This window comes from Rana temporaria, chromosome 2, assembly GCF_905171775.1.
Source record: "Rana temporaria chromosome 2, aRanTem1.1, whole genome shotgun sequence".
Lineage (NCBI taxonomy): Eukaryota > Metazoa > Chordata > Amphibia > Anura > Ranidae > Rana > Rana temporaria.
In genome coordinates, this window is record NC_053490.1 from 269,450,373 (window position 1) to 269,594,551 (window position 144,179).

Genomic DNA, 144,179 nt, shown 5'->3' on the forward strand with positions numbered 1-144,179 from the left:
TACCCATGTTTCAGGTGGAGGGATCACCACTGTATTGGTAGTGGTGGTGCATTCTTGAGCTTGTGCAGCAGTTGCAGAACTGGTGGATGGTAGAGCTTGATCCGCCTGGGCAGGTGGTCCTGTCAAATGCTCCAGAGGTCCTTCCAGCTGGAGGTAGCCTTCCTGCAATCTCTGTACTGCTTGAGTGAGAGCAGTGACCTGTTGGCACAAAACCTCCAGAGGGGAAGCACCTCCATCGGCCTCTGACATGTTGGTTGGATTATGATGGCACATATCAGGTGTGAGGCTGTGATGCTGAGAGGGCTCCTCTTGCGGGTAAGTGCAGCGCTTCTCTTAAAGTGGTACAGGGAGAGCAGTGCCCAGAGAAGCACAGTTTACCAGGTACTAAGATGAGATGACCTGGTCACGGTGATGTAGCAGGAACATGCTGGATAAACTGTAAAGCTGGTGTGCTTGTGGAGTACCAGGTAAACTTGACAGAGTAGCAAACTGGAGACAGAAACGAGAGCCAGGCCGGGGGGTCATACATGGTAAGATCAGTTCAGATGATGAGATTGGATAGCCGGGGTCATACACAGGAAGATTAATCTGTAGCAGAGTCGATAAGCCAAGCCAAGGTCAGACACGGTGGAGCAAGCCAGAGAGAAGTCAGAGGTACAAGCCAAGGGTAAATCGGGAGATCAGGATCACAGGTCACTAATAGAAGTTCAATCAGGATACACAGGAACACAGGTTTAAGGGGAAGCTGAAGATAATCCAGAAATGAGCGGCTCCAGCAGCAGGCTTAAATAGAGCAGGAACTCCTGACCACATCAGTCACACTGTGCACCATGGCAGCCATGATTGTCTTGGGTGGAATTGCCAGTCCTTCTTCGGCCATTTCCCTGATTCCTGCTATAGTATTCCCGTTCTTCACTCCTTCCTAAACAGGTAAATAATAGGTTGTGTGGGGAGGCGAGAGAAGCAGGGCCAGCAGAGAGTAATTAGACATGCTAAGAAGAGTAAAGGGCAATAATATGCAAAGAGGAAGGGGGTCATGCTAAATAATTACTCTTCCAGGAATAATCAAATTTGTTAGCACGTTCAGAGGCTGTGTCCTATATTACGCCAGCTATAGGTTTGGTCATTTACATAATAAAAGCTATTGTTTTCAGCAGTAAACATTGTTTTCTTGTGTGAAAAATTCTCAAACAAATGCAATTGCAATTAGAACAATGTTTGCACATGCTGTCCTCTAATACAACGTAAAAATTGACACTATTGTTGTATATTGGGTAAATATAAATGATTCAATGGACAATGTACACATTTTTTAATACTCCCATTGTTTTAGAGGAGTTCTGACCAACCACTGCATCCAAACTACGTTAAGTAAACAGCAGCTTTACGTTTTGACACATTTGGTCTATGGTATATGATACTACAGTAGGATACACTCATGTAGGAATGGCTACTCAAACTTTTTAAATAAAAAGCCAGCAGCATAAGCTGAAAGGGGGGGCACCATAACATCAACAAGAACAAGGAAGGCGAGTCTGTGCCAGAGGTGACTTCACAAGACCAAAGAAGAAACTTCACATATGGATGATGCTAAATCTACACTACGAGACTGCCCAGTCTCCTGAAACAATCACTTGAGTAGAGCCTGGAATCCTATTTGTTATGGAAATCATGAACTATAACACAAACTAAGTTACTTTTTATCCCTATCGTATATAGACTATTGTCAATTATCATTTGCTGTGAAGGTTTAGTAGCGTGTGCATGTGTGGTGTATGCATATTTATGATATTCTGTATGTCTTGTTCTGTTTTCCTACAATTGTAAGTAGTTTGTATGTACAGCATTCTTATTTAGTGAGGCACATCAATATACTTCAGGGCTTTCTTCTTTCTTACTTTACTGCAGTACCCTAAAAGATACAAAGCAAAACAGAGGCACATTGCAAGTTAGCAAAAATTGGAAAGAAAAAGTATTTAAAATACTTGATTTTTCTGTGTTTTTACCCGCAAATTTTTAAGTTGATGACAGGGGGCCAGATCCACGTACCTCGGCGCATCTATAAGCCCGGCGTAGCGTATCTCAGATACACTATGCCGTCGTAACTTACAGCGTATTTTCCGTATCCACAAAGAATTTGCGCCGTAAGTTACGGCGGCGTAGTGTAAATGTGTCGGCGCAAGGGCGCGGAATTCAAATGACTAAGATGTGGGCGTGTTTTATGTTAATGCAACTTGACCCCACGTAAATGACGTTTTTTTTTAACGGCGCATGCCATCCATGGGGGTATCCCAGTGCGCATGCTCAAAATCACGTCGCAAATAGTCAATGCTTTCGACGTGAACGTAATTTACGCAAAGCCCTATTCGCAAACATTTTACGCAAACAACGTAAACGACGGAAAATTCGACGCTGGACCGACGTCCATACTTAACATTGCGTACGCCTCATAGAGCAGGGGTAACGTTACGCTGAAAAAAGCCTTACGTAAACGACGTAAAAAAATGCGCCGGGCGGACGTACGTTTGTGGATCGCCGTATCTAGCTCATTTGCATACTCTACGCGGAAATCAACAGAAGCGCCACCCAGCGGCCAGCGTAAATATGCACCTAAGATCCGACGGCGTACTAAGACGTACGCCAGTCGGATCGAGCCCACATTCAGTCATATCTTGTTTTGTGGATACAAAACAAAGATACGACGGGGCATCGTAGAAATTACGCGGCGTATCAATAGATACGCCGGCGTAATTTCTTTGTGGATCTGGGCCCTGGTCTCTAACTTGAGTAAAGTGAGGTCACCAACTCGGTTGTGCTGTCTGAAAGAGATGTGTGGATCTCAGGACAATCTAAACAAAATTACATATTCTTTGGCAGGTAAACGTCTATAAATATATTTCTAATGTCAGAAAAGTGAAATGGAATTGGACCAATTGTATTGATTTGTTTTATTTTTTAAGTCTACTCATTGTTAATCTAATGTTTTAAAAGGTTTTTCAATTATTTTTTGCTGACCAAAATAAATAAGGAAAATGGGTACAAACCACTGTTTACCTAAATAATGCAATACATTTGTCAAAATATAATAATATAAAAAAAATTGGTTATAAACTATGAAATAAAAAGTAAATAAAGCTTACTCAATTTTTTCCCCTTTAAATTTTTTTTCAGATCTCATAAGTTTATCCAGCCATATAAACTGTCGTAGAGCTTTGGGAAGTAGGTGTCCATTGAGTCTTTTACATATTGTTGTAATGGCACTTGAGTTTGATTTAATGATGTCACATAGTGCATTTCCCAGTGCTTCACTCCCTGCACAGCTTAAAGGTGGTGGGGTCTTTTGCTGTACTTCTGCAATTCCTTCAAAATAATAAATCAAATCACATTTACATTACAGATGTATGGTAATTTAATAAAATGACTAAAATGCCAACCTATTTTGCCTTAAATTTCCATTAATTTCAATTATTTAGCAGTAATTACATTCTACACATTTAGTATAAAAAATGAAGTTTAAAGAGCATACTATTTATGACAAAACTGGAACCTATTATACATCCCCAAAATTTCCAAAGAAATCGGATGGATGGTATGTTTGTGTTGTTTCCTATTTCAAGGAGATTTATGTCAGTTTTTTTGCTCCTTGGTTTGCTATTAAAAAGTAATTGATGTATTACTATACCTTTTACCTTGTGTGGCACAGCAAATAGTGCTATTACTATATCTAATATTTAAATATCAAAAATCCATATCAAAAGTAAAGTGCTATTAGAGCTAAACCAGTGATTAACTGGTATAAAAAATTAAATAAAATAATAAATGACAATTAAAACTTATATCACCCATCATTTAGAGCTACAGTATAAATTTAACTAATGTACAAACAATTATACTAAATATCACAAAAAATAGTGCACATTTAATATATGTATATCGTTAAGTGCTGTGTCACACATATTCATTATAATGTATCAAACATATTCTTTGATATTCACACAGAAACTGTCAAATTGATTTCAACATGTTCAGCGTTTTTGTTAAGCGCAAAGGCCCAGATTCTCGTACATGGGCGTAATACTGCGGCGGCGTAACGTATGTCATTTACGTTACGCCGCCGCAAGTTTTACAGGCAAGTGCTTTATTCACAAAGAACTTGCCTGTAAAGTTGCGGCGGCGTAGCGTAAATCCCCCGGCGCAAGCCCGCCTAATTCAAATGAGCCGGGTAGGGGGCGTGGAGCATTTAAATTAGGCGCGTTCCCACGCTGAACGTACTGCGCATGCGCCGCCCCTAAAATTTCCCGACGTGCATTGCGCTAAATGACGTCGCAAGGACGTCATTGGTTTCGACGTGAACGTAAATGGCGTCCAGCCCCATTCACGGACGACTTACGCAAACAACGTACATTTTTTAATTTCGACGCGGGAACGACGGCCATACTTAACATTGGTTGCCCCTCATATAGCAGGGGCAACTTTACGCGTCGCAAATCTAACGTAAACGTCGTAACTTCACTGCGTCGACCGCGCGTACGTTCGGGAATTCGCGTATTTTGCTAATTTGCATACTCGACGGGGAAACGACGGAGGCGACACCTAGCGGCGAAAAAAATAATTGCATTTAAGATCCGACAGCGTAAGAGCCTTACGCCTGTCGGATCTAATGGTTATCTATGCGTAACTGATTCTAAGAATCAGTCGCATAGATACCATGGCCCAGATTAGGACTTACTATGGTGTACATTGCGTTGCGCTATCGTAAGCCCTTTGAGAATCTGGGCCAAACTTTTTATATATATTTGGATACCTTTTAACTTGCAGAGATGATGTAGGCAGGCTCGGATTGGCCATAGGGCAAACCGTGCACTTGCCTGGTGGGCTGCGGCCGCCGAGGCAGCCAGGCCGCAAGTCCTTGCAGGGCCCAAAGCTGGGCTGCTCTTTAAACCCGCACCACTTATCCAGCCTCTCCGAGGCCGCCCGGCTGCCTGCTAAGCTCAGCCATCGGCGCCGGGTGGACGAAAACATGAAGGGGGAGGAGCTAGATGAGACACCTACGGCTGCCCGTATAGGTCAGCTGCCGGTGCCGGTAAGCGTGACTAATAAAGGGGAGGAGCCAGGCAGACACCTTGGAGTCAGCAACAAGACACCTGTTCACAAAAAACTTGAGTGCTGCCCCCTGTAACCTGGATAGGAGGAGCATTCTCTCCATCTTCCTCCTGCAGTCTCCAAATGCCTGTGAGAGGTATAGGAGAAGCAGGCATTCCGAGCCTGCAGGAGTAAGATGGAGAGAATGATTCTTCTATATGCAGTCACCCCCACTGCTCCTCCTATCCTGCTTTTTTCTGCTGCCTGGGATCTTCAACTTACCCATACTCTTTGCCCCTCATGCTCTCCAGCCCCCCCCTATGCTCTCTACCTCCTCCAATGCTCTCCACCTCCCCCCATGCTCTCCACCTCCCCCATGCTCTCCACCTCCCCCCATGCCCCCCATGCTCTCCACCTCCCCCAATGCTCTCCACCTCCCCCATGCTCTCCACCCCCCATGCTCTCCACCTCCCCCAATGCTCTCCAGCTCCCCATGCTCTCCACCTCCCCCAATGCTCTCCAGCTCCCCCCGTGCTCTTCGCTGCCCCCTCTGTGGTCTATACATCCCCCCATGCTCTCTGCCACCCCCTGACTCTCCACATCCCCCCATGGTCTTTGCCACCCCCCCATGCTGTCCACTTCCCCCCTGTGCTCTACACCTCCCCAAATAATCTCCACCTCACTCCATGCTCTCCACCTCCCCATGCTTTCTACCGCCCTCCTGTGATCTCCACATCCCCCCATGCTCTCCGCTGCCCCCTTACTCCTTCCCTAGCCCCACCATCATGCACGGAGGAGTTCCCTGAACTGTTCAACCACAGTGTTGGGTACATGCTGCAAGAGGATGCGCAGCGTTTTAAAGACTACGATAATGGTACCCAGGTTGAGGAAGGCAGTAACATGAGCCCAGAGAGAGGGTTGCCCAAGAAGGACAAGAAACTGGCAGTCATGTTCCCCCAGCTGCTGCATACTGCCAGGTTTGCTCCATTGACGAGGAGGGAGGGGATGATGAGGTCACTGGCTCTACATGGGTGCCTGATAGGAGAGAGGAGGAGGCACATCTCCAACGAGGCAGGATGCCCTCCAGGATCCAGCTTAAGGGCAGCCAACCGACTGCATCACACCGCAGAGCTCCACATGTGCCGGGTGTGTGCTCTGCGTTTTTCCAAAAGTTCTTTGGTGTGGGCCTTTGTGAGACGTGTGCAGCAGATCGCATCGTTGCTGTTTGCAAAATATGTCTGAAGCGTGGCCAAAACAGCAGCCGCTTGGACACCACATGCTTGACCAGACATATGTCAAGCTCCCATGCAGTCCGGTGGCAACAGTACTTAAAAACCCACACCAAAGAACAAGGCAGACCTCTCCTTTCTCCTCATCAGCTGGGACTATAACCCCACTATACCTTCAGTCCTATCAGAAACCTGCACTGAGGAATGAAGGTGTAGAATTAGGTGTCCCAAGCACTTGCAGGCAATCTGCTAGCGGTACACCTAAATCCGATTGTAGCAGGCAAATTTCCCTACCCCAGTTGCTAAACCGTCGAAAGAAATTTGGTCCCAGCCATCCACATGCCCAGCGGCTAAATGCTAGCTTGGCTAAATTGCTAGCACTCCAACTGCTGCCTTTTGAGCTGGTAGACTCTGCCCCCTTTCGAAAATTTGTGGAATGTGCGGTACCTCAGTGGCAGGTTCCTCAAAAGCCATTTTTTTCTTGGAAGGCCATTCCGGCTCTCTACCGGCATGTGGAAGGCAATGTCCTGGCCTTGTTGGACAGGGCTGTCAGCGATAAGGTGCATATTAGCACTGACTTATGGTCCAGCAGGCATGGACAGGGACGTTATCTTTCTTTCACAGCGCACTGGGTAACTCTGCTGGCAGCTAGGAAGGATGCAGGACAGGGTGCAGTATTTTTGGAGCTTGTTCCGCCACCACGCCTCCAAAATACCGGTAGTGGTAATTCTGCCACACCTCTCTCCTCCATCCCCTCCTCTTCTTCTTCTCTATGGCCTCTTCCTGTTCAGATTTGTCCTCTGAACCAGCGGTGCTCCATAGGCATTCTAGGGGCTATGCAAGCACTCAGGCAAAAAGATGCCATGCAGTGCTTGAGTTGGTCTGCTGAGGGGACAGGAGCCACACTGGGGCAGAGATTCTGCCAGCTCTGCAGGGGCAGGCTCAGAGGTGGTTGACGCCACGCCAGCTTCAGCCAGGAATGGTTGTTTGCGACAATGGCACCAACCTCCTCTCCGCCCCTCCGACAGGGACACTTGACCCATGTGCCCTGTTTGGCTCACGTCCTTAATTTGGTGGTGCAGCAGTTCTTGTACTTCTACAATCTAATCTAATTGGACCAATTTGTGTAAGGTCCCATCATGTCTATGGGCATGTTAAATGTGTAATGCTCATATCTTCAGGCACCTTGACTCAAGAAGCAATCTGCAGATGCTCATAGACATAAGAACCGCAATCTACAATCATCTCTGACATGTTTCACAATTAAGAACACTTTTTCAAAGATGTGTACTAAGAGAAGTTGCTAACCTCAACACAAAACATAAGCTGTTTGGCTGTCCTGCAAGTCTAATGGCTTCAATAAATTCTTTGCTACTTACAAGTATGCCATAAGTGGTAATATTGAGCTTGCTCTGGGTCAGTAACAGAAAATATTGAGGCAACTAGATCAGTGGCAGCCAGGCTACTGGCATTTAACAAGAAGAGATCAGCAATGGCAACTTCCATACATGGGCGTCTGCTGTAATTTTTTCAATGGGGGGGCCCTTTGGCAGCGGCGATACACAGTCGCATTTTACCCTTTCTTCGACCGCTAGCGGGGGTTAAAAGCGCCCCCCCCCCACGTTAAAATGTAAAAAGACCCCACTGTGCCCCCTGTATCTTTCAATATCTCTTTGTCACTACTGTGTACCCCCTCTCCACAACTGCACCTCTGGACCCCTTTACATTACACAGCACCCTGCCTCACTGGACCCCTTTACATTACACAGCACCCTGCATCACTAGACCCCTTTACATTACACAGCACCATGCATCACTGGACCCCTTTACATTACATAGCACCCTGCATCACTGGACCCCTTTACATTACACAGTACCCTTCATCACCGGACCCCTTTACATTACACAGCACCCTGCATCATTGGACCCCTTTACATTACACAGCACCCTGCACATGATGCCATATGGAATGCAGCATGGCGGCGGGGGGAGGGGGATAAATGTCCTGCACTGTTCATGGTAACTCATGTATTAATGTCCTGCACTGGTCATAGTAACTCATGTATTAATGTCCTGGCACTGTGCAGGACATTAATACATGAGTTACCATGACCAGTGCAGGACATTTACCCCCCTTTCCCTCAAACTGCATCATTCCATATGGCATGCCGCATGCCATCAGCTTAATTTAGTTTAGTGTTTACTTGCAGTGACACTGACACGACTGATGCTGCTGTGCTGTCTGATTGTAATGAAGATATTGTTGCTGGTTGGTTCCTCCTCGGCGGTGCTGGCTCCTCTAGCAGGCAGCTCTCTACGCTCCTCCCATCATTCCCAGCCATGAATGATAATCCCCTCCCGCCGTGAGTGATGTCACACTGTGATGTCGAGCGCCGGGCAGGGCCATAAGGCGCGATGATCATATTGGCTGGCGTCGGCAAACAGGGGTGGAGTAAATGCAACACAGACACTCACAGACACAAATGATGACAGTAACAATCGGCGGCGCCGGCAGCCCTGGCCCACCGATGTGCAGAAGGCGGCGTGCCATTGTCAACACTCTTTTACGATTCCGGGCGGGGGGGGGGGCAAACGCCCTCCCTTGTCCTATGGAGCAGACGCCCATGCTTACATATTGCATTCGGTACATGTTTGTTTAAAAAAAAGGTAGATTTAGTCCTATTATTGAGACCCCACTTCTATTCTACATAAATTACCCTTTCTGGCTGTTCAGACAACAATTAAAGGATTCAAATAAAACATCAAAGGGATCTTTTCATAATGTATCACGCCATAATATAAAATGCAATTAGACAATCTGTTAAATGTTTTTATTAGTATTTTTCTGGTAACTGAGTATAGCTAAAAAAAGAAATATATTATTCCACCGTTCTTCTATTTCTCAATGTGTTTTATCTTCTAGTGACATCAATTGTCTTACGTAAGCATGTCCACAATAACATCCAATGTCATCTGTAATATTGTGCTCAGCTCGAGAACCTTTTTTTAGATCAACTAAAAAGAACTTGGTGTCATGCTAATGCTTGCCTGCTAAGAGTAAGGATTTACAGATTAGATTTGAAAGCATATATACTAAAACTGGGTCAGATTTGTCACCAGGAGTTACTAATTTTATACATCTTCATACCTCTAATTTTCCCATATTACACAGGCTGCAGAAATTGGGAAGACTGACATTGAAAAAAGGTGTTTATGTAATGTGTTTTTTCAACATTTTGTCATAGCAACCTAGTGGTTGATTTATGTAATCTAAGGGAAAGAAGGAAGAGCCTGAATTTTTTATTTATCTTTTTGCAAAAAAATATGATGAAATGCTGCAGGTATTTGATACTAACTACATCTCTCTGGGACCTCTAAGCATGTGCATGTTATACAGGAGCCAACAGGGTTTTTTCAACTAATGACTTTTCTGCAGGTGTCTATATTTCTTGCTAGAAACTAGGGAAGAATTAAAAGTAACATGGTACCCAAAACACTACGCAAGTAAAGTGATGGCAAGATTTATGTGTTACTGGAGAATCAGGTTAATTGTAACCATCTACCCAGTAAACTGGTAAAGGGGTTACCCTGGATTCTGTACCCACTCCCCACAACACAGAAGTAGTACAAATACACACCCAAAATTAAGAAAAGGTTTATTAGAAATAAAGTTAAAACCCCCTGCCTGGTTCAACATTTGAACATGAGTGTTGTTTTGTGTTACATAACTGTGTTGCCTAGGAATTCCAGTAAATATGCAGGGGATGAGATGAATATCTCCAATTAGGACACGTGACTGACTGAGGTTTTGAACTAAACACCAAAATGTTACAATGTTAATAAAAACACTTAAAGTGTAACTAAACCCACATCAGTCTGTATATGCACTAAGCATGCTTGTTATACTCACTGTGGAACCTAAGGAGTTAATCCTCTGCATTGTGTAAAAAGGCCGCTTGATCCTGTCTTCTCTGTTCCTCCCCTTCTTCCACAGTCCCCAAACAATCTCCTGATAGAACCGAGCCTTGGGGACAAGCTGTACATGCTCAGTTTGGTGTGCATTGCTAGAGAGTTTTTTTTTTAAAGAGTGCATGTGATCATCACAGGGCCAATCAGCACTATCCAGACAGAGGGTCAGTGGTCCTGCAGCCTCATTGGACAGTCAAAGGAGAATGAAAAGCCTCCTACAAGCTCTAACCAGATACTGATAGAAGTCAAAAGACTGCTATAAACTGCTGATGAGAAAGGGCATTTAGCAGTTTATATTTACTAAAATAATTGCATTTCCATGTTCTGTGTACTGTGTGAGACAAGATATAGTGAATGCAGGGTCCTGGGTTCATGCTGCTCATAAAATAAATTGTGACTTTTGGAATACCTAGGTAGAATATCATGGAGTAAATATATATTTTTCTGTTGCAGATATTAATTGCTACATTTTCTGCCAAAAGTAAAAAATTGTGTTGTGGATTAATGTGAAGTGTTATTCAATCCTCCCCCAACATAGGTAGTTTGATTACAGGGATCAATGTTACAAGGGGGTAAATGATTTATGGTGGAAACTTTTAAAGTGTATTATTGCTAGTCTATTTAGATATAGATGACTGAAGCTCCTAATAGTCTCCTCAGAATAATAAATCAATTGGATAAATTATCATAATACCAAGCAATGTGAATTCATCACTCATATTTCCAGTTTTACAATAGCAACATAAAATGGATTACCTTTGTACTTGTTTAATTTGAATCTCTCTGCCTTGTCCATTGCAAAAGATAAATCTTTACTCTCCACTGATTTTGGCCGTCTCCTTGAGAATGATCTCCAAGCTAGTAGCTCATTATCCATTCCAGAATAGTCCTGAAAATGTAAAAGTAAATACTGTGTAGATCTGTTATTATCTGTACATATTTGTTTGCCAGGAACCCTAATTAACTGTTGCATATCAATTACAAAAGAGTAAATAAATTAAAGTAAAATATACTTTGCTTACCATCATTTTGGCAACATTACTTTGGCAATTGCTGAAGCTACTAGTTGCCAAGATCAAATCCATCTTATTTTCAACTAGATTAAAGGTGTGATTGACAAAATGTGTCATTTCTGCTGAGAGTTTAGCAGGGTCACCTACAAAAAATAGAGCAAAATTAGCATATCTATTATTCTGACTATATAGGGTGTATAGTAGTTATATCTGCTTGCAAGCAGTGAAAGGCACATGCCTATGCCTATAGTATATTTATTGACTGTTTGTTTTGATACAATTATTGCAAGGTTAGACAAAAGGTGTGCATTGCAGTATATTCCACCTGTCAATTAATTAGCTGTAAGAGCACCAACATCTATTATAGTCATTGGTGGAAAGCTGGAAAAAGTAGTAGGCCTGATATCAGAGGGAAAAATGTAATTACCTAATTTATTTTCCTATCTATTTAGACAAAAAGAAGATCCCTGTTCCATTGCATTGGTGAAGTGAGAAACGACACTTGAAATATACTAAGAATCTGATATATACAGTGCCTTGCGAAAATATTCGGCCCCCTTGAACTTTGCGACCTTTTGCCACATTTCAGGCTTCAAACATAAAAATATAAAACTAATTTTTTTTGAAGAATCAACAACAAGTGGGACACAATCATGAAGTGGAACGAAATTTATTGGATATTTCAAACTTTTTTAACAAATAAAAAACTGAAAAATTGGGCGTGCAAAATTATTCAGCCCCCTTAAGTTAATACTTTGTAGCGCCACCTTTTGCTGCGATTACAGCTGTAAGTCGCTTGGGGTAGGTCTCTATTAGTTTTGCACATCGAGAGACTGAAATTTTTGCCCATTCCTCCTTGCAAAACAGCTCGAGCTCGGTGAGGTTGGATGGAGAGCATTTGAGAACAGCAGTTTTCATTTCTTTCCACAGATTCTCGATTGAATTCAGGTCTGGACTTTGACTTGGCCATTCTAACACCTGGATATGTTTACTTGTGAACCATTCCATTGTAGATTTTGCTTTATGTTTTGGATCATGGTCTTGTTGGAAGACAAATCTCTGTCCCAGTCTCAGGTCTTTTGCAGACTCCATCAGGTTTTCTTCCAGAATGGTCCTGTATTTGGCTCCATCCATCTTCCCATCAATTTTAACCATCTTCCCTGTCCCTGCTGAAGAAAAGCAGGCCCAAACCATGATGCTGCCACCACCATGTTTGACAGTGGGGATGGTGTGTTCAGGGTGATGAGCTGTGTTGCTTTTACGCCAAACATAACGCTTTGCATTGTTGCCAAAAAGTTTGATTTTGGTTTCATCTGATCAGGGCACCTTCTTCCACATGTTTGGTGTGTCTCCCAGGTGGCTTGTGGCAAACTTTAAACGACACTTTTTATGGATATCTTTAAGAAATGGCTTTCTTCTTGCCACTCTTCCATAAAGGCCAGATTTGTGCAGTATACGACTAATTTCAGCTGTAGATCTCTGCAGTTCATCCAGAGTGATCATGGGCCTCTTGGCTGCATCTCTGATCAGTCTTCTCCTTGTATGAGCTGAAAGTTTAGAGGGTGGGCCAGGTCTTCGTAGATTTGCAGTGGTCTGATACTCCATTTCAATATTATCGCTTGCACAGTGCTCCTTGGGATTTTTAAAGCTTGGGAAATCTTTTTGTATCCAAATCCGGCTTTAAACTTCTCCACAACAGTATCTCGGACCTGCCTGGTGTGTTCCTTGTTCTTCATGCGCTTTAAACGGACCTCTGAGACTATCACAGTGCAGGTGCATTTATACGGAGACTTGATTACACACAGGTGGATTCTATTTATCATCATTAGTCATTTAGGTCAACATTGGATCATTCAGAGATCCTCACTGAACTTCTGGAGAGAGTTTGCTGCACTGAAAGTAAAGGGGCTGAATAATTTTGCACGCCCAATTTTTCAGTTTTTTATTTGTTAAAAAAGTTTGAAATATCCAATAAATTTCGTTCCACTTCATGATTGTGTCCCACTTGTTGTTGATTCTTCAAAAAAAAATACAGTTTTATATCTTTATGTTTGAAGCCTGAAATGTGGCAAAGGGTCGCAAAGTTCAAGGGGCTGAATACTTTCACAAGGCACTGTAGTTTATGCAAATGGGAGCTTTGGTCTCTGTTTGAAGCAAATGTAGCTCTCTTTCCCATAAGAGCTTATAGGGTTCATGGAACCATCCGATGGGCACAATAATGATGTACTTTAGCCAGGGCCGCTGATAGGGGGGACCACCAGCCCTCCTGTAGGGGGCACGGGCACACAGCTACTGAAAGTCAGTTTCTCTCCCTCCCTCTGGGTTTCAGCTGCTGCAGGGAGAGACACAGGGCATCATTCCTATAATTCCTTCCCCTGCATCGATCTCCTTCCTTGTTCTGCCCACTTCTGATCCCCCAGGTGCCCTATGTCACTGTGATGCACCACAGTTTTAATATATTGGTGGGGGCCCCGCCAGGTAGGCTGTACGGGGCCCCCCGTGATTTCTAGCAGCAACCCTGACTTCAGCACTCCCAAATAAAGGCTAATGCAAGAGAACAGGACACATCTCAAAGATTTGTGTCAGCCAGCATTCTCAAGTGCTTGTGTGTACAACAAATGCATTGTTCCATATGATTTATTAAACCCTCCAGGCTGCTATGCACTGCTTTACTCTGTTTGCATAAACCCTAAAGTCTGGGTTAATGGTTTAATGGATATAGAAAATAAAGTAATAAGTACAGCGCAATATAGATAAAACAATGTCCATCCGACAATAAAAGGAACTACAAATCCCAGAATGTAAGATGAAATCCCTTGTGAAAGATCCGATCCGCTGGTTATTCTAGGTGACAAGCCTTCCACCACAAAGCCAATGCTCTTACAAAGCCAATGCAGTGAAACGAGAACATCCAGAGCAAGTATAGAAAACAAGGGAACACGTTCTAAGTGCTCTCCATTGATTTATTTAAAAAAAAATAAAAAAAATAGCATATGGTTATGGCACCAATATCGTGCTACATATGAAACAAAAAATGGCAGTAAATAGCAAAACACATGAGATCCAAAGATCCAGAGATGACAGCAGGTGACGTCTGCAAGATAGCTCCTTCCCCCTCCATTTAATAGAGGTGGCCTAAGGATTTCAACTCTAATAAAAAGTAAGAGGGGAGCATGAAAAGCATAAAAAATAAGGGCGAGAGCATATATAAGACTGAGACCCGCTAGCACAATTACAGGCAGGATCTTCATGTGCACACATGATATAAAATATTATTTTGTCATAATGTCTAACAAGTAGATAACCATTTCAGATCTGTAAAATCTTAAATTGTGGTTTCAGGTTTGTGTTTAAGAAGAGGAAGAGAAAACATCAGAAACAAAGAATATATTTTTTCCCTGGAAATCCCCATAACATCTTTAGGACTTGTAAATTATTTAGTGCACATTAAGACTAAGGATATAATAAAGTAGCCCACAGTTAAGGGTGTATTCTCTATACCACCTATTGTGATTGTAGACCTGTTCTCTACACTATCTGACAGGATTTCTGGTCTTCTACCTAAACCATGCACCATGGCTTGAGTATATTCCGAATTAGAACTAAAAGATGGTGGGGGGATATCAACCTTAAAACAGAAAAGTCTGCTTTCTCCACAGATCACTAGGATTTTGAGACAAATTTTGATACTATAAATAAAAATAAAAAAGGGCAGGTAGACAGGATTTTTAAAGCAGAAGAGACAAGCTGAGCAGATGATGTGCGCGCACGTGTAGGTGGGAGGTGTAGGTGGGAGGTGCCGGAGCGCTCCATGGCGTGCGGTCACGGGAGCGGGAGTGGAGAGCCGACGGATCCAGCAGCGGGCCGGTGGATGTCAGAGTGAGAGGCTGACACCCCCGGCGACCGAGTCGGAGACTCACCCCCCGCCCTGCACGGCTCGACGAAAGAACCCCCCCGTACGGTCGGGACCCAGAGGGATACCTGGTGACCCGGAAGAAGCCACGTGATTGGCCAGCACCACGCCGGGAGCAGCTGTGGAGCGGAGGACGCGGTGCTACGAACGGGGATGACACAGGACAGAAAACGGAGCCCCAGCAGCACTGGCAGCGGCAGCAACAGGTCGCCAAGGAGGTCCTGAGGTTGGGTGAGACGCTCAGTAGAGCCGAGCAGGGTCGGGTGCCACCCCGTGCCCCCCCCCCCTCCTCCTTGGGGCCCCCCCCCCCTGATCCCCCTGGTATTGTGTTGTTGCGCTGGGACTCTTTTCAGGTGCCGCAGCCCAGGAGACAAATGGGAAAAAAAAAAAAAAAAAATACTTGATTAAGTACTTTACTATATATGCAATGAGCTAAAACTATATACACGGGGATAAGGACTGAGCCATGGTCTTGATACAATGAGATAGTGGGACTATTTGTCATTATTATTAAGGTATTGCTTTTCATGATCACCAAGCAAGAGACTGAACGTTTATGGGCGATTTTTAAATAAGTACCAAGCTGACAAGTGTCTCTAAAGATTAAGAGAAATAAGTTGCCTACCCTACAGGAAAGAGACTTGTGGTAGAAATCCTATTGGATGCTGAGCGGACTTTGACACGCGCTTCTTTTCGCCTTTTTATTCTTTCCTTTTCTCACCCACTCTTCATCAGTGTTCCTTCCCTGCCTGATCTCCTTCTGTGTATTATGGCGGTAGGGTGAGTATACCTTGCAGCCAGTATTTTGAGGGGCAGTTGGACCAGGGAAGGCATACTGGTGAGTCCTACTTTTCTCTGGTATACATATAAAAAAATCTGTATATAATACACTAACCTATGAAGGAGCAGGACTCCCCCTATATACAAAAGGACTGTATTGATCAAATAAGGATAACTAGTCCGGCAATGTAACCATAGGCTGAAGGGAATAGCGTGCCAAGGGATGCTGAATAGAGCTTAACCTCCAGGTGCCTATAGAAGATTATAACATCTCGCCAGACAACATTGAGAATTGTATACAGTGTTTAACCGGGTGAAGACAATCAAAATAGATAAAGAGTTAAAATCCTGGGGAATCTAACCTGTAGAAAGCCCCCTATGGGTTAGGAGGACAAGCCAGAGAAAACACCGCAGCTCAAAATTTAAAATCATATGGAAGACAGTTCAGACACAAGAAGATAAAAAAAAAAAAAAAAAAACAGTTTGGTTTGTCCATTGCAATAATTAAGCTAGGTAGCGGACGGGGAGTAGGCGGGACTCAATAGGGAGGCGGAGAGGAGGTGCCCCTATTCCGGGCCCTTTTCATTTGCCTTCTTACTTCTTACTTCCCCGTCTGGCCCTCCCTTCTCCCGGTGCGTTATACGGGGGATTCCTCCCCTGTATTTTCTTTCCTTGCTGACGCTCTTGGCCATATCCTTCTTCTTTGTCATCTGTAATCCCACTGCGCCTTATTTCTCCTCTTAAAGGGAGAGGAGAAAATAACAAGAGGAGAATAGTTACCCCCATATAGAGGAGCTAAGGCAAGGTTGGAAAAAAAAAAAAAGGGGGGGGAAAAAAATCATTAAGAGTAGATTGAAAAAATCCTCATTCAAACTGGGGAAGAGAATTAGACCCTCCAATAAAATGAATAGGTCAACGAGAGGTGTCACCATAAAACCCTCTAAGAACAACCCGGGGAATAGCTCTATACAGCAATATATGACACAAGAGGGGAGTCTTAAAAGTCCGGGACTCGCAAAAAAGACGGAAAGGAAGAAGAATGAATCAAAAAAGGGAGCGAATAGTGCGGAGAGCTCTAAAAGTGAAACTACAATAGAAAGTGAGCAAGACCACAATAACACTGAAGTTTTGGTCCCAGACACACAGCCCCCTACAAAGGCAGAAATGAACGCTATGCTATTAAGGATGGAAAATGTCATAAAGACAGAGATCAATAAGGTGAGAGTGGACCTCGGAGGACTCAGAGAAAGAGTAGTAGAGACAGAAAGGAGATTAGAAGAACAGGATCAAGAAATAAAAGTCCTGAAAGGGCAGGTTAAGGCCCTGACCGAGAGTCAGAGAGTAGCGGCTTACAGGATAGAGGACCAGGAGAATCGCAACAGGCGACAGAACCTTAGAGTTAGAGCGATAGTTGAGGAAAAGGAGGAAGACCTCATGGAGGTCATGAATACAATTTTTTGCCCCTTACTTGACAGACCAGCAGATGCGAAGCCCCTCAAAATCGAAAGAGTGCATCGAGTGGGAAATCCTCAGATGATAGATAGATACGGGCCAAGAGATGTTGTTGTTCGGTTCAAGAATTTCGCTGATAAAGCAGAAATTTGGGGAAGACTTAGGGGGAAACCCCCCCTGAGATATAGAGAGACTGACTTACAAATATTTTCTGATCTATCTAAAGAAACACTGGCAAGGAGAAGGCATCTGAAACCACTCTTAGAGCTGATGCGGGCACAAAATATAAAGTACCAATGGGGCTTCCCGGCATGCCTTATAGGCATTAAGGGAGGTAAAACGGCTCGACTAAGATTTCCGGAAGAACTGAATGACTTTTGCTCTAAAATGCAGATAGCACCCCCCGATTTATCGGCTTGGGTGGATTAGGGATGTTCTGAATTGCCTGGAATCCCGGGATTATGGACCGGGGGGGGGGGAGGGGGGGAGCCAGGGGAGTGCCTGAGCACCACCACAATTAGAGGAGTTGAGGGTGAAGATGAGAAATCGCCCTTCCAAGGCTCATAGGCCAAAAATAGGCCAGGGGGGAGGAGGGAGGGAGGGGGGATGGGATGGAGGAGGGAATGGGAAGAGTGGGGGGGTGGGGGGAGGCAGAGAGACCATCTGACTGACTTCACAAGAAAATATTCCAAACACTTAAAAAAAAAAAAAAAAGATATATGACAGATGTCAAGTTTCTCTCATATAATGTAAAGGGACTAAATTCCCATATTAAAAGACACAAAATTCTCTGTGAATTAACACAGTATAAAACAGATATTGCCTATCTTCAAGAGACCCATATTACCTTGGAATCCAATATAAAGCTCTACTCAACAGAATACCCGATATGGTATTATGGGGATACAATCTCATCGCGATCCCGGGGGGTTGCTATTGGATTCGCTCGTAGAATACGATTCACATTGGTGGATAGACAAACAGACCCGGAGGGGAGATTTCTGTTCCTGAAAATAAAACTGGGAGGAGAGATCTATACCCTAGCTAATGTATACGCCCCCAATGTAAACTCGGTTAAATATATTAGTAAAATCATGAGAAAACTAAAAGAATTTGAAGAGGGCCATGTAGTTTTGATGGGAGATTTCAATTTCTGTATGAGTCCAAGCCTCGATAGTACGTCCTGTGCACAGGGGACAAATCGTGAGCAACTAAAAATACTGATCAAACAAATGACACAAAATCAAATGGTGGATGTATGGCGGATCCTCAATCCGAGGGCCCGCGACTACACGTTTTTCTCACCTGTGCATGGGACGTACTCGAGGATCGACTATGCCCTCGTCGACCACAGACTTCTGGAGAGTGTGATAGAAGCAAGGTGTGAGATCATGACGTTATCAGACCACGCCCCTATAACTTTAAAAATAAAAACTTCTATACAAAAAGACACACCACCAGAATGGAGATTGGACGAGAGTCTGTTGGGGGACGAGGAGGTAGCGGAGAGGATACAGAAAGAGTTGGAATGTTATTTTCAGGAGAACGACAAGGAGGATATCTCAAGAGCATCCCTTTGGGAGGCCCATAAAGCGTATATAAGGGGAATTTTTATTGTAGAAGGGGCAAGGAAAAACAAAATAAGATCGAGTAAATTAAAAACACTAAGGGAGGAGATATATCGGCTAGAACAGGAACATAAGTCACAGGGGCAAAAGAGGGAAATATTTCATAAGTTGAGTATAAGAAGGGATGAATATAGAGCTCTGGCGGAACAAGAAACTAAGAAACATATAGACCGGACAGAGAGAGAAAGATACGTCTGGGGAAACAAACCTAGTAAAAATTTGGCCAGAATGGTAAGAAAAAAGAAAACTAGGAATTTTATAGAAAAAATCAGAGACAGGAATGGTGACTTAGTATATGCGACAAATAAAATAGCAGAAGTATTCCGGAGCTACTATGAAGAACTTTACGATATCCAACAAAAGATCAGGTGCCCACGCGAAAAAATGGACAAGAGTAGGGAAATACTACAGTTAGCCAATCTCCCAAAATTAGAAGAAGAGGAGGTAGAAGAGATGGAAGGTTTAATAACGGAACAGGAAATAAGGGAGGCCTTAAAAAACACTCCTAAGGGGAAAAGTCCCGGGCCAGATGGCTTTACATCTGCCTACCTACAAAAGTTCAGTACCATCTTAATCCCCAGACTCTGCCAATACTTTAATGGCCTTGGAACTGACTATGAAATGAGTAGAGAGGCTTTAACAGCAACGATTACAGTGATCAAAAAAGAGGGAAAGGATAATACGACTTGTTCGGGTTATCGACCGATCTCACTCCTAAACGCAGATACGAAACTGTATGCAAAAATTTTAGCGGAAAGAATGAAGGGAGCGATGACAGCCATCATCCACCCAGACCAGGTAGGTTTTATACCTGGGAGGGAGGGAAAGGATAATGGTGTGAGGGCGCTCCTTCTCCTGGAGCAGATCAAAGAAAGTGGGACCCCCGGTCTATTCCTGTCGGTTGATGCTGAGAAAGCTTTCGACAGGGTAGACTGGGGATTCCTGATACAAACTCTAGAATTCATAGGAATAGGTCCAGGGATGATAAGGAGAATAAAAACCCTATATTTCCACCCGTGTGCAAGGATCAAAATTAACGGATCCTTATCCGCCCCTTTTGAGATGAAAAATGGGACTAGGCAAGGATGTCCCCTATCCCCCCTCCTCTTTGTCCTAGCATTGGAACCCCTCCTGGCAATGGTCCGACAAAACCCAGAAATCTATGGGGTAGGAGTAGGCGAAGATGAGCATAAACTGTCAGCCTTTGCTGATGATTTATTATTCTACATAAGTAGCCCAAGAGTCACCCTCCCGAAGTTAATAGATACCTTAAAACAATATGGCGAGGTCTCAAACTTTAAAATGAATACAACAAAAACGGAGATTTTGAATATTAATATCCACAAAGACGAAGAACTATATTTGCGGAAGAAATTTAATTTCTCCTGGCAAAGAGAGATAAAGTATTTGGGTATAAAAATGGCAAATACTTTGAAAAAAATATATAGAATAAACTTTATCCCCCTTCTCGACGAAATTAAAAGAGAAATTAAAACTATATACAATAGACCAATATCGTGGTTTGGGAGGATAAATGTGGTAAAAATGGTACTTATCCCCAAAATTTTGTATAAATTCCAAATGGTCCCAATTTATTTGCCTCCGTCATATATTAAAATAATTAACTCTCTTCTAATGAAATACATATGGAACAATAAAAAACATAGAGTCTCTGCCCAAATTCTAAAACGAACCAAGAAAAAAGGCGGCCTGGCTGTACCTGACATTAGATTATACTACAACGCTTCGGTCCTCACACGGGTCATAGAATGGGCTAAAGAGTCACAGGATAAAAGGTGGATAAGTATTGAATGCACCTTAGCGAGGGCACAGTTAGGGAGATTAATCTGGAACCCCCCACACTATAGAACCCTACACACGTCAACACACGCAATTACACATAACGCTTTAAGGGTATGGGATCGATTACACAAACAATTAAAAACGAAATTCAACTCACCCCTTATAGATTTGAAAGAAAACTAATATTTTGCACCTGGGACTAAAGAGGTAGGTGGTAAGTGGATTAAAAATAGAACACAGTTAAAAGACATAACACTAGAGGGCAAAATTATGACCCTTCACGAAATTAGGATTGAAATGGAGGCACTCAGCGAGTGGAGATACCTTCAGTTGGTGTCATTCGTTAAGTGCCTCCCACACCCATTGAGGTCACGAGAGGAGTACACTACATTGGAACAGATGTGTAGTACCGAAAGCTCAAAAGGAAATATCTCCAAAGTATATAAATATTTACAGAAAATAGACGAGTCGGATACGCTAAACTACATACAGAAATGGGAGAGAGACCTAGGAGTTCCAAGGGGGAAGACGACCATAGGGAGAATCCTTAATTTGACACATACTTCGGCGGTTGATGTAAAAACCGCCGAGATGAACTTCAAGTGTCTGACAGGATGGTACACTACCCCAGATAAAATGGCCAAATTCGGAGTAGGGGAGTCAGAGGAATGTTGGAGAGGATGTGAGGCAAGAGGAACGATGGCCCACCTGTGGTGGGACTGTGTAAAAATCAAAACATTCTGGGGAAAAGTTTTGGCTTTGATAAAAGAGATAACTAAAAAAGAATTGGAAAATAATCCTTGGATAGTCCTTTTTCATGGGGGAGAAACGCCAGTGAACGATTATAGGGGATCACTAATTCCGCATTTGTTGAACTCTGCGAAACGATTGATACCCCTAAAATGGAGAAACCCGGTAAGCCCGCAAATATGGGAATGGATCGACTCTGTAGAGGGTACTTATAGGAGGGAGAAAGTAAAATACGGTGGCGAAAAGAACAAGGCAGGAAACAAGGATATCTGGGAAACATGGATTGATTTTAAAAAGTCTTGGAAATACGCAGAAAACATGAGAGAGGAATAAGACTGCAGTAATATAGGAAATAAAAATACTAGGTGGAGTCGGGAGATGGTCTGGGAGGGGTGGGAAGGGTAGTGGGGGGGAGGGAGGGGAGGGAGGGGACTGGGATGGGGTGATGTGTCACGTCATTACGTAATGATAGCATGTTGGATCTCGTATATATGAGGAACGCTCTAGCCCGTTTAAATTGTTAAAGGGCTGAAAGAAGATATGCTTAAAAAAAAAAAAAAAAAAAAAAAAAAAAATTTTAAACAATATGCAAATAGCAGAATAACAAATATAGAATTAAGAAAAAAAAAATATATATAAATAAACTACCACAAATGATGCTATACCTGAAATAGAGACGGAATTATGAATAAAATCATGAGTAGGTCTCTTGCTGTGGTTATGTCTGACGTGAAAAAAAAAAGAAAAAAAAAGAAAAAAAAAAAAAGGAAAAAAAAAAAAGAAAAAAAAAAAGAAGAGACAAGCTTCATCTCTTCTGCATTAAAGCTGCTTACCTGCCTCTCCGCCTGTCAGGAAAGACGAAATGTGCCCAGGCGCATTGTTATACCCAGACAGAGAAATCCTGTTAGCTATACCTATTGCCAGGAAAGACTAAATGTGCTCAGGTGCATAGTTATGCGCAGACTGGAAATTATGACCCGTGCTCATGCATATGCATGCACATGCCAGTGTGCACAGTGGCGTGCATGTTTGCCGCAAGACTGGCACCCAGTGGGCTTTTTAAACACCACTGCTGCACTAGTACCTTGCCTTATGGTCTACAGTGTTCTGCTATCTGCTACCTGTTCCTGTGTTTGATCTCTTGTTGCCATTCTGATCCATCTGACCATGCGCGTAAACTGACCCCTGGCTTGCTCTTCGACCACGTCTCTGCCTGATCCTTCTGCCTGTCTATCTACAATTGCCAACTCCAGCCTGAGCATGACTACTCTTCTGTCTGCTGCTCTGTTCCTGACATGCCTGCTAGTGACCGACCCAGCTTGCGTAACCCTGCTCTGTGTCCAGCCTGTGCTGACCATCCCTGTTGCCTGTCAACTACCTGCTGTCTTTCACCCTGGCAAGTGCTTGCTACTTGTTACTCACCAGCCTACCAAGTGCCTGCTGACTGTCTACCAACCTGCTGCCATGCATCATGATTCAGCCTGCATTCAAGTGTGCACAGACATCTCATCTGCAGCCATCATCACCAGAGAACTGCCAGGCACTAGTCCCACTCCAGGCTCTTGTGCCTCCTGTTATTTTACCAGGGGTACTGAGCTTGAGGTGTAAGAGATCACCTTCCTCTCCATATCAGGCTCCATCACCAGGTATGTGACACCGCCCCTGTCCAGTAACCTGAGCAAGCACAGCTCACTGCACACATTTGGCAATGCTGAATCTGATGGAACTCCCACACATGCGCAGGAGTGTCATCATTTTTGCCTGGCCAATGGCAGCGGCTGGTGATTGAGACCTGGAAGCCGAGGAGTTGCAGAGACGATGCATCGCTGGACTCAAGGTGAGTATAGTTCAGCTTCAAAAAAGGTCATTAACTCTTGTACATATGTATTTTTTATATAAAAAATATATATATACACTTTCCCATCAGAGCAGTCACATTGATACTTCTATATAACCACACATAGAGACATCAACGTGACTTCTCTAATAGGAAAGTTTATATATATTTTTGTTATAAACAATAAGTATTTATATTTGTGATATGTGCAAATGGTTATGGTGCATTAATTCCCCAACATTTGTATCCATCTTTGAGAATTTATTTTATGGATACGTATGTTGGATGGAATGCTCCCCTTGATTGTGGGGAGACAGCATGGACTTTACATTTAAATAATAGCATACACTTCTTGTTTGTCTAGTGACTATTAATCTTAATACAACAATGGCTAGGTGTTTCAAACCTGAAGGATAACATCCCATTTGCTCTGCTGTTTTTGTCCAAAGTTCCGACAGACAGTTTTGTTTGTTTTTTTCCAGTTTCTCAAATTCAATCTTACTTATGCTTGGAGGATGCTTAAAATATGAGAAAAGGAGAAATAATTGCAGAGTAAAATAATATTACTATAATTTACTATATTCTCAAGATGTGTTAAGTACACACTGCTCTGGACACCTGCAGCATTACACATTTCCACAAGATGCATTTAAACAATCAGAGAGGGTTTCAAAATATAATAAAATGTATTCAAATCTTAATCGCTGTATTTTTCTTTTTGGGTCTATTATTCATTAAAGCCTAATTCAGGCAACAGATGTTTCTATTAGTTTTGTAACATTTTGTAAAAGGCATATAAACTCTAGGATGTGTTTTTTTGCAATCTGTGTCCCAAATAGGAAGCTATTCCATACTTCTTATCAGGACAAGAAGGAAAACATGGAAGTGATGTAAGATTGTGATCCTAGTTTCTATTTTAAACTGAAATGATTGTTTACAGTCACTTTAAGCTCTCTAATTGTATATAAAATGGCCACATAAGCCTGTAATAAATTACAACTCTTCCAGTCCAATATACTTTATATGATGACCCCAGGACCAATGTATATATCTGAAGTAAAAAAAAATGGGCCAGATTCACAGCCAGGCGGCGCAGCGTAACGTAACCGATTTAGGTTACACCGCCGCAAATTTTCTGGCTAAGTGCCCGATCCACAAAGCACTTACCTGGAAATTTGCGGCGGTGTATCCTAAATCCGTCCGGCGCAAGGCGGGCCAATTCAAATGGGGCGGGTACCATTTAAATTAGGCGCGCTCCCGCACCGGACGTACTGTGCATGCTCCCGACGCAAATTTCCCGACGTGCTTTGCGCGAAATTACGACGCACCAACGTTTTGTGAATCACGACGTGAAAAAAAGACTTGCGCCGGAAAAAAAAAAAAAAAAATTCAAAAGCGACGCCGGAAAGACGGGTATACTTTTACATGGTGTACTAATTTTACACTTTGTAAAAGGTGCCCTATCTTTGCGACGGCAAACTAACACTTGCGGCGACCTAACGACGGGAAAAAGTTTTGTGGATCGCCGTAACTGCTAATTTGCATACCCGATGCTGGTTTACGACGCAAAATCCCCCCAAGCGGCGGCCGCGGTACTGCATCCTAAGTTCCGACAGTGTAAGTCCATTACACCTGTCGGATCTTCTGCCTATCTGTACGTAACTGATTCTATGAATCAGTCGCATAGATAGAAACAGGGATACGACGGCGTATCAGCATATACACCGTCGTATCCCTTTTGTGAATTTTGCCCAATGTTCTTTTTGTTTTGGAGAGAGAGTAAAACACCTGCCAAGCTTTTCTTTAGAACACAAATAGTATGAAAAACCGACAGGGGCTATAACACCCTTCGTCTCTCCAGCTAAAAAAAAAGTTTTTCCTTTAGTTCTAACTTAGGAATGTATGTAATTTCATTTGATGAAACAAGACATTGAATTCCATTCCACTATTGTAGTCTAAATGCTAATGCTGTCATTCAGTACAAAGTGGTGGAGAGGGTGGGCACAGGCAACAACTGTTCATGCACTTTTTTTTTAGTATTGGTCTACTAAAAAGCCGATAGTCCTATTTAAAGTTTAGATAACATTTTTTTTGCACAGTTGGGTCAGTCTTTGGCCCCATTCTCTTTATCCTCTACCTCACCCCTCTTGGTCAAATTATCAACCGTCACAAAATTCATTCCACTGTTATGCCGATGACACACAGCTATATGTTAATGCAACAGCTGAAACCTTATCTTCACAGTCATCCCTATCAGTACTTACCCCCTATCTAGAGGAGATAAAGGTATGGATGGAGCACAACTTTCTTCAACTCAACAGCTCTAAAACCGAAGTCATCCTGATTGGCACTCCTTAGCAGACCAAATCATCATCTATAACCAGCATCACCTTTTCTGGTGTAAATATTCCCCTCTCATCAACAGTCACAAATCTTGGTGTAAAAATTGGACTCCCAACTCAGCTCTGAAGCTCATATAAATCACCTATGTAAGACCTCTTTCTACCACCCCTGTAACATCTCTAAACTTTGTACCATTCTCTCCCTTTCAGATGCCGAAAAGCTGGTTCATGCCTTTGTCTCCTCCAGACTGGATTATTGTAACACACTTCTCATTGGGATTCCTAGAAAAAGTCTGCAGAGGCTGTACATCCAAAACTCTGCAGCAAGGATCCTGATGAGAGTGCGGAAATATGAGCATATTACTCCCATTCTTCATTCACTCCACTAGCTTCCTATCTCCGCTAGGATTGAGTACAAAGTTTCCCTTTTCGCACATCAATGCATTCATGGACATGCCCCTCCCTACCATAAAAAACTTCTTAAATTACAAAATACAACACGTTCCCTCTGCTCGACTCAATTAAACCTTCTTAATATATCTATAACTAGATTCAGGGCATTTTGTGCAGCTGCCCCGTGCTTGTGGAATGTCCTACCTTTGAGGGCTCCTCAATCTGTTGATTGTTTTAAAAAAGGTCTTAAGACATTTTGTAAGGTAAACCGGATCTTCACCACTAAGGAGGCCAGTGCGGATACTTGCGCATGCTCGTGCACATTGCACTCAGTCATGCTAATATTCGTAAGCAAGGGACCAACATAATTTCTGCAATGCCAGTTCATTGTGCACGTGTGCATGTACACGTGCACGCGTTTGCATGTACACATGCGCGCGTGTGCATGCACACATGCGCGCACCAGTTAGCACTTGGCGCCCAGTGGCCAATTTAAACTGCTCTGTCTTTGTTAACGGTTGCTGGATGATCTTCAGCTTATTCCTGACTTCCCAAGGCCTGATCTGCTGTTCCTGTTTGTTCGTGCATGACACAGCTCGCCTTTGGACTTCGCCTCTGTTTATTCCCTAACTCTGTTTCCTGGCATCCTGAACTTGGCTTGTTTACTGGACTTGATCTGCCTGCTGACTTGGTACCACATTGCCCGGCTGTTCCCGACCCTGGCCTGCCTTCTGGACTTGCTTTGCCTGCTGATTCAGAACCCTGCTACCTAGTTGTTGCTGACTGCTGCTCTTCCCCTGGTTCCGCTCCTGTCCTATGCTCTGGTGCCAAGCTTCTTGTACTTCCTGCTCCGAGGACTGTGACCAGCTCTACCCACCTATAGAGTGGACATCACCAACCAGCTACTCGGCGGCACTCATGACACTCCTTGCCTTTACACTTCCTGTCTCCACCTTCAGGAGTGTAGGCGGGAGGAGCAAAGGAGGCCTCCATCACATTCCAGTCTCCACCAGGTACGTGATACATTTCTTTTTAGTAAAGCCTTTTGTCCCTTTTAGATGTTCATTTCATTGTATAATTTCTTATTTTTGTTTTTGTTTTGATTTGTAGCACTTTGAGATCTTTTGATGAAAAGTGCATTATAAATAAAATGTATTATTATTATATCTCATATCTCATATGTGGCTGATCCCCAAGTAAGCTGCAAATCACCATAGTAGTCGCTGCTACTTCATTGATAGCAGCAGTTTTCCAGATCCAGTGCCAAGTGGTTGCAATTCTACATAGTAACCACAAACGGCTGCTCGGTCGGCAGTGCCACCATTCAGAGAAAGTCATGTATGAGATATGCATGCTTTCATTGGTCTAAGCTGGACCAATGTAACTATGCCAAAAAAATCATACCTTCAGCGTTATATCTTTATTTTCCCCCCTGGCTTCCAAGTAGTGAATCCTGTCACGAGTCGCCGAAAGAAGCCGAACGTCTGTGCGCAGGCGCCGTATAGCGCCGTATAGAGCCGACTCGCAGTCCGGCTTCTTTCGGCAACTCGTGACGCGGCCGTATGCGCCGGGGGGAAGCTTATGTCATACGTCAATCAATTAGCCTGTGCATAGGAACGCCCACTCCCGCGGGATTCACTACCCGGAAGCCGGGGGGAAAATAAAGATATAACGGTATGTACGGCAAAAAAAAAAAAAAAAGATCAGCGTACAGTCAATGTCGGAATGGAGCTTAATGTAATGTTAGAATTTTTTCTTAGGGTGAACCCCCGCTTTACAGTGGGGATCGAAAGTTTGGGCACCCCAGGTAAAAATTTGTATTAATGTGCATAACGAAGCCAAGGGAACATGGGAAAATCTCCAAAAGGCATCAAATTACAGATTAGACATTCTTATAATATGTCAAAAAAAGTTAGATTTTATTTCCATCATTTACACTTCAAAATTACAGAAAACAAAAAAATGGTGTCTGCAAAAGTTTGGGCACCCTGCAGAATTTATAGCATGCACTGCCCCCTTTGCAAAGCTGAGACCTGCCAGTGTCATGGATTGTTCTCAATCATCGTCTGGGAAGACCAGCTGATGTCAATCTCAAAGGTTTTAAATGCCCAGACTCATCTGACCTTGCCCCAACAATCAGCACCATGGGTTCTTCTAAGCAGTTGTCTATAAAACTGAAACTGAAAATAGTTGACGCTCAAAAAGCTGGAGAAGGCTATAAGAAGATAGCAAAGCGTTTTCAGATGTCAATATCCTCTGTTCGGAATGTAATTAAGAAATGGCAGTCATTAGGAACAGTGGAAGTTAAAGCAAGATCTGGAAGACCAAGAAAAATATCAGACAGAACAGCTTGCAGGATTGTGAGAAAAGCAATTTAAAACCCACGTTTGACTGCACGATCCCTCCAGAAAGATCTGGCAGACCCTGGAGTTGTGGTACACTATTCCACTATAAAGAGATACTTGTACAAATATGGTCTTCATGGAAGAACCATCAGAAGAAAACCTCTTCTACGTCCTCACCACAAAAATCAGCGTTTGAACTTTGCAAATGAACATAGAGACAAGCCTGATGCATTTTGGAAACAAGTTCTGTGGACCGATGAGGTTAAAATAGAACTTTTTGTCCGGAATGAGCAAAGGTACGTTTGGAGAAGAAAGGGCACAGAATTTAATGAAAAGAACCTCTGTCCAACTGTTAAGCATGGGGGTGGATCAATCATGCTTTGGGGTTGTATTGCAGCCAGTGGCACAGGGAACATTTCACGAGTAGAAGGAAAAATGGATTCAATACAATTTCAGCAAATTTTGGATGGTAACTTGATGCCATCTGTGAAAAAGCTGAAGTTAAAGAGAGGATGGCTTCTACAAATGGATAATGATCCTAAACACACCTCAAAATCCACGGGGGATTACATCAAGAGGCGTAAACTGAAGGTTTTGCCATGGCCTTCACAATCTCCTGACCTCAACATAATTGAAAATCTATGGATAGACCTTAAAAGAGCAGTGCGTGCCCAGAAATCTCAAAGAACTGGAAGACTTTTGTAAGGAAGAATGGGCAAAGATACCTCAAACAAGAATTGAAAGACTCTTGGCTGGCTACAAAAAGCATTTACAAGCTGTGATACTTACCAAAGGGGGCAGTACAAGATATTAACTCTGCAGGGTGCCCAAACTTTTGCAGACGCCATTTTTCTGTAATTTTGAAAGTGTAAATGATGGAAATAATATCTAACTTTTTTTGACATATTATAAGAATGTCTAATCTGTAATTTGATGCCTTTTAGAGATTTTTCCATCTTTCCTTGGCTTCGTTATGCACATTAATACAAATTTTTACCTGGGGTGCCCAAACTTTCGATCCCCACTGTAAGTACAGCAATATAATGTGTTAAAGTATCAGTTAGTTTTTATCAACTTTAACAGGCTTAGTTTAAACCCAATATTCTATTTTTACATTAGACCATGATTGTGCTTTAATTTAAAGAAACATGACACTGTAGCTTAAAACTGGTTCACTGATGACCAGTAGCACTGTGCAAGGGGTAGCTGTATCCATGACTGTCTCACTCTAGAGATAAGACATAAAAATGCTCAAACAGCCCTGTAATATAGGGCTATGAAATTAAAATTATTTTAGATCGTAAGCTCTAAGGAGTAGGGCCCTCTGATTCCTCCTGTATTGAATTGTATTTTAACTATACTGTCTGCCGTCACGTTGTAAAGCGTTGTGCAGACTGCTAGTGCTATAAAAATCCTGTATAATAATATAATAATAATTCACGGACATCTGATCAGTAAACTTTTTTCCAGCAGAGGTCTGAATCACATGTTTGTGCAATGACAATCCCCCAAAATCCCTCTCCCTTTACATCACAGTCCCCCACTTCACATTATTGTTTCCTCTTCACAGCAGTATCCTCAAACCCCTTTACAGTAGTGTCCTCAACTCTCCTTCACAACATCCCCCCACAGCAGTGTCCTCCTCTGCCCCTTCACATACCCCCCTAAAGTAATGTCCTCTGCCCCTTCACATCGCCCCCCCCCCCCACACACACACACACACAATAGTGTTGTCTGTCCCCCTTCACATCATTCCCACATAGCACTGCCCCCCTTCAACTTACCCCTACCCCCATAGCACTGCCTCCCATCACATCACCCCCCACAGTAGTGTCCTCTGCCCCCCTTAAAATCACCCTGAAGTAGTGTCCTCCTGTGCCCCCTTCACATCACCCTCCAAAAGCAGTGTCCTCTGTCCCCCTTCACATCACCCCTAGCAGTAGTGCCCCTTTCTGCCCCCCCTACCACCACAGTCGCCACAGTAGTGTCCCTGCCTCCTTCGCATCACAACACTGCCCCCCTTCACCTCCTTCACATCACCTCCTCACAGCACTAGACACCTTAACATCACACCCCACAGTAGTGTCCTCTGCACCCTTCAAATTACCCCCACAGTAGTGTCCTCTGCCCTCTTCAAATCCCCTTCACATCCCCCCTACCCCACACCCACACAGAAGTGACCTCCTTCTTCATATCACCCCCCCCCCCCCCCACAGCACTGCCCCGTTTAAATCACATATTTCACACATCTTGTCATAAAAAAAAAAATTTATATCATAAAATGCACTTACATAAAATTTATTGCTACTTACTAACAGACTAGGATTATTTGGGTATTTACTAAAATGTTTTTCTACAAAGTCCTTTCCCAGGAGCTTAAATATCATTTGCCTCTCCTTAGGATCATTAAGTGATGGTTCCACTTTTTCAGCAAAGCTAGTTCCAACTCTGTCCAACACCTACAAAATAACAGACAAATTCATACATGTTGGCTTCTTTAGTAATGCACAACGTTCAGTAATACACAGGAACAAATTAGAATCCTTGATTCAATGGTCTGATGTAGTTAAGGTGACATCTGACTGACTAGAATCTTTAGGTTAATACACAATATATATTTTGTCTGCCCTATGTATGTCCTGTCAGTTTTTAACACTTAAAAATGCATATATTAGCACATATGGTAAAAGTTTTGCTTTTTTGATGTTTAAAGGGCCATTATGTTAAAGTGACACTAATCTCAACTTTTTTACATCAATTGTTCTAAAATATCAAGTATACCATGGCTCTGTTTTTTTCATCTCTTACCATTGTTTCCAGGCTTCTTTTTTGTACTATGCATGCTGCCTATTCTCCACTGATGCAAGTCACAGCTACCAATTTAGACCGAGCAGTGCCATTATTTTAGGTATCACAATTCCCATAGAAATGAATGTGTCTGCAGGTAGATCTGCAAACCATCTCGGCAGTAAGCTGGAGAGGATGGCTACATTCACATATACAAAGGGCATAGAAAGAATAGCAGAAAAAAAGATTGCTTTTGAGAGAAGAAACAAAGGGAGAGTCATACACATTCTACTTGTATTTAAAAAAAATGCATTATTTTATTTTATAAAAAATGTGAGTTTAGATTAACCCTAAGCGCTTAAGTGTAAAACACGAAAAACTGCTGAAGGTGTAGTGCAGTCAACTAGAGGTGAATATATACCTGCAGCAGCTTTAAAATCTTGCAGATACGACCGAATGTTGGACCATCTGGACGGTAAAGCTTCAGCCAAAGTTTGCTTACCCCTAACTGTGTCCTGCACATTCCTTATACCCAGTAAGCCAGCTCATTAAAGTGATGGGCCACTAATAATATGAAGTGGATGAACTTAGTAGCATTTGCCAATACTACCTGAAAGAGTAGAAGCCTTTGCTTTCATGATGGCCTGGAATAATTTTTGCAGCTCTTCTGAGGCCTCAGTGTGCACCTGCAGCAGATTTTTTCTTTATTGTTTTTAATTTGAAATTCAATAGGTAGTAAATAATATGTGAGAAAACCACTGGCCATTACAGCAGTAACATAACAAAAAAAATGAAATCTAACTAAAACACCCTTTATTCTTTAAAAGGGACACAGACAATAATACAAATAGAAGATCTAACCAATTCCCATTTAATCCAAACAAAAAAGTTCACCTCCTGTTTCAATGTTTTTACTAAAGTTTGTTACAAAGGGTAGAAAAATAACATCATAGATATTTGGGTAATGTATCATTTACAAAAAAGTTCACCTTCAACAGCCATCTGGCTTTTGCTTAGTGTCCATTATTCTTACCTAATACAAAGCACAATAACTTTTCAAATTAAAAAAACAGCAGCAGTCAGTATGTTATATTTACAAATGACAGATAAACTAACATTTACTGAATAAATTAAATGACAGACTGTCGTGGGTTATGAGGCAAATAATAATAATAATTTAATATTTATTGGCAGAAATATGAAAGTCCAGTAGGCCTCAAAATTGAAGTGAACTATTGCAAATAAAAACCTTTCAGAGCAAAACAGATGATTTCATAGGCTTTGCAAAGCCTTCAATACATTAGCCATCTTTTAACTTTTACAAGCCTTGTGTTGAATCAGAAACAATGATGCTTTTCGCAACCAAACAAGAAAATGTTTACTATCATTGTTGGTTAGAAATCCTGCCAAAGGAAGAGTTCTACAGATAACTAAACTGGGCTATTATCACATGGAAATAAACCGCCCCATAAAGTAAATACTAATGTTGACTCTAGCTGTCTTAAAAACAATGGATGGTGTTGACCAAGAAGGACCCATAAGAAGAACTTGTTTATACTACTGGGCTAGTATCCTGTCTTCATTAGAAGACAGTCTAAAGTACGATTTTCACAAACAAAGTCATGTATAAATTTGTCTCATATATCTGCATATATAGATATATGATCATAAGTGATGCATATGCCACTTCTCAGACATTTCAAGAAAACCTCTGTATGCAGGTTGCATTATAAATACACATGATATTAAAAGTAAGTGACATGGAATAAACAAAAAATAATGTTTAGATTATCAATGACATCTTAGGTCATAGGGGAAAGTATGATTATAGCATCTGTTGATCTAGAGACTTGGTTAGAAGAAAGAAATATATAAATATATGAATGTGATTTTAAATAGAAGTGTTTGATAGATCTAATCAACATTATGAAAGATGTCAAATTGTGATTATAAAAAAATATGAATGAACCCGTACTTAGAGTAACACATATTCATCGAACACATATCAAAATGACTCATGTATCCACATTAATAATTATTTTGTGTAGATTGATAGATATAATCTGTGCATGTTTAGAAAAAACTGTTATTAAAGATATACATGAATATAGAAGAATGTTATGTAGGAATCAAAAATATACTAATTGTAGGTTAAATAATGCAAAGTTACCAGATTGTGTGTATATATGTGTTGTCTACCCAGCATCATATAAAGTTACACATATTCTGAAAATGTAATATTAACGTAAAGAGATAATCTCACAATAAAGGTGAGACACCTGGTGGCTGAGAGTGATATTACTTGAGGATCTCAAAGTCCAGAGAACGGTTAATCATTAAGTTGTCAACCTACAGAAACCAGACACGTTTTGACAGTAACGCCCATAGTTGCAACCAACCTATGAGTTAAGGACACATACCGGTTGGGCAGAACTTAGTATAAACCCCAGAATTTTTTAGATTGCAGCTTTTTATATAATTTTGAGATTTATATATCTTATATTTATTAATTTAGATTTTGGCGCGAATATTTACCCCCCACATAAACTTTATAGTCTTATTGTCCGGAGGGGTATTTAAGAGAAGGAAAATTAGAGAGAAGAGAGAGGCAGAAGGAGACCCATGGAGGAATGACTGAAAGAGGAGGGTGACTCCCACGGAAAGGGGATACACTGGGAGATCTACACTCTCAGGCACACTGGCACACTTGCATAATGCATGAAGACATATTTTTACACCCATGAGCATCTATAGAAAGCCACGGCAGCCATTTTAACTCTGGTCACTTGCAAGTAGGAAATAGCCATTTTGGAATGGGTAATTATGTATATTTTTATTTTATCTTGAATCTTTTGTTGCTCTCTAAAATATTGAAGTATTGAATATTTTGCAATTATGATTTATTCTCATTAATCAATAACTAGTAGATTTTTCTCTAAAGAGTACATTTTTCATTATATTTTACTTCTTGCTTAGTTCCAATTTTAGTGACAAAACAAACGTCCAATTTATTTCACATTGTTAACCACTTACTTACCTGCAGCATAGTAACGGTTGGACGTGTGAAATAGACGTTCTGTTTCATTGTCATTTACACAAGGTTATTGAACTAAATTGAGAATATATCATGACACAAATGTCAAGTGTACTGCATGCCCATTTTGGGGGTATTTTTATTGATTTTCAAGTTGTTCGTGTAACGCAATTGGTATTTAAATTTCATGTAAATATTCATATTCTTGTCAACCAATAAATGTAGCTAATTTGTATAATCATACGTCTCCGTGAATAAGTTTCATACTATAGACTATGTCATATAGATTGACTTGTATTCAAAAATATCTTCATTAAAAAGAATTCAAAATAAATACTGTGCGGGTAAAACTGACCTTAAAAAAGCATGACAAGACTATTATAAGATTAAATGTTTTTAATATAACATCGTTTATTTGTCATGTGGAATAGGCTATGCCAATATGCATCTTTGTTATAAGCCTGTTTTTGTTTTCTATTAAATGTTTTTATTTGTTTTTAAATGTTAATTACATGCGATTGTATTGGCACTGACACGCTCGGCGTCTTAATGATTGCTGAGCGTCCGGTGTTACTCACCTGCCTTTGAGTATTTTAATGTGTGGTGTGTGACGTTTGCCTCTATGCCTCTGTTCCCCGTTGATGCCCAATAGGGAGAAACGCAGCGTCGGGTGGAGCATCAGTAGCTGACGTCACCACGCTCTCAGCTGATCGGCCAGAGCCGAAGCTGGTTTGTACTTTTTCACCCGGACTTTTAACTTTGTTGCCAAAAGCCTTCTCAGATGTCAGTGATTTATTTCCATCGTTGGAATTAAGTATATATTTTACATTACATCACTGCACTATGAAGCATTTCTTTTTTCTTCATCCACACACGTTTTAAACCATTCTTTCACGTGGAGTACATCCCTGGGAGATCCGTTTGGAGACCACAGTATCCCTGCAATCTGCAGAGGAGGAGGGGAGCAGGAGTCAACATCTCGTCTCAGCCGATGATTGATGTGTACAGTGCCTGATTGATCTGTGGATCTGGTAAGTGGCCATTCACTTACCTGTTGAAGGATTGTATTGAAGGCATCCATTTACTGTGTTGGTCGGTTGAAACACTGATTCCCCCAGGAAGGAATATACACACACGTGGGATACCCACATGGGACTATATGTTCACAAGTCCTAGGATTGTATCATTCAGTTGATTCCTCTATATTATTTTTTCAGGACTCAGACACCTGTTTTCACATCATTTGGTTGCGCACTCATTTGTTTTATTTTCTCAAGACTATTATACACAGCAGACCATCGTCAAGGTGTTAAAGAATAACTTCACTCCCCCAATCGATAGGAATGTATATCATATTTACGTGTTTAATTTTTTTTTTCTTTACTTACTTCCTGGTTTCTTGCCTAGGCAAATGAAGTCATACCTCCCAGGAGTCTTCAGGAGGGGAGGAGAGGAGGAGGAAGGAAGGGGTTTCTCAGCTAAGCACACACTCCTGCATGTATGCCTGCCATCATCTGCCCTTATTTAAGATGGCCACAGCCATAAATGCTAGGGGGGTGTTTTTCAAAATGATTTCTCTACTAAATAAAGCATTCAGACTTGGCTGGAGGAACTGATCTGACATCTGTGTAAAATTATGTCACCATCACAAAAAAATGAACTAACAATTTTTATAAAAAAATATTAGACTGTATCTTTGCTGTAAACCAGCAGTTTTGGATGTAAAGTTGGCCCAGGGAGAAAAATAAATAATGTGCCTGGGACAGGAGGTGTACACCAGAACCTGGCAAATGTGGAACATGTTTAAATATTCGGAAGAAGGACAGTCTCTCAGAGAGGCTGAATGACTCCCGATTGGCTGTGGAGATACTGCTTGATCTTTCGGTTTTTGGAACATCCACTGTGTGGATTACGCCCTTAAGGGGCGCCTTGACATACCCTTGCTCGTGCAACCCTCCCCCCCCTCTTTCTTCTCTCTGTCTCTCTCTTTTTCTTTCTTTCTACCTGTACTAACTTTTATTCTACTTCCTCAAAGGAAAAACGGAAAATAGGAGAGGGAGCTGGGTCACCCGGGCCCTTATGTTTGTTTCACACCCATATTCGTGCTGCTACGACTACTAAGTGGGAAGGATAGGGTTGGCCTGTTGGGACCACCCTAGGTAGGAGAAAGGGAATCCTAGTGGCTCTCAGGTTTGGGCCTTTACTGCCTTCCTCGGAAGGCACAGGCCCACCAGAGACCCGTTGGTGGTAGGAGCCAAGTACGACACCTTGACACCATGTATTTATTGTCTACCCCTACCCCTATGTTGATTTTGTTATGATGGCTGTATATGTTGTGGTCTGGACGGACCGGCTCCTCTGTTTATAAATAAAACATTTTGAAAAATAAAATAATGTGCCCGGCCCTGCCCACTATCCTTAAACTAATCAATGTCGTCTTTCATCCTATTGATTAGTGACAATGTCAACTGTCTCATTCTTACATGTTTGTAACTGTTACTTTCTAAGATTAAAGGGCATGTGGGCCGATTAAACTACTATTTTCATATGTTTTTTGTACTTCATTCAAAATTCAGTAAACATATTAAAAGATAAAAGGGAGTACACCCCTCACATTTTTTGTAAATATTTTATTATATCATTTCATGAGACAACACTGACATTACACTTTGCTACAATGTAAAGCAGAGATTGTTAAGCTTGTATAATAGTGTACATTTTATGTCTCATCAAAATAACTCAATACACAGCCATTAATGTCTAAACCGCTAGCAACAAAAGTGAGTACACCCCCCGAGTGAAAAGTTCCGAATTGGGCCCAGTTAGCCACCCCCCCCAGTGTCATGTGACTTGTTATTGTTACAAGGTCTCAGGTGTGAATGGGTATCAGGTGTGTTAAATTTGGTGTTATCGCTCTCACTCTCTTATACTGGTCACTGAAAGTTCAACATGGCACCTCATGTCAAAGAACTCTGAGGATCTGAAAAAAGGATTGTTGCTCTACATTAAGATGGCCTAGACTATAAGAAGTTTGCCAAGACCATACAGCGGTTTAAAAGGACAGGTTACATTCAGAACAGGCCTTGCCATGGTCAACCAAAGAAGTTGAGTGCACGTGCTCAGCGTCATATCCAAAGGTTGTCTTTGGGAAATAGACGTATGAGGGCTACCAGCATTTCTGCAGAGGTTGAAGGGGAGGGGGGTCAGCCTGTCGCTGCTCAGACTATACGCTGCACACTGCATCTACATGACTGTCATCCCAGAAGGAAGCCTCTTCTAAAAATGATGCACAAGAAAGCCTGCAAACAGTTTGCTGAAGACAAGCAGACTTAGGATATGGATTACTGGAACTATGTCCTGTGGTCTCATGAAACCAAGATTAACATATTTGGTTCAGATGGTGTAACCTCAATCAGGTGATGAGTACAAAGACGAGTGTGTCTTGCCTACAGTCAATAATGGTGTGGGAGTGTCATGGTCTGGGGCTGCATGTGTGCTGCCGACACTGGGGAGCTACAGTTCATTGAGGGAACCATGAATGACAACATGTACTGTGACATACATGATCCCCTCCCTTCGGGTATTGGGCTGCAGGGCAAAAATTACCCCAAACACACCTCCAAGACGGCCACTGCCTTGCTAAAGAAGCTGAGAGTAAAGGTGATGGACTGGCCAAGCATGTCTCCAGACCTAAACCCTATTAAGCATCTGTGGGGCATCCTCAACTGGAAGGTGGAGGAGCGCAAGGTCTCTAACATCCACCAGCTCCATAATGTCATCATGGAGAAGTGGAAGAGGAATCCAGTGGTAACCTATGAAGCTATGTTGAACTCTTTTTTTTTTTCATTCAAATTTAAGTTTATTTTCAATAAAAGTACATACATTTGTACTATAACAGCAGTATACGATTCAGTAATACACAGAAAATAATAAATCCAATGCATTGCTTTACATAGAAGATGGTCTTGTCATAGTCAGTTTCTATCATATACAGCCATATCATATGCTATCACCATACAGTGAGAGTATAACAGATTGTAATAGCTAAAAAGAAAAGCTAGGTATAACCAATAATTTATAATTAAATAAATAAAAGGATATTTCCCTATACTATATAATTCCTTAGGCTTATTGTTGTCACACAATAAAAAACCCCATGTGTGTACTGGGTCTAATTTCATGGAACGAATAAAGGACAGGATTTCTGGATAACAATGACCTCTCTGACACCCCCACTGGGAACTGTCTGTGTCCAAGAGGTTAAGCAAACCTTTCAATCCCCCTTCCCTCCCTCCAATAATTATCACCAATACCCACCAGTATCTGTAAATATATATTTTCAAAACCCTTAACATACCTAACATCCCCAAAAATTTGGTGGAATCTTTTGATAACCTAAACATAGGCTAATACAAATGTTTATATATATCTTTTTTTTTTTTTTTTTTCTAAACATAACACTCTGAGAATGAGAAATAACAAGGATGTTATTCTCGTGTAAAAAACAAAATTATCAAATCAAAGAACAATCAATGAAAAGAAGAGAAAAAGAGAAGAAAAAAAAAAAGAAAAAAAAAGAAGATCAGGGGAAAGTAAAAAAGAAAAAGAGATGGCAGCCTGCCTGCCAACGAACAACATCGTTCTAAGGATATAAATATCAACACAGCCTTTATGGGATAAAAGATATTCCCATAAATTTCATCCATGGTTCCCATATTTCATGGAAAAGAGTAGACATATCCAACATGGAACAGACCCTCTTTTCTTGTTCCATAATCCATGTAACCTTTTGTTTCATATACCGGATGGAGACAGTAGATTTTTTCCACGCAGCTGCAATTTTGATCCTGGCACCTGTCAGAATGTATAGGATGAGTTTTCTAGTAACCTTGGAGGTTTGGGGTAACATCCCGTGAAGTAAAGCGATAGTGGCGGATTGATGCAAATTACAGCCTGTGACACGTCTTATTATGTTGAACACCTTATTCCAGTATCCACGTATTTTGGGACATTCCCACCATATATGTACCATAGACCCCAATCCCTGACAACCTCTGAAGCAAAGGGGCGAAGTTGACGGATACATGGAAGCCAGTTTAACGGGAACTAAATACCACCTAGTATAAATTTTTACATTAGCCTCTACAAGGGATATATTCACATATCCTTTAATGGATCTAGTATAATTACTACACCAGTCAGATAAATCCCAGTTGTTATTAAGTTCCCTTTCCCAGGCCAGCATATGAGGTAATTTGGTGCAGTTATTAGCAAGCGATTGATATATGATTGAAATATTCCCCTTCCTGATCAAACCCTGATCACAATTACTTTCATAAGGTGTCAATAGTCCAGAGATCGAGCCACTATCCCATAGGCTTTGTGCATAGTCATGTAGTTGAGAAAATCTTAATTTTTCTGAGACAGGAAGACCTAGCTTGTCAATGAAGTGTTGTTCAGGAAGTGGACCCGAGCGCGAAAAAAAACGGCCTATACGATACAACCCTTTGTCATGCCACCATTTGAACGAATCTACTTCAATTTTAGAAACAAAGAGTGGGTCTAGAAAAACACTCGATAAAGGTCTGCCTTTAGAAATTAGAGAGGGATTATTTTTAAGTGAATCCCATAAAACAAAGGTTTGAGAAAGAGTCGGAGATAAAATAGAAGGCCTATTCTTGGTAGGACTCCACATTAACTCCTCTATCGTTAGATTCGGGGTTGCCTGCTCTTCTATATCTAACCAGTCAGGGCGTTCATGTTTAAGAAAAGTTTCCGATAACTGTGCCAATCTTGCTGATTGATAGTACCATAATAAGTTGGGTACCCCCAGACCCCCCTGTTCAGGCAAGTTATAGAGAGTGCGAGATGGAAGGCGTGGACCCTTATTGTTCCAAATAAACTTGATAATCTTTCCTTGAAAGGATTTTAGATGACTTTTAATTATCGGTATGGGTAATGATCTAAAAAGATACAAAAGCCTAGGGAGAAGAGTCATCTTAACCGAGTTAATTCTACCAATCCAACCTATATTCTGAGTCCCCCAATCTCTCAAATCTTTCTCAAGTTTTCTATACATAGGTGGATAATTGGCCAAATACAAGTTTTGGATGTTGGGGGTCAAATAGATACCTAGGTATTTGATATAAGAGGTGTCCCATTTGAATCCATAATTTTCCTTCAGTAGAGAAACCGTGGATTCAGAGAGAGAAACATTGAGGGCCCTAGACTTGGCCATATTCACAGTTAGACCTGAAACCATAGAAAATTTGTCTAAAAGAAAATATAATTCCGGTAGGGATGTATCTGGAGCGGTCAAAAACAGTAAAAGGTCATCTGCAAATAAGGCACATTTATGCTCCATTTTGGCACATCTAACTCCCCTGATGTTTGTGTTCTCACGAATAGCTATAGCCAAGGATTCCATAACTATTGCAAACACCAGGGGAGACAGAGGACAACCCTGCCTAGTACCCCTATGAATCTCAATAGGTTCCGAAAAAATACCCTGAAAGCGTATATTAGCTTTAGGATGAGAGTAAAGTGCAGATAAGACTCCAAGAAATTTCGTGCCAAACCCCCAACGTTTCATCACTTCTAACATGAATGGCCATGATACTGAGTCAAATGCTTTCTGTAGATCAATAGAAAGAAGCATTCCCCTTTGATTAGTATCACCAGTCCAACCCGAGTTCAAAATGGAGATCAGATCCACAGCCCTCCTAACCTGATCAGGACCTTGCCTTCCAGCGATGAAGCCTACTTGATCTTTACTAACATACTGGCCAATGAAAGAGGACATTCTATTGGCCATTACCTTAGTGAGTATCTTAAGATCGTTGTTAATGAGGGATATAGGTCTATAGTTTTCCACCAGGCTATGGTCTTTTTCTGGCTTTGGGATAACCGAAATATAAGCTAAATTAAGTTGCCTGTCTATGGGAACTCCACCGGTCATGTGGTTGAAAAATTTAACCATGTAAGGTGTCAAAATGCTCGAATATGTTTTATAATAAGCACTTGAAAACCCATCAGGGCCCGGGGCTTTATCTAATTTTAGGTTTTTAATTACTAACAATACTTCTTCAGCTGATATGGGAGACTCCATCATTTCTCTATGTATTTCAGTCAATTGAGGTAGATTCAAATTGTCCAGAAAATCATCCATTCCCTCTGAAGAAGAATCATCAGTGGATGCATAAAGCTTAGAAAAAAAATCATGAAGGGCCTCCATTATCTTCCTAGGATTCAGGGTAAGAGAACCATCAGTCATCCTTATTTTAGGGAGAGACCGTGATTGAAATCTAGGTGAGAGTTTATGAGCTAGCATCGGGCCTATTTTATCTTTAAATTTATAGAAATTAGCTCCAGTCCATTTCATATCTTCCCCAGCTTTAGTGGTAAGTACCAAGTTTAGGGCAGATCTAGCTGCATCAAGTGCCTGAGTAGGAAAGTTAAGAGGATCAGATTTATGTTTTTTACGGAGCTCTAGATAGTTGTTTTCCAGCTTCCTTATGTCTATGTTTCTTTGTTTCTTGAGGCCAGCGGCCACTTGTATAATTTTGCCTCTGATAGAAGCCTTGTGGGCAGCCCACAGAGTTTCAGGGGACACATCTCCTGTATCATTATGCTTAAAGTATTCTAGAAGAGATCGCTCAATATCCTTCATTAGGACAGGGTCCTTCAAAATAGACTTATTTAGTGTCCAATGAGACACTTTAGGAGAAGTGTCCTCTCTCCTCAGTGACAATAGAACCATCGAGTGATCTGACCAAGAAACATCAACTATATGAGACTTAATGGCAGCTGGGACGTGATGGTTAGAGATTAATATATGATCTATACGCGAATAAGAGTGGTGAGGGTTAGAGTAGTGAGTATAGTCCTTAATTTTGGGGTTCATCTCCCTCCAGATGTCAGTTAATCTAGACTGATGTAGAATGCGTGCTACTTGTAGACTAAGTTTAGTCGGTCTGACGATTCCCTTGACAGAAGGTTTGGACTTATCCAATCCCGTGTCAAAAGCTAGGTTAGAGTCTCCACCCATAAGAATGATCCCCTCCATAAATGGTCGGAGGGTATCAAGCATCTGTGAGAAAAACTTTTTCTGACCTCTGTTAGGAGCATAATAAGAAATAAATGTGTATAGTCTGCCATCAAGGGTACCTTGTAACAATAGAAACCTACCTTCCGGATCTCCAAATTCTTTAGTCAGGTTAAAATTACAATACCTAGAAAACAAGATGGCCACACCCTTAGTTTTGTTTTCTGCTTTAGCTAGGTAAAACAATGGAAAGTGGGCATGCATAAAGGAAGGGTTGTATCGTTTAGGAAAGTGGGTTTCTTGAAGGAAAACCACATCTACACGGAGAGACTTGTATACTTGAAAGGCTTTGCACCTCTTAACAGGAGAATTCAACCCCTGAGTGTTGTGAGTAACAACACTAAGGGGTTTAGATACATCATTCGATCCAGCCATAAGTCTTGTCGACATCTATGAACATGTGGGACCGTACAGATATCATCAATAGTCTCGCAAATACGAACAATGGCAGGCAGGCTGAAGAAACGAAGAGAGTATGAAGAAGAAAGAAAAAGAAATGAAAAGGAGAGATAAAAAGAGAAAAATAAAAAAACATATAGCACAATAAACTATTAGATCGTGCAAGGTCAAATCGTGACCCAGAATGGGGGAAGAGAATGATTCTCCTTCCCTCATTCAAACAAGAAATTTTTGCATAGTCCCAGAAAAGGACTATATTCTTACCCATTGGGTCGACAAAGTGTCGACACAAGAGGTAAGTTGAGGTTCAATACCTCACCGTCGTCAGTTGCCGACAGAATAAACATTACACCTTAAAACAAGTTTAAGAAAAAAGGCATGTGAATCATAGGATGACCCAAAAACAATAGGAGAATAATCTAAAGAAAAACGGCATTAATCTAGACATGTAATCCCGGAGTCTTCTTTTTTTAAAAAGCATCCGGGATAAAAATCCATCTGAATTAAAGATTAAGAGATACGTCCTGGGTAAGTCTATTCAATATCAGGGTGCTTGGTCACCTCCAATTTTCCTGTACTTGACCTTGTTCCAAGGATTTTGAGTCGGACTAGTAGGTGTGTTCCTCTTGGCAGATGGAAGTTGAGGCGGATTAGTGTCCATGACAGGATCAAGAGATATAATTTTCAGATCAGACAGAAGTCGTTCACCTTCTTGGAAATTATGTATTATATGGTTTCTACCATTATAATTGAATTTTAAGGCGAAGGGGAAAGCCCATTTATACTTGATGTCTTTGTTGATGAGGGCAGACAATAACGGTTTCATTGCTCTTCTTTTCTGAATGGTATATGGTGAAATGTCAGAAAATATTTGTATATTAGTACCTTGGTATTGAAGATTCTCCTGTTGTCTGGACCGTTTCATAATGTCTTCTTTGGTGGAGAAATAATGAGGCTTGACCACCACATCCCTGGGCAAACCATCTCTTCTCAGTGGACCTAATGATCTATGAGCCCTATCAATTTCCAATTTTATATCAGGTGCAGATGGAAGGAGGATTCTCATAATGTCTCGTATTGCTGAATGAACGTCCATAATGGACTCAGGAAGACCCCTAACTCTGAAGTTTTCTCTTCTTGACCTGTTTTCCAAATCGTCAATCTTAGCCTGAGCGGCCTCCAGTTGTTCTTGTAGGAAATGGATATGGTTATCATGTTGTTCAGTTTTAGAAACGTTAGTGTCCAATTTATGTTCTACAGAATCAATCCTGTTGCCAAGACATTGGAAGTCTGCCCTAATATCTTTAGTAATTTTCTCAGCCGTGTGAGCTAAACCCCTTTCCAGCATTTCAGAGATCCTGTTATAGAGATCAGTAACATTGAAAGAAACTTCTGGGGCAGTTTCAACGTTAGCAGTTACTTGTATAGGGTCATGTGAGGGAGACACCATAGGAATCCCGTGATCAGCCATTGTAGGTATTATTCCCTCCCTTACTACAGATGAAAATATAGCTGAAGTTGTAGTAGAACCTAAGGGAGGAGGCAATGAGGAGGGCATCAAATGAGATGAGATTTGTTCATTAAACTTCGGATCCACCACAGGCACCTGAGGACTTGTATGAGGAGGGGTGTCCATATCAAAAAGACTCTCCTTGATAATTGAGTTCTTATTTTTTTTGCCCTGTTTCCCCTTCATATATAATAAGTGCTATAATGAATTTGTATCAGCAGGAGTTAAGTCGCACTATAGTTTAGAATCAGCAGTTCACTCCTATAACTCCTATATAAGCTCCTATAGGTATAACAGTCCTATAATCATCATCATTCAGCGGGTGTTAATCATGTGATCAGTCCATACCTAGCTTTGAGCCTTTACAGTAAGTATTGTAAAAAGACTAGCACCATGAAAATGCCTCCAATTACGTATCATGTAGGTGTCATATTAGTGGATAGGTCTGCAGCTTTCGTCGACTAACATCAGACAGTGAGTAGGAACACCTCAGTAAGTTTCCATTGCAGGGATAATCATAGGATAATCCGATAATGTATAACACAGGCCCTGGGCACCGTGTCGAGTTGGTAACCAACCTCTGACTACTGTGATTAGTCTATTATTGCAGTCAGGTATCCAGTGTACAAAAAAAAAAAAAATTACTTCAGTTTAGAGAAGAAATAAATATATTAAAAATTCCAAATAGTGTGATACAATGGATTATGTAGGTTGCAAGATGTAACGGTGACCTGGGGATAACATCCATCTATATTCTATCAGTTCCTCGCATTAATGTCGCAGGAAAATGGTCACAAGTCACCACACACTGAGTTTTAGTCACTGAGGCGGATTATGAGAGAGAATTCCAAAAAATCGTACAGTCAGTTCTTATATTTAGGTAACTAATTAACAAAGAAATACCTCAGCATAAGAAAGTCATCCAAAATGCTTCAAATAATATTAATAACAGGGCAGACCCTGTTTTCTCACACAGGCGTGAGGTAATATGGATCCTGGGTGTTTATTAAGACCCTGAGGAGAAGGCCTTAAAAATAATAAAAAAAAAAAAATGGGTTGCTTCCAGGCTCTTGCAAATATTTGTAATTAATACTGCTTAAACCCCCACACTGAGCTTTCAGGAACTGGAGGGTGATTTTATGAGGAAAGTTATCCAAAAGCCAGCAGCTTTTACCTCATAAAAAAAAAAAAATAATTATGTATGCTGCATTAAGTGCGTAGGCCACAAGATGGTGCTATCACCTCAATTGATGAGTGCGTCAGAGGGCCTCCGTTAAGAAGACGGGTGTTTCCTTCAGTCACCGTTTGGATGGTTGCTCCGGGCACCCCTCTCAGAGCAGTATGTCGCTGGAGAAGGAGGACGGGTGAATCGATCGGTCCGCTGTCCCCGCTGTACTCGATCGCGGTGTCATCCGCAATTCACTAGGCCCCAAGATGGCGACGGGGGTCCTATGAGGGAGTAGGCCTCGAATCACCCCGGTGAGTGGGAAGACGTCCCAGGCAGCTAAAAAAGGTATGGGACTGTACAGGGAGAATCCCGGGCACTGGATGAGGGTATTTTGGGCATCCAAATTACAGTACCAATGCAGGATGGCTGTAGATTAGATCTCCACAATCAGAGCTCATCCAGAGTACGTCCAGCGCCATCCTCGTCCGGCCACGCCCCCCGCTATGTTGAACTCTATGCCCAAGAGGGTTAAAGCAGTGTTGGAAAATAATGATGGCCACACAAAATATTGTCACTTTGGGCCCAATTTGGATATTTTCACGTGGGGGTGTACTCACTTTTGTTGCCAGAGGTTTAGACATTAATGGCTGTGTGTTGAGTTATTTTGAAGGGAGAGCAAATTTACACTGTTATACAAGCTGTACACTCACTACTTTACATTGTAGCAAAGTGTCATTTCTTCAGTGTTGTCACATGAAAAGATATAATAAGATAGTTACAAAAATGTGAGGGGTGTACTCACTTTTGTGAGATACTGTGTATGTGTGTGCGTCATATATATATATATATATATATATATATATATATATATATATATATATATATATATATATATATATATCAATCAGAACTTACCCGTCCCTAGACGTGGTAGCTATGTTAGTTGACTTTTTTTAAGTCTTTTTTCTTTTCTTTTAAATTTTTATCTGGTGATTCTGCTATTAGCAAACCTCCTGTCCTGGGGTGGCAATGCTTAATCACTGTTACCACCTTAGAACAGTTGGTGTGTTAGGACTAAAGAACATCTTCCCCTCTCCTCATCTCCATAAAAAAGGTGGGGATGTTCCATATTGCAAAGAGAACCTTCAACAAAACTAACTGATAACAATAGATTTCTGGCAAGATAAACATTTTTTTCTTTTTTTGCACTTGTAGAACATACACAACAAAACTCCTTCAATTGTATAATTAACAGACATAAAGGGGACAAACATAAGTTCACTATAAGGATTTACATATACTTCAAGCTAAAAGGTGTACACATTTTTAAAAGAGGATCTTACAAGCCAGAAAAAGAGCAACCAGTCTTATGCTCTTTTACACTACTCCGTTGCATAAACGCTGTAAAAACGCATACGTGTTTTTGACACATTTCCGGTGTATTTTGCATCTGTAAAAAAATGACATGTGACTCAAAAACCTCACTAAAAACACAACTGCTGGTGCATTTTGTATGTGTTTTTTTCCCCCACACCAAACATGCAGTAAGCAGGAACTTTTCTTCCCCATTTTGTAACGCAAAAACTGAAGAAAAACGGATCACTGTGAAAGCAGCCTAATATCAGCTTTTTACACCATCAAAATAATTTCTTCATAATTATTATTATGGGAAATACAGTAAAACCTTGGTTTGAGAGTAACTTGGTTTGAGAGCGTTTTGCAAGACAAGAAAAATGTTTTAATAAATTTTGCCTTGATATACAAGCGATGTCTTGATATAACAGTAGTGTCATGTCACAACTGAGAATAAAAAAAAAAAAGAGAGGAGCCTCTACGTGTAGCAATATGGTTACATTTAATGAAGGTACAATATTTAGCAACTTATTGCTACACTTAGAGGTGCCTCTCTTCTCTTTTATACCCTGTAAAAAAAAAAATCTTTGATATACAAGTGCTTTGGATTACAAGCATGTTTCTGGAACAAATTATGCTCGCAATCCAAGGTTTTACTGTATACAAGAAATCCTGTACTCATACATTTCTATATACTGTACTATCTCTATATCTATGGAGTAATCACGTTGGAAGCATTCTCCAATTCCACTGTCATAATTAACCTCCAAGGTATCGCTTCAGCGAAAACTATTGTAGATCTAGTAGAAATAGCAGGTAGAACTGTGTGAGATCATGAAATGCCTGCTAATGCATTGAATTAATATTTAATGCTGATCTGCAGGGAAGGAAAAGAGTAGAATAAGTGTCCCTGCATTATTTTTCTTCAGTGCTGCCATTTTTCACATGATTACCTGCCTAATTTACTCCAGCATCTACTCTAAATGCATCAAAAGAGTCTCTTCGTCTATTTACCAAAGACATCCTTATTTTTATGTTTTACATTTTTTTCTATGTTCAAGAACACGCCAACGTTGTGCTGTTTGTTATGCAGTCACGAAAGGACACATGCTGCCAAACATTTATTCACTAATAATTTTCTAACCTATTTAATGGACTAGAAACATTTTTTTTTTAAATCTTTATTTGTAGGCCTTAGAATAAGCAGGGCCATCTTTAATATCGACTGGACCCTGGGCAAACCTTTTTTTTGGGCTCCCTCTTCCGTGCAATTTCACTCTCAACATGCTTTGAGACATACAAAAAAAAGCAGCTAGACTCAAAATCTGTTTACTGAATCAGATCAGGCAGCGATTGCGATTGGTTCCCAGAGGTTACAGTGTATCATTATTGCTCACTGACTGGCTGCTAGAGGTTACAGCACACATTATGGTTCACTGTTTATTTTCTATAGGTTACAGCACATGACTTCTGCTTGTTGATTGGTAACTAGAGATTACTGTACATCAATACTGATCACTGATTGATTGCTAGAGGTTACTGGACAACCTTACTGTAACAGAACGTCCCGCACTCCGCTTAAGTGCTTCCATCATATACCGCTTCCTATCAGTCTGGATATAGATATCAGATATTCCAGCTTCTCACAAGCACACAACGAGACAAGACTTGTTTGTCTGATGAACATGAAGTGTTTATTAGAACCAAGAATACAACCTTATATACAGTTAAAGAGGAGGTAACCAGAACATAAATTAACATGAGCTAATTAACTAATCATTTACCCAGACTAGGCGACTCATAGATATGACCTTCCAGGGTAGACGTCACATCTCCTCGCTCACCTGCTATACAATACACATTATTATAAGTGTAAACACAGGACATCTTCACACAATAGCAGGGTCAATTAGCACAGAGAATAGACAGATGGCTGGAGGTGGTGGCATTAGCATCTCCTTACACTGTATGTCCCAACAGTATGAATCAGTCACTCTAATATGGCTTATACAGGGTCCCCAAGCATACAGCTCACAAAGAGCACCATTCCCCCAAATGCCTTTAGTGCACAGCATTACTGCTCACTGATTGGTTGCCAAAGGTTACAGCACATTGTCTCCTCACTGCCTGCACACCATGGACTGGGGAGATGAGGGGACCCATCAATAGACAGAAAACTCCTAAGGATCCTAGGACTCCTGGGATCCGTGGCAATGATGGGGGGTTGATGGGATCAGTGGAAGTGGTGAGGAAGATGGGATTAGTTAGGTGGCAGTACACTGTGACAAATTGTGAATCATGTAGAGCAAAGTTGGAAATCTTTGGCAAGTATATAGTGGGAGATTCTACCAATGTAATGGAGAATTTACAATGACCACCAATGTGATGGGGGATTTACACTGGCCATCAACATGAGTTGGAAATGGCACTGACCACAATGTAACAGGGGATTTAAACTCTTAAGCAGTACATCTCCAATGAAGCTGGGCAAGAATTAGTTTCAAAACATACCAGTTCAATTCTAATCAAAAGAATTACACCATCAACTGTTTATATGTGTCATAGGTGGTTAACTCAATCCATAACGCCCAATGATACCTCCACCCCTTTTGCCAACTGGCTTTCTTGTACCCGAAGGAGCCAATCTGTCACTGTATGAACCTTCGAGGACTTCCAATATAATGGAATAAGGCATTTACCGGCATTGAGGAGATGAGGTATCGAGGACCGTTTATGCATTCCCACAGATAAGTGGGTAGCGTTAAATAGTAACGGGACAGAATCGTCTTCTAGCTGGTGCTAAGTGGGCTTGACGATAAGGTCCAGACATCTACCCAAAATGAGTTAATGCAGGGACAATCCCACCCTTTATGCAGGAACGTGCCCCTCTGTACACCGTTTCTCCAATAATGTAGGGAGATGGGGGGGTAAATTCAGGACAGCTTCAGGACGCCAAAAATTTAAAGAAGGACTCCTGCATTTTATAACATACTGAGGTTTTATTGATCTTACCAATCATCCCCTCTGAAAAGCTACAAAACAGTTTTGTCTCCCATTCTTTAAGGTAGTATGGAGTCATCTGAGTCGAGAGGTCAATTAGAAACTTGTAACGTTTGGATAATAGTTTGGTCTGTCGATTAGTCGCCCTGCACATGGTCTCAAAGGGGGCAAGGGAGTTACTAGGCTGCAATACACCATGTAACCCTTTAAAGAAGTCCTGCAGTTGCAGGTGCCCTCAGATGTCCAGCGGGATAATACCCATTTCTCTCCTAAGTTCCTTTAGTGGACTAGAAACAACCACTTAAGGACCAGGCCTATTTCTGACATTTTTTGTTTACAAGTTTGAAGCCTGCAGACTCCAGATCCTAATACAGAAATTATGAAACCCAGAGAAAACCCAAAAATGGGTTTTCTCCATCCAGAAAAACAGTGGAGCCCCTCACATAAGTGAGACCCCATGTGTACTACAGTAGCAGGGCAACAGATCAGTCCAAGCGGTAGGCAGAAGAATAGTCGATAAAACAGACCAGGGTCAGTTCACGTGGAAGCAGTCCAAACGGTAGGCAGGGGTATCGTCGAAAAACAGGCCAGGGTCAGTTCACATGGAAGGCAGTGGCATGGTTATTTGAGGAAGCATAGAAAATGGTCAGCACAAATGATGAAAATAATGGAAATTAATAAAAATAAATGTTTGAGTGACCCTAGGACGCGCGGTAGTATATCAGAGCTGTATACTCTGTTCGCAGATCAGGGTTCTAAACTCTCTTACCAACTAGCCTGGGAGTCAGATCTGGGGGACACTATAGATGAGGACGTATGGTTCCGGTCGTCGACTATGGTGCACAGTCACATGGCCTGCTCAGATGCTCAGCACAGAAACTCACTGAAAGCTGAGCATGTGCAGAGTTGCCACCGCAGCTGCAAAATCTCTAGCTGAATTAGGGACATGGAGATAGAGAACAGCAGAATGAACCAGTTTTTTTGCAAAATACAACAGCATGTAAGACCCCTTTCACACGGGGTGGACTGCGGCTGCGATCAGCTTGCTCAACAGGGGATCTCTCCGCTGATCAATGCTGAGCAGGTGGATGACAAGTCTGTGTCTGGTCCATTCATGCAGAGCGGACACAAACAAAGACCACTCTCCTCTATGAGCGGCAGCCTGTCCGTTTACACCCGACTGCCATCTGATCCGATCTGCCGGACAGATGGAGTTCCGTCTGTTTTTGGCGAATGGGATTGGATGTAGGCAGGTGTAAATGGACACATGTCTGTTTAAACCCGTTGCTCCATAGAGAAGAATGGAGGTTCCGATCGGGTCTGCCTGAAAAACTTATGATGTGGGTTTACTGACACTTTAAAATTCCAAATCCTAATCAAAACACTATTAACTTTTGGGCCATCAGAAGTGTCAAACTGAAAAGAGGTCTGGGCAGGTTTAAACGGACTTGTACCTGGGTATGTAGTGTTGGATTTGTGTTACTAAAAGTAATAAAACACTGCATTACAAGCTTAAGATACTTTGATGGTTCACCCTTTGGTCATACCTCCCAACTTTTTGAGATAGGAATGAGGGACACCTATCAGCAAAAGTATGTTGCGTAGGACACACCCCTTGCCACACCATCTTAAAGGAGAATTGTACAAAAAAAATTGTTAAACCCACAAGGGCTTTTTTTACCACTACTATTCCATTATATTGGCATTTGGAATTTACAAATGCAGCAATTTAGAAATCAGGTGAAAGGTTTAGCGCTGGAAAACACTTTTTGATAGATAAAAAGTGCATTTTATATACAACTATAATATAGATCAGACCAAAATGAGGGACAAATGAGGGGGAAAGAGGGACAGAGGGACATTGCTCCAAATCAGGGACAGTCCCTCGAAAATCAGGGACAGTTGGGAGCTATCCCTTTGGTGCCTTGCAAATCTAGCAGAACAAACTGTGCAACTACAATAGGGGTCAGTGCCCCCTCATGTCAAATGCAGAAGAGTTGCAATAAGATGAACTTTTGCTCATAACTCAGTTATAAATGCAAAACAGTCTCCTGTGTCCAAGAACCAAAGAAAATAGCTTGTACAGTCAGATACTATTTTTGTATATTGCATAATTATTATTTAAAAAAATAAAAATATATAAGGTAAGAAAAAAAAACATGTCATAATCTTATTGATTACTAAAATGCATGTTTTTCTTGGCTATTGCCAAAACATCCAGTTACATGACTTCATACAGAATATGCATACATTTTACATTTTGTATTCCGTAATACTAAATAATAAGAGCAAGACAACATTTACAAACAGCCTAAAGAATAATATATTTACTACATTTTTTTTTTTTAATAAATACTATTAATGTAAATCTTACTTCAAACTCCCACTTGTTTAGTGTTAAATCTTACATGTATAAATGCTGCCCCCATGTGGATAAAGCGAGTAGCATTGTCTTCGATACAGGATGGTATTCTTCAGCTTCAAACATTTTATGAACTCTGGCCCGGATTCACGTAGAATCGCGCATCTTTGTGCGGGCGTAACGTATCCTATTTACGTTACGCCTCCACAACTTTGACAGGCAAGTGCCATATTCTCAAACCAAAGTTGCGGCGGCTTAGCGTCCGTGAAAGTATCCCAGTGCGCATGCTCCAAATTAACCCGCAAGAAGCCAATGCTTTTGACGTGAACGTAAATGACGCACAGCCCTATTCGCGGACTTACGCAAACAACGTAAAACGTGAAAAATTCGACGCTGTTCCGACGTCCATACTTAACATTGGTACGCCTCATCTACGCCTCATATAGCAGGGGTAACTTTACGCCGGGAAAAGCCTAACGTAAACGGCGTATCTGTACTGCATCGGCCAGGCGTACATTTGTGAATTGGCGTATCTAGCCGATTTACATATTTCTAGGCGTAAATCAGCGTACACGCCCCTAGCGGCCAGCGTAAATATGCAGTTAAGATATGACGGCTGGTCGTAACTTAGTGAAATGTTGGCGTATCTGATTCTTTGAATCAGGCGCCAAGATACGACGGCTCGGACTCAAATCTGGAGATACGCCGGCGTAACTCGTACGAGAATCCGGGCCTCTGTGTCTAGTGGAGAAAATGACTTGGCACCAGTGGTAAATTGGTAAAATTGTTACAGACCAAGTAGAATATATGCATACTTTATGTAGGTATTGCTATGTTATTTAAATAAAGCTAACTGAGGCTGAACATCCCACAGGAGCAGTGTTGCCAACCTACCAGATTGAAATTTACTGTCATGACACCCGAAATTTACTGGCGCAGGTATGTAGGTAAAAGTGCAGCACTTATGAATACAATGTATAATGAAATACTAGTATAAAAATGAACATAAATAGAAATAAAATGAACTATATGATATAAACAAAACGTAAATAATATCCAGTGAAATCGCACAAGTTTAGAACTAATGTCCAAAATTGCACCATGTGATTAAATGTCCATATATGACTATAAGTTACACGGATAGGTGATAACTTAAACATTAAAGTGATGAAACAAAATTCTGATGAGAAGTGACTTCTTAGATGTAGTGAAATAACCCTCCACCGATAAGGATGCAGGCTTACCAGAAATCATGGACTCAAAGAAACATATATTTCATGAGTCATGGTTTAACGGTCAATGTGAACTCCAAAGGGATCTCTTTGGGAACAAGGAATCCACCGATGGCTCTTCAACGAAGATGTACCCGGCCGTCTATTGGGTAGGCACTGGCTTATATGGCATAAGAGTGGCCCTCAGGTGAACATTCAATCAAAAAAAGGATAAAAGGAGGAAGAGAGGAGGCAACGTAGTGGGATACCATAAAAATAGCTGAAATTTAATGGGCAATTGCACTTACATAAAAATGAAGTTACAGCGCATGTAATAAAAGATGAGGCGGCAATGGAGTCTTCCCGACACGTTTCGTGTAATCACACGTCATCTGATGACGTGTGATTACACGAAACGCGTCAGGAAGACTCCATTGCCGCCTCATCATTTATTACATGCGCTGTAACTTCATTTTTATTGAACGTTTACCTGAGGGCCACTCTTATGCCATATAAGCCAGTGCCTACCCATCATACAGCCGAGTACATCTTCGTTGAAGAGCCATCGGTGGATTCCTTGTTCCCAAAGAGATCCCTTTGGAGTTCACATTGACCGTTAAGCCTGTTTGACTCATGAAATATATGTTTCTTTGAGTCCATGATTTCTGGTAAGCCTGCATCCTTATAGGTGGAGGGTTATTTCACTACATCTAAGAAGTCACTTCTCATCAGAATTTTGTTTCATCACTTCAATGTTTAAGTTATCACCCATGGTGGATGTTTTGTCACTTATAGTCATATATGGACATTTAATCACATGGTGCAATTTTGGACATTAGTTCTAACCTTGTGCGATTTCACTGGATATTATTTACGTTTTGTTTATATCATATAGTTCATTTTATTTCTATTTATGTCAATTTTTATACTAGTATTTCATTATACATTGTATTCATAAGCGCTGCACTTTTACCTACATATTTCCACTTTTTGCTTTTTTTCAATGAGCCGTGCTAGCAGCTCCACTTATTATTTTGGCAGCGCCAAGTATTAAGGGATGTGTAATACATCTACTGGGACATTTTTTACCCTAATGCAGGGAATGGCTAGCCTCTATAACCACTTTAAAGCGGGGTCCCAGTCACATTTTTTTTTTTTTTGCCATTTAAATATTATGTTGCTAAAGTTCCCATTAAAGTGCATAAAACATACCGCATCGCTATTTAAATTAATAAAAAAAAACTTGCCTCCACTGCTCTGCAGGACGATGTGGCCATTTCTATCTGCTGTGTGGGCAATGTAAACAGCGCCTGTACTGTCCTTAGGAGCGCACAGACTCCTGGGAAATTATGACACAAGCACCGCGGTGCAGGAAGAAGGAAGATTATCTATTCTGCCTAGCAACAACCGTTTAAAGGCATGTAAAAAAAATATTTTTTTTTGTTAATGGGTTAATGACATTTTTTTAAACGTACTGATGTAGAGTTATATTTGTGGGTGAAGCTCCGCTTTAAGTGCAGAGTAGGGTTGTCCAGATACCGATACTAGTAGGTCGGTATCGGGACCGATACCGAGTATTTGCGGGAGTACTCGTACTCGCGCAAATGCTCCCGATACCTAAATAGAATACTTTTTTTGTATTTATCAACATGTTCTATGAAAATTCTTTGAGTTTTTTACTACTGCGTGACAAGCAAATAAAACATTTTTATTAATTTTTACTCATTTTTATTCTTTTATAATGTCTTGAGTTAGAGTTCTTCATAATTCTAAAGAAAATATCCTTAGTCTGTATTGTGGTTTGAAAACTGTCACATGACATTTAAAAAAAGTATCGGTATTCGGTATCGGCGACTACATGAAAAAAAGTATCGGTACTTGTACTCGGTCCTAAAAAAGTGGTATCGGGACAACCCTAGTGCAGAGTGTAGAGTAGGTGAAGATTGTAATAGGCAATGATTTCAACATGCTTGGGAGGGTGGGGGAGTAGAAGATAAAAAGAGAAAGGAAGGAACATGGTCAATGCAACAATGAAAATAATCAGAACAGAAAAAGAGAGCACTGGTAAAGTTTTTTGCCATTTCATCCAATGCCCATTAAGGGCCTGGTTTGTGAACATATAGTCCATGCATTAGGTCAAGTGAGGGGAGGAGTAACTCCCTGTCAGGAACCAGGGGGTTATATAACATACATCAAGGACATGTTGATAGCCTAATCATAACAAATAAAGCTACTATAGCTGAGGTGAGAAGCATACTGTAAATGTCCAGCTAATTCACACAGTAGTCAGCGGCTCCTGATTCCTTCCTCTCAGCGGCTGGAGCCAGGTGAGAGGGGTTCTGCAGCCCAGTAGTTTCCAGCTTGTCCCACAGTTGCTGGTGGGTGTAACGGGTCCCAGCACCACAACCGCCTGCATTGTTTATTTATTCAGGGATTTGGGAGGGGCTTCTTTCCCAGCCTGTCGGGACTGAAGGGCTGTGAAACTCCTCCTCGGCTATATGCTACTGTTCTGACAGTGGGAGCAGGGTAAACACCCCAGACCCCACATCAAATAGCTTGTCAGGGTTGAGTTCACCTGCTGGTGGCACTGGGGTTCACTTTGCAGATGGCTACAGTTCCAGTGTCCACCAGCAGGTGTCTCCCAGAAGCCAGCAGGTTCTGATCAGCCACACCTGGCTCCAGCTGCCAGGTGGATATTTAAGGCTGCTTCTCCCTTCCCCCAGGGCGTCACTATCCTGTCTGATTGCCTCCTTGCTACCAGCTTGTGCCTGATAACTTTCCTGAACCTTCCAGTGTCCTGATCCATCCTGCACCCCTCTGCCTTGTTCCATGCCCTTGTACCCAGTTGTGTCCCCTTTCTTGCATCCGAGTTGCGTTTGTCCCTTATGTTGTAGCCATTGTATATAGATAGCAGTTACGTTCATTAGTTATTCTTGTTCTTGTTTGCTGGAGTGGTTTATGCTTTCACTGGTTGCTGTGTATGTTTATTGGTGTGTGTTCACCAGTGTTGCTCATCTTTCTTAAAAAAAGTAATTAGTTACAGTTACAAATTACTTGTCCGAAAAAGTAATTGAGTTAGTGACTCAGTTACTTCATTGGCAAAGTAATTAGTTACTCAGCAAAGTAACTGACTTTTTTTTTGCCGACGTATAAGACGACACTGTGCCATCTGTAAACATGCCTCACTGTGCCTGTAACATGCCTCACTGTGCATGTAAGTTACAGGCACAGTGAGGCATGTTACAGGCACATGTTACCACTGCAACACACACTACACTGACCACTGCAATACAGAATACACTACACTGACCACTGCAACACAGACACTACACTGACCACTGCAACACAGAATACACTACACTGACCACTGCAACACAGAATACACTAAACTGACCACTGCAACACAGACTACACTACATTGACCAGTCCAGTGCTGGATGTCACACACCGAATAGAAAAAGGGGGGGGGGAGGTAGCAAGCAGATGAATGGGTACATGAACTAAATAGATAAATACATGAGAAGGAAAAAAGAATGGCAGGACAAATGTAGTGTATTGGAATATGAACAATACTGCAAAGTGGGCTGATTGATGACAGCCAAAGGAATCAGTAATGGATGCAGCGGTGCCCCCTGACATTAACACCTCCTAATATGCCCAAAGCTAGAAGAGCGGGTGTCAGGTGGTAGATGAGTAAAAACACTAGGCATTAGTAGACCGGGGCTGTACTTACAGTTGGAGCATGATGGTGGGGACAGAGAGATCTGCGGATCCCCACTCCTCCAATCAGGACGCTTGCCAGCGAAGGGGTGATGTAATGACATCCCCAAGTGTGCCGCAGTTACATGCCCGCCGCCCATCAAACTGCGGTACATTACGGCGGTGCGGCGTCTCTAGAGGATGTGGGCGATGGGGTGGAGCGCAAACGAATACGTCTGCGCTCCAAGTGGTGGTGCTCAGATCTGTGGCCACATGACCGGCCGTGAACGAATCACAGGCCAGCCTGTGGCCACATGACCGGCCGTGAACGAATCACAGGCCAGCCTGTGGCCACATGACCGGCCGTGAACGAATCACAGGCCAGCCTGTGGCCACATGACCCCCCCTCCCCCCCCCCCCCCCCCGCGCACGCCGTGGTAATTTTGGTAACGCCGCCCAAGTAATGGGAACGGCGTTGCCGAGAGGGGAAGAGTAATCTGGTAGATTACTCGTTATCCTCAAAAGGCCCATCGTTAGGTAACACTTACAACACTGGTGTTCACTGTAAATAAATATCACTTTAATGATAAATACTTTGTTTAGTCTCAGTTCCTCTGTGTAGCTATACGTGTCTGGTGGTCTTAGCTGGTAACTCCTTTCAAACATCAGTCTCACTGAATCTCCAAAATGGCACTTCCGATACATAATTTCTGGTGCAAAAGATGAGGTCACATTTAGTTACTGCATGCCCATGCCCCCTTGGTAAGTGGCCAAGTGGCAACCAGCATGATAGAAGTTTGAAATTGAGATTGAGAAGACGTGACATTTGCAGTGATAGGCGTACAGACATCTTTTTCCCACTGTAGCAAGTATCTGGGATGTGAGCACTGTGTTAACAATGTCAAACCTTTGTACATTTGTGAGAGACATCTTGTAGGTTGTTTTTTTAGAAGCAAAGATTCTTTCAATGGAGGTCAAGCCCCTAAATGAGCGTATGGGTTTCAGGAGGGAATAAACAGATTGAGCCAAATGAGGGTGGCTCAAATTGTCCAAATGAGAAATGCTTCAAGGATCCATAATTTCCTCTAGGGGAATTATCAAAGAACTCTTAGTAACTAGATATAAAAAGAGTAGTTGATCGGGTGACCATGAATGGAAATGATGATCTAACATACCAAGGAGGAAGTAGGTATGACGGAGTATAAGCATAATTAGAAAGTTATACGACCACCCCGCACAGGTATGTACAGAATCTCAAAGTATCAAAGTCAAGGTAGCAAGGGGAAATGTCTGTGTTGATAACTGACAGTATTTCTTGGGATCCAGAGGAATACGTTTAGATCTGTCTCACAAAGCGTGTGTTCTAGTTTGACCCATATCTTTAATGAAAGGTGAATTCCCAGTCAACCAATCTAGTGAAAACCACTGCTTGATAATAACGGTTAAAGGGGTTGTAAAGGTAAAAAAAAAAATCCTAAATAGCTTCCTTTACCTTAGTGCAGTCCTCCTTCACTAACTTCATCCTTCCATTTTGCTTTTAAATGTCCTTATTTCTTCTGAGAAATCCTCACTTCCTGTTCTGTCTGTAACTCCACATAGTAATGTGAGGCTTTCTCCCTGATGTGGAGAAATCCTCTTGAGGGGGGAGGGGGCAAGCAGGCAAGTCGGGACACTCTCTACTTTACAGATAGAGAAAGGAGCTGTGTGTTAGTGGGCGTCCTGACACTCCTGCTCGCCCCCTCCCCCCTCAAGAGGCTTTATGCACACCAGGGAGAAAGCCTCGCATTACTGTGTGTAGTTACAGACAGAAGAACAGGAAGTGAGGATTTCTCAGAAGAAATAAGCACATTTAAAAGCAAAATCGAAGGATGAGGTAAGTGAAGGAGGACTGCACTAAGGTAAAGGAAGCTATTTAGGAAAAAAATAATTGTACCTTTACAACCCCTTTAAAATCAGCAAGAGATTGGCCACCATGTATCCTGGGCCGGCCTAGACAGTTTCTCTTGGGATATTCTTGCTCTTGTGTGATTACAAATCTACATTGTCTCTAAGTACAGTAAAGTACTAAAGAATCTCGGGGGAATGCTCAAAGGAATCATTTGAAATACGAAGAGGACCCTTGGGAGGACATTCATCTTAATCATGGTTATTTTATCTAGCCAGGAGTGGTAAAAAGCATGTCACCATTCCAAATCTGCACTTATCTGACTAAGCAAAGGTATATAATTAGCCCAAAATAGCCCCAATAGGCTAGGGATAATTAGATTTTATTCATATAAAACCTTTATCCCAAAATAAAAAAAAACAAAAATGCTGTAACTGCTTAAAAAGTTTTAGCTGGATCTTGGCTTGAATCTGCTAGATTATCTAGCACTACCCTCTCCCTAAACTGAAAATGATGCAGTCCAAAGATGTCCCTATTGCTCCTCCATCCAGGGTGGAGACACCCTAGGACACAAATTGTGTTATTGGCCAGATCACCAGGTGAAAATAAGGAAACAAGCCTAAAAAAAGGAAACTAATCAGATAGCTACCCCATCTGATTGGCATTTTGCAAAATATAAAATTTTAGTTTTTTAATACCACTTCACAAAATAATTCCAGGCATGGCTATATTATACAGTACATAGGTACATTGGTCCAGCTTAGACCAGTGTAACTATGTATATACTGTACCATACCTGGCCAATGCCCTTGGAAGCTGGAAATCACTAAAGTGAAATCACTTTTCCTATGCCAACCAGCTGCACTTCTGCTTACTGAACACAGGAGGTCGGCAGCTCAAAACAGTCACCATTCTGCGAATGCTTTGCGTTTTCTGAATGCATGCAAAGCATTCTCTGATTGGACAAAGCAGAGAGGTGGGGTAGTGACATCACACTCTCCATCAAGTCCAATGAAAGGGGCTTTGCAAAGCATTCTTCAAATGCCACCCATGCTGGTGGGCCGAACTCCTGTGTTCACAATCCATCAGGCACGCTGCTTCACAAGTAGAAATCACTGAAGTAGCAGTGTTAACTTTAGTGATTTCCAGCTTGCAGAGGCACTGGCCAGGTATGGTATATTCTGTCCACAGTATACGTAGTAGCTATGTATAATATAACCATACCTGGAATTCTTCAATAAATGCTTGGTGCACTCCATCTCTTCTTAATTGCTAACAGTTTGAGGTGTCTATGCATAACTTAAAATATAAACTATATAAAACTACGTATAATGAAACATTTTATATTTTTGTTATGGATAAGGAGTTGAGGTGTTAGGGGTTAGATCTCTCTAGAATGCTGCCCTACTAACCGACCTAACAATACGAGACAGTATACAAGACTCTATAAGAAACTACTTCAAGGAGAACGGGGAACAAGACACGAACCCGCTGAACAATTGGGAAGCCCACAAGGCCGTAATTAGGGGAGACCTCATCAGATGGGGATCTATTAGGAAAAGAGAAAGAGATAAAGAGATTGCCTCGCTCTCCAACAAAATAGCCCAATTAGAACTACAACATAAAAAAAACCTTTCATCCCAAGTAGAGGAGGAACTTGCTGACAATAGGAAAGCTTTGGCACAACTGCTCAATTTACAGACGCAAAAATCCCTCCTATTTAAAAAAAACATTTTTTACGAACACGGTGATAAGAGTGGCAGATATTTAGCTAGGGCACTTAAAGACACGATTACTACAAACCGCATTCAAGCCATTAGAAGCAAGCAAGGCACTCTCGAACACGACCCTGAACGTATTGCAACACTCTTTCACGAATTCTACACAAAACTATACAATCTTCCCCCACAACACAGACCTACCAATGTCACAACCACAAGAGAAATACATATCACAGAGTTCTTACGAGAAAGTAACATGCCCTCCATACGTAAAGAAGACATAGAACTTTTGGAGAACCCAATCACACTAATCGAACTACAGGAAGCTATAAAATCACTAAAAGAAAGTAAAAGCCCAGGCCCCGACGGGTTTACATCACAATATTACAAAACATACTTACAAATAATTTCACCCCCCTTGGCCAGAGCTCTAAACCACCTAGCCAAAAACGATCACAACTCTACCTCATTGCTCACAGCACACATAGCTGTAATACCCAAGCCAGACAAAGACCATACAGAGTGCGCCAACTTCAGGCCTATTTCCCTTTTGAACATAGACATTAAGTTACTAGCGAAAATACTTGCAAACAGATTAAAACCACTCCTCTCCCAGGTGATCGGCCCAGAACAGGTGGGCTTTATGCCCGGCCGAGAAGCGAGAGATAACATCTCCAAAGCTCTGAGTCTAATCCACTACGCCAAAAAATCGGGAATCAGGGGCCTTCTCCTGTCTACAGACGCGGAGAAGGCCTTTGATAGAGTCTCATGGGACTACATGAAGGCCACTTGCTCGCACATAGGTCTGGAGAGCAACATGCTTAGTTGGATTGGCGCATTATATACTAACCCCAGGGCTCTGGTAAAGGTTAATAACACTCTCTCAAAACCAATAACAATCACAAATGGCACCCGCCAGGGATGTCCCTTATCCCCACTTCTATTTATCTTATCCCTAGAACCCCTAATTAGAACAATAAACAATTCCTGTGACATTAGAGGCTTCACAATACAAGATAGAGAGTATAAAATTGCTGCTTACGCAGATGACCTATTGTTCTTCGTTTCTAAACCACATATATCCATGCCTAACATCCTCAAAATTTTCAATAACTTCGGATATATCTCCAACTTCAAGATAAATAACAATAAGTCGGAAGCACTCAACCTGACCCTTGAGACTAGAGAATACGATCTATTAAAAAGCAATCACAATTTTAAATGGGAACAAAAAAATCTCAAATATTTAGGAATAAAATTGACCCCTACAATAGACGGAATTTTCTCAGCAAATTTCACCCCTCTCTTGCAATCCATTACCAAGGACCTACAAAGATGGTCCCCCAAATTGTTCAGCTGGTTCGGCAGGGCCTCTATCTTGAAAATGACGATTCTTCCAAGATTACTATATTTTTTTAATGCTCTACCCATAAAAATACATGCCTCCTTCTTTACAAAATTACGCAGTGCACAACTGAAATTCCTTTGGGCGGGCAGGAAACCAAGACTTAACTTCTCACAACTCACACAACCCAAACAAAAAGGTGGAATAGGCCTCCCAGATTTTAAAAAATATTACTTCGCAGCACATATCACCAGACTCATTGATTGGCACTGTCACCAATCGACTAAAGACTGGGTTCAACTAGAACTAACACAAGACACCAACATACTTGCTTTCCACCCCTGGTCCAATACTTCCAAATCCAAAAACAAGAGTACTCACCCGCTAATAACTGCGACATTGTCAGTATGGCACAGTGTAGCCTTGTTACACAATCTAGCCTCAATACCAGGTCCACTAACCCCAATAACTGACAACCCAGACTTCCCTCCGGGCCAAGGTATAATTATACCTAAATCTGTGTTACCCACAAAAAAGCTACTTGCCATACACTGTCTCACCGGTAATAAAATTAAAACCATGGACACTCTGAAAAATGAGCTGGGGGGGGTCGTTTCCGGGATTCTGGTTCTACCTTCAAATCCAGAATTTCTTGATCAATAGTAAACACAAATCAGAATTTGGGAAAAAACCTACCCAATTGGAGCAAATTTGCCTCTCAGGAGCCCAGATCCTAAGAACGACCTCTCTTGCCTATTCATGGCTTTTCCAGACACAGGAACAGGCGCAAAACAAACACAAAAGCCAATGGGAAAAGGAACTAAACACCACACTGAGTGACGATCAATGGGAAAGAGCAAGTATTTTCGCCCACAGGTGTTCACTAAGCACGAAGTTCCAAGAAATATCCTACAAGGTCTTAACTCAATGGTACATAACTCCCTCAAAGATTAGAAAATGGTCGCCGACAACCTCAGACACCTGTTGGCGATGCAAGAAAGAAGTGGGTACTTTCTTGCACACCTGGTGGTCCTGCCCACCGATAGCTGATTTCTGGTCTCGAGTTATAAATTGCATCAAATTAATCACAGACACGAGTATTATACTAGACGCTGCCGCTTGCCTTATCCACGCTAATCACCTCTCGATTAGCAGCTACAAAAAGTCCCTCACAAGACACCTGCTGACGGCAGCGAAAACCCTAATCCCATTACACTGGAAATCCTCCAAATGCCCATCCATTAAAGATTGGTTAGACAGAGTGCAATATATGCACAAAATGGACGAACTAATAGCCATGAAGAAAGAAAACGCTACAAATTTCCACAAAATCTGGCAACCTTGGGTGTTATTTAAGTATACCAGTGACTACCAACTGTTGTTAACATGACTAAATAGAATGTTACTCTTTCCACACAATGATATGACTATATATGTACCTGTATATTAATTGCGGCAGATATTATATCAATCCTCTTGTCAAACCAATGTAACGTTGAATATATAGACCAGCTTTCCTTCCTGATAAAAGATTCACCCCCCCCCCCTCTTTTTTTTTTTTTCTCCCCTCCTCCCCCCACCTCTCCTCACCCCCCCCCCCCCCCACCTCCACCCCCCACCCTCCGACCCTCCCTCCCTTCCCCTACCTCATATTCTGAAATGCACTTATATGAATAGAATAATTATCACTAGATCTTGTCCGAAATCCTACTGCTAATTCAAATTCTTTTTTCTGTATACTGATTGTTACTCTGGACGTCTAATGTCAATACTATGTAAAATGTAATCTGTATTCATTTTTCTACACATTAATAAACCTGATTGTGAAAAAAAAAAAAAAAAGATCTCTCTAATTCCTCCTAATCACCAAAGTCACAGGAAATGAAAGTGAGGGTAATTCCAACATTTTTAGTTGCCACGAGAACAGGAATAGCCGAGAAATCTTCCAATATGCACGTTTTCTGGAAAAGGTGAATGTAGCCATTAATGCAACTACTAACCACATGGAATATAGAAAGGATAAGTACAATGTAGTAGGGACCTTCCAATCCTGCAATTGGCAAACTCCTTGGCATCTTTTAAAAAGACAAAGAGGAGTGTCTGGATCACCACTGTCCAACTTGTGACATACTGACCAGACAACAAAAATCACATTAGTATGAACTCAGTATGAACTCATACTACATTCATTAGCTAAACAAGCATTTTTTTGATTTTACTTAAAATTACTGGGCCAGATTCAGAAAAGAGATACAACGGTGTATCTCCTGATACGCCGTCGTATCTCTGAGTGCGAGAGGTCGTATCTATGCGCCTAATTCAGAGAATCAGTTACGCATATATATCCCTAAGATCCGACAGGTGTAAGTGTCTTACACCGTCGTATCTTAGGCTGCATTTTCTGGCTGGCCGCTAGGTAGCACTTTCGTATGTTTACGCGAGGAATATGAAAATTAGTATTTACGCCGATTCAGAAACGAACGACCGCCCGGCGCTTTTTTTTTACGTCGTTTGCGTTCGGCTTTTTCCGGCGTAAAGTTACCCCTGCTATATGAGGGGTATGTGCGGCGTATCCTATGTTAAGTATGGCCGTCGTTCCCGCGTCGAATTTTGAAAATTTTACGTCGTTTGCATAAGTCGTTCGCGAATAGGGCTGGACGTCATTTACGTTCACGTTGATTCCAATACGTCCTTGCGGCGTACTTTGGCGCAATTCACACTGGGATATTTTTCGGACGGCGCATGCGCCGTTCAAAAAAAATGCGGGGTCAAATTTAAATACAACACGCCCCCAACATCCCCATTTGAATTACGCGGCCTTACGCTGCAACACATACGTTACGCCGCCGTAAATAAGGGCGCAAGTTCTTTCTGAATATAGAACTTGCGCCCAAAGTTACAGCGGCGTAACGTATCGTAGCGTAATGTATCGAAGATACGTTACGCCGGAGGAAAGATACGCTCAGGTATCTGAATCCGGCCCACTGTTTTTCCACTCCGCTTTGGCCAATTATGGCTCTCCGTTTTTTGCAAGCTGTGATTGGCCAAGCATGCGGGTCATAGTGCATGCTTGGCCAATCATCAGACAGCAATGCACTGCGATGCCGCAGTGAATTATGGGCCGTGAAACGCAACTCGAATTTGGCGCGAACGGCCCAAAACGTTCGTAATTCGACAAAAGATCGAACATACGATGTTCGAGTCGAACATGAGTTCGACTCGAATATGAAGCTCATCTCTACACAGGGGCAGCACGACTTGCCGAGCGACTCGGCAAGGCGATCTGCCCACGACTTCAGAGGCGACTTGCAAAATGACTTCTGTATTGAAATCAATGCAAGTCGCCTTGAAGTCGTTCCCAAAGTAGTACAGGAACCTTTTTCTAAGTTGGAGCGACTTGAGTCGCTCCTATTAGAACGGTTCCATTGTACAGAACAGAGCGCGACTTGTCCGGCAGCTAAGTCGCCTGACGAGTTGTGCCTGTGTGAACCGGCTCTTATTGGTGTCTTCAAAATAAGTAAATACAACAAGCCTTCTTCAGCCAAAAAGTAAAAACAAACAGTCCATAATCCTGGTATCCAAACAAACCATACGACAGGCTCACCCCCAAATTCTGGGTCCTACACTGAGATAGGGGTCCCCTTGTCTCAGGGTGCCACAAATGTCACAAGAGTTAAGCAAGAAATGCCTTGGTCGCAAGAGGGTTCACCCGTGCTTATAGCTTGTGAACCTCTCCACTCTGCCGTACTGACACAGGTGCTAATCCCTTCCTGCTGCCTTTCAAGACACCCTTTGCTGAAGTTTTGCAGGACAGAGTCCTGCAAAGGGTTTTAAGACTCTCCCTCCCAAAACACTTTGAACCTCCAAAGTTTCCAGGTCCCTTCTAGGAATTTACCAATTCAGAGAGTAATGATGATCAGTTCTCTCTTTCCAACCAGACTACCCCTGAACCTCTGAATACTTAAAGTGCATGTAAACCCACTCTCATCCTTTCTAAACTACTGCCATAGTGCTGATCTATAAGGATATACATGCCTCCTGCATGTATCCTTACCTGTCAAATGTCTCCCCTCTGTCTGTTATAAGACCTGAAAAACTGCAGATTCTGTGGGTGGATCTGTTGTCTGGAGCTCTGTGGGTGGAGTCGTGATGTCAGTAGACTCCCCGCCCTCCTCTACACACCCCTTGTCAACATGCATTTTTTCTTATGTATTCCTTACACTAAATTCTGCTATGATCACTAACATTCAGTCAAAATCCAGAAAAGTAACCACATGACTTCAGAAAAGGAGTGGGGGTGGGAATTCAAAAATAATGCCTGTCTCCAGGCTAGTGCATGAGATATGTAAATAACCTGTCATTCACAGCAAGGGGGCGGAACGGACCAAGGTTTTTCTCTATAAGTCTGTTTTTTTTCACTGAACAATAAAAGAGGATTGCTCAGAGCTGGGTTAACTCTGTGTGGCAAGACTGGGCACAGATGATAAGAAATCTTATACTCTACATTGTGAGGTTTACGTCCACTTTAACCAAGTCTTCAAACTCTCTCTCTTAAAGGGACCACAACTCAAATATTGGTGCTGTCCAGGACACATTCCCGGTGTCCTGTACAGTATCCATTTGTAGATTGCCATTACTTAACATTTGGAAAGATTTTGTCATTTTTAAGATAAGGGTGAAGTTTCTCTTTAATATTTATATTGTCCTACATGATCAGAACAATTTGTAGTTGGGAGAGTATGATTCAGTGGGGTAAATTGGTATTTAATCCTTCAAACCAAAACCCTTTCCCGAAACAGTGCCTGGCTTTATGAACCAGGGGAAAAGGGAATAGCCGCTCCAGGTGGGAACCCAGATGAATATCCTTTGTTTCAGACAACTCAGGTGCAGGCAATGCACTTAGCAAAGCAGGAACAAAGATTGTCTCTAGACAGCGCTCTGAACAAATTGTAGCCTTTCATTAAAAGAAGGACAGCACTACAAGTCACAGCAAAATAAAATAAAACCTGACTGCTGACGCGTTTCGCACTGAAACTAGTGCTTAGTCATAGCTTTATGAACCTATGTACTTTTATCTACAAGCTGAACCAGCTGGTGCTTAAACAATTATTTATTCTTCATACCTTATGCCATGGACCTCCTGGTAACAAAGTTTCTCGAAAGCATAGTGCCAGCCATGGCTCATTTTGTTTGCTGTCTGACACTTGATCTGGAATTATTTCCATCTCTGGAAGAATAAAGTGTAACAATCAGCAGAATATGATGTAAAAGGTGCACATTAGGAATGCAACAACAAATTAAAATTTTAGGTTTCAGGAGGCCCACAGTTAAAAATAGATTCTGCTTTATACAACTAATGGGCCTCTTTCCATGCTGCACCCTTCTGTGATTTATGCCTTGTTAACACAAGAGGCAAAAAAAAAGCAGTTTTTCCCAATTTTTGAAGCTCCCTGTCTGCCTAGCAGTACTGTACAGACCAGTCACCAGTGCCCCCGCTCCCGCATTCATGTATGATTCCTCCATCCGCATGGCTACAGAATGGAATGAGAAATTTCAATGGCATCGCGCCGTCCGCCCGGCCCGGGCCCCCTCCCTCGGCGTGCTGTTAGGGAGAAACAACCATTGGCCCACCCACTCCCTCTCCACAATGCCGCACCACCCACACCTTGCACCACCCATCCCTCTCCACAACGCAGCACCACCCATCCCTCTCCACAACGCAGCACCACCCATCCCTCTCCACAATGCCGCACCACCCACGCCTTGCACCACCCATCCCTCTCCACAACGCAGCACCACCCATCCCTCTCCACAACGCAGCACCACCCACGCCTAGCACCACCCATCCCTCTCCACAACGCCGCACCACCCACGCCTAGCACCACCCATCCCTCTCCACAACGCAGCACCACCCATCCCTCTCCACAATGCCGCACCACCCACGCCTTGCACCACCCATCCCTCTCCACAACGCAGCACCACCCATCCCTCTCCACAACGCAGCACCACCCATCCCTCTCCACAACGCCGCACCACCCACGACTAGCACCACCCATCCCTCTCCACAACGCAGCACCACCCATCCCTCTCCACAATGCCGCACCACCCACGCCTTGCACCACCCATCCCTCTCCACAACGCAGCACCACCCATCCCTCTCCACAACGCAGCACCACCCACGCCTAGCACCACCCATCCCTCTCCACAACGCCGCACCACCCACGCCTAGCACCACCCATCCCTCTCCACAACGCAGCACCACCCATCCCTCTCCACAATGCCGCACCACCCACGCCTTGCACCACCCATCCCTCTCCACAACGCAGCACCACCCATCCCTCTCCACAACGCAGCACCACCCACGCCTAGCATCACCCATCCCTCTCCACAACGCCGCACCACCCACGACTAGCACCACCCATCCCTCTCCACAACGCAGCACCACCCATCCCTCTCCACAATGCCGCACCACCCACGCCTTGCACCACCCATCCCTCTCCACAACGCAGCACCACCCATCCCTCTCCACAACGCAGCACCACCCACGCCTAGCACCACCCATCCCTCTCCACAACGCCGCACCACCCACGCCTAGCACCACCCATCCGTCTCCACAACACAGCATATTTAACTAAACTGTTAAATTTTACGAAATGGGTGAAAAAAAAAAATCGGCCTAAAATATCGGCCGCAAAAAATCGGCATTGTATATTGGCCATCAGCCGCCCAGATTTCTAAATATCGGCATCGGCCATAGAAAAGCTCATATCGGTCGACCTCTACAGTAATTTCCCTGCATAAACCATGCAGACTATTGATCCTCATCTGCACAAAACTTCCACTGTAAATTGTTAGCCTATCTGTCCCATCAACTTCACTTGACAAAAGGGGATCACTGAATAATCCCAGCTTGCTGGCTGTAATTAGTTGTACTTGGTGGTAGTTGGCTGCGAAGTTACTAAAGTGTTTCCCCGAAAATAAGCCCGGGTCTTATATTAATTTTGTATGGGAAAAAGGTGGAAATAAAGGCCGTCTAATTGAGCCACCCCCACTGCGCGTAACTGGAGAATATAAGTGAAAATATAGTGATATTGATAATATAAATAAATTAATAAATAAATATATGTGAGCTGCTGCTCTAAAAGTTAAACAATCAAAATGTAATATGCAAATACAGTGCTACCTGATGTGAAAAAAGGTATCAAATGTGATATTAAGCAGCGCTCAAGAGAATAAAATAAAAAAAAAAACACACATATAATATTGCTAGACTATTAAGTGAAAAATAATGAGTGATCCACCCTCTATGTGAAACAATATATCAGTGTCAAAAAATAGGTGTCAATAATACACCCAAAATAACAGGTTGGCAAAAAAAAATCCATAAACTGATTGTGTGAACGTAAATGAAGTTCATAAATGGAGAACAGAAGAAGTCCCTTCACGATCTTCAGACAGTGCTTTCACCACACCACAGTGACTGCGTGATTCCACCACCCATCAGAATGCAAACTCACCACAATAAATGGCCTGACACTCTCGTGTTAAGGCACACAGGCTTTTTAACTGAACCACTCAGTTTAATTGATGGAACTCCCTCTTTGGAAACTGGAGCACTCAGTTAAATAAATGGAGATCCGTTGGAAAAAGGAAAAACTCCAAGATGACAGCCACATGTATAATGAAGAGAGAGAGCACAATAGTGTGATATTGCAACACAACTTTTAATAAAAACACTAAAAATCTCCCAATAGATGCACTCACAAAAATGACTCTTGTCATAAGCAGTGATTAAATCCAAACATCACACGGTGTAAACACAAACGAAAATTTTCCTCCAGGTGAACCAGTGGTCACGGCGGACCAACAAATAGCCCAGGTTTACTCACAGCCCTATGAAGGTGTACTGGAGTCGCTCTTCAGATGACTATATTGGTGACAGATGGACCGTTCCACGCCCGACCAGTTCAGTTTAAGGTATGCGGTTGTAACTTAGTACCCACGCCCGACATGTTTCATCATACTGATTTAATCATGGGGATGCTTACCAGATGTCACATGCCGCTATATGTAGCTGCCAAGTTCCCCCCCTCACTTGCACATTGGTGCACGCCTTCCGTTCATTACAAGCATCAGCTGTGTGGACAAACGTCCCACTCAGCTGTGCTGGCATGCAAGTGTGCAGCTCTGACCAAACAGAGCAGCATAATCATGTGTGCGAGGTGGAGGCCCCCAGTGGTGACGTTGGTGTACTACACCTAATCACACTGCCTGTATTCAATGAGGTGTCTATCACCAGTGGTCAAACTGGTGTATGACACCCATTCCCACTGCCTATATTCGATACAGTGTCTAACCCCAGTGGTGAAACTGGTGTATGACACCCATTCCCACTGCCTATATTCGATACAGTGTCTAACCCCAGTGGTGAAACTGGTGTATGACACCCATCAAGCATAGAGTGTACTGCAAACTGAAAGAAGGGGGATATCCCTCTAAGAAATAACTAACAGCCATTCGGGTGTCCCCATGACCACGAGTCACCTCCAGGTCTATACAAACACGATCTAACAGTGTAAAGTCAGAAACACAAAGTACAATATCTCTCATTAATCTAAAGTGAGAGCATACTACATGGTTATATGAATCTAAAAAAGAATATATATTATTCCATAATCTAAAAACACATAATCAACCATAAATATATATAAAACTGAATTAAATACATATAGTATAGGCGGTATTCCTAAAATTATATTGAAGAGTTGCATATATTATTATCCATCATAAAATTTCAATAAAATGGTGGTAATCAAAATGAATTTTATTTTTATTTTATTTTTTTTATTTTTTTATATATATATATATATATATATAAAAATTATTATTTTTAAAAAAGATTTTATAAACTGGAAAACGATTTTACACTGGGGCATGTACTTTGAACGAGATATACATAAATATGGGCAAATTTAGACATGCAATGGTTCAAATTAAAGTGGGTGAACTTCATCATCTCCATATGCATGGCATAACAAAAATTTAATTATATAGTCATACAGAGCCCATGATCATAGTGGGTGGCCCAGTTGTCTGGCCCCCTTGTAACAACATAATTCATGACCATACTATATATATGTACACCTTAAAACCTGCTCCTAGTCTAAACATTACTGATGAAGCAGTTCACGTCCAACTCTATGTTAAGGCCCCTCGGAAATTGACTTTTTAAAAGAAAGATCCATTGAGTTTCTCGCTGCGATAAATCTCTCACCCTGTTTGAACCTCTCCATGAAGGGTGTACGCAGTCAATGCCACAGAACTGAGCTAGCGAAGGATCTTGGTTATGTTTTTCCTTAAAGTGGACTGACACACTGTGGTAATCAAAGCCATTCTTTATGTTTGCCAGGTGTTCAGCCACTCGTATCCGCAATAACCTCTTAGTTCTTCCTACATAAAGTAGTCCACATGGGCACCAAATCAAATATACTACATGAGAAGAGTTGCAGGTGATAAATTCTTTAATAGAGAAAATCTTCCCATCACTGCTCGTGACCTGTTGTTTTCCTCTATTGCTTATCTGCACAGTTCTGCAACAAATGCATTTCCTGCACGAGTAGAACCCCTTGAAATCTATTCTGAGGGCCTGCTGATCTGGGGGATCTAGAATCTTGCGGACCACCTTGTCGCCGAAATTAGGAGCCCTCCTATAGATGAATCGTGGTTGACTCGGAAGTATTTCGGCAAAGTGTCTGTCCTTCCCCAGGATGTGCCAGTGATTCTTGATGATCGCCTCTACCTCCCTGTATTGGGCATGAAACCCAGACAGGAAGCCCCATTGGTGTTGGTTATTATTTGGCTGTTCTACCTTCTTCTCTAAGCATTTTTCTCTAGGGATAGCAGCAATTTCTTCAATCATTGTGTTCAGAGCTGGCTCATCATATCCCTTCTGAACAAATTTATTCTTCAGTGTTTGTGCTTGTGAGAGATAATCATTGGCATCTGAGCAATTGCGACGAACTCTTAAAAATTGCCCCTTAGGGATATTTTTAATCCATGCTGGGTGGTGTCCACTATTAATGGACAAATAACTGTTACGATCAGTTGGCTTGAAAAAGACTTTAGTCTTTAGTTTATTTGCTTCTCTTTGAATAGTGACATCCAAAAAGTTGACCATATTTCCGCTAATTGTATATTCCAATTTAATGTTGTTGGGATTACTATTGAGGTCTTCCAGAAACTTTAGTGCATCTTGCTGCGATCCTTCCCATATAAATAAAATATCATCTATAAATCTCCGATAAAATAATAATTGGGGTCTCCGGTTATGAAAAACATGCCTGTCCTCCCACTCAGCCATGAACAGGTTGGCGAGGCTGGGGGCAAACTTTGCCCCCATAGCCACGCCAACCTGCTGGGAGAAGAAGGAGCCATCGAACCAGAAATAATTATGGGACATGCAGAACTCTAATACATGTTCCATAAATTTCTTCTGAGTATGCGGTATATCATCCCTCCTGCTAAGTGCCCAGTTCAACGCCAGTGCCGCATCATCATGCTGAATAATGGTATACAGTGATGCCACGTCAGCTGTTACCAAAAAGATGTCTGTTTCAGGTCTGATGCTCACTTTGTCTAGGGACTGTAGCAGGTCGGTGGTGTCTTTCAGATACGCCTTGGTTGTGCAAACACTCAGTTGGAGAAATCTGTCAAGGTATTCTCCCAATCTGGCTGTGACTGATCCAATCCCGTTAACTATTGGTCGGGCAGGTGGGATCATTTCATTTTTGTGGATCTTAGGCAAAGTGTAGATCACCGGTATCCTACACGCTGAGGGAGCTAAGTACTTTTTCTCTTTCAGATTCAAAGCTCCAGTATGATAGCCCCAATCTACCAACGCATCAAGTTGTACCTTGTATGGTTCGGTAGGGTCTGATGCTAGTTTTCTATATGTAGAAGTATCGCTCAGCATATTGGACAACCGGGTGCAGTAGAACTCCTTATCCAGGACCACCACCCCTCCCCCTTTGTCCGCTGGTCGGATCACAACATTCTTCTTATCCTCCAAAGATTCAATACCTTCTTTAATATAGCGGGGATTCACACCCTTCTTCACAGGTAATTCCTCAATGTCTTTGAGTACCAACTGTTTAAAAACCTCTATAAAATGATTATTGGAAATCTGAGGATTAAATAAGGATTTATTCTTGAGTCCACTGTCAACTTTCGTTGCCACAATGGTACTTTTCATAGAAGACGTGACAGGGTGGCTCAAGAAGTATTTTTTCAAATTCAGAGTCCTGACAAATTTGTGTGTGTCTATATAGACGTCAAATTTATTCATCGTTCATATAACCATGTAGTATGCTCTCACTTTAGATTAATGAGAGATATTGTACTTTGTGTTTCTGACTTTACACTGTTAGATCGTGTTTGTATAGACCTGGAGGTGACTCGTGGTCATGGGGACACCCGAATGGCTGTTAGTTATTTCTTAGAGGGATATCCCCCTTCTTTCAGTTTGCAGTACACTCTATGCTTGATGGGTGTCATACACCAGTTTCACCACTGGGGTTAGACACTGTATCGAATATAGGCAGTGGGAATGGGTGTCATACACCAGTTTCACCACTGGGGTTAGACACTGTATCGAATATAGGCAGTGGGAATGGGTGTCATACACCAGTTTCATCACTGGGGTTAGACACTGTATCGAATATAGGCAGTGGGAATGGGTGTCATACACCAGTTTGACCACTGGTGATAGACACCTCATTGAATACAGGCAGTGTGATTAGGTGTAGTACACCGACGTCACCACTGGGGGCCTCCACCTCGCACACATGATTATGCTGCTCTGTTTGGTCAGAGCTGCACATTTGCATGCCAGCACAGCTGAGTGGGACGTTTGTCCACACAGCTGATGCTTGTAATGAACGGAAGGCGTGCACCAATGTGCAAGTGAGGGGGGGAACTTGGCAGCTACATATAGCGGCATGTGACATCTGGTAAGCATCCCCATGATTAAATCAGTATGATGAAACATGTCGGGGCGTGGGTACTAAGTTACAACCGCATACCTTAAACTGAACTGGTCGGGCGTGGAACGGTCCATCTGTCACCAATATAGTCATCTGAAGAGCGACTCCAGTACACCTTCATAGGGCTGTGAGTAAACCTGGGCTATTTGTTGGTCCGCCGTGACCACTGGTTCACCTGGAGGAAAATTTTCGTTTGTGTTTACACCGTGTGATGTTTGGATTTAATCACTGCTTATGACAAGAGTCATTTTTGTGAGTGCATCTATTGGGAGATTTTTAGTGTTTTTATTAAAAGTTGTGTTGCAATATCACACTATTGTGCTCTCTCTCTTCATTATACATGTGGCTGTCATCTTGGAGTTTTTCCTTTTTCCAACGGATCTCCATTTATTTAACTGAGTGCTCCAGTTTCCAAAGAGGGAGTTCCATCAATTAAACTGAGTGGTTCAGTTAAAAAGCCTGTGTGCCTTAACACGAGAGTGTCAGGCCATTTATTGTGGTGAGTTTGCATTCTGATGGGTGGTGGAATCACGCAGTCACTGTGGTGTGGTGAAAGCACTGTCTGAAGATCGTGAAGGGACTTCTTCTGTTCTCCATTTATGAACTTCATTTACGTTCACACAATCAGTTTATGGATTTTTTTTTTTTTTTGCCAACCTGTTATTTTGGGTGTATTATTGACACCTATTTTTTGACACTGATATATTGTTTCACATAGAGGGTGGATCACTCATTATTTTTCACTTAATAGTCTAGCAATATTATATGTGTGTTTTTTTTATTTTATTCTCTTGAGCGCTGCTTAATATCACATTTGATACCTTTTTTCACATCAGGTAGCACTGTATTTGCATATTACATTTTGATTGCTTATATTAATTTTGCCCACCAAAAACACAGTAGGGCTTATTTTCGGGGTAGGGCTTGCCATGCAATGTGCAAAGTGTTAATAATAGCAAAAGTTCTTGTAAACTGCCAGAATCCTCGCCACTACAGCAAAATACAATCCAAAAGGTGTATGTCTCATCTTCCTATAGCATTGCTCGACGCTTCCATGACTTGCCTGAGCTGTCTTCCTAGCACCGAGCACTGCAGAAGGGGGGCCAAGATCATCCCCGCTGATAGGAGGAGAAGAGAAGGGGAGAGCAGTGAAGATGAACGGCACTTTCCATGACCTGCTCCGAGCAATGCAGAGGGTGGGGGGGGGATTGAAGATCCCCCACTGACAGTCAGGAGAAGGGGAGAGCAGCAGAGGTCAGATGAAAGGTGCTTTCATTCCTCGAACTGAGCAATGCAGTGACAGAGGGGTCAAGATCCCCCTCCAGCAGCCAGGAGAAGATAAGGGGAGAGCAGTGAAGATTAGCTAAACAGCGCTTCTATGGTCCGCTCTGAGCAATGCAAATAGAGGAGGGGTCGAGATCCCCCACCGACAGCCAGAAGAAGTGAAGGGGAGAGCAGCTGGAGATTATATAGCGGCACTAAAAGAAGGTACCTGATTAAAGCAGATCACAGCAAACACACACCTTCCACACTATACAACACTGCATTAGTGAGAATTCTAGCAGTTTACATCCACTTTAAACTAGGGCTTATTTTCGGGGTAGGGCTTATATTAAAGCCCTCCCCGAAAATCCTGCTAGGTCTTATTATTGGGGTAGGTCTTATTTTCGGGGGAAACACGGTAGGCCAGAGGCCTGCAGTACCTCTCCCCGGCGGCCCAGTAATTTAGCAGCATTTAACTTGGTGGACTACTGATCCCAGCTATTCCGGCCTGCAAATCCTGCGCCCGCGGGCCGCAGCGACTTGACACGGTTCCCACAGTCTCTCCTCTGGCCTCGCACCCAGCTCCCCTGGCATGCCTTTTCCAGAAAATCCACTGTGTCCCACTCACCGACCTTCACCTGCCCCAAGTCCATGGTAGAGAACTTTAACCGGACATGCGTTCCAATAGCTTCTCCAGCCCCTCTGTTCCAGGAGACCTCTTCAAGGACCGTGTAAGAATGAGGCTCCCTCCCAGCTCTCCTGGGCTCTCGGAACATCCCCTCCTGCTATCTAGGACTTCATTCTCTACTTCACCCGGCTGACAACTCCCCCCATTGAGCTGTTACCTCAGCTTATATTAGAGGCCTGCCCCCTGCCAATAACAAGTGGGGTATTGTTGCCACATAATCCCTTTAATCCAGGACACACATTAATTACACAGGTTCTGTGGCTGATTAAGGTGGTTATTAAACTTACTTGGTACTTTCTCTGCATTAAAACAGCCTCAGAATTTGTGTAATTAATATGTGTCCTGGATTAAAGGGATGATGTGGCAACCCTAAAGTGGGGATTGGTCAGGGCTCCTCACATAAGCTGCCTGTCACTCCAGCCCTGGCCCTGTCCCTCTTCCAGAACAATCCATCGAAAGCAGGGGAGGTGCCCAAGTACTGAAGCACAGGTGGTCACACCCACTGCTACACTAACCACTCCCTGCCCCCAGATCAAAACAAGCAGGCCTAGCCTGAAGCATAGGCCTTCCTAAATTTACCTGCACTGACAGTTTTACCTCACAAAAATCCTACACTAGCACCTACCTATAGTAGAGGGTGGTACACATGGCAAGAAAACAAAAAAAAATCACAGGGCTTCAGCTGAGTGTATTCTCCTTCATCTGAAGGCTGTAATAACTGGTAGCTGTGGAACATCCAAACAAGTGAAATCCGCATCTGGCTGGGTAAGTCAGGGGTGACATGAGCCTCAGGTAACGTGGAAGCCGATAAATGATGACATCACACACTGGTAGGCGTGTAGGGGGCGTGGCTATGTGTTTAGAGGCTGCCGTGCTTCTTTGTCAAGCTCTTAACATTGCAGCCTTCACAGGAGGGAGACTACATTTGGCTGAAGCCCTGTGCTAAGCGCTCTCTTGCCATTTACATGTGAGTTGTGCTTTGGCAGAGCTTTTAACCCAATTTCGGCCCTGCTAGTGTCCGAAAAGCGCCGCAAAAACCATGCCGAAGACCGGTGCTGCTCAGTGTGAAAGTGCCCTAAATGTAATCATATTTCTACACTTAGAGGTGCCTCTCTTCTCTTTTATACTCTGTAGCTCCTGCTGGATTTTGCTTCTAATCCCCTTGTGGAGACATTTCATAGTTACACAACCTGGTCACATTGCTAAATCTTTTTATATGATGAGGCGGCACTGATGGGCACTCATAGACTGCACTAATGGGCACTGATGAAGTGGCACTGGTGGGCACAGATGAGGAGGCACTGATGGGGCTTCACCGATTTGTGGTACTGATGGGCTTTGATGGGTACAGATAGGCGGCACTAATGGGCACTACTAGGCAGCACTGAAAGGCTGCACTGATGGGCACCCATAGGCTGCACTGATGGGCACTCATAGACTGCACTGATGGGCACTGATAGACTGCACTGATGGGCGCTGATGAGGTGGCACTGATGAGGCTGCACCGATTTGCGGTACTGACGGGCAGCACTGATGGGTACTGATAGGCGGCACTAATGGGCACTAATAGACAGCACTGAAAGGCACTAATAGGCGACACTGATAGGCAGCACTGATGGGTACTGATGAGGTGGCACTAATGGCCACTGATATACTGCACTGATAGGTACTGATGAGGTGGCACTTGTGGGATCTGATAAGGAGGCACTGAGATGCGGCACTGATGGGTACTGATAAGGGGTACTAATGGGCACTAATAGGCGGCACTGAAAGGCACTTATAGGTGACACTGATAGGCTGCACTGGTGGACACTGATAGGCGGCACTGATGAACTATGATAGACTGCACTGATTGGCACTGAGGCCCACTGTTAGTGCTGCACTGATAATCAGAATACTTTCCCCTTCACACTTTCTGGTTATCAGCTGTCCTCACGCTGTCATGTGTGATTGGCCCTTTACTTCAATAGACGCCTTCCCAGAACTGGAAGACCGTGCTGTAGCAGTCATTTGGCTATAGCGCAGTTGGCAAGTGGTTAAAATCCCCTAATAGGCGGTTTCAACCTTGTCACGTGCTCACATGCTCAGTTGCTCTATATTTTTCGGCACTAGTTTGTAGCGGTCGATCTGCTAACAGCCCAAAGATTTACTGCTGCTCAGGGGCTGAATGTGAAATCCCAAATGTGTGTGGTGGTCACCAGAACAGGAATAGAGGGGACATTTTTCAATGTACGAAAAAAAAAGTGTTTATGGCAACCAGGGATTTCCCCTCACTTTGGAGGGATTTCCTCTCACTTCCTGTTTTGGCTATGGAACAGGAAGTGAATGGAAATCTCCCCAATGGGACACAGATGGCAAAAAAAAAAAAAAACTCATAGTGGTTAGTCATTTACTCTATCCAAAGTTAAAAAATATATATATTTAGCAAGCATAAGCAGAGCCGCAGTACAAACCTTTGCTACGTGTATTAGGATAAAAGCAGCGGTTCAAATGTAAAGTCCCTCATGTAGGTTGTGGAGATTCAGTGGAAGAATCAGCTACCTGAGCGAAGCAGGCCTTGGTTGCTAGGGTCTGAGGACGCCATCCAGCCCTGCCCTTGGAAACCACGCACACAGGTTGTACCCGTCATGACGTGCGGCGGTGCGCTCCTTGCTCAGACACAACCCCGCCCTCACCCGTGACGTATGCTGTTGTCGGCTGGAGAAGGTCAGGCCTGCAGAACCCGGAACCGGAGGTAGAGCGGACCACCTGTAAGCAGAGCCGGGGGCTTGTGTTGTGGCGGACATGGACTTCTGCGGTCACTGCTTCCTAGGACAGTATGAAGCTCCGACCAGGGTCTGAGCGGTGAGTACGTGCTTTATGTAAACAGAAGACAAGCACACGGTACATTCAGCATAGGACCCTTCAGGAATGTCAGCAGCTCCAGCATTTAGTTTTCTGTGTCCTCCTATAAACCCCAATTCGGTCTTCTGTGTTTGCCATTATATGACTTATACTGTGTACTGTTTAACTAAAGCGGTATTAAACCACAAATCAAACTTTTATTATATTGCAGCTTACCGATTTCTAAATGTGATGGCTGCATCTCTGTGTGTTTTTTTTTTTTTTCTTTAGCCCTTCTTTCCCTTTTTATTTTCACCAAGTGATCCTGCAAATATGTAATCTGCTACACATTTTTGGTTAAAAAAATCCCAATTAGCGTACATTAATTATTATTCTACAGGATTTATATAAGGCCAACAGTTTGCGCAGCGCTTTACAACGTGAAGGCAAACAGTACAGTTACAATTCAATACAGGAGGATATTTATTGGTTTGCGCAAAAGTTATAGCGTCTACAAATCAATGGTATGCATACTGGAATTTTATTGGCGATCAGCGCTTTATAGCAGGACTAGGATATTGCGGCGAACAATATGGTGCTAACTGACATTGATGTCGCTAGTGACACTAATACAGTGATCTGTACTAATGACACTGGCTGGATGACAGGGCATTTAAAGGGTTAACTGTGGAAAGCAATCAAGGTGTTAAATGTGCCTAGCAAGTGTATATGTGCTGCTTGTGCTCACACAGAATCTGGCAGGCTTCTCTCCCTGAATGAAAAGTGCTCAAGGAGGAAGAAACCCTGCCAGATCCAATGTGTTCTGTTTGGCTACAGCACAGACCTCTGTGGTTGTAATCGGCAGGTATACAGCCAAAATCATTGGCTGTAACCTACTGACAGACTCCTGCTGTGGCCAATCACAGCACAGAATGTCAAAGGCGTGCTGTGATAACCAATATACTCTTCACAGGTGGCACGTGGTTAACAATGTTACTGTACAAGGGTGCCCCCTGTGCTCCTTCATCCAGAGTGGAGGCACTCTAATACAGGAGGTGTGTTACTGGCCAGATCATCAGGAGAAAACAGTGCCGGTTCTCGCATCGCATCTCTTCCGCAGGCAGTTCACACTGCCTTCTGCGAACTGCTGCAGGTGTCAATACAATGTTTTCTTTTGTTGAGAGCGCTGCTCTTGTGTGTTTGCTTATTTAGGCCCGGATTCACAAAGCACTTGCGCCGACGTATCTCAAGATACGCCGCGTAAGTGCAAATATGCGCCGTCGTATCTGTGCACCGGACCCACAAACTAAGATACACCTTAAAACAGGCTTCAACCCGCTGACGTAACTTGCCTATGCCAAATATGCAAATGAGGGAAATACGGCAATTCACGAACGTACGTGCGCCCGACGCAGGCTACGCGATGTGCGCGTAAGTTGTACGTCCGGCATAAAGTTAAGCCCCAGAAAGCAGGTCTAACCCAGCAGCAGACATGCAAAGGTCTGCACCAGGGAACTTAAGCCGGCGTATTTTACATTGGACGTGTGTCTGGCTGGGCGTAGGTTACGTTCATGGCGTACACAGTGATCCGGCGTATCTTAGGCAGTTGTTCCGACATGGTTGTGAGCGAGCGCAGAGGGATGCGTCCACGTCCCGCCGCATGCACAATTCGTGATGCGTATCTGTCTGGCGCTCGGACCATCATTTGCATGGGGTCACGCCTCATTTGCATGGCTCACGCCCACTTCCACCTACGCCTACTTGCGCCTTCGAAACCCAGTGCAGTTTTGGGAGCAGTGGCTTTGTGAATTCCATGCTTGCCTCTCTGCGTCGGCGTAGCGTATTTTATTTGCGCTACGGCGGCGTAATGTGCGCCCGCTCTCTGTGAATCCGGGCCATAATTTTTATTTCCTATTTATTTGTATTTTTTTTTTCAACAAAAGTCGGGTCATCCTTAAAAAAAAAAAAAAAAAAAAAATGTATATAATGAGACATAATGCCAAACATACTAGAAAGTAAGTTTTGGATTTATCTAAACACTTTAAAAAAAAAAAAAAAAAAAGATTGTATACCCCCGATTTCCAAAAGGGTAGGGACATTGGGGGCTATTTACAAAAGGGAATTCCACTTTGCAAGTGCACTTAGATGTGCAGTCGCTGTAAATCTAAGGGGTATATCTGAAATGAGGGGAAGCTCTGCTGATTTTATCATCCAATCATGTGCAAGCTAAAATGCTGTTTTTAATTTGCCTTGCATGTCCCCCTCAGATCTACAGCGACTGCACTTCCAAGTGCACTTGTAGTGCAAAGTGGATTTTCCTTTCGTAAATAATCCCTATAGTGTAAAATCTACATAAAAACAGATCGCAATGATTTTCAAATCTCATAAACCATTTTTTTTATTCACAATAGAAAACATATCAAATGTTTAAACTGGGAAAATGTAAAATTTTTAAATGTTTTTTTTTTTTTTTTTTTTCAAAATTCCAGCTCCCCTGTGTACCAATATAGCTATAATCAGGAATGCTCAAATCATATCGTCCAACAGCTGGGACATACCGTTTCAGGCACTGGGCAGGTGTTTTTTATTTATATATATATATATATGTGTATATATATGTGTATATGTGTGTATATATATATATATATATATATATATGTGTATGTGTATATGTATGTGTATATATATATGTGTGTGTATATATATATATGTATATATATATATATGTGTGTGTGTGTGTGTGTGTGTGTGTGTGTGTGTGTGTGTGTGTGTATGTATATATGTGTGTGTGTGTGTGTGTGTGTGTGTGTATGTATATATATATATATATATATATATATATATATATATATATATATATATACACATATATATATATATATATATATGTATGTATGTGTGTGTGTGTGTGTGTGTGTGTGTGTGTATATGTATATATATATATATATATATCTATATATCGGGGACCCTAAGGCCGGGTACACACGGACAAACATGTATGGTGAAAGCGGTCCGTCGGACCGTTTTCACCATACATGTCTGCCAGAGGGCTTCTGTACGATGGTTGTACACACCATCGTACAGAAGTCCGCGCGTAAACAATACGCGGGGCGTGTCCGCGGTGTCGCCGCGTCGATGACGCGGTGTCGCCGCGACAATGACGCGGCGACGTGGGCGGCCCGCCTTTAAAATGCTTCCACGCATGCGTCAAAGTCATTCGACGCATGCGAGGGACGGCGGGCGCCTGGACATGTACGGTAGGTCTGTACTGACGACCGTACATGTCCGAGCGGGCAGAATTCCAGCGGACTGTTTTAAAACAAGTCCAGGAATATTTGTCTGCTGGGAAAAGGCCCGGCGGGCAAATGTTTGCTGGAATTCGGCCCGCTCACGCCCACACACGACCAAACATGTCTGCTGAAACTGGCCTGCGGGCCAGTTTCAGCAGACATGTTTGGTCGTGAGTATGGGGCCTAAGGAATAATATTGCGGTTGTTGCAATTTTTTTATGTCACACGGTATTTGCGCAGCAGCTTTTAAAGCACAGTTTTTGAGGGGAAAAAAACAATTTTAAGGAATTAAAAACAAGACACTAAGGTTAGGCCAATTTTTTTTTATAATGTGAAAGATGATGTTATGCTGAGTAGATGGATACCTAACATGCCACGCTTTAAAACTGCACACACTCGAGGAATGGCGCCACACCTAAAAATCTCCATAGGCTACGCTTTAAAAATGTTTGTGTTACCAGTTTAGAGTTACAGAGGAGGTCTTGCAGTAGAATTATTGCTCTCACTCTAACATTTTCGAGTGCACGAGGGGATAGGGGGGCGCTTTAAATTTCTTTTTGTTATTTATATTTTTACACTTTGCCTTCAAATTTTTTTCTTTTATTTCTATTAAGAGAAATGTAAACATCCCTTGTAATAGGAATAAGGCATGACAGGTCCTCTTTACAATGAGATCTGGGGTCTATAAGTCCCCACATCTCGCCTCGATAAAAAAAAAAGGAAGAAAACTGTCTTGGGCTTCCCAGCAAAAAAAATGCAGTCTCTTCCGGCCTCAGAGGATCATAAAAATGGCTGGGGACCATCTAGGCCCTGGTCAGCTCTATGGTCTTCCATTCTCTGGCTCTCCAATCGCATGGGTGAGCCGCCAGAAGCAATGGAGGGCAGCGGAAGAAGGGGTGATGTCCCCTCCAACTGCCTATAAAAGCAATCAAGCGGCTAAATAGCAGCTATGGCAGCTTTTACTTTGCATGGAATCGCCTACTGAAAAAAAGATATATGAATGACCCCATGCTCGTGCACAGAAGCGTACGCATACATAGGTCACACACACATCGGTAAACGGTGTTCGCATCACACATGTAAGGTATCGCTGCAAACGTTTTAGGTAAAGCAAAAATTCTAACGCTAGACCCCATTTGTAAATCTAAACTGAGGAACATTTTAGTATCGTAGTTTGTCGCCATTCCACGAGCATCACAGTTTTAAAACATGACATGTTGGGTATCTATTTACTCAGCATAACCACATTTTTTATAATTGGGGTAAATATAGTATTTTTATTTTATTTTTTTTAATTTGAAAAACTGCTGCGCAAAGACTGTGTGACATAAAGAATTGCAACAACCCCCATGTCATGTCTATTACTTCCCATGAATTGGCTTTGTGCATGTTTCAAAAGTAGAATAAACCTGTAACTTAACTGTAACGTCATGATGTGGCACATTGGTTCTAGTCCCACCCAACAACAAATAGCAGACTGAGTTGTACAGCTATTTAATTGGCTAGTAGTTCCATACAGTATTCACTGTTTAGACATTTGTTCTGCTTTGCTATGTGGTTGTAATAATTGGAAACGCATACTTAATGCTTTACCCTGATGCCTTTTAATTCAGGAGATGCAGTGAGACCAGCAATTTAGAAGATCAGAATACCCTAACAATGCAGGCAAGCTCTGGGCATGCTCATCAGGCTGGCAATATTGATGTTTCCTCAGCTAGTCTTTCTCTTCCAACTGGACGTTCACCAGCAGAAGGTTCCTGCAGTACTGGAGAAGTGACAATAAACCTCCGCCCTGCAAATCATGAGAGTGAAGGAAGGTCTGGATCTCGACACACCAGACCAACCATACGTTTAAACAGTCGGCATGGTCATACACACTCGAATTCCAATGAGGCGACCGGGCCAAGTGATCCAAATAACACAGACAATAGAGAAAACGGCAACAGTATCTCAGAGGTCCTACATGTCTATCAGTGGCTGGATAAAAGCTTTCCATATATACTAATCTTCAGTGCCAAACTTATTGTTCAGCACCTAACAGGTAATGTTCCGTTTTTAAGTTTAAAGCAACCCTATGATACTAACTGTAAGGCTAGGTTCACACTAGTGCTGCTGCATATTCAAGTGTTTTTAGTGCAGTTCCGTAGCGTTTATTTGCGTGTGTTTTTACACATGCTTTTGATGCCTTTTTGTGCTTCATGTGCACTGTGTTGCACCAAAAGAAGCACCTGCAACATTTTGGCACTGCACTGTGCTGCTTTGTTGAGAACAGACACCATAAAGAGTAATGTGATTTCCATTGTTGTGCATGCCAGCTTTATAGCAAACGCAGGAGAACACGCAATAGTGTGAACAGGAACTAACACAAAATTATGCATTAAAGTTGAGGTTCCATCAAAAAAAAATGTTGCTTTAAACTGTAGCTTACGACTAAAAAAGAAAAGAAAAATGTTTTTTTACTCATCTGGAAATGCCTGTTGCTATGCGGTCCCACGAAATCTGCCTTTGAAACCACCTAGAATTCTGACATCATCTCCCTCTAATGCTCCTGGGAAATGTGTGTCATCATTTCCCAGGATGCAGTGCGCTGTCCAATTATCACTCCCCATCCAAGACTTCCAGGAAGTAAGTGCCTGTGGGCTTCACAATGCCCACAAGCAAAATGACAAGGGTGTAGACATAGTTTATAAAACTATCTTTTGAATATCTATGCGGATTGTAAAATAGTAAGTGACCAGATTTATATTATAAAAACGCAGGATGAAAGGACATACATTTAAAAAATGCTAATTGTGGTTGGAACTCCGCTTTAATACAGGGATTCGTGAGTTCTTTCATTCCTCTTCGCATAGAGGTGTGTGGATGCTAGGCCCTGTTCACACTAGTGCGATTGCTTCTACATCTGCTTTTGCGGCAATGGAAAGTGCATTCATATCAATGGTACCTGGTGCAGTTGCTGCTTTTTGGTGTGTTTTGGCCCCATAGACTTTAAGGGAACGCATATAAAACGCTTGTGCATGTATGTTTAGTGAGTTTTGTGTATAAAATCCTGTCTTCTCTTCCTACATAAAAATACACGAACCATAAAAAAGCACTGAAAAACACATAATTATGCATCAGCACTAGTGTGGACCTAGGCTTACAATACATTAAGCTCTTATAATAAACCCGTACAAACGCAAGCAGGATCAGGGTAATTGTAAAGGTAGGTTTACGCACCTCAGGATGTCAAACAGGTTGGGATTATGCCGTGTACACACGGTCGTAATTTTCAATGGAAAAAGCCAGATGGGAGCTTTACCATCGGATATTCCAACCGTGTGTATGCCCCATCGCAATTTCCGACTGACTTTAGATAGAGAGCAGGTTCTCTATTTTTCCCTTGGAAATTCTGACTGAGTTTTGCCCGTTCTAAAGTCCAACCGTGTTTATGCGGCATTAGATTAAAGATTTTTTTCTAGCATTAAATTAAGCATAGTAGCGTGAGCTACAGTATGCCTTTTATTTATTTTTTTGCCCCGTACTCACTGTTTAATACTATAGTAAAGATTCAGACTCCCCGCGGGGAATGGGCGTTCCTGTCCAGAGGGAAGATGATTGGCGGCTGGCTCTGGCGCGTCACGCTTCTCCGGAAATAGCCGAAATAGGACTTGGCTCTTCACGGCGTCTGTGCGCAGGCGCCGTATAGCGCCGTGAAGAGCCGAGACCTACTCCGGCTATCTTCGGGGAGCGTGACGTGCCATTGCCGGCCGTCAATCATCTTCCCTCTGGATAGGAACGCCCATTCCCCGCGGGGAGTCTGAATCTTCACTATAGGATTAAACGGTGAGTACGGGGCAAAAAAAATAAATAAAGGCATACTGTAGCTCGCGCTACTATGCTTAATTTAATGCTAGAATGTTGTTATTGAGGGTGAACCACCGCTTTAAGGATATTTGTGTTTTGTTTTGACTGGTGTGCTTTAAACCTATAATGTTTAAAGGCTGCTTTCTGAAAATGCTAGTTTTATGCTGACTTTTCTGGATTAAAGTAGAAGTTCAGACAAAAATGAACTAACTAAATCTCGCAGCCACATTCTAAAACAAATCTATCTAGCCCTGTAAAGCAAAAATCACATTGCATACCTTTTCAAAAGCCTATCCTGTCTGGTCTACAGCGCCGGATGCTGTGTGCAAGAAACAGCCGACACCGGCTGGGAAGTGACGTCACCCATAGTTACTATGGGGTTTCCTTTGTAGGCTGTCTCTCGTGCACATGCCTACACCCAGAAGCCGCCGCTGACAGCTCAGCGTGGTACCGGACCAGACCGGAGGGGCCACCGGAAAGGTATGTATAGTGATTTTTGCTTTTTTACAGCTGCTCCACTCGGCTCCCACGCTGAGCTGTCAGCGGCAGCTTCTATCTAGGCATGTGCAGCCAGGTGAAGAGGCCGACAATGGACACCCCATAGTAACTCTGTGTGACGTCGGTTCCCAGGCATTTTCCAGCCATTGTCAGCTGTTTCCTGCACACAGCATCCGCTGTTTTTTTCTTTTCATGGTTGGACAGATTCATTTTAAAATGTGTCTGGGAGTAGCTTTAAGCCCCATACACACTATTAGATTTTTCTGCAGATTTTTCTCTTCAGATTTACCAAAACCATAGAATATGAGGTCAAACCTTAAGGCCGGATTCACACTGTCGGCGCATGCGGCGCACAGCAGGGGTCCAGTGCGTGCTTCACTGGTTCAGGTCCGATTTCAGCCCGAAATTTTGGGCTGAAATCAAACCTGAAACGCACCAAAAAAGGCATGCCCTGTACACACGGGCCAGAATCTCGTCAGGAAAAAAACGTTTTTCCTGACGAGATTCTTGGCAAGAATCTCTTGCCGCCCGAGGGTACAGACACTCCTTTCAAAAGAACCGCGGTTCTTTTGCAAGGCAAGAACGCGGTGACGTCATCACGTACGACGAGCATGCACTCGTCACATTTTATGCCGTCGCCGCCATCTTGCTGCACCTCACCTATGACTAGGAAGCTACTACGCATGCATCAGTCATTTCGAGCATGCGCAGGATTCCACAGCGACAGGTAAGTATACACACTCTCGGGTTTCTAGGCATACACTGCCGAGAATCACGACGAGAAAATAGAGAACATTTTCTATTTTTCTCGTCAAGATTTTAGGCAGTTTTCTTGACGAGAAACCTGAAAGCCTCGTACACACGCACTGTATACTCGGCAAGAAAGCTCTGCCAGCGTGTGTACGAGGCTTAAGAGTTTTAGTTTGTATGCAATCAGGCAGGCCCTTGCACTTCATGGTTTTGGTAAATCTGAAGACAAAAATCTGCAGAAAATCTGAGGCCCCATACACACCATAGAATCTATCCGCAGATAAATCCCATCAAATGGGTTTCAGCGGATAGATCCTATGGTGTGTACACGCCAGCGGATATTTATCCGCGGATAAATCTCCCCTGGGATGGATTTCCAGCAGATGGATATTCGCTGACATGCAGAACAAATCCATCTGCTGGAATCCATCCCAACGGATGGATCCGCTCGTCTGTACAGACTCACCGGATCCATCCGTCCAAAGGGATTCCCCGCACGCGTCGTAATGATTTGACGCATGCGTGGAATTCCTTATATGACAGCGTCGCGCCCGTCGCCGCGTCATAATCGCGGCGACGGCGCGACACGTCATCGCCAGAGGATTTCCGCGCGGATTTCAATGCGATGGTGAGTACACTCCATCGCATAGAAATCTGCGGAAATCTTTGAGAGGATTTATCCGTGGAAACGGTCCGCTGGACCGTATCCGCGGATAAATTCTCTCGTGTGTATGGGGCCTTAGTGTGTATGGGGCATTAGATTTGGTTTTTGGCAGAACTTCTACTTTAAATACTTTTTTATTGACCTAGAGCAAACAGCCATTTCTATAAAGATGATCTATATGTTATCCTTTGGGTACAGTAAAATTTCCTTTTTAAAAGTCTGATAACCCTGTTACCCACAATATGGCTTATTAAGCCCGATTTGTATTTCAATGCATTGTAAAAATCTGAGCACCAATGGTATAGGACCTTTTTATATTGACATTTTGTAATTTAACCCCTTCACACCTAAGGGTAAAACAAATCTAAATACCTAAGCACAATTTTGCAATTTTGTGTTAGTAAAACCGTACATATCATCACAACTACTTTGTGCATCCAGGTGGATTATACCGCATTTTTCAGGACAAAGTGGTATTTTATTTGGTAGTAAATAGTTAGGCTGGATTCACACTTGTGAGGTGCGAATTTCAGCTCTGTTATCTCTGCAAAGAGAATAGAGAGCTGTTCAGCAGATCATCTCTGTTTTTAGCTGCGAATTTGGAGACCTGGAAGAGGGGAGGTGTATTGAGGAGAAGGAGAGAAATCCTGATGAGAAATTAACACATCTGCGAATCAGATGCGTGCCCATAGAAGATTTAACTCTCTTACAATTTGCATATGTCTAGTATGGCTTCTGTGCAGATCAGAGGTGGCCTGAAAAATCAGTAGCCTAGCTACATCTGATTCGTAGGCTGATGTCACAGGCTGCCTTCCAGCCTATGAATCGGCCCAATTTATTCCCCACTATTTGTCATATATTAATAGGGATGGAGGTGTGCAATGTGGATAGGGACCATCATTATTCATCGGCTGACCCTAATCGGTTGGATTGTACATATGACATTCACAGAGTATACTTCTTATTTACACATACATTGTTGTCAGCAACTACTGTTACCTCATGGAGCTGATGCAATTCTGTGTTCCTTGTAGCCAGTGGGACGGGTCTGTGTTCTGATGCTGGGGAGCAGAGATGGTCGCTCTCCTCCACTTCCGCTGGATATGGGGGATCGGGTGGGCGTTCCCTGTGCATATCGGCGCCATGCCTCAGCGTTGTGCATGTGACGTGCTATCTAGGTGTGCATCCACGCACGCGTTTGTTTTTACAGCTTGGTTGACATGTGCAGAGTCACTCTGGGTTGCCTCTCCTGTTGTGCCACGGCAGCGTGACGCTGGAGGGGACCTGGTGGTCATGCTGGGTGCACATAAATTGCCCCCATTCATTGGTGGGCAGTGCCTCTGACAACACTCCTTGTGCACTCTGCATCAGTGTTCCTGGAATTTGGTTATTTTTTACACTATAACCCATAAGGTAATCACTGAGAGTATCCCGAGCACATTGCTTCTACTTAGTATTTTAAATACAAAGAAACCTACCACTCTTTCATCCTCATGTCTTTTTGCTTCCCCCTCCCTCTTTTTCACTTGTGTCATAAGAGACTTGGCTCTATTTGGACACCTTTTCACTGTCCCCTCTTGTCACATTGGTCTTCGCCTACATTTCACCTCTTCATTGTTATGGGCTCTTTCACCTCTGATATTAGCATTTTACACTGTCATGGTTGCATACCATTTATCCCATTTTACACTATTTGGAGGTCCTTTTCGCCACGATGAGACGATTTCCCCTACATCACATCCCCTTGGGGATTGTAAGTGTGCTCCCGGCTTCTCCCTTGGGTCCTATTTCTCAGCTCCCCAGACAGACATGTTTGGCCGGCCCTTGGTTTACAGGGTCATGCGGTCTTGTTTCTAGCTTATGCATGAGTATCTTTATGCATGGCCAGCATATGTTTTTTTTTTTTCTACCCCATTTTCCTCATGTTTGGTTGTTGCATTAGATCATACTGGTTATTGTCATTCTTTTGTATCATGTATACTGTTATGTCATGCAAATTATTGGTTTAATAATAAACCTACAGAGATTTTTTTTATACTCCTATGAATTCCTTTGGTTTCCCCACACGCACTTCATTTAAAGTCCCAGGGATGGCGGATAGACACCCGGGCCCTAGACCCTCTGCCTTCGCCAGGAGTACTCCCCTGGCGCGGTTGTTGCAGGAGGTGGGCTGGGTGGATATCTGGCGGCACCATAATCCGGGTGACAGACAATTTACCTGTTTCTCAAAGACCCATGGATGTATGTCGAGAATAGACCTGGGGGTGGGGAGCCTGAGCATGCTCCTGTTTATAGCAGATTTATCACATAGACCCCGTAGTGTGTCGGACCATTCCACTTTGGTGGTGCAGCTACTAGTGGCTCCACCGTCTAAATTACCTAGGGAACCCTGAAAATGTAATGCATTCTGGCTGAAGCTGTTTAAATCCCATGAGGAGATTGTGAGGAGCATGCAAGGGTTCTTGGCCATTGGGGATGGAATAGATTTTATTGTGTTGCACTGGGATGCCTTTAAGGCTCATTTTCGGGGCATCCTGATAGGAGAAATTAATAGGGTCAAACAGGCTTCTTCTGCACTCCTGATAGAAGTAGAAGCCAGGGTTGAGGAAATGGAACAGGCTTACATTGCGGACCCTTCTGATCTGACCAGGGAGACATGGCAGGCTGCTCAGTCTGCCTATCAGCAGTTGCTCTCCTCCTCGGCTAAGAAGAAGAGGTTCTTTGCAAAACAGGCGTTCTTTGAGGAGGGTGAGAAAACCGGCCGAATCTTGGCACGGATTGCGAACTCCCATCAACCCTCGCCTGCTAAAGGGGGCTATTGGGTCCGGAGCGGGGGGCGTGGTTTCCCAACCGGAACAGATTTTGCAGGAATTAGCTATTTTTTATGAAACTCTGTACAGCCCTGGCACGGCTTACACCCAGGAGGATTTAGAGCTATACTTGGCCCAGCTGGTTTTCCCTGAGCTGTCCGCGGGTCAGTGTGCCCAGTTGGAGGAACTGCTCACTAGGGTTGTCCCGATACCACTTTTTTAGGACTGAGTACAAGTACCGATACTTTTTTTCAAGTATATATATATATTCGCCAGCACACCAGGAATCATAACGTCCAAAGATTTAATGCATATCTATTATGTCAAAAAGAGCAACGTTTCGAGGCCACGCAGGACCTCTTCGTCAGGCAAAAAGATGCCTGACGAAGAGGTCCTGCGTGGCCTCGAAACGTTGCTCTTGTTGACATAATAGATATGCATTAAATCTTTGGACGTTATGATTCCTGGTGTGCTGGCGAATATATATATATATATATAATGATTTGCTTTCCGGTTCCCAGCCGGTGATCGTTTCAGCACCCTTTTACTACTTGGCCATTTTGCCGGAAGGTGTGCAATCGGAATATTTTTGAGATTACTTTTTTTTCAAGTAGTCGCCGATACCGACTTTTTTTTAATGTCATGTGACCGTTTTCAAACCACAATACAGACCAAAGATATTTTCTTTAGAATTATGAAGAACTGGTACATCATGGTGTGGGGCTGTTTTTTAGCATACGGTACTGGAAAACTACATATCATTGAAGGAGTGATCACTGTCAGTGCAGCTCATCGGTGCCAGTGCCCAAAAGTGCAGCTAGCCAGTGCCACCTATCAGTGCCCATTAGTGCATCAGTGCAGGGAGGCAGCTTATTAGTGCATCTCATCAGTGCCACCCAATCAATGCCAGTGCCACCTATCAGTGCCATCCAATGGTGCCATCCAATTTGTGTTCGATGTCACAAAAAAAAAAAGTATTTTATTTTGGTATCGGGAGTATTTGCGCGAGTACGAGTACTAGCGCAAATACTCGGTATCGGTCCCGATACCGATACTGGTATCGGTATCTGGACAACCCTACTGCTCACTGTTGAGGAATTAATGGAGGCTGTTAGGAAATGCACTAATTGTAAGGCCCCGGGAGAGAATGGGTTGCCCATGGAGGTGTATAAACAATATTCTGAGGAGTTGCTGCTGCAACTGCTGAAGGTCTTTAACGGTGCCAGGGAGGGAGGGACCCTCCCCCCCTCGATGTCCAAGGCGAAAATGGTGCTACTGCTTAAACCAGGCAAGGACCCGGGGGCATACCGCCCCATTTCATTATTGCAAAGCGACGTGAAGATACTGGCCAAGGTGCTTGCCATTCGGCTGAATGGAGTGATAACCTCTATTGTGCATGGGGACCAGGCTGGTTTCATGCCCAATAAATCTACGGCTGTTAATTTGCGGCGGTTGTTCCTTAATATGCAGGCGAGGGCAGATAATATGGGCAGTAGGGCGCTGCTGTCCTTGGACGCTACGAAAGCGTTCGACAGCATAGATTGGAACTATCTCTGGACGGTGCTGCAGAAATTCAGATTTGGCCCAATCTATATCTCCTGGGTGAGGCTGCTATACAGTCAGCCGCAGGCTGCAATTAGGACCTTCGGTTCCCTGTCTGGGAGCTTTGTGTTGAGGAGGGGGACCCGGCAGGGATGTCCCCTGTCTCCCCTCCTCTTTGCTTTAGCTATTGAGCCGCTGGCCATTGATATTAGGGCGAATACCCGCATTACTGGTTTCTGTTATGGTGACATGCAGGAAAAAGTTATGCTCTATGCCGGCGATACTCTTCTTCTGCTGGGGGACACGGATTCCTCCCTCAGGGAGGCTATGTTGACCATAACTAAATTTGGCGGATTTTCCGGTCTACTTATAAACTGGTCCAAATCGGCACTGCTTCTGTTGGATGGGGATGACACGCAGGTGGTTAACTCCTCGTGTCCCATTCCTATTACTTCATCTTTTTTTTTTTTACAATAAAATTACTTCATCTTTTAAATACCTTGGAGTTCAGATCACAGCTAGGCCACGGGACTTTATCCATCTTAATATCTTCCCCTTGCTACTACCGTTTAGGAACAAGATCAAAAACTGGAAGGCTCTTCTCCTGTCTGTAGCGGGCAGGGTGAATTTGATAAAAATTATACTTATGCCACAACTGTTATACTTTCTTCACAACGCCCCTATGGTTATACCTCTTAAGACTTTCCGCACAGTAAACAGTATTTTTCGCAGCCTCATATGGAAGGATAGGGCCCCTAGGATTAAATTGGACCATTTACAACGGCCCAAAGACAGCGGGGGCTTGGCATTGCCAAACCCTTGGCTTTACTACTTAGCAGCCCAATTGCAGCATTTAATTGGTATGTTCCCGCCGGCGACGGAAGAGGCGACGGAGGTATGATCCTCGGCTCAGAGGCTTTTACTTCACACTGTAGGCAGAAGCCTGATTCCTGTGGCGTTGGAGGGGCAGGCCTTTGCTAAGCCGCATAAAAAGTATCCTACTTACAGCCTAATTCAAAAGGTATGGAACAAAGTTAAATATATTCAGAATGCAGATGGATATACAGAATATAGTACTATATGGCAAAACGACACGTATACTGAGTTGGCCAAGCTACAGTCTGGGACTAGGTGGAGGAAGTATGGGATTACACATCTTAAACACATATTCCGCCATGGAGTACTACACTCGTTTAGTGACTTGAGGGAGGCGTTTGGCCTTCCGCAATCGATGTATTTCACTTATTTACAATTGCTTCATGCCGTGGCGGCGCAGGGTCGCTCCTCGGAGTGGCATCTGTCGCCTACCCCTGTGTTTGGTCTATTGGGGGATGCTGGGTCATCCAAGGGCTTTATTTCCCAGTGCTATGCCATTCTGCTACAGTCTGTGATGAAACCGCATCCCCTGAGGATGTGGGAGGCCGACGTTGGCTAATTGGATGGAGAACAGTTTGAAGAGATTTTTCAGGCAGTGGGTAGGTGCTCATTGAATGTTTCCCAAAGGCTTACTCAGCTGTATATATTGCTGCGGACTTAGTACACCCCTCACATCAGATGAATTCACAGCTCGACCCTACATGTACGCGGTGTAAAAGAGATCATGGGGATCTGGTCCATATGTTGTGGAGATGTTCTAAGTTCCACACGTATTGGGCGGGTGTGGTGACTACGGTTAACTCAGTGTTTGGTGTGTCTCTCCCACAGGACCCGAGGGCTTGTCTCTTGGGTGCTCTGGAGGAGTACGAATGGGAGGAGGATATCAGAGAGGCCGTACATAGAGTCTTGTTCCAGGCGAGGAAACTTATTATGGTACACTGGAAGGATGAGGCTCCCCCGACCTTGACAGAATGGATTGCCAACATTGGGACAGTATTGAGAATGGAGAAACTGATATATCAACATAGGGGTAGTGCATATAAGTTCGAGAAGATATGGGCAAGGTGGCTGGATTTGCCGGAGTTGGCCCCGGTGGATTTAGTGTCTGATAGATGCTGGGTAAAAAAATGGTGTTTATGGTCTACTGTGTGGGTGAATATGGGGATGGGTGGGGGGGTGGTCGGCCCTGATTCAGGATATGATTGGACCTGTATGTGTATACGGCTGTTTTTTGCTTTTTGTCTTCCCCCGCACTGTTAGGGGGAATATGTATACCGTGTACCTCCTGAAAAATGAATACAAGTCCCAGGGATGGAGGCATTCCCGTAAGTCTCCTTTTAAAGTCCCAATTTATTCTCCCCTTTTTGTCACCCGCTGAGATGAAGAGCAGGAAGTTAATTTCATTACCTGGAAGCATTGGTTTATTCCTGGCACCATTGACGCCCCATGTACATTGGCTTATTTTTATGCTCCTAGCAGCTACTTTGAGCCGTTTTTCATATGACAGTATGGGTTGTGGGTCTGGATCTACGTTATACTATTTGTTTTGTTTTTTTTGTTTCCTTTCAAACGGTAGTAAGTTATACATTTGATTTAAAGTTTTGTTATTTTTCTTAACATTTAGTTTATCATATTTTTATGTGTTAACTGCTTTTATTTTATTTTTTAATAGGCATTTCTGTTGGAATTGGTCTTCTAACAACTTTTCTCTATGCAAACAAATGCATTGTAAATCAGGTTTTTCTAAGAGTAAGTAAGCATACATTTTAGTTTCTACTGATAACAGACAAACAAGGGCCTATTTGTAAAGAAGTTTCCAAGCCATTTAAGTTCACACCTTTTTTCTTTGTTGTTTTTCTGACCGACCTCCCAACTATTGTGATATGCATAAACCGGCCATTGATGGAGTGGTTGCAGTAAAGAAAATGGCTTAATTCTTCCAGCACTGTCAGTGTTGATGGAGGAATCCTTCCCGTGGAGCCATTGTGTTCTTCCAGTGGGGGTAGCCGTCCTCGCCAGGAGAACAGAGTGATTATTGATGGCAGCTTTACCAACCGCTTGCAATAATTGCATGTAAAATCTGACAGGCTGGGTATTCCCAAGTTGATCGATCAACTTGGGTACACTCAGCCTGTACATGCATGGTTCGAATCTCGGCCGGTCCCTGCTGAGCCGGCCAAGATTAAAACAGTCTATGGCCGGCTATACTGGTGTGGTAGAAAAATTATGAAATGGCTTTTGGAAAGTCTAAACAAATTTTTCTTTTTTTTTTTCACACAAAAAAAACCCCCAAGTAGACAAGCTAACAGAACTAGTAAAGTAGAAAATAACAATAGTTTGCTGATGACAATTTATGTATTATGTAATTTTGTTTGTGAAATTTTAAATTTCTCAGACGTTTAAGTATGTGAGGGTGTTCCCTAGTATTTATATATAATACATGTTTTTGATATTTTTTTTTTTTTATGTATAATCACTGCCTGCTTAAAGCAATTCTAAGGTCTATTTTTTAGTTAATAAATAATAAACATGGTATACATGCCTGCTCTGTGCAATGGTATTGAACAGAGCAGCCACTTACCTCCTCTTCTGGGATCCCCTGTTGACGTTGTCCTCTCCTCTTCTTCTGCATGTGCCTCCATAGCAAGCCATGTGAGGCTCGACCCGGTTCCCTTCTCACTCACACCGCTGCCTGAGTCTCCTGTGAAACCAGGAGGAGGGGACAGAAGAGATGCAGCCATGCACCATGCTGAATCAAGAGAGGGTTTGGATAAGTTTTTAGGGGACGAGAGGCGACGGCACAGTAAGGGGTAAAATGTTTAACTTAATGCAGGGAATGCATTAAGGTAAAAAACATTTTAGCTTTGGAAACCCTTTTTATGGTAATGAGCACTGGTGATTTTTCATACGTTTAAAATGTTGTAATAACGCTTCATACATCTTATCCACTTTGACAGAAGGAGAGGGGGATTTATTATGTAAATTAGAGATTTTCACTGAAAACAAATGTACAATTATGAAATGGAGTGCAGGGATGGATGACTTGTGCAGGGATGGATGATTTCCCAGTGAGACATCATCCTGTTCTATCCAATCGGGACAACTGCAGACCAGTATTTCCATCTTTAGTTTCACTTTAAAGAGGTTGTGAACCTCCCTCTTTATAGTTACTGTAAATATCTCCTAAACGTGCATCGTTTAGGAGATACCTACTCTATACTGCGCCGATGATGCCATTGGCACATGCACTCTGAAGCAATGGCTGCCTGTGCCGCTTCTTCCGAACCGTGTGCCGTGACCGGAGAGATCTTCTGTTTCAGCTAAGGTCTCTGCTTTCCTCCAGTGTAACAAACCACTCCCCCAGTTAGAAAACGCCTCCCTAGGACACACTTAACCCCTTGATCGCCCCCTAGTGTTAAGCCCTTCCCTGCCAGTGTCATTTTATACAGGGATCAGTGCATTTTTTTTTTTTTTTTTTTTTTTTTAGCACTGGTCGCCAAAAAATGTCACTTGGGGTCAGATTTGTCCGCCACAATGTCAGTCCTGCTAAAAATCACTGGTCGCCGCTATTGCTAGTAAAAAAATAAATAAAAATGCAATAAATCTAACCCATAGTTTGTAAACTCGATAACCTTGCTTGTATTTTTAATAACCACTAGGGGCAGTGGCATGCTGTGTGTGATTTTTACTTTAACTTGCCTTGTGCCAATTGACTGGTGCTTCTACTCTAAGAAACAGATTTTCAGAAGAGTTCTGTGGCCATAAATCCGATGTGAGGAAGTCCCATGATGTTTGCCTGAATTTGCAAGTTCGTTACAGCACACAGGAGGGGAATATGTGCATGGAGTAAGCGCGGCATGCGCAGATGGGCTGGAAGTAAGTCTCAATGGGCGGTGCTGGCAGCTATCTTGGTAAGGGTAATGAAGCTGGTGTCATTCTGCTGGGTTCTCCAGGAACAGGAGGCTGGATAATGGCGCAGTAGTGACACAGAGCAGGTGCTCGGGCATGTGAAGTCTCCTTTGGGCTTTTATGTGCTAATTAACCTTTGCTGAGGAGGAGGAGCTGGCCTAGCACAGCCCTATATTTGTCCAGCATGCATGGAATGGCTTTCAAAAGTGTGAGGACACTAACTAGAGTGTCGCTGTATTTGCATCCCCCAAAAGACACCAGTGATTATGGTTGCTTGGTTTGATGGTTTGGCTGTTGAATACGGAAAGACCAATGGTTTCATGTAGAGCCATTGTTTGCAGGCTGGTTGGTGAGTTGAGCTAGAATCCTTTTTTTTGTTTGTTTTGTTTGATGTGGAAATTAAATTAGCCTTCAGCGCCAGTAAGGGTAAGATATTGGCATTGGTGGTTTATTTACAGAGACCAATTGCCTCTCATTCGTTGATCAGCACTTTTGTGCAGGTGGTAACGCATATCATTCTGCCTGTTAAAGTGGTTGTAAAACCCATGTTCCAAAAATCTGAAAGGCTACTATCTGTATATAGTCAGTACCATAATGTATTACATTGCATAACTGTTATCTTTTGTATAATACTCTGATTTTCATTAATGGCCTGCAGAATCTGTCTGGTTTGGTGGGCGTGTTGACAGCCCCCTGGAGCTTGGGAGGCGGAGTAGTGATGTCACCAGACTCCCCTCCCAGCTCTTTGTGCTGTGGCACAGAACAGCCAATCCAGAAGCAGCAGGAGTTTGGGGGGAGAGATATCTATGGATGCAGCGGTGGGAGACACGGCCACTTTTCATGCACGAGTCTAATTATTTAGTCTGTCAATTACTTTACCTGTGTTGGATGTTTTCACTGAGGGAAACGGAGAGATTGCAGAAGAGTGTCTGCTGCTTTCCTGGCCAGACCGAGGACACATTACTTGTCCTGCCTTGCTGAATAACGTAGTGTGTTCATTGTAAGTTTGATTTCTCGGGTTTACAACCACTTAAAGCTTCCCCTGTGTCAATTGGACTTGAATTTGGTCTTGTCTGTTTTTGCAAAAGCCACCTTTTGAACCAATTTGAGACATTCTGTTAGCCCTTTTGACTCAGAAGGTGTTTTTTTAGTAGCGATCACTTTGGTAAGGATTTCAGATTTGGCAGCCCTTTCCTGTAGGGAGACCTTTTTCGTTTTCCACCATGACAAGTTGGTGCTACTTCCTCAAATGTCTTTGCTGAAGGTGGTTTTGAGTTTTCATTTGAATCAAGACGTCTTACCTTAATGTTTGTCCTCAGTCCCTGGGGGAGAAAGCCCTGCATACATTGGATGATTTTTTGTTATACATTGGATGTGGTTTGGTCTATCAAAGTTTTTATCTGAAGATGACCGGAGAAGTCAGGCAGTTGGATTTGTAATTCATCCTACTTGACGATCTAAGCAATGATCAAGTAACTTCAGTCAACTATTTTGCAGTGGATTCATCAGAATATGCCTATGGCTTGAAGGGTAGGGGCTCTACTAATGTGGGGGCCTCTTGAGCTATCCCGTCATCAGTGGCTCAGGTCTACAAGGCTGCAACCTGGTCTTCGGTACATGCCTATACAAGGTTTTACCAAGTGGACGTAAGGGCTTCTGAGGATACAGATTTTGGCCAGTGTTTTCACAATAGCTTCTGTGTCTCCCTCCGCTCAAGTGCATTGCTTTGGGTCATCCTAGGTAGTTGCAATTTTACAGCCTGGTCCGTGTCCCATGATGTTTGTAAAAGAAAATTTGGGATTTTTGCACTTACCTGTAAAATCCGTTTTCTTGGAGTACATCATGAGACGGAGATCCCTCCTCTCTCTTCTAGGGGTTCATTGCTTGCTAAAAAAAAAAAACTGAGGAGTTCCATGGTTATGTAGGGGAGGACTTCCTGTTTGACTTGCAAGTGTCCATTCACCCATCGATGGCGCATAACCCAGGTAGTCATGATTTATAGCCTGCTCTGTGTCCTGTGATGTACTCAAAGACCCAAGAAATTGATTTTGATTAATAATTTTTGGTGTTGGATAATCCATTGAAAAGAGGTTTGCTGAGAAATTTTATTCTGTGCCTATCTCACTGGAGCATTTGGTTCTTGAATTCTGTGAGCCTAGTTTTAACTGGCTGCAACTGGTCTGCCAACAACATCCAAACAGGTTCAGCTGCAGACATATTAAGTGACATAGCAAACCGATCACTTGTCTCCCCTGAATCCAATGATTTTTATTAAATGTTCCGTCTTCCTTCAGACTGCAAGTGTATTTGATCCCCATGAATATATGCAAACCGACTAACATTTTTCTTAACTATTTTGGTGATTTCAAGGTAAAACGGCCTCAGTCATGCCAATAGTTCACCACCTCCTAACATCAATTCTCTGTTGTGCTATTTAGCCTGTTGAAACCTGCTCTTAGTAGTCAATTTATAAGCCATGAACCCCTTTCTGAATTTGTGGCTGGGTACCAGATCGCTCCATTTAATTTTTTCTTGTGTCTATGCTCTTGTGTTGACTTAATTCTTGGTTTGTCATTTTATGTCCCCACTTTAAGGCCTCATGCACACTGGACTTGAAAAACATCAGTGTTTGATTATTTATTTTTTTCAGCATGTAAAAGCACATCAATGTTGGCCCATGTGTCCATGCACACAGGCATTTACAAGCATATTAGAAGAGGAATGTTTACAGTCTTTAAAAAAGCCTAGTTAAAAGCGTGTTTAGGAGAAGAGCTGAAGAGCAGAAAAAACGATAAACGTGCATAAATGCTAGACTTGTTTTGAGCATGTAATGCATTCCAAATTAATATTGGCCAATGGAATCCATTAACACTCAAACTATTGACACGCCTAATCGTGTGTGCAATGTGTGGCTTTAGGTGCTTTTTTTTTTTTTTTGTAAAGCAGCTTTTCCTACCAGGAGTTTAGAGGAGAAAAGCAAACCCACATTATGCACGGGGCCTAATTCTTAGCCCTTGGCTTCTAATTATGATATTGCTTTTGGGAACTCTTAATTTCTTGACTTCATCTACCTAGTTTCCACCTCCTAAGGATCTCCAACTAATCCATTCATAGCCAGTATTTGGTAATGTTAACCATGACTCTGTTTTCTGTTTTCTAGTATATCTGTTTAGCTCCAAGTTCAGTAGATTAAATTGACAAGTTAAAATTCCACCGCCATCTTCCAGGACAGGCCATGAGATGTAAAGCTCCTCCCACCGAGACAGAAAAACATGTTACCCACAAGAGTTAAAAGGTCATACTCAAGGTCCTCACCTCCAGTTTTTAGTGTTTCCTCCAGATGGGGGTAACATGCTACCTATGGACCAGTGGGGGAAACCTTGATCTTTGGCTGTGAGTGTCTTTACCTCTTTTTCCTGTGCCCATCTATGAAGCCCCCTCCTATATGGGTAGGTAATCGCTGTGGATCCCCTGTTTTCTGTGCCTGGGGAAGGCCAGTACCGGCGATGCATCTCCCCCTTGCCAGCTGCCCCTCCTGTGGATTGTAGTGCCGCCTCTGCAGTGTTGGATGGCTTCCTTGTGGAGGAGTGGCGCTCTAAGCTGGTCTGGTTGATGGGATTCTTCCGCAACAGTTTAAAATTAAGGATTCTACACATCCTTGGAACAAATGTTCTAACCTGGATGCACTTCTTTCCAAGGTTTCTCAGAAGGTGGGTTAAGCCTTTGAGAGTCCTCAAAGATCCAATGGATAAGGGAAGTAATGTGCTTCTGTGTAGGGCATGGGATTCCTCCATCTCTAATACCTTGCCTGCCTTCATCTATACTTGTGTGTCAAGGAAACTAGAATTCTGGCTTACTCAGTTGCAATCACATTTAGTAGCTGGTACTCCTAGAGAGCAGCTGTTGGACTTCTTTTCTATGCAATTTAACGCTTTAGGCTTTGTGGCAAATGCTTTGGAATCCGTCAAAATGTAAGCCAAATCCTCTGTCTCCAGAAATTCAGCCAGATGGGCCATTTGGCTAAAGACTTGGTCCAGGGATTTTACTTCCAAATTACGATTCCATGGCCTTCGATTCTTGAGGGGTTAGCTTTTTGGTCCTGAGTCTTAGGCGGAGCTTGAACGCACAGAGGGCATGAAATAAAGCCATTACTTGAGAAAAAGAAAAAGAAAGAAAAATATTCCAGTTGATTCTATATATGACCTTTCAACAGAGCCCAAAAAAATTTTTTTTTTGCATGGAGTTGATCTTTTCAGTCAGGTCTATCCTCCAACCAAACTGTTTCATGGCTACACTGGACCCGAGGAATGCTTACCTTCACGTTTCTATGTATATCTGGATTTTCAGAAATTTCTGCGGATAGCAATCGGAATAGGATCTAGAATCCACCAATACCGAAACAAGTCTCTCTCTTTTGGGCTCGCCACTGCCCCAATGATTTATTTTGAAAATCCTTGGAGAAGTCCTAGCCCATTTTTTGAGGTTAAGAGCCATCACTATAATTCCCTATCTAGACAACCTTTTACAAATTGCTCCCTCCCAGGAGAGGTTACAATTGGATCTGTAGTTCACTAAGGATAGGCTCCAGAATTTGGGGTGGCTGATTAATGTAGATCAATGTAAGATTTCTGGGTTAAAACATTCATTCCAGGTATTGGAAACTGTTTCACCTGGAAGAGAAGTTTTTCATAATAGACGAGCAGGTTGCACACCTCCAGTCAAGCCAGCTTATTTTCATAAGGATGGTCATGACAGTTGTAACAGCCTACATTTCAGCGGTACCTTGCGCACACCTTCATCAAATATTTTTCCATCCAAGTCTTTGGAATGGCTCCAGTGAGACCCTGGAACGCTTTGTAAGAATTTTGACGAGGGTCAATTGTGCTCTTTGGTGGAGATCACAGGCGTATCTCTCTGAGGGCTGTTTCTGGAGTTGGCCGATCTAAAAATGATGTGAGTTCCTGGGGCTCATTTGGAAAGTAATCGTCCAAAAAACAAGACACCAGGGGCTTTTCAAATTTGATAGAACTGATAGCGGTGCATTGAGCTTTCAGGAGGCTGTGAAGGGCATCATCTCCAGATTTTGTTTAGATAGCATTGCAGTTTGTTATATCAACAACAAAGAGTTGAACGTAGTCCTAGTCCTTCAGTGGGTAGCACAGGGCATTTTGGTGTGGTCCGAACTCTGTCTGGTTTCTATTTCAACTAAACGCCTAAAAAACACAAAACACACTAGCAGATTTCCTCAGTTCTCATTAGGTTTTGCAAGACAAATCGTCCCTCTGTCCAGAGATTTTTCTACTTTCTGGTAAACCTTTGGGGCCAACAGGCAGATTTTTTTTCTCCTCCTACAGGGCACCCAGAAAGTATTTACAGCACTTCATTTTTTTTATGTTACAGCCATATTCCAAAATTAATTATTTTTCCCACAATTCTACAAACAGATACCCATAATGACAACGTGAAGGAAGTTTGTTTTGAAATCTTTGCAAATTTATTAAAAATAACACGTACATAAATATTCACAACCTTTGCCATGACATTCAAAATTTAGCTTAGGTGCATCCTGTTTCCACTGATCATCCTTGAGATGTTTCTGCAACTTGATTGGCGGTCCACCTGTGGTAAGTTCAGTAGATTGGACATGATTTGAAAAGGCACACACCTGTCTATATAAGGTTCCACAGTTAACAGTGCATGTCAAAGCAAGAACCAAGCCATGAAGTCCAAGGGATTGTCTGTAGACCTTCGAGACAGGATTGTATGGTGGCACAGATCTTTCGGAGGGTACAGAAAAATGTCTCTAGCATTAAAGGTCCCAGCGAGCACAGTGGTCTCCATCATCCGTAAATAGAAGATGTTTGGAATCACCAAGACTCTTCCTAGAACGGGCTTCCTGGCCAAACTAAGCAATCAGGGGAGAAGGGCCTTGGTAAGGGAAGTGGCCAAGAGCCTGATGGTGACTCTGGGGAGAGGAAAACCTCAGAAGAACAACCATCTCTGCAGCACTCCACCAATCAGGCCTGTATGGTAGTGGCCATTTTCTTGCACTAATACGGCTACAATCACGTCAAGTAGATGTTAGGCCAAAAGACATCATCATTTATCTTGAAGTCGCTTAACATTTCAGGCGGTTGGAAGTCCTTTTTGCTCTTTTCAAGTAGGTGTAAGACCCCTTTCACACTGAGGAGTTTTTTTCAGGCGGTACAGCGCTAAAAATAGCGCTGTTATACCGCCTGAAACTCCTGCCCAGCAACCTCAATGTGAAAGCCGGAGGGCTTTGACACTGAGGCGATGCGCTGGTGGGAGAGAGAGAAAACTTCTGCAAGCAGCATCTTTGGAGCGGTGAGAGGAGCGGTATGTATACCGCTCCTTCCCATTTAAAACAATGGGAAACCGCGGTATTAACCCTTTATCAGCCACTAGCGGGGGTTAATACCGCACCGCTAGCGGCCTAATCCCATGGCAAATCCGACGGTATAGCGCCTCCTGCCCCAGTGTGAAAGGGGCCTTAGGGTGCACAAGCCTCTAAGTCTTCTATAGCTAAATGGATCAGATAGACTATATGCAAAGCTTACAAGATTATGCAAGCATCTCCACTATTTGTGAATGCTTACTCCACTAGGACCTTGTATACCTCTTAGGCAGAAAGAGCTAGAGCCATGCCAGAACAGATTTGTAGAGGGGCAACTTGGTCCAGATTCTCCACTTAAGTGAAACATTAACATTTCGATTTATTGTCGAATCCAGGCATTTTAACAGAAAGGTCCTGCGGGCAGTGGTTCCCCCCTCCTTCCCAGACTTTTAAGTTCTTGCTTATCGACTCATAGGCTGTCCTGGAGAACAACTATGGAAAAGCCAGAGTTGGACTTGCCAGTAACTCTATTTCCAGTAGTCTTCCAGGACAGCGAAATTACTGCCAAATTGTAATAATGCATTTTGTCCTGAATTCTTTCTTGGATCTGTCCCATGATTCTCATGTATTCTGAGATGAGGACCATCTTTTGACTCTAGCGGGTAATGTGTTTCCTGTCCTGCGGGAGGAGCTCTCCGTCTCCTGGGCTGTCTTGGAAGACTACAGTCAAACTCCATTTTTTTTTGTGCCATACAGCACCAGGGGCATAACTTATCTGTAATGAAGTGTCTCATGTCTGACGGACTGCTGCATAGTGTAAAAAACGTCTCCTCCCACGTGCTGATCTTTTGGGCTGCAGAGGTTGACATCAGCAGCTGCAAATGTGAAAAAGTTGAGCGATCGCCTGCTTCTTCTGCCCGCCTTTTCCATTCATATAGAAGACCTGCTATTTTGTCCCAGAATGCAAAGCATTTCGCTAATGGAGGACAAACAGATGAATGACACAGGATCGAGTTCTATGAATGGAGGACGCAGTTGACACACTTTCACACTGGCAGCGACTGATGTTAACCCTAGCAGCAGTGGATAATTGGCGCAGTTGGGAAAAGATTTCTAGACCAAGCAGCAGCCAGCCAAATGCAGAACAGACTTCATTGCTACACGAACTGTTGGCTTTACAGTAGTATTATTTATAGGTAAGTTAGGTTCCTCGTGCTGCAAACCGCAAAAAAAAAAAAAAAAACTTTAGCTTGAAGTTATAAGCCATTGAACATTACTGCTTAAAATGTTTTCAAATCAAGATCATAAACTGAGCTTTTTAAACAACACATGATTTTAGAATGATTACTTGCATACATTTATTTTAACCCTGCTTATCCAATTTTCATTTATTTAATTTTTTTTCTTTCTGTTTAATTTTTCAGGATAAGTGTTCCAAAATTCAGTGCATTTGGCTGTTGTTTTTCTTATCTGGCTCGTCATTCCTTTTATATTACACATTTTCTTCCCAGGCACTTTATTACAGGTATGTCGGCACAGGATGTTCCTGGTTTTATTGTTTTTATATTTTAACTTATAAATATGAAAGGGGAATAAATACGATTTAACAGCTGAAGATGCCTTTTTTATTTCTGCATTTTATGTAGAAAGCGGCATAATTTAAAGTGGGTGTAGACATGAAAAATGAACAAAGCACATCCCACTATACTATGTATTACTCTGAATTCAAAGTACTGAGTCTGGTTCCCTTCTGATCTCTTCTATCTCTACCTGCATGAGTCACTCATAGATTAAGCTGTGACACCTCAGCCCCCAGGGAGAGGGGAATGTAGTAATCAATTCGAGAGATTAAGCCACACCAGTCCCAGTGTTGCCAAATCGGTGTAAGCCAGTAACAGCGGCCGGCTCAGACTCTGAGGCTCGCTGAGCCGGGTGTCGTTCCAGGCACATAGCGGATCCAGACTCCATTGTTGCGATGATGCGATTCCTGGACCGACTTCTGTGTACTCAGCAGAGAGCGAACTTCAATTCAAAACACACCTGTGATCTATAGCCAAACGAACTTTGGCTATACTTCTCCTTTTTTATGTCTTCAAAAAACTCACTATGCGTCTTAGATACTTTTTAAGTGTTTGCTTTCCAAAATGTTATTATTTTGTGGGTGTTTACACTGTCTTGGTGCTCTAGGGCCTCCAAAAACAGTGATGGGTAGTCAAAAAAATTAGATGCATAATTTATGCCCTTGGAAGGCCTGAAGGTGCTTCTTGAATTTGTAGCCCTTCTATGAAGTTGGGCTGTGGAAGTCTCATATGGTGTCGCCATATTCAGGTGGAGTAGTAGTGTTCTGTCAATGCAATGTTTTGGAAATATCTTTAACAACTTTGTGTAAAAAAACAAAACAAAAAAAAATCAATTGTATATACAGTCTCACGTGGTGTCCCCATACTTATTTTGGTGGTGTAATTGTAAGTATGATTATGCTGTGTGTGTGTGTGTGTGTGTGTTAACTTGTTAAAATGACAACTTTGTGAAAAAATACAACTTCTTTTTCACTAAGGAAATGCAGCCGAATACAAGAAAGATTATTTGCCAAAGAGACACTAAGACTGTCTCCCCTCACCCACACATTTTTGTTCCCCTTTTTTATGTAGCGGTGAATAAATATCACCAAAAGATTGTTCAATTTGTCTTAAAAAAAAAAGGATAAAAAAATATATAAAATCCACGTGGGTACAGTTTTGCATGAATAATTGTCATCCACAATGTGACTGACCTGAAAACTGTAAACATGGTCTGGGCAGGAAGGGAGTGTAACAGTCTACTCTTGAAGTGTTTAATTGTTAGCCTTTGTTGATTATATTTTGTGGTAAATTGATAAGATTGTGCAAATGTTGCAATGGGGGAAAAATGACACAAATTTTAATATTTTCTGATTTTTTTTTATTATTGCTATCTTTTTCTCAATAGGATATAAAAATATGTATCCAAATTTGCTACCAAAATTGAAGAGGCATTAAACTCAAAAGCCAACATTTTATTATATTGCAGCTTACCAATTCTTGAATGTGGTGGCTGTATTTTCTTTTTATGACCTTCTTTCTTTTGCCTGGTGATCTAGTCAGTAAGTCTGTTGTTTAACAGAACAAGCTCTCCTGCAGATGTTGCACTTAGTGTTGAGACAAACCACTTAACACAGAAAGGGGTGCTTACAATCATTGGCTTTTATTTATTGTAAAACCTTTATCCCAAAGGGATTAAAACCGTTTGCTGTAAATCCTTATAAAGTATTAAGTGGAGTTCAGCTTAAATTTGTCAGTGTATCTAGACCTGTGAGTTCATCTAACACCCCCCTAAATATTAACGCTGCTATCCAAAGGTGCCCCTGTGCTTCTCCATCCAGAGTGGGGGCACTCTATTACAAGAGGTATGCTACTGACCAAGTGAAAACAGAGGGGGGTGAAAGCCTATAAGAAATTGAATAAAGCCACCATATGTAATGATTAGTAAAGCTGTAATGTATAAATTGTTTTGGGTTTATTATCACTTCAGTGCCCTCAAAAAAGGCAATGTATTATGTTGGGATAGGCCGCAAAACTTAAAACATATAATGCTTGGAACTTTGATCTCACCTAAACCTCACGTGTGTGCTATCACTTTTTACATATGCATATGGGAACTATGCATGCAATCGCAATTTACTTTTCTGTCAACTTTATTGCTATCACAAAGGATAAACAACATCCTTTGTGATAGCATGGGCCATGACAGGTCCTTTTTATTGTGAAATCTGGTGTCTATTAAACCCACACATTTTTCCTGTGGCCTCCAAATCATCTTATCAAACCAAGATTGGCTTATTCAGATGCTTTTAGAAACCGAAACCAGAAATTACTAAATCCTTGTCGCTTCCAGTTTCTGACATCGCACAGTAGGAGGAACAACATTATTTCCATTCACTCTGTCTGGGGAATCTGATGCCACCGGTTGCATCTCTAACGTGATCCCAGATGGTAAAGGCGAGGGGGGGGGTGATACCCCTTCTACTGCCTGTAAAAGCAATCCACGGATTACTTTTGCATTGTGCAGAATCGCTGCTGTAAAAAAACACCAGGATCATGGTTGTAGCCTCAACCATGATCCCAGTATAACCACCTTAATACACAGCCCTACATATGCATATGGCAATGTTGAGGTCAATAAAAATATATAATTCCTTTATCATGCATCACGGGACACAGAGTTAGGGTAATATTCATTACCTACTGGGTTATACTTCATCTCCAGGTGAATAGACACTGGTAGACCAAAGGTCTTTAGACAGGAAGTGATCCCCTATATAACCCCTCCTATACAGGAAGTACTTTGTTTTTAACCAGTGTCTGCAAAGTAGGTTGTGTGAGCAGTCAGTTTGTCTAGATCGGCAAAGATCCGTTTGCTTTACCAGAAGGACCCAAGAAGGGGCAGGCAGCTTCTATTGCCAATTGAGTCCACCAGTTGGTCATTCGGGCCTTTGGTCTGAAACATAGGGCTCCTCCCTTTTAGGGTGAGCGCTCATTCTACCAGAGGTGTAGGAAACTCCTGGGCTTTTCACCATCAGGTATCTGTGGTTCAGATTTGTAAGGCTGCCACCTGGTCTTTTTCAGTGCATACAGTGCATACATTTCGACCATAGTGTACTGCGGGCTGCTGTATAGATCTGATGGCCATTGTTTGGCAGGGTGTCTCCCTCCCATCAAGGCTATTGCTCTAGGACGTCCCAGTAGGTAATGAATATTAGCCTAACTCTGTGTCCCATGATTAGAGGTCGACCGATATATCGGCCGGCCGATATATCGGGCCGATATTCAGTCATTTTGGAGAAATCGGCATCGGCCGATTATTATCCAAATGTGGCCGATATTTAGCAGATCTGCATCAGCAGAGTGTGGAGAAGGAAGGAGGAACATGGGGTTCCCCCTCCCTTCTCCACACTGTCTGCAGAGCAGTGCCGTGTGTGTGAAGGAGAATGGAGCTGTCGGACTGATGTCGGGGTGGGCGGGACCCGGGGTGGGCGGGACTCAGCTGTCCAACACCAGCCAATGGGATGAGATCATTGGCTGGATAGCTGCTGGGTCCCGCCCACCCCGGGTCCCGCCCACCTCCAACATCACGATGAATCTGAGCTCCTCTCTCTCTCTCTCTGCTCTCACAGTACATAATGTAGCTGAATGTGTGAAACTCTCTCTTCATACAGTTTCACAACTGCTGCAGAGAGAAAGAGGAGCTCAGATTCGTTGCGATGTTGAAGGTGGGCGGGACCCGGGGTGGGCGGGACTCAGCAGTTATCCAGCCAATGATCTCATCCCATTGGCTGGTGGACAGCTGAGCCCCGCCCACCTTCAACATCGCAATGAATCTGAGCTCCTCTTTCTCTCTGCAGCAGTTGTGAAACTGTATAGAGTTTCACACATTATCCGCTACATTATGTGCTGTGAAACCTGCCAGTGCCATCTGCTAATGCCAACCAGCCAGTGCCACCTGCCAATGCCATCCAGTGCCACCTGCCAATGCCATGCCAACTAGTGCCATCTGTTAATGCCATCCAGTGCCACCTGCCAGTGGCAACGCCATCCAGTGCCACCTGCCAATACCACCCAGTGCCACCTGCTAATGCCATCCAGTGCCACCTGGCATTGCCAATGCCATCCAGTGCCACCTGCCAATGCCATCCAGTGCCACCTGCCAATGCCACCCAGTGCCATCTGCCAGTGCCATCCAGTGCCACCTGCTAGTGCCAACTAGTGCCACCTGCCAAGGCCATCCAGTGCCACCTGCCAATTAGTGCCACCTGCCAGTGCCAACCAGTGCCATCTGCCAGTGCTAACTATTGCCAATTAGTGTCACCTGCCAGTACCATCCAGTGCCACGTGCCAATTAGTGCCACCTGCCAGTGCCAATTAGTGCCACCTGCCAGTGCCAATTAGTGCCACCTGCCAGTGCCACCGCCACCTTAGTGCCACGTGCCAACCAGTGCCACCTGCCAGTGCCATTCAGTGCCACCTGCCAATCAGTGCCATCTGCTTTTGCCAATTGGTTCCATCCAGTGCAATCTGCCAGTGCCAATTAGCGCCACCTGCCAAAAAATAAAAAATCGGCCTAAAATATCGGCTGCAAAAATCGGCATCATATATCGGCCATCGGCCGCCCCAAATTCTAAATATCGGCATCGGTATCGGCCAGAGAAAAACCCATATCGGTCGACCTCTACCCATGATGTACTTAAAGAAATTTTACAGGCAAGTATGACCAAAAAATCCTATCTGTCCCTATTTAATATCAAGATTGGCTGGGTTGACTGCAAATCAAAGCAATTTTAACACAGTCTGTCCAAAACCTATAAAAAGCCTGGGGACTCTAGGAGGTTTCTATAGCTTTTAATTTTCTAGGATTCAAGTAGTTAAGGTTCCCCAATATTAAAGATGGCATAGCTGATATGAGCATGCTTATTTATGGCACTGTGTTTAAAAAATAATACAGCAGTTGGGTCACTGGACTGTAGTCTTATTCCTAAAGGTATGTTTTGGTTGCCAGTTGTGTGCACTGTCGGACTACTTGAGATTCTGCAGGCATGTTGTGAAGCCATTCTCATCTTTTACCGGTTAACTTTTTTTAATTAAGATTTTTCTTTTAAATTAATAACACAATCTTTTTACATTTTATTTATTTATTTTTGCAGCTTGATTTTTATGAACCCCACTATTGGACCTTTACAATTCTGGGATGTGTTGTGGGTTGTTGGTATCACAGAATTTGTTGTGAAGTTTACCTTTATGGGCCTCAAGTGTTTGATCCTGCTGGTGCCTTCCTTTATAATGTCACATAAATGCAAGGTAAGGCTGTTACAGTACTTGTATGTTGTTAAGCATGTGTAGCACTTGTTATTCAACTTATTTTAAAAGAATTTTGATAGAGACCTACATTTTATGGGATGAAATACCCATAAATCGATCATTATAGACTGCAGCTCAAGAGGCTAAAGGAATCTAGGGACAATAGAGATATAATTAAAAGAAAATATATTTTTTATTTAGGTGGTGGTCAGGTTTAAAACACAATTTTCAGAAAATTGGTTTTAATTTTTGGTTGTCCTGGTAATATCAAATGTAAATTTTTCACATTTGTCCTTTTTAGCAGTCCGACATGTAACAAATTTCAATCTGGTATGTCAGGATTACAGATAGATGTGCTTTTGATATATATATATATATATATATATATATATATATATATATATATATATATATATATATATATATATTATGTATATGTGTGTGTGTGTGTGTGTGTGTGTGTGTTATGGCCGACTCCTGTCTGACCAACTCCAGTAAATGCCACCCAACAATTGGCCAGTGTGTGCTATGCTTAAGTGCAGCCATACATGGATTGAAATTCAGCTGGTTCAGCAAGAACTGGATCCATGTTATAGGTAGGCTGGTTGTACAGAAGTTAATCGATGGATCGACTTCTGTACAACCAGTCTCAGTTTTTTGCCCCGAATGATCAGTGCCACTGGCTGCACTGATCAGTGTGTTCTGATGGCAGGGAAGGCGGACAACTATCCGAAATGGAGGGCATACGTCACTTAGTGTGAATCTTCTTTGCCAGGATTTTCTGCATGGGACAAATTCCTACCTTTCTGCAGCTAGGTCCTGCACATAGGGCAAAAACCTGACACTAAAAAGTGCAGTTTTAGACTGTTTACATTCCACTCATTAAGACCAAATTTTCAGAGGGTCTCCCATGTAGCCCCAGTGTATTCCCCTGTGATTGTGTGGATATGATTCTGGTTCTTTCTGCCCTTCAGAAAAATTGTAACCCTTTAGAGACGTTCATCTTTCCACATTTACTCATAAGGTGGCATTTGGTGACTTCTTGCAGTCATCACCTATGTGAGGCAAATGTCTAAACTGGTTGCCTTATCCTGGAGAACAATTTCTAGTTCTTCATAGGGACATGTTAAGGCCTAGCATGTTGACATGTTGAGGCCTAGCACATGTTGCTCAAGGTAATTTCTGCCTTTCACTTTAACCAGGGTGTTTTTTTTGTTTTTTTCCCTCCTGTCTGGCTCAAGTTAACAAAAAAAATTTCCCTCCATTGTCCGGATGTAGCTCCAACTGTGAGCATATCTCTTATCTACTGCTTCTTTCAGGAGGACCGATTCCCTTCTTATAATCCCAGATGAACCCTATAAGGATGCTCCAGCTGCTTTTGTGTTCACAGTGTAATATTAAATTTAAATCTGCAGGGTGCACAGCCAGATGCATCTGAAGAAGAATTGAATAGCATTACTGTGGCAGCCAGAATCCTTTTGCCACCAGTTCCTTGAATGTGTCCTGACATTTTTTTGCGAGTACATGGGGGTGTCATTTTTTTGTGTTTCATGACAAAGTGAAGATTCTGCCCCCCAGAAGAGGTCATGGCCACAAGAAATGCTTTGGAGAGTTTAGGGGTTGTGTACTTTTAAACTCCAGTGCAGGGTCCCTCAGGGGTTAAATCACAGGTGGGCAATATAAGCTTGCATTTAAAATGAGTGATTTAGAATTCTTGTATCCTTACTGATTTACACTTAGGACTTTTTTCTATTATGCATTTCCATGTGTTTTTTTTCTTTTGTGCATTCTTTTATTATGTCTAAAGCTTTTTAATAGTTTTCTAGGATTGTATTTTAGATTTTTGTTCCACCCTCAGGTGAAGGGTATTTCAGACCTGTTTGTAGTTACTAATAACCAGTCGTTAGTAAGGCATGTATGCTGAAAAGCTTCAGCAGTTGTTACTTTGTATGGGGAAAAAAGCATGATTGATGAAACATTCTGTATGCCGGTGTTCTATTGGGAAGTGACCCCCCCCCTTGAATATGTGCAGGCGGAGCCGCACTCCAGCTGATTTGCTGATCAGCTAGAGTGACGTGACCTTTGACTCAAGCCCATATCACAGGAGACAATTTTCGACGTGAGACGGAATTTCACGGACACTATTGAAAGCAATATACAGAGCGGAGGGACACCGTAGTTGTTACATTATGCCTTGCTGTTGCAGGGTGGCTTGTGGCTGTGTTGAAACACAGATTTTGTCTGTGTTGCAACCCGCCCTTAGACACAGGCAGCAGTCGCTGATTAAGAAGCTAAAGCCGCTTTGCAACATTGACCAAAGTCGACCTTGGGCAGACTGAAACCCTGCAACAGTGGGACACAATATGAGAACTAGGGTGTCCCTCTGCTCTGTATATTGCTTTTAATAGTGTCTGTGAAATTCTGTCTTTAGTTGACAAATGCCTCCTGTGATGTGTGCTTGCGCCATAGTCGCATCACTCTAGCTGATCGGCAAATCAGCTGGAGTGCGGCACCGTCCTGCGCATGCACGGGCACTATTCAATGGGCACTTCTCGACAGAACACCCACTTTCACATTTTATTAGTGTTTCAAAATGGTTGTTTCTTGGATTAACAATGTCACAATTCTTCTTTAGGGCTATTGGTACATGTGCTTAGAAGAGATTGCAAAGTATTATTGTATGCTTGTGTTAACGCCGGTATGGTTCCGCTATTTGATTGATTATGGGGCTCAGACCAGTGGAGCGGAATGGCATTTTGGTGTTTTGTTGGCTTTGCTCTACCTCATCATAAAAGTAAGTTGAATTTATGATTGTTTTCTTTTACTCTGTACTTGGTTCTTAGAAGTCGATGGGGGCAAATATACAGGGAGTGCAGAATTATTAGTCAAGTTGTATTTTTGAGGATTAATTTTATTATTGAACAACAACCATGTTCTCAATGAACCCAAAAAACTCATTAATATCAAAGCTGAATATTTTTGAAAGTAGTTTTTAGTTTGTTTTTCAGTTTTAGCTATTTTAGGGGGATATCTGTGTGTGCAGGTGACTATTAATGTGCATAATTATTAGGCAACTTAACAAAAAACAAATTTATACCCATTTCAATTATTTATTTTTACCAGTGAAACCAATATAACATCTCAACATTCACAAATATACATTTCTGACATTCAAAAACAAAACAAAAACAAATCAGTGACCAATATAGCCACCTTTCTTTGCAAGGACACTCAAAAGCCTGCCATCCATGGATTCTGTCAGTGTTTTGATCTGTTCACCATCAACATTGCATGCAGCAGCAACCACAGCCTCCCAGACACTGTTCAGAGAGGTGTACTGTTTTCCCTCCTTGTAAATCTCACATTTGATGATGGACCACAGGTTCTCAATGGGGTTCAGATCAGGTGAACAAGGAGGCCATGTCATTAGTTTTTCTTCTTTTATACCCTTTCTTGCCAGCCACGCTGTGGAGTACTTGGACGCGTGTGATGGAGCATTGTCCTGCATGAAAATCATGTTTTTCTTGAAGGATGCAGACTTCTACCTGTACCACTGTTGGAAGAAGGAGTCTTCCAGAAACTGGCAGTAGGACTGGGAGTTGAGCTTGACTCCATCCTTAATCCGAAAAGGCCCCACAAGCTCATCTTTGATGATACCAGCCCAAACCAGTACTCCACCTCCACCTTGCTGGCGTCTGAGTCGGACTGGAGCTCTCTGCCCTTTACCAATCCAGCCACGGGCCCATCCATCTGGCCCATCAAGACTCACTCTCATTTCATCAGTCCATAAAACCTTAGAAAAATCAGTCTTGAGATATTTCTTGGCCCAGTCTTGACGTTTCAGCTTGTGTGTCTTGTTCAGTGGTGGTCGTCTTTCAGCCTTTCTTACCTTGGCCATGTCTCTGAGTATTGCACACCTTGTGCTTTTGGGCACTCCAGTGATGTTGCAGCTCTGAAATATGGCCAAACTGCTGGCAAGTGGCATCTTGGCAGCTGCACGCTTGACTTTTCTCAGTTCATGGGCAGTTATTTTGCGCCTTGGTTTTTCCACACGCTTCTTGCGACACTGTTGACTATTTTGAATGAAACGCTTGATTGTTCGATGATCACGCTTCAGAAGCTTTGCAATTTTAAGAGTGCTGCATCCCTCTGCAAGATATCTCACTATTTTTGACTTTTCTGAGCCTGTCAAGTCCTTCTTTTGACCCATTTTGCCAAAGGAAAGGAAGTTGCCTAATAATTATGCACACCTGATATAGGGTGTTGATGTCATTAGACCACACCCCTTCTCATTACAGAGATGCACATCACCTAATATGCTTAATTGGTAGTAGGCTTTCAAACCTATACAGCTTGGAGTAAGACAACATGCATAAAGAGGATGATGTGGTCAAAATACTAATTTGCCTAACAATTCTGCACTCCCTGTATAAAGTATACTCTTTTTAACCAGTTGGTACACTATGGCAACTGTTTTTAAATCTTGCATAATATAAACATCTGCATTTCTCTGATTATTTGAATGATTCAGCTAAATGGGATTACTTGGTATTATAACTCAGTCTTGGAACATCATTTATGTTGGGGTCAACTAATACTTTTTTTTTTTTTTTTTGATCATCTCCATCCCTCTAAAACAGTGGTTCTCAACCTCAGTCCTCAAGTACCCCCAACAGGCCATATTTGCAGATTTTCCTTTTTCTGCACAGGTGCTTTAACTCTGAGTCAATGGCTTGGTATTTTGGACAGCTATTTTATCTAAGAGAAATTCCCCAAAACATGGCCTGTTGGGGGTACTTGAGGACTGAGGTTGAAAACCACTGCTCTAAAAGATCCTGCCGACTCTTACATTTAGCTGTTTGTCTTCAGTATTTTTCTAGATCTAGTTTGAGAGCTTTTTGTTGCAGAAATTGAAGCCTGTTTTCAAAATGTCAAACAGCAGTTAACCGTTTCTTTTTCTGTTTTCTTTTCAGCTTTTTGTGGTTTTTGGACAATGGAAAACGTGTGCGGATATGTTACGATTGTTTTTTACTCAGCCTGTAAGTAATATGAATAAGTCTGTAAGTGCACAATAAATTATATAAAAGAGCAAATAACATTTTGGTGTTGTGTTACAGTGGAATGACGTTTGACTTGTGTTGGGTACATGTTGCCAGACAGTGAATAACACATAGGCCTTAAACATATGTTCAGAATAGACAGTTTTGAAGATAAATAGAAAGGTGACATCTCTTTTGCAGGCAGTTTTTTTGGAAAAATACATGTTGGTCTTAGAGTAGCAAGTATACTAATAGGAGAAGTTAATATTTATTTTCTAAAATGCCTGTTTTTTGGAACCGGGATATTTATTGTTCAATTATTTACTTCGCCTTAGTCCCATCTTTTCCCATACTATGTTGAAGAAAGTCTGCCTTCGAGGCTTATGCTAAACCACGTGGAATTGATGTCCTTATTATCTTGGATCAAAGCTGCATCACAAGCACTTGTTCAGTCCAGCAGGGTATCCATTATCTCTTCTTTACAAATGCAAATCTCATGTTGGAATGTGTGCCCGTGGACAGAAGCATTTTTTTTTTTTTAATTGGCTACATATTTTGTGGCTGCCAAATCAAATTTAACTTGTGTTTCAGTGATTGTCATTTATGTGGTGCATGGGCTGTATGAATTTTGTTTGTTTCCCGATGCACTGGCTGAAATTTGCTTAGTGGGTGGCCTTGTTGGCCCCATCCTTCCCATTATCCTGTGACTGAAAAAGAAAAGGAGCCAGCCAGAACATTTTCTCCTGAACAGCAGTTCCACCGAGTCGTGCAGCCACTGTTTGGGTACTTTGACAGCCATAGTTGCCAGCTGTCAGAATCAAATATAGCCCAGCAGGGTGATTTGTCAATCCAAGCTGTATAGAGTGGATGAAGGAATCTGTTAGAAAAAAATAATCCAGTATTGTATGGCCAGCTTAAAGCTGAACTTTACCCGTAACAACTTGATAAAAATAAATGTTCTTTAGCAAGGAACATGCATTCCACTTTAATAATCATGCTTCCAAAATCAGTGTGTGCTGTAATTTGCCTCCTGTATGGCTCCTGTTTCTTCCTGCTGGAGCCTGCCATTTTGCTGAAGCCCAGGGCCCCTGAGCATAAGTAAATCATTAAGTGGAACCAGACCCATCGTTCTAACGGTTTATAAAAAATAATTAATGTATAGTTACATTTATCTCATCTCATGCACATATTGTGTATGTACTCATCCCTTTTTTTTTTTTTCAGACTTATGGAGTAGCTGCATCTAAAAGGCAATGTTCAGAAGTTGATGACATCTGTGCAATCTGTCAGGCTGAATTTAGAAAGCCAACAGTTCTTCTGTGTCAGGTAAATACTGAATGACCAGACTTTTTCTTGTGATGATTATATGCATTTTCAGATGTAGCACAACTTCTATCCATACAAGAGAATAATACATCATATTTGTTTTTTTTAAATAGGATTTTATTTACTGTGAGGTAGCGCTGTATAATGCCAAAATTAATTATCCAACACTTGCATCTTTTGTAAGCATGGCAAGAAGGAGCAAAGTTTCCTGTTGGCACAATTCGGCCAACAGAGAGTGGTCTTTTTTCACAAAGATTTTTTCCCATCAGATATGCCTATGGTGAAGCACTGACATATATTACCATTCATCCTGCCACCAAACTGGTGTGCACCAATTTATTTACTGCCGCTCTACCCAATGACATTCATTTATTTGCTGTTACTGAACCATTGTTCAATTTATAATTTGCCATTACTACACTAATACACACTTAAACTTCATTCACACACATCAGTTTAGAAGCAGATATTTTGATGTGTTCAGAGTTGGCTAAATGCTGCCTCTAAAAGCGGCAACACTGTGCTTTGGCCTTATACAAACTGTCTGATTAGCTGCAGACAGTTTGCATGTGGCCAATACTCAACAGACAATTCTGACAATGGATGCATACTGTCTGCATCCTGGGTTGGTTGGAGGCTCTTTTAGCATGTAATCGCTCAGATGAGCAGCACTGCCAGCAATTCATTTTTGAAAAATCTACCAGCTGTTGATACACACAGTGTGCAGGCAGCGTTTACAACCACTGGTTAAGACTAGTGCACATAATCGGAAAATAACGCTTTCAAAAAAGAATTTGTACAATAATCTGATCAATAGTACAAAGCTTTCGAGAGCTGATCAGGATGGGTTGTGTTAAATACGATGGGACAAGCACAAAAATGACTGTTTTCGTTTAATCGGTACAGTTTTTGTCTGAAAATGCAATACCAATACAAGACATTACATCGCTCCTGAATTTTTATTTTGCCGAACAATAATTTTTGGAACTTTAGTCTTTCTTTATTTTCAATATGGAGACTAGCATGCAAAAAAGAAAAAAAGAAATGGTCCGATAATCTCATTGTATACCAGGTTTAAGAATGAACTGGCCCCTGATCACTGCTAAACTGAAATGTAAATAAAGTCCAATTCATATGCCAACACTGCAAAAATGCACACTTCCGTATTTCATTCAAGGAACAGGCACACTTTGCTTGTCATTATTGAGAGTTGCACCATGTTTCTAAATATTTCCTTGGCCGCGCAGTTCTTCTGTTTACCATAATAGACCTGCACTAATTTTGGGGTTGCTTGGACTTGCTGCCCCCAGCATGCATGGAACTCTTAGCTGCCACAGCAGGTGGATATATTACTAAAACACTGCAAAAATATGTCTTACAATTTGTTATTTAACTGCCTACAGTACATTCGGTGAACATACATGTTAAATTTCTAGTTGGATTATTGTCGCTATACAATGATTGCAAATTAATAATTATGTACTGTGAAATTTAAAATATATCCCGTAATTCGGAGGTCGGTATAGATATTAATTATAATGTTTTTTCTCTTCTAGCATATATTCTGTGAGGAATGCATCTTCTTGTGGTTCAATAGAGAGAAGACCTGCCCCCTATGCCGTACTGTGATTTCTAGCCAAAACCACAAGTGGAAAGATGGAGCCACATCACTGCAGCTACACGTGTTCTAGTCTTACTTTATCTGCTGTGCTCCTACTGTTGAACACATTTTCATCTTTAGATTTGTTTTACCACACACATGCTTGAATCAAAATTTTTATTCTGTTAGAAGGGCTAGATATTTTTAATTGGGTTTTCTTTGCATGTTTTTTTTTTTTTTTTTGTAAAATACGGTTTGTCTGTCTTCTCTTTCCAGATGTAGGACTTTGCTTTGTCTGCCTTTTGTTTTCAAATGTAGGACTTTGCTTAAACGTGGAATTCCAGCTAAACACATAGTTGAAAAGTTTCACTTCTAAAAATAATTTAAATTCTGTTCAATCCACACTTTGTAGTGAGGATGGTCAAATTAATATGCAACGCTATGGCTTCTGTGCCAGCAGCCTACCCATTGGATAATATATCTTTTATCACTGCTAAAATGTCTTACTTGTGCGCCCCTGCTCTTGTAAAGCTGGCCATACAGTGTGTGAATTTCAGCCAGTTCCTGATGTACCACCTGCAATTTGATTTGTGTGTGTGGCCCTATCGCTGCCCTCCTGCTCAATATCCTTTAGTTGAAAAATTTAAGAAGCAAGGCAGAAAATTGTGGGCAGAACAGGGGTTGTGGCCAATCGGATGAAGCCACTGTTCAGGTAGGCTGGCTACTACAGATGTCACAATACAATAGCTTGGTGGGGGGATTTGTCTATCTGCACAGTATATTGTGGATGGATGAATTCATACGATTTTTTCCATCGAGCCTGCAGGCTGAATAAAATAATGGTGTATGGCCAGCTTAAGCTGCATAAACATTTTCTACCTGGGCCTCCAGTGTCTGCTCCACATTGGATTAGCTGCATAGTAAAATGCAGTAGAGCCTGATTGGCTTGCAGTGCCTAACCTCTCACTCAGTTTAATTTCTGCTGTGCAGGAAAAATCAAGAGATACATATCAGAAATTGATACTAGCAGTATTTTCAAATATTTTAAAGATCTATAGATGCACGAACATATTTGCCTGCTAAATATTTATCAGCATGAAAAAAGTGTAAGATTTAGAATATATGCAATAATGGTTAAATATAAGGGATAGATTGGATCAGATTGCTATTTACAGTTTGAGTACAAATGTAATGCACATTTGCTAGGAAATTATTCCTGGCAGTATAATGGTATTAAGGGGGCTTTTGGAAAGTGGTGATTGATTTAAACCAAAGACTTTACCTGATAATAATTGGGCAAGATGTAAATTCAAGTATTGTCTGGTTCAGAAATGTAACTCCCTCAGGAGTGTGAGGGGGGCGGGGGGGTTTTATGGCATGCTATGTGCTCCTTTCTTAAATGTAATTTTGAGTGTAGATACTGAATTCAACACACTTATAGTGATATCCCTGTAAATAATATATATATATATATATTCCTTTCTAATATGGCATGTTAATGAAATGCAGTAAATTCTGTTTTACCCAAATATTTCTTGAAACAACCAAAGCATAGCCATTCAGATTTTTTTTTTTAAATATGTATGTTTGTGTGTGCACCTTTCACTTTTCCCGTCCTTCCTAGAGGACACAACTCTGTGGCAAACCAGCATTTTAAGAGATGTTCTGTACAGACTTGCAGAATGTCTGCATTGGATGGTATAAATCCATGCTTTACTAGCTGGCATCCAGCCAAACCGAATCAGTACTATTTTTTCAGACTATACTGAACCTAGCTTTTATTCTGAGCACAAATCATAGCAAAGATATTGAGATAGAGGTATATTTATATATGCATATTTTGTTTTGTTTTTTTTGCTATTCTTGGGGTGCAACTTTATACAACAGTTTTTGCTGACCACCTTGAAACAGAATGTATTCTGATTAAAACACATTTTTCATTGATTGAGGTTACTGAAAACTGATTTATTTATCTAGTGCATGTGTGGGGATTTGAAAACGTGTTTATTTAAATTGAACAGTTTAAATAAAAGTATTTTTCTCTTCTCGACTGTGTGGTATCTGCATAATCTAAAACCTGGTTTATAAATAAGGTTTTAATACAGTGCTTCATTCATGGGTCCTTGAGTACTAATGAAATGGGTTGGTATAAATCAGCCCTCAAAAAATCCACTCGCATTTTGCGAGTGGATTTTGAGGTCTGGCGAGGAAGGGCTGCTGGTGGGGCGAGCACCGCCGCCAGCCTGTGTGTAATGGGAGTCCGTCTCCCAGTGACGGCGGAGGGGGAAGAGAGCCGCCCAGATGTTTAGAGCGCAGCGCGGGGAACACAGGATAACCGTTTTCATTTTAATTGCCGTGTTCCCTGCCGCTCGCTATCAGATCCAGCCCCACCTCCTGGTCCCGGAACTTTGATAGACAGATCACCTTTTCAATCCCAGTGACGGGTGATCTGTCAATCAAAGTTCCTCGGCCAGGGGGTGGGGCTGAATATGATGTTGAGCCGTGGGAACAGGGCAAGTAAAATAAAAACTGTTATCCCCACGCTGCACTCTGATCACCTGGGCGGCTCTCCTGCACACAGGAACCAGGTGGGCTGCATTTGGTGGACACGGGCTGCATTTGGTGGGCATAGGCAGCCTGCATTGGTGGGCACGGATACAGTTGTTAATATTTTTATAACTTAATTCTGCATAAAAATTCATGAGATTTATGAGGGCGTGTTTAGGGGCTGGATGGGGCAACTGGTGGCGAGTAACCCTTGAGGCCTGGCTAGTAGCTCAGGACTTGAAATTTTGAGCCCTGGTATAAATTATCTTGAAAATACATAAATTTGTCAATCCCTCTCAAGTAAAAGACTTCCCTTGTCCTCACTGCTGTGGAAAGCACTGGTTGCTAAGAAGCCGGTATTGTAAATGTATTTTCCCATGTTTGAATCATGTAAAATCCAGCTTATTTTACAGAAAATTGTTGTCAGATATTTACCATAATTTTATTTTTTTGTCATTTCCTCATGACAGCATACTCTTGGGTCAGATCTACCCCCAAAGGACCACCTAACTAGCAAATAGAGTAACGTACTTTTCCCAAGTCTTCTTCCAGGATGGTCACATGAGAGATGGGCTCCGCCTCCTGCAGGAAACACAAGCACATACAAGTTTAAAAGGCCTACCCGTCAGTTCTTGTTTCCTGCGAACACCAGCACTGGAAGCTTACGGCGCAAATCCCCACAGGTGTATTCTGGAAGGGAAAAGGCCTCTCAAGGAAGTCACTGAGGGGGCCATCAGGAGAGCTCCTTAGTGGTTTGGGGGGGGGGGGCTTCTCCTGGTGATTTTTTTATTTTTTTTTTCCCTCCCACAGCATGCTGGGATACCTTACAACGTGCTTCCAATCATGGCGGCAGGGCAGAAGTGACATCAAGATGGCGCCACCACAGAACATGACCAAGGGGCCATCTTGGTAGGGGCACTGAGGCTGCACAGTGTGGCTGCATCTGAGGTGACATAATCAAGATGGTGCCACCACAGGAAGTGAGTAGGCAGCCACCTTGGATGAGGGCATGAGTTGGATGCCACTAGGAGGAGGTCCCAGGAGCCCTGACAGCATATTTGTGCACCCAGCCACGGGAATGGCAGCGATTTGAAGCGATACACAGCATGCTTCTTCCCCCCTCCGATGCCAGAAGACCAAGGGGCCCTACCAGAGGCTGTGGAACAAGAGTGGGGGGGGGGGGTCATTGGGACAGTAGCAGACCCTAGGTGACTGTGTCTCCTCCTCTACCCTTTGTTTTCTCTTGCTATCCCTCTACCTTTTTCTATGTGTTTGCTGTGCTAAGGCTTAGGATCCCGCAGATGGGGGAGATAAAGTTCTGCCAGACATGCGGGGTAAAAATGCCATCAGACAGCGAGAAATTGCGGTCATGAATGGATTAAGAAAACGAGCAGATGAAACCCCTGGTGAAAGTGATTTTAGGGTGGATATCATTCCTTTCTATTGATGAAATGAAGGGGGAAGATCGCCCATCCACCTCATCTCAGGGGTCCAAAAAAAGGACAAAAAAACTGAAAAAAAAACACCCTTCCAACCTCATTCAAGTTCCTCAGATTCTGAGGAGGAAGGAGAGCTTGTATACCAGGACACCTCTGACTCGGATGACAGTACTCCAATGTTTCAAAAAGTTTCCAAACACCTTTTCCTGATGGAGGAAAGCTACTAAAGGAATTCTACATAACTGAAGAAATGCAGGAGACCCAGCTGACGGACTCTGTCTGGGATAGGTTGTAGAGGAGGCTTCAAGAAACTAAATGAAGATCATTCCCAGTCCACCAGTCTATCAAAGGAATCATAGGAATAGAAGAACCTGGAAAACAAGCTATTTTTTCCTAAAGCTCTAAAGTTTTCCCTGAGAAGAGCTTATGAAGCAGGGACGGCAGGGCTTTAGCCTAATTAAGCCAGTACCTGCATGGCCAGGAACATGGGGTTTTGGCTGGATCAACTCAGGGAACACCTATCCAAGATTCCGGGGGATGGAAGAAGCGATGAACTCCCTCTTCTTATAGAGAAAGGAGCAGCATACATGGCCGATGCTTCAGATGAGGTAGTAAGAATTTTGGCACGCACCACGGGCCTGGTGAACTCGGCCAGAAGGGCCTTATGACTTAAAACCTGAGAGGGAGATTACGTCTCCAAGAACAAACTATGCAACATCCCCTTTGATGGCAACTTACTATTTGGTGCAGAACTAGAGAGTCCTGGTCAGCTAACAAATGATAAAATGGGGTCTTCCGGAGATGGCCACACAAAATATTGACACTTTGGGCCCAATTTAGACACTTTCACTTAGGGGTGCACTTACTTTTGTTGCCAGCGGTTTAGACATTAATGGTTGCGTTGAGTTATTTTGAGGGGACAGCAAATTTACACTGTTAATACAAGCTGTACACTCACTACTATTTCTTCTACAAAAATGTGAGGGGTGTACTAACTTTTGTGAGATACTGTTGTACATACTGCGTTTTCTGCAGTAGAGATAACTAGCTGTTATGGTAATTAACCAGCCAAACCTAGCTGGTCAGGGTCTGTAACCCTAAAACTCTGTGCACACGGGCCAAATGTCAGGCCAATTTAAAAAAAAAACCTTCGGTCTGTGCATATAGCGCCCTGTCCGACAGAAGCAGGCTGTTTGGCCAGCTTCTGTGGTACAAGCATGCTGGAAAACAAGCAGCCCACCGACTCCCGATAAGCATGTCAGAACACAACAGCTCAGTGGTGGAGGTCGCTGTCCTAACTTTAGTGCAGCAGCTCTGACTAGAGCTAACTTTTTTATTTTTTGTGGTTTCTGACAATGATACTCACGTTGAGTCGTAGATGGGCTATCACAGACACAAAAATCTTTTGGTTATCCACAGCCCAGAGGACATCTTTTAAATGGAAGACAAGAAAATTGGTAGTGCTGATGGAAGATGACATACTGTAGATGCTTCTTGTGACAGACAGTAAGCATTGGCAAGATCCACCAAAATCAACCAGTCATTCTTCCACACTATGTGTCTGCAAGAAGTCTATGCAAGAATAGTTGATCTAAAAAAAAAAAAAAAACTTTTAGATCTTTCAAATAAAAGACTGGCCTGAAGCCTCCTGTGTCCCTTTTCACTAGAAAGATCCTGGAATAAAAGCTTGTATGCAGAAAAAGCACTACTCTTAACTGTGAAACCACAGGTAGGATAATTGAAAACGACACACCTACTTCAGGTGCTCTGGCTTGAGATGTCCTCATTACGGCTGGGTTCACACTGGTCCGACAAACGCTCCGACATTAGGAGCCCATGTCACATGACGTGTGAAAATCAATGTTCCCTATGAGAGCCGTCTTAACTGGTCTGACTTTGAAAATGCTCCCTGCACTACTTTGGTCCGACTTTGATCCTACTTCAGCCCATTGAATATCATTGAAGTCGGACCAAAGTAGGATCCTTGTCCTTACCATCCAACGTTTGACATCCGACATGTGATTACAGCAGCAGTAAAAAATAAATTCATCTCACTCTGGGATTGTTTTGATTGGTCAAAGAACAAGTCAGACTATCACAGTCGGATCAAAGTAGTATCCTGTTCATGAAAGTCGGATGGATGTAGGACCGATGTCGCAGAGCAAAGTAGGATGAAAGTCGTACTGCTGTTGTGTAGTATAGTGTGAACCCAGCCTAAATCCAGCAACAATACTTCAAGTATAAGAAAAATGCCAGCAACTCTGGAAATCTGCAAACTTTATTGCAACCTGAAAAGTGAGGGCTGATGTGTTTCGGCACAAGCATTGTTCATAAAAGCCTTTGGCCTATTTGCACGGTGGCATTGGCAGGATCATCTTTTCCCGCAATTCTTGCACATAATAACTCAGAACCCCCTGTTTTTTTTCTTCTTGATTGCTTGGAACCAATATCTTAACTAATCATGGTGGGGGGAGGAAGAAAATCAGAGTTATGCTTACTGGTAACATCTTTTCCTATAATCTTTCAAGACAGCATCCTTTCCCCAGGAAATACTGCACCTCCAATTTTTAAAAGTTGTGTCTGAAAAGACACAAAATACAGGCAAGAAAAGAACATGACCACAAAACAATATCTTTATTTCGAGCCCAAAAAAAAAAAAAGTGAGCAGTCACTGCTGTGCTGAAAGACTAAAGGCAAAGACGGTACTGGCTAGGGTAATTGGTTTTACCAAAGGCATTTTTTTAGGACACCACCTCTGAGAGGATAACCAAGTACTTACCAGCAAGGGGAGGAACTGCGGCCTGCAGCATCTTTCGCCTGAATGCCAGCACCTCCACAGATGTTAATTCCAACCTTTAGTGCCTGATAAAGGGCTGAAACTTTTCCAAGTTACTGCTCTACAAATCTGTTCCAAACTGGCACCAGCCCTCTTAGGAAAGGTTTCTACCATTGCCCTGGTGAAATGTGCAGATATTCCCTCCAGAACTTCCAACCCCTTACTCACAGAAGCTTGTCAAATAGCCAGCTTTAACCTTATTGACGGTGTCCTCCTGCAAGATAGAGATATATACAACGGCGCATCCAGGGGGGGGGGGGGGGCAACAGGGAATTTGCCCCCCCCCCCCAAAGACAATCATGTCACATTGGCTTTTTAAAAAAAAATGTTATAGTTTTTTTTTAAAACTGCTTTGCGGTGCCTGCAGCTGCCGAGTCTCACTCTCTCATCACCAGGGTCGGACTGGCCCAGCCCGGTAGGCTGCCTGTCCTGAGGCTGCTTTGAGCTGTAGCTGACTGCAGCGCTCCCCCTCTCTCCTGCGTGTATGACACCGGGCATCTCTCGCTGTGTGTGAGAGCTGGGTCTGTGTTTGGCTGTGCTGCCTGTGCTAGACCTGCTTGTGATAGTAGATGGAGATGGAACACTGATTGAATCAGTGTTTTGTCTATCACACAAGCCCGTCTAGGGGGGGACCTTGCTAGAGCACACTGCCCTGCCGAACACAGACCTACAGCTCCTGTTTGTTCCATGACACACGTCGGGAGAGGAGATATCTGCTGTGTGTGATCGAGGCAATGCCATGGTGAGTGCCATGCACAGTGGGGCTTCATTCATATACAAAAGTGGGGCTTCATTCATATACAAAAGTAGGGCTGCATTAATATACAAAGTGGGGCTGCATTCATAGAAAAAGTGGGACTGCATTCGTAGACAAAGTGGGACTGCATTCATAGACACAAGTGGGGCTGCATTAATATACAAAAGTGGGACTGCATTCATAGACAAAAGTGGGACTGCATTCATAGACAAAAGTGGGACTGAATTCATATACAAAGTGGGGCTGCATTAATATACAAAAGTGAGACTGCATTCATAGACAAAAGTGGGGCTGCATTCATAGACAAAAGTGGGGCTGCATTCATAGACAAAAGTGGGGCAGCATTCATAGACAAAAGTGGGACTGCATTTATATACAAAAGTGGGGCTGCATTTGTATACAAAAGTTGGGCTGCATTTATATACAAAAGTGGGACTGCATTTATATACAAAAGTGGGACTGCATTAATATACAAAAGTGGGGCTGCATTCATAGACAAAAGTGGGGCTGCATTTATATACAAAAGTGGGACTGCATTCATATACAAAAGTGGGGCTGTATTTATATATACAGCGTTGCTGCATTCATATACAAAAGTGGGACTGCATTAATATATAAAAGTGGGGCTGCATTTATATACAAAAGTGGGACTGCATTCATATACAAAAGTGGGACTGCATTCATATACAAAAGTGGGGCTGTAGTTATATATACAGTGGGGCTGCATTTATATACAACAGTGGGACTGCAATTATATACAAAAGTGGGACTGAATTTATATATAAAAGTGGGACTGCATTTATATACAAAAGTGGGGCTGAATTCATTTACAAAAGTGGGGCTGCATTCATTTACAAAAGTGGGGCTGCATTCATTTACAAAAGTGGGGCTGCATTCATATACAAAAGTGGGACTGAATTTATATACAAAAGTGGGACTGCATTTATATACAAAAGTGGGGCTGCATTAATTTACAAAAGTGGGGCTGCATTAATTTACAAAAGTGGGGCTGCATTTATATACAAAAGTGGGACTGCATTCATATACAAAAGTGGGACTGCATTTATATACAAAAGTGGGACTGCATTCATATACAAAAGTGGGGCTGTAGTTATATATACAGTGGGGCTGTAGTTATATATACAGTGGGGCTGCATTTATATACAAAAGTGGGACTGAATTTATATACAAAAGTGGGGCTGCATTCATATACAAAAGTGGGGCTGTAGTTATATATACAGTGGGGCTGCATTTATATACAAAAGTGGGACTGCAATTTTATACAAAAGTGGGACTGCAATTTTATACAAAAGTGGGACTGAATTTATATACAAAAGTGGGACTGCATTTATATACAAAAGTGGGACTGCATTTATATACAAAAGTGGGACTGAATTTATATACAAAAGTGGGACTGCATTCATATACAAAAGTGGGACTGCATTCATATACAAAAGTGGGACTGCATTTATATACAAAAGTGGGACTGCATTCATATGCAAAAGTGGGGCTGTAGTTATATATACAGTGGGGCTGTAGTTATATATACAGTGGGGCTGCATTTATATACAAAAGTGGGACTGAATTTATATACAAAAGTGGGGCTGCATTCATATACAAAAGTGGGGCTGTAGTTATATATACAGTGGGGCTGCATTTATATACAAAAGTGGGACTGCAATTTTATACAAAAGTGGGACTGCAATTTTATACAAAAGTGGGACTGAATTTATATACAAAAGTGGGACTGCATTTATATACAAAAGTGGGACTGCATTTATATACAAAAGTGGGACTGAATTTATATACAAAAGTGGGACTGAATTTATATACAAAAGTGGGACTGCATTTATATACAAAAGTGGGACTGAATTTATATACAAAAGTGGGACTGAATTTATATACAAAAGTGGGACTGAATTTATATACAAAAGTGGGACTGCATTTATATACAAAAGTGGGGCTGTATTTATATACAAAAGTGGGACTGCATTCATATACAAAAGTGGGACTGCATTCATATACAAAAGTGGGACTGCATTTATATACAAAAGTGGGACTGCATTCATATACAAAAGTGGGGCTGTAGTTATATATACAGTGGGGCTGCATTTATATACAAAAGTGGGACTGAATTTATATACAAAAGTGGGGCTGCATTCATATACAAAAGTGGGGCTGTAGTTATATATACAAAAGTGGGACTGCAATTTTATACAAAAGTGGGACTGCAATTTTATACAAAAGTGGGACTGAATTTATATACAAAAGTGGGACTGCATTTATATACAAAAGTGGGACTGAATTTATATACAAAAGTGGGACTGAATTTATATACAAAAGTGGGACTGCATTTATATACAAAAGTGGGGCTGTATTTATATACAAAAGTGGGACTGAATTTATATACAAAAGTGGGACTGCATTTATATACAAAAGTGGGGCTGTATTTATATACAAAAGTGGGGCTGTATTTATATACAAAAGTGGGACTGAATTTATATACAAAAGTGGGACTGAATTTATATACAAAAGTGGGGCTGCGTTCATATGTACAGTGAGGCTGCAATGATGGGCACTGATGAGGCTGCATTGATCTCTTGTACCATGTCTTCAGTCTCTGAATTTATATACAAAAGTGGGACTGCATTTATATACAAAAGTGGGACTGCATTTATATACAAAAGTGGGACTGCATTTATATACAAAAGTGGGACTGAATTTATATACAAAAGTGGGATTGCATTTATATACAAAAGTGGGGCTGAATTTATATACAAAAGTGGGACTGAATTTATATACAAAAGTGGGGCTGCGTTCATATGTACAGTGAGGCTGCAATGATGGGCACTGATGAGGCTGCATTGATCTCTTGTACCATGTCTTCAGTCTCTGAATTTATATACAAAAGTGGGACTGAATTTAAATACAAAAGTGGGACTGAATTTATATACAAAAGTGGGACTGAATTTAAATACAAAAGTGGGACTGCATTTATATACAAAAGTGGGACTGCATTTATAGACAAAAGTGGAACTGCATTTATAGACAAAAGTGGAACTGCATTTATAGACAAAAGTGGGGCTGCATTTATAGACAAAAGTGGGGCTGCATTAATATACAAAAGTGGGGCTGCAATGATGGGCACTAATGAGGCTGCATTGATCTCTTTTACCATGTCTGCAGTCTCTGACCATCCCTTGTACCATGTCTGCAGTCTCTGACCATCTCTTGTACCATGTCTGCAGTCTCTGACCATCTCTTGTACCATGTCTGCAGTCTCTGACCATCTCTTGTACCATGTCTGCAGTCTCTGACCATCTCTTGTACCATGTCTGCAGTCTCTGACCATCTCTTGTACCATGTCTGCAGTCTCTGACCATCCCTTGTTCCACGTCTGCAGTCCCTGACAATCATCTATAAACTATGGGATAGATTTATAGCATTTATATTTAAATATTTTTTACTAGTAATGGCGGCGATCATAGATTTTTTAGTGGTACTGCAACATTGCAGCGGACACACCAGACACCCAATTGAGTTCTGTAAGCAACACCTTATTTTCTGGCAGTGCCCCTCCCGAGACTAGACTCTGGATCCGCCCTTGGAGATATATATATATATATATATATTACACACACAGTATCTCACAAAAGTGAGTACACCCCTCACATTTTTGTAAATATTTTATTATACCTTTTCATGTGAAAACACTGAAGAAATTACACTTTTCTACAATGTAAAGTAGTGAGTGTACAGCTTGTATAACAGTGTAAATTTTCTGTGCCCTCAAAATAACTCAACACACAGTCATTAATATCTTAACTACTCGTAACAAAAGTAAGTATACTCCTAAGTGCAAATGCCCAAATTGGGCCCAATTAGCAATTTTTTCCCTCCTCTGTGTCATGTGACTCATTAGTTACAAGGTCTCAGGTGTGAATGGGGAGCAGGTGTGTTAAATTCCCATTCTATCCTTACTTAATAACCCAGACAATATTAACACACTCAATTCAAGGATTGCCCTTTATTTTGCAGAAAATGACACTGAGGACGTTCACCCTTCATCGATTTGGTCTGCTCATAAATGTGTAGTTAGGGATGAATTAATTTCTATTTCAGCAAAAAGAAATGAATTGAGACAAGCCAACATCAAATCTCTTACTGAACTAATCCATTTTCCAGAAAATAAACATAAGCAATCTTTAGCTTTAGATACTCTATCTGAATTATTGGAGACCAGGAAAACCCTTTTGAAAATATTGGTTGAAAAAATAAAGCGCAACTTTGCTCTGTCTCAAAAACTGTTTTATGAGTTTGGCAACAAGTCTGGTAGACTTCTGGCTAGAACTCTTCAATCTAATAAGAAAATTAATAATAATAATATTTTTTCTATCACAGATCCTAATGGAAAAAAAATGTTTACATCTTCTGAAATTGCCAATCAGTTTAAACAATTCTATACCAAATTGTATAACTTACCCATACCTGATAACATGGTTGATAGGGGAAGTATGATTTTTGAATTCTTACATTCCTATAGCCCAAACCCTATTACTGCTGATGAGGCTGATGAATTAGACAGACCCATTGGAAAAGAGGAAGCTGTCACTGCTCTCAAACAACTTAAGACAGGTAAATGCCCTGGCCCGGATGGCCTCTCTGTATCGTATTATAAAACTTTCTCAGACTCTATTATCCCTCATTTTTTAAAAACATTTAATAATATTCCCTCTTCGTCCCCTTTTGTCAAGGATATTCTGGAAGCACATATTACCATGATCCCTAAACCGAACAAAGATACATCCCTGGTTTCTAATTATAGGCCAATTTCGCTTTTAAATGTAGATATTAAGCTCTATGCTAAAATTATTGCCAATCGCCTCCTCCCCTTACTACCTAAGATTATCTCTCTTGACCAAGTAGGCTTCATCCCCGGTAGGGAAGCGAGGGATAACACTATTAAAACCATAAATATACAAAATTGGCTCACAAAGTCTAAAATTCCTGGATTCCTTCTCTCTCTTGACGCGAAGAAGGCTTTCGACAGAATAGCTTGGGACTATATGAGTGAAGCTTTAAAAGCACTAGGATTTCGAGAACGTATAATCCATTTTATTCTTCTGCTTTATTCTTCTCCCACAGCTAAGATTAAAGTGAATGGTTGCTTGTCGGAAGCCTTCTCCGTGTCCAATGGGACGCGTCAGGGATGCCCTTTGTCCCCAATTATTTTTGTCATCCTCCTAGAGCCCATGCTCAATAGGCTTAAGAACAACCGGGACATAGTGGGTGTTGAGATCAGGAAGAAGACCTATAAACTAGCTGCATTTGCAGATGATGTCCTTCTTTTTCTCTCAAACCCTTTAATAACTATACCCAATTTGTTGAAAGATTTCTCCCTCTTCAATTCGATTTCTAATATAAAAATTAACTTTACTAAATCCACGGCTCTGAACATTTCCTTATCTGATGCTACGGTCTCCTTATGCAAAACCAATTTTCCTTTTCACTGGGAAGAAGATTCATTGACTTATCTAGGAATAAAATTGACTTCGAATTTAAAGGACCTTTATAGCAAAAATGTCTTACCTTTACTCAAGAATATTAAAAGTGATTTGTTATCTTGGGATAAAGGATTTTTTTCCTGGTTCGGAAGAGCGGACATCATTAAAATGAATATCCTTCCCAGAATTCTCTACCTACTACAGACTATACCCATTAAAATTCCTTCCTCGTTTTTTAAAGATTTTAAACGTATGTGTACAAAATTCATTTGGAATCTAAAACAGCCACGTATCAAATGGGACAAACTCATTATTCCCAAACTTCTGGGTGGTATAGGACTACGTGATGTGCAAAAGTATTACTGGGCTTGCCACTTGACTCGCATACTTGATTGGCATTTACATGCCCATACTAAAGCTTGGGTTGAGTTGGAAGAAGTATCCTCCTCTCCTGCTCTGCCACTGATCCACTTACCTTGGATTACCGCACGCAAAATTCCACCTGTCACGTGTTCTCACCCTTTTATAGGTGCTACTTTGCAAATTTTTAGGACTCTATGTAAGAACTTTCATTTTTCCTCTGTATATGGTCCCCTGACTCCTATAAATTTTAATCCAGAAATTTCTCCAAAATACTCTATAATTAATGCATCTGATTCTACATGCTTCAACTCGATTAGAGCTGAATCCTTTTTTGAAAAAGGTAACCTTCTCACACTCGATTCATTTCAACTTTCCAACCCGGGTGTTATTATACCACCTCCTGAATATGAAATGATAAAACGTTTTTTTTATAGAACTGGCTCGGATTCCTTATGGCATAGACGCAAAACTAATTTTGAGATCTTATGTCTCAAAAATTCACCTCAGAAACATTTAATATCCACAACTTATGCCTCTTTTTTCACAGATTACGACCTCAAGGGGGACATAGTGAATCTCAAATGGGAAAACGATCTTAATATCTCCCTCTCCCATGATGAATGGGAACATGTCTTTCAGCATATCCAAAAGGGCTCTTTAAATGTATTGACCCAAGAGAATAACTATAAATTGTACTCTAGATGGTATAGGATTCCTATCATCATTCACAAATATAATGCAAACATTTCGCCTTTATGTTGGCGATGTAACTCTGCTCAAGGTACAATCTTACACATATGGTGGGAATGTGTTCTGATAAAGCCCTTCTGGAAAGATATCCATCGCTTAATTTCTCGCATTACAACATTCACTCCTGATTTCACTGCTGCCCAATATCTACTACACCATTCCTCATTCCCTTATTACACTTATAAAAAATCATTAATGCTTCACCTTATCAATGCTGCTAAGCTTTGTATACCTATTAGATGGACACAATCTTCACCTCCTACCATCTCAGACTGGTTTAAGAAAATTGAACACATTGCCGAAATGGAAGAATTTATTTTTCAATCTAGGGATTCACCAAAATCCGTCTATGACAAGTGGGCTTGTTGGTTAAACTTTAAAAATTCCACTGAGTTTCATTCGTTCAACAATGCATCGCCGTGAAATTTTTATATTTCATTCTCTCCTAACACTCCTTCTTATATGATCTTGATGAGGTTATTATCTGTTGTTATATGTATGTATTCCCTCTCTTTTTCCTCTTTCCCTTCCCTTTCCTTTTCCACCCCTTCCCCTCTCCCTCTTTTTGTTTTTGTCCTTTATTGGACATGACCTGTACCTATGCAACATGTGAATTCTCCCTTTGTGGAGCATTTTGTGTAGTCTACTTATTATATTATTTATATAATTTATGTATACTTACTGTTATATATTTAATTCTTAAAACTTCAATAAAATATTTTAAACAAATTCCCATTCTATAGGAGGACGATATATTTGCCAAAATACTATCAAGGGAAATAAAAACAGTGTCTCGACTGGCTCCATCTTTGAACAATAAATTATCACTGTGACGGTATTGGTATGATATCCCCGTCAAAGATTCCCTTCTTCCATAAGAACATCACCCAATATTCCACTAGGAGGAATATTCCTGAGATCGCCCATTAAGACACACATGAGTCCAGGCTTACTGCTAGAACAAGACAGACTTTAATGTTATAACACACAGCTTATATGTAATTTCCAAAACTGTTACAATGACAAATCTCCGCCCCCCCTCACACTGGGGCTTCCATACAGATGATTAGGCAGACACGACGGAGCCAAGTCTGAAAACACATTTCCTTTAGACAATGACATCAGTGACGCTGAGTACTAGTTGTACTGAATACATTAACTAGACAGCTCGACCCCGCATATAGAGAGATAATTACCACAATGAAGCAATCAGAATAATTAACACAAGCCACTTAAACACAGATCTCCTTCACACAACACAATAGATCAATTAACCTTTAGAAATAGTGAGGGGACATTAGCACGTCAATAACCTGTTAGCCAGGACTGAATCACACAGGGCAAGCAGGGAGAATTAGACTGAGACATATAGGCAAATGTATCACAATCACCTACTGATATTTGTTCCTGCACCTTAAGGAGGACATGGCTTGACTATGTTGGAAACTACAGATGTACAGCCAACATATGTCTGTGTTGTCCACGCCTCATTAACCACTTCCCGCCCCGTCAATAGACAATTGACGTCCAAGAAATGGTTGTGAAATCCTGACTGGACACTATTGACGTCCTGCAGGATTTCATGCCGGAACGCGCCCGTGGGGGGCGCGCAGTGCGGCGATTGGTGATGCGGGGTGTCAGTCTGACACCCTGCATCTCCGATCTCAGTAAAGAGCCTCCGGCAGAGGCTCTTTACCACGTGATCAGCCGCGTCCAATCTCAGCTGATCACGATGTAAACAGGAAGAGCCGTTGATGGCTCTTCCTCACTCGCGTCTGACAGACGCGAGTAGAGGAGAGCCGATCGGCGGCTCTCCTGACGGGGGGGGGTTCGCGCTGATTGTTTATCAGCACAGCCCCCACTCGGATGCCCACACTGGACCAACAGGGAAGCCCACACTGGACTACCAGGGAAGGGGGCAGTAAAAAAAAAAAAATGAGAAAGATGCCAATCAGTACCCACAAATGGGCACTGACTGGCAACATGGGCACTGGGATGAACAAGTGATGCCCAGCAATGACCTCAGTGCCACCCCTCAGTGTCCATCCATGCCCAGTGCCACCCATGAGTGCCCAGTGCCGCCTATGAGTGCCCATCAATGCCGCCTGAGTGCCCATCAGTGGCGCCTATCAGTGCCGCCTCACCAGTGCCCATCAGTGGCGCCTCACCGGTGCCCATCAGTGCCCGTAATCGAAGAAGAAAACTTACTCACAAAAAAATAAAAACTTTATTTTGTTCAAAATTTTCGGTCTTTTTTTTTAGTTGTTGCGCCAAAAATAAAAATTGCAGAGGTGATCAAATACCACCAAAAGAAAGCTCTATTTGTGGGAACAAAATTATAAAAAAATTGTTTGGGTACAGTGTAGCATGACCACGCAATTGTCATTCAAAGTGTGACAGCGCTGAAGGCTGAAAATTGGCTTGGGCAGGAAGGTGCGTAAGTGCCCTGTATGGAAGTGGTTAAGGGAGATTGTTTTTCTTCCACCATAAGGCTCGATTCACACTAATGCGTTTTTTGGTGCATTTTGCAGAAAAGCAGGGAAATTTTTTAACATGGGTTCCTATGGAACATGTTCACATCAATGCTTTTTTGCGCCTAATTTTTTCCCGCAAAAAGCAGCGTTTTGCATGTAATAGAATTCAATGAACCCGTTTTCGCGAAGTATCGCGTTTTTGCCGCGATTTGCGTTTTTTTTTAACCTGTTCATGGCTGGTTGTTAAAGGAAATGTAAAAAAAAAAAAATTGATGGCCAAAAAAATAAAAAAGCACAAAACGCAAATCGCAGTAAAAACACACGTCAAAAAACGCAGCAAGCACCGCTGAAAAGCAACATGCATAGGTGTGAATCGAGCCTTAGTGGCAGATCCTACAGTGTTGGTACATATATCAATTGTAACACCAGAAATGTGGTCTATTTAATAATGTGTAAAAAAATGCAATATTCAATATGTAAGTTGTACTACAAGAAGGTTAAGACCAATTGAACGATCATGTTTGTGACACTGAGGAGCGGGCCACTAATGTAGCTAGACATTTTAACCACTTGCCGACCGCCCATTTACGTCGACAGAATGGCACGGGCAGGCAGATTGGCGTACAGGTACGTCCCTTTAAATCTGCGTGCGCCTGCCCACCGCGTGCTTAGTGAGTGCAGCCGTGGGTCCCAGGATTGGCAAGAGCAGAACAGGGGAATGCCTTTGTAAACAAGGCACTCCCCTATTCTGCCTAGTGACACGGTCACTGATGACCGTTCCCAGTGATCGGTCATCAGTGATGTGTCAGGTGTAGCCACGCCCCTAACAGTAAGAATCACTTCCTAGGGTACACTTAACTCCTGCAGCGCCACCTAGTGGTTAATCCCTTCACTGCCAGTGTAATTTTTACAGTAATCAGTGCATTTTTATAGCACCGATTGCTGTAAAAATGACAATGGTTCCAAAATGGTGTCAAAGGTGTCCGCCATAATGTCGCAGTCACGATAAAAAAATCACTGATCGCTGCAAAAAATAAAAATCGCAGAGGTGATCCAATACCACCAAAGGAAAGCTCTATTTGTGGGGGAAAAAAAGGATGTCAATTTTGTTTGGGAGCTACGTCGCACAATTGTCAGTTAAAGTGACGCAGTGCCGAATCGCAAAAAGTTGCCCGGTCTTTAACCACCAAAATGGTCCAGGGCTGAAGTGGTTAATAATGTCCACAATGGAAACACCTCAATGATACAGATACAGGGCATAGAGAAAATCATAACACCTAGAAGGAGAAGGTGATAGGAGAGAAACTATATGTGAAAGTGAAGATTTTTGTGTATTCAGGTCTACAGATTAGAATTCCAAAAGGTCCAAACTTCAAATGGGACCTCACCCATTTTTATGATTAATTATTGAGGTTTACACACATTATATTTTGTCTGTGTTTGTATAGGTTTTTCTCTTGTGTCTGTAACGCCCCGTTTTTGAGGGACACAGATACAGGGGGGGGGGGGGGGGGGGTACGGTTATCTACTGTGTTCATGTGCACTTTGTGTGGTCATGCCCGTACATTTATATGAGTGGGGACACATGTAGATATATTTAACCCTTTCATGCCTACGCCTATGTATGACATTTGGTGTTTACAAGTTAAAATCCATATTTTTGGCTAGAAAATTACTTGGAACCCCCAAATATTATATATATTTTTTTAGCAGAGAATCTAGAGAATAAAATGGCGATTTTTGCAATATTTTATGTCACACGGTATTTGTGCGGCGGTGTTTTAAACACAACTTTTTGGGAAAAATTAACTTTCATGAATTTTAAAAAAATGAAAAAGTAAAATTAGCCCATTTTTTTTGCATAATGTGAAAGATGATGTTACGCCGAGTAAATAGATACCAAGCATGTCACGCTTTATAATTGCACGCACTCGTGGAATTGCGACAACCTACGGTACCTAAAAATCTCCATAGGCGACACTTTAAACTTTTTTTACGGTTACCAGGTTAGAGTTACAGAGTAGGTCTAGTGCTAGAATTATTGCTCTCGCTCTGACGATTGCGGCGATACCTCACATGTGTGATTTGAACACCGTTTTCATATGCGGGCGCGACTTCCGTATGCGTTTTCTTTGCTGCGCAAGCTCGCGGGGAGGGGGGGCGCTTTAAAAAAAAAAATTTTTTTGTTTTCTTATTTATTTTTATTTTTTTTATAATATTAAATTGTGTTTTTTTTTTTTTTTACATTTTGATCACTTTTATTGCTGTCACAAGGAATGTAAACATCCCTTGTGACAGTAATAGGTGGTGATAGGTACTCTTTATGGAGGGATCGGGGGTCTAAAAGACCCCCGAGCCCTCCTTTGCACTTCAAAGTATTCAGATCGCCGAAAACGGCGATTCTGAATACTGTGTACTTTTTTAAATCCGGCGCCATTGACAGCCGAGAAACCCGGAAGTGACGTCATGACGCCGCTTCCGTGGTTTCAATGCGGAGACTGAATCAAAGCCATTTACGGCTTAGTGTCAGTCTCCGCCTGGACACAGAAGGCGCCGGATGGAGGATCGGGTCTCCCGGTGGGACGGGAGGCCCGGTCAGAGCGGCGAAAGGGGGGATGTCCCCTCCCGCTCCTCCGGCATAACAACCGAGCGGCTTTTAGCCGCATCGGTTGTTATGTTTGGATAGCCGATCGCCGGCTCTAAACAACAGTACCGGGATGATGCCTGCGGCTGCAGGCATCATCCCGGTATAACCCCCGAACGCCGAGGACGCATATATGCGTTGCGTCGGCGTGAAAGGGTTATACTATCTCACAGTGATTATGATGAGGGTCATGTGTTGTAGCCTCAGTACGATTTGTATATTTTTCTTCTTTATGGATATGTATCCTTGTGTCCCCACTGTTATCTAGCTCATGTTTTTATTAACCACTTAAGCCCCGGACCTTTAGGCAGCTAAATGCCCAGGCCAGGTTTTGTGATTCGGCACTGCGTCGCTTTAACAGACAATTGCGCAGTCGTGCGACGTGGCTCCCAAACAAAATTGGCGTTCTTTTTTCCCCACAAATAGAGCTTTCTTTTGGCGGTATTTGGGGTATAGAACGAGCAATTTGTCAGCTGGAGCTGAGCTGACAAGCAACATAGCTACGTGAGCTAATAGTCCTAACATCTGATGTGCCTGTATTTTTCTATTACATTGTAAGCATAACATTTTGTGAGGGGCTTGGTTTGAATAAAAAGCAATATCACACTATGTTCCTTTCCTATGCTTATTTTCCATGATCATACTCTGCCCTTGATTACCCATCCACTCCACCGAGAGACGCTGGCAATAAGAGGAAAGATATTTAGAGTCTTCCAGGATACATCCTAGGCATACCATTTGAAGGAGCCCAGCAGGATCACAGGAGTTCTCAAGGCTGATTACACCATAGGCATCTGGTGAGTAGAACTCCTAAGGGAGACCTGTATGTGAAGATCTTTGTGTGGACACTTCAGCAGTATAACAACGCACAGGAATTACAATGATTTTAGAGACTTTTTTTTGCTAATGCGTTTTTTTTTGGTAAATGGACTTTGTATCATCGTTTCTTTTGCAATTTCAACCATTATCATTTCAGTGAGGTTTTGTGCTCTTCTTTTTCACTCATGGTATATGATTGATTTGGAGTGACAATTGCTCTCACCAAGGGTGAATATCTATCACCATAAGCAGAGGGGTAATTTTAGATTTTTTTTTTTTTACCTGAGCGCTGTTAGTGTTTCCATATAGAGACACCTTTCCTCATTTCTAGCATTTCTTTTATAATAGCTGCTATTCTGCCAAAAACTACCACTTCACATATCTCAGCAGATATCACACTATATCCATAGAGCGCTTGGATCAGTACTATCTTCGGATAAATTCTGATATTTTTTATATATGCAAAATTTATAGCGTTTACAAAATAGGGGATAGTTTTATTGCAGTTTTATAAAAAAAAATTTTTTTTACTACTAATGGCGGCGATCAGCGATTTTTTTCGTGACTGCGACATTATGGCGGACACTTCAGACAATATTGACACATTTTTGGGACCATTGTCATTTTCACAGCAAAAAATGCATTTAAATTGCATTGTTTATTGTGAAAATGACAGTTGCAGTTTGGGAGTTAACCACAGGGGGCGCTGTAGGAGTTAGTGTTCACACCTGTAGGGGGGTGTGGCTGTAGGACTGACGTCATCGATCGAGTCTCCCTATATAAGGGATCACTCGATTGATGCAGCGCCATAGTGAAGCACGGAGAAGCCGTGTTTACATACGGCTCTCCCCGTTCTTCAGCTCCGGGGAGCGATCGCGACGGATCGGCTATAAACGAATAGCCGCGCCATCGTCCCGGATCGCTCCCCTGCGGGAATCCGACCGCCGCATGTAGCGGGGGGGGGGGGTCCCGATCGGACCTCCCACCCGCTAGAAGGCAAGGACATACCTGTACGCCCATTTGCCTGTACGTGCCATTCTGTGGACGTACATATACATGCGGCGGGAAGTGGTTAAATATACATATTTTTGTTAAGTTATTTGCTATACTGTGGAATTATTGATATTTGCTATACTGTGGAGTTATTGATATTAACACATTAGGCATGAATTCACATTTTACTATATTTTTTATATGGATTTATGTATCATCTATTTTATATTTTATTGGTGAAAACATAATATAAGAAAGGGATATGTATCTTCAGACTCAAATGTACATTAATGTGGTGTCTGTATGATCAATATGTTCCTGTATTTGTCTGTTGCTGTGCTATTTTTGTTTTTAAAAGTTTCTTTAAGTTTGTTTAGAATTTTGGGATGATAATTGATAAATGTCACATGTTCTGTATTATATATACACTTTTGTATCACCTGAATCAATTTGAGGATTCACTACACATTGAACATCCAAAATGAGTCGAAAAACAGGAAGTGCAATTAAGAAAGTGGACACATCTGTGTTCCTTGAAATTTATTCCCATATATTGGGAGATTAATTGCACTTCCAAGTGGTTGGGACAAAGCATGATCTGTGTGTGAAACGTATTAACCTTATTGTCTCTTCTGCCCACGTTTGTATGATTTTTACTACTTCAATAAAAAGCTAAAATTGCATCGTGTGGAAGTGCAGCCAATTGTCCTCCTTTGTTCTATATGATAAGTTTGGTGTTATCACTCTCACATACTGGTAACTGGAAATTCAACATGGCACCTCATGGTAAAGAACTCTGAGGATGTGAAAAAAGAAATGTTGCTCTACATAAAGATGGCCTAGGTTATAAGAAGATTGCCAAGACCCTGAAACTGAGCTGCAGCACTGAGACCAAGAACATACAGCAGTTCAACAGGACATGTTCCTCACTATGGTTGACCAAAGAAGTTGAGTGCATGTGCTCAGTGTCATATACAGAGGTTGTTTTTGGAAAATAGACGTATGAGTGCTGCCAGCATTGCTGCAGAGGTTAAATGGGTGGGGGGTCAGCCCGTCAGTACTCAGACCATACACCGCACACTGCATATAATTGGTCTGTATGGCCGTCGTCCTAGAAAGAAGCCTCTTCAAAAGACGCGTAATAAAGTCTGCAAACAGTTTGCTGAAGACAAGCAGACTAAGGACATGGATTATTGGAACCATGTCATGTGGTCTGATGAGACCAAGATAAACTTATTTGGATCAGATGGTGTCAAACGTGTCTGGTGGCAACCAGGTGAGGAGTACAAAGACAAGTGTGTCTTGCGTAGTTGCATGGTGGTGGGAGTGTCATGGTCTGGGGCTGCATGAATGCTGCCGGCACTGGGGGAAGTATAGTTCATTGAGGCAACCATGAATGTTAACATGTACTGTGACATACTGTGGACTCTACAGGCAGTCCCCCAAGTTACAAACACAATAAGGACTGTAGGTTTGTTTGTAAGTCGAAACACTGCATTCGTAAGTGTAATGTCTGCCTGTGCATGATGTGGGATGTTCTTGGCGCTTGTTATGTTATCTGGGGCTCTTCTGGCCATGAGGTGTGGCATGTGTCCGGAGGTATTCAGAACTATCGTGGAGCACAAGTATCCAGTGTTTGAGGCCGTTCGTAAGTAGGAGTCGTTGGGGACTGCCTGTATTTACTAATTGGTAGGTGACTTCTGCAGGCAATTGGTTCCATTAGATTTTATTTAGGGGTATCAGAGTAAAGGGGGCTGAACACAAATGCATGCTACACTTTTGAGATAATTATTTGTTTAAAAAAAAAAATGAAAACCATTTTCCTTCCTTTTCACAATTTTGTGCCACTTTGTGTTGGTCTATCACATAAAATCTTGACTTTAGTTCTGTTTCCACTTTTCTGCGTGGACATCAAGCATCATTATAGGGTAATCCACCCTAACACTAAAATCTTTACAGCTACAGCCATCCTCAATCTAACACTAACCCTGTAAAAGAAGAAATCGGTATACATACCTTTTTTGAAGCTGCTCCAGTCTCCAGCGGCAGAACTCTGCAGAGAAGACAGCCAACGAGGGCTGTAAAATGAATGGGAAGTGACATCACCCATAGAGTTACTATAGGGCTTCTGTTGTTGGCTGCCTCCTCTGCACCCGCTTCCACAGTCAATCTGCCACTGACAGCTCGGTGTGGGACCAGAGCAGCTTCAGAAAAGGCACGTATAGCAATTTCTTCATTACAGAGTTAGATAGTTGCCTTAGATCATGGATGTCTGTAGTTGTAAAGATTTTAGTGTTGGGGTGGACTTCCCCTTTAAAGGCACTTACAAACAGCATGTATGCTTGCCTGAAATTTCAGGCATTTATGTTGCCGATATACAAGTAAAATAAATACTAAACCCTTTAAATTCACCATTACTGAAGTTCATACTCCGTGGGATATAGCATTTTTAAACACTTATATTGAACTCAGCATGGTCCCGAGGAGTCTCAGGTGGCAGGTGAGCCCTCAGAATGGTGACCTTGAGTTAGAAGAATGGTTTAGGTATTTTAATGAAGCAGGAGTAGATTTTTTACGTTTTTTGGTAACCAAAAAAACCACCAAATTAGATAAATTAGATATCGAGATAAAGAAACTCAAAAAAATGTTAGCATCAAGCAAGGAGAGTGACGAGTATAAACATCGGTCCTCTCATCTTTTGGGGATACTCGATAAAGAAGAAAAAGAACAAAAAATTAAAAAGAGGAAAAAATATAACAGAGATTTCGGAGACTATCAGGCCAGTTTGGTCTTCGAATGGCAAAAAAAGTTAGCTGTTGAACAACAAAATGAAGCTAACTCTAGAATGGAAGCTATAGTACAGGGGGATAGCATTCCAGCAAAGGTAGAAACCAATTTGCAGCAACCAACGTCTGTCAAAGATCAGAAAAAAACCCCCAAAAAATTTAAAAAAAATAGGGAAAAAACTGAAAAAGGCAAACAACCATTCACCCAATCGGACAACAGGTACCTCAAAGGGCTTCCCACAGGTGAAACAATCTGGATGGAATAAATCCTCACATGATTATTTTGGGACTAATTCTGATCGTAATAATGGTCCTCAAGATTACCACCATTATAGAGATTCCCCAAGAAGAGATAGAGATTCGGGGAGAAACCAAGGTGACTATTACAAATATGGTCCACCTTTGGAACAGAGATCATATCAAGATCCCCGATATTTCATGGATAGGTCAAGGGATGTCCCTGATTACGATAGCGATTTTGATAGTAGAAATCGCTTTTATCCACTGAGAGATCGTGATGGACCAAGTAACAGTAATCAGGTCGATTACGAACAAGCAAGACAAATACAAGAACTATATCGCCTTGGACCATCAAGAGATTTTCCCTCAGGTCAATGGGAGAAAAATGTAGGAGAACATTGGGGTTTTCCCAAACCAAACAGAGGACTAAAAAGACCGGTGGAAGGAAAAGAGGGAGCAGAGGGGGGAGGAGAACACACCCCAAAGAAATCGAAAATTTGAAAGGTGAGGGCATATATAATCTTAGCTCTCACGTTCTAACCCAACCAGAAATCACCTTGTTAAATAAAGGCCTTAAATTTGCCCCTCCGAGGAAACTCAACAAATTTCAAACCTATATGGATGTTCACCAATACATTCGTAAGGTGAACATAAAACGCTACTTTGCAGGTTTGCCTTCCAAGGATGTAATTGTTACTCAAGCAACTATACAACATTCAGGACTAGCTAATGCCTCCACTTGGAATCCTCCAGGTACCTTGGCTCCGTCATTACGAGTTTTCAGAGATGTAGTACTTAGGGACCTGGAGAAAATAAGAGTCTGTGGTCAAAAAATGGACTCTAACTTGGAAATAGGTCTGGACACTTTATGTACCAACAAAGATCTGGTTATACGTCCAGCGGACAAAGGAGGGGGGATAGTGGTCATGGACCGGTCCTCTTATATTGAGGGATTAAAAACTTTAGTGGATGATAAAGACACTTATGCCCTTTTACCGGGTAATCCCATCTTACAATATAGGAGGACATTGGAAACTCTGATTCAGAAAGGCTCTGAATTGGGGATCCTGAATGAAAAGGAGCAACTGTTTTTGGTTCCTAAAGCTCCGAGAGTCCCTATTATATACAGTTTACCAAAGATACATAAGAGTCTTACTTGCCCCCCTGGACGCCCGATTATCAGTGGCATAGATTCAATCACTTCCAGGGTGGGCAAGTATATTGACTACTATCTTCAACCTCTTGTCCAGAAGATGCCATCACATCTTAAAGACTCAAAACAGGTTATCAACCTACTATCTCAGATTAAGGCGGATCAGGATACATGGATGGTGACAGCCGATGTCCAATCATTATATACCATCATTCCTCACAACTTAGGCTTAGAAGCTGTTAGATACTTTTTGGACCTCTCTTCTGATTTAGTAACCCTGCAGAAAGATTTCATCATGGAACTATTAGAATATACGGCAGGTCATAACTACTTCTGGTTCGATCAAAACTACTACAAACAGATTCGTGGAGTAGCCATGGGTGCTAAACATGCACCCAGCTTGGCCAATCTGTTCATGGCCAAATGGGAGGAGGTCGTTTATCATGATACTGATCCCCACATTAAATTGTGGGCTAGGTATATAGATGACGTCCTCCTCCTATGGACAGGAGACAGACTGCAATTGGAATCTTTTATTACTACGCTCAATGACAATGAGCGAGGTATACGT

The 144,179-nt window shown here is 42.2% G+C and overlaps 2 protein-coding genes across 2 annotated transcripts; one reads left to right on the forward strand and one right to left on the reverse strand.

Annotated features, from left to right (window-relative positions):
• Positions 1-3,136: 3,136 nt before the first annotated feature.
• On the reverse strand, positions 3,137-78,666 carry LOC120928274. Its single transcript, XM_040339374.1, has 7 exons — positions 78,560-78,666; positions 67,238-67,341; positions 30,849-30,995; positions 23,863-23,974; positions 11,303-11,436; positions 11,037-11,169; positions 3,137-3,360 (listed from the first exon to the last, which is right to left on the reverse strand). The coding sequence occupies exons 2-7, from the start codon at positions 67,337-67,339 to the stop codon at positions 3,137-3,139; spliced, it is 852 nt and encodes a 283-aa protein (XP_040195308.1). The 5' UTR covers positions 67,340-67,341; positions 78,560-78,666.
• Positions 78,667-78,769: 103 nt separating this feature from the next.
• On the forward strand, positions 78,770-120,350 carry RNFT1 (ring finger protein, transmembrane 1). Its single transcript, XM_040336935.1, has 9 exons — positions 78,770-78,950; positions 83,833-84,260; positions 94,878-94,954; positions 104,894-104,994; positions 110,185-110,338; positions 112,974-113,132; positions 115,312-115,377; positions 116,602-116,703; positions 118,260-120,350. Exons 1-9 carry the CDS (start codon positions 78,925-78,927, stop codon positions 118,392-118,394), a joined length of 1,248 nt encoding a protein of 415 aa, XP_040192869.1. The 5' UTR covers positions 78,770-78,924; the 3' UTR covers positions 118,395-120,350.
• Positions 120,351-144,179: the final 23,829 nt, after the last annotated feature.

Excerpts from the sequence above, each read along its gene's own strand:
- LOC120928274 (XM_040339374.1), bottom strand. The coding sequence starts at position 67,339 with ATGGAAATAATTCCAGATCAAGTGTCAGACAGCAAACAAAATGAGCCA. Across the intron at positions 11,170-11,302 it reads GTAATGTTGCCAAAATGATG|GACTATTCTGGAATGGATAA; the intron begins GTAAGCAAAGTA and ends TTACATTTTCAG. Across the intron at positions 3,361-11,036 it reads CAAATTAAACAAGTACAAAG|GAATTGCAGAAGTACAGCAA; the intron begins GTAATCCATTTT and ends ATTATTTTGAAG.
- RNFT1 (XM_040336935.1), top strand. The coding sequence starts at position 78,925 with ATGAAGCTCCGACCAGGGTCTGAGCG. Across the intron at positions 78,951-83,832 it reads CTCCGACCAGGGTCTGAGCG|GAGATGCAGTGAGACCAGCA; the intron begins GTGAGTACGTGC and ends CTTTTAATTCAG. Across the intron at positions 113,133-115,311 it reads TGCTCTACCTCATCATAAAA|CTTTTTGTGGTTTTTGGACA; the intron begins GTAAGTTGAATT and ends TTTTCTTTTCAG.